This window comes from Anabrus simplex, chromosome 7 (genome assembly GCF_040414725.1).
Source record: "Anabrus simplex isolate iqAnaSimp1 chromosome 7, ASM4041472v1, whole genome shotgun sequence".
NCBI classification, from domain to species: domain Eukaryota; kingdom Metazoa; phylum Arthropoda; class Insecta; order Orthoptera; family Tettigoniidae; genus Anabrus; species Anabrus simplex.
In genome coordinates this window covers 167,234,262-167,374,294 of record NC_090271.1, presented here as the reverse complement: position 1 = coordinate 167,374,294, position 140,033 = coordinate 167,234,262, and the positions used below count along the sequence as shown (strand labels likewise).

General features: G+C 39.9%; 1 protein-coding gene across 3 annotated transcripts; it reads left to right on the top strand.

Moving 5' to 3' along the window:
* The first annotated feature begins 73,120 nt into the window (after positions 1 to 73,120).
* On the top strand, positions 73,121 to 132,293 carry LOC136877414 (uncharacterized). Of its 3 annotated transcripts, none has more exons than XM_067151430.2 (5): positions 73,121 to 73,324; positions 107,673 to 107,843; positions 114,656 to 114,791; positions 124,184 to 124,302; positions 131,860 to 132,293. In XM_067151430.2, exons 1-4 carry the CDS (start codon positions 73,195 to 73,197, stop codon positions 124,299 to 124,301), a joined length of 555 nt encoding a protein of 184 aa, XP_067007531.2. In that variant the 5' UTR covers positions 73,121 to 73,194; the 3' UTR covers position 124,302; positions 131,860 to 132,293. The 3 variants fall into 3 exon arrangements, with proteins under 3 accessions (XP_067007531.2, XP_067007532.1, XP_067007533.2); XM_067151432.2 differs by lacking the exon at positions 73,121 to 73,324 and adding an exon at positions 79,428 to 79,524; XM_067151431.2 differs by lacking the exon at positions 124,184 to 124,302.
* Positions 132,294 to 140,033: the final 7,740 nt, after the last annotated feature.

The following is a 140,033-nucleotide window of genomic DNA, read 5'->3' as shown; positions in this document are numbered from 1 at the left end:
GCAAATTTTGTACATATATGACTTACTATCTGGAAAAAATACTGTGGGGGTAAGACATCCCTATCACCCCTAGGGGAGGAGATGACATGTAAAAATAATCAAAAAGACTGATATTAGTGACGAACCCATGGTATTCAGGGTTACCGAGATGAACTGTGATACTCTGGATGATATTTATGTCCAAATTCAGCCTCCATCGGCATGGAATTCAGAAGGGGTGAAAATGAGAATGTAAAAAATGAGAGAAGAGGGAAGAATGTTGATTCCATAGTTTTTTTGAGTCCCTAGGGTGATATGAGACAGTCCCAATGACAGCTGGAAACATGTACATGACGTGTAAATACATACAGTAACTTTTATTAGTTGCTTGAAAGGATCAAAGCCAGGCACTACAGCTAGTTGATGTATAAATATCCCTTTCCATTCCACAAATGAAATTGCCAGTTCTCTCATCTGTGAGATACTGCAGATGCTGTCACTTCCGGAAATAACCACGAACTTATAAAATGGTCCTAATCGGAGATGAAAATTAAGACTTTTGAACAAATTTAACATGATATTAATTAATTAATTAATTAATAGACCACCAAACATTACCCATTATCAACTGTATGTCTCCAAACTGAGTAATGTGACATGCTGATTATTCTCTTTGGTTTACTAACTTGAAAAGAAGAAAGTTCATTCGTTGATATTTGACATGCTGTTATTCACCAGTGGGTATTTTCAATGCTGTTATTCTCTTTGTTTGACTATCTTCTTGAAAAGAGAAAATTTTATTCCTTGATATTTAACAGGCTGTTATTCACCACCAGAAAATTTCAATAATATGCAAAACACCATTAGATAAATAGTTTCTAACTTATCACACCTATAAGGACATTTATACACTTCACAATTATGCAACTGCACCTCACTCACATTGGTATGTCACCACAACGGTATAATGTATGTACTTCTATCGCCATTTTTTTTCAACATCACCAAATAACCCTTCATCAGGGAAAGAAGAATCGTGTGGAACATGCAAAAAAAGTCTTTGATAAAGATTGTGACGCAGTTGAATGCGAGGGACCATGTAGCTCATGGTACCACAAAAATTGCTCGAAACTTACAAATGGAGAATTCGTCATAATGAAGAGAGCCAAATGTAAACTCACTTGTCTCTGTGACTCATGCAAACCAAAAATCTTAAAGCTGAAAGAAAGAAATGACCTGAAAGAACTAAATGAGAAAGTGGAAAATATTATCAACTTTCTGGCAAACAACATGACAATCATGAACACGAAGACAGTCGAAAAGGTGCTCCAACTCAAAGAAAGGCCGACAGTGATCAAGGAAACCAATAAGAGCCAGTCTCACCCAGTGTCGCAACAGATGCAAAGCTCTGAAACATCACAACAGGAAGAATCACAAGAAATAAAGCAGGAACCCGAGCCGGAAAGCAAAAATGGGACATACGCAGGTGACCCAGAAGGTCACAAAAATCGAGATACCCCAGGAAACAGTAGGAATACAGGAACCAACAGAAGGAGAACTTCAAGCAGGCCCTCAATATGCATGGCTGTACTTTGGGAAACTACACTGTGAAGCCACAAAAGGCATTACTGAAATGAAAGAGGGCATGGAGTTCTCAACAATTGGCCATCTAAAAGCCTTTTGCATAGGAAAGCCAATAGAATATCTAGAACAAGCGACCGATGCAACTGGCCAAGAGGAGTCACGGTCAGACGTTTTCATTTTCGTCAGTCCACAGGAGCGAGACTTGACTAGAAAGACCTCCAGCCCATAGAACATGGAACATAGAAGACCTAAAGAATCTAAAAGCAACAACCCCTACCAACTTTTGGAACAATTTCAATGCAGTAATAGCCACTGAAACTTTCCTCTCAGAGCCCATCGACGAACCCCTCTTCTACAGTACACATGCCCTGGCAAAAACAAAAGAACACGGCAGACCAGAAGGAGGCGTAACCATCATGTACAACAACACCATAAGAAAACTCAAAGAAGACACTGAAAAAGCTGACAGACTATCATAGGACTCTATACAAGCCCAGCTCAAATAGTTGATAATACAGTAGAACAAATAATGAATGCAATCTCAATGACAAGGGAAGAAGAAAATGTGATCTTGGGAGGAGACCTAAACTGCAGACTGTACAAGCCTGACCAAAAACAGCTCTGGTATTGGAAATGTTACAGGAAGAAGGGTTCACACTGGTCAATAAAAAGGAAGAAAAGACATACCTTGCACCTAGCGTATCCAGTACAATAGACCTGGTCTTCTACAGAAGAAAACACATTAAAATAAAATCACAAGAAGTGCTGGAACGATCAACATTCGCACCACTGAAGAAACACCTACCAGTCCACACCATATTCGCCATATCAGGAGCGTCCGCATTGCAGTAAACCTCCTACGCACAGAAGATCTCACGGAAACTGAACAATGGCACATTAAAAAAGAGAAAGGAACGCCTAGGAAATGTTCCAAGCCTAGTAGAAGAAGGACTGCTCCAACCTGCACTGGACTCCATTCTGTTGTATACTCACAGTGCACAATTACTGAAGGAAACAAGAATAGCACAGCCCTGGTTTGATGCAGAATGCTACCGCACCAGAAAAGAAGCCCTACACCTCCTCCACAGAGCGAAATATACAAATACACCGGACAACCTGAAGGCATATGCACAAAAGAGAAAAGAACTCAAGAATCTAAACCTGCTCAAAATAGCAAATCACACGAAAGCAGGTGCACAAAGGCAAGCGGAAGAAGCCCTAAGGGACCCCTTTATAGGGATCAAGAAGAGAACCAGAGCAAGAGTGGCAGGAATCCCGATGAATGTTTGGGAACAGCACTTCACCCAGCTTTACAACAAGAACAAATTAGAACGAGCACAGACTCTGAACCAATAACCGAGGACGAAGTAAGACACACCATCCTAGAAACTAAAAAAAGGAAAAGCAGCAGGACCACATGAGGTGTTCAACGAAAACCTCACAGAAACTCTTGAACAACTAGCCCAATTGTGGATGATGTTGATTAACAAATGCATCACATCAGAAAAAATACCAGAGGATTGGAGAAAGTTGAACATCATCATGTTATACAAGGGCAAAGGCGACACAGAGGACCTCAACGCATACAGAGGAATTGTACTTGAGAACAACATCTTCAAGATATTCTCCAAAATCCTGACAAACAGGCTCTACTCACTAACAGATGCCTTCCTGCCGGAAACACAGTTCATATTCAGGAAGGGAAGAAGAACCCTTCACGCAGTTGGTAACCTTCTGGAAGATATACACAATGCACTAAGACACCCGTCGAGGAAATTCTACAGTTTTCATAGAGCTCATAGGGCTCACCTACAACAAAATCATAATCAAAGATGGCGTGAACGACCTCAGAAAACACAGTACAGACCAACGGTGTTTTACAAGGAGACCCGATTCAACCTTGTCAGATCGGTTCCAGGAGTGGGTTGAAAACAACCAACTCCAGCTGAATACCAAGAAGACGGTGCAAATGATTTTCAGGAGGGGAGGAAGAACCTCTGCACAAAACAAAATATACTATGGAGCGGAGGAGTTAAAGATTGTAAACTCCTTCAGGTACCTGGGCATCACCCTACAACCATCAGGATCATCTTACAAAATTCATATACGAGAGAGGGTAGCCACTGCCATCAAAGCCATCTACGACATTAAGAATCTGACAAGACTAGCACTAGACACCGCAATGAGCTCATTTGGAACAACCTGACAACTAGAGACCTTACATGTTACAAATCTCATGTTATGGTCTGTATTGAAATGTACTTAAAGTCAAATAATAATACTAGATTATAAATTCCACCTGCTCAATACATGTATTGTATACAATACAGGAATTGTACTTGAGTACATCATGTTCACAATATTCTCCAAAATCTTGACGAACAGACTCTACGCACTAACAGATGCACTAGTGTTTATATGAGGTTTTCGTTGAACACCTCATCTGGTCCTGCTGCTTTTCCTTTTTTAGTTTCAATACATGTATTGAACAGGTGGAATTTATAATCTAATATTATTATTTTTCTTTAACTAGAGACCTCTCAGCCCTTGAGTGTGTGGAAGCAAGATACCTGAAGAGAACTTTGGGAATATCAAAATACGCCCCTTCAAGACTGGCTTACGAGCTTGCGAAAGCTGCTTCCTCATAGAAGACTTGAGGTTCATACAACAGCTGCCAGTGACCAAACAAGAGTCGACCTACTTCGGGACAGACAAAACAAGAAAGCGGACATCTGGCCCAAGGGCGCCCATACACGGGGGCAAGGTGGGTCCGCGCCCCTCCCCCCTCCCCCTAGCTCTCAGGGAAAGGCAAAAATCTAATGTAGTCAGGTGTTTTCTTTTCAAGAAAATGATTTAAAAGTCAGTATTACGTAGAAATGGTAGTACCGTCTCCCACCAACAGGCAGGGTATATCGTGAGTTATTCTACCACAGAATACAAGTTGCTATTTATCTTCCCGGCAGGGTCTAGGCCCCCCCTTACAAACTGTCATATGGGCGCCTATGATCTGGCCTGAATTCTACGCAGCAGATGTGATGCTGGATCGGAGCTGGACGGGACCAAACAAGGACTTACAAAGCGCCATAACTAGGCTCTCGGTGCATGGTTTTCACCACAAGCTATGCACGAGAAACAGTTTCCATGAACCCTCACCAGAGTATGTATGCAACCTCTGCGGGAAGTCCTGCAAGCGCTATCACTTCAGCGAGTGCCACAAGCGCACTAAATCACTAATGGAATATAGCAAAGAACAAGAACCTTAACTCACTGCACGTTTGTGCGCTTTTCTTATTAATAATATCACCTGCGTCCAGCTCCATGGCTAAATTGTTAGCATACTGGCCTTTGGTCACAGGGGTCCCGGGTTTGATTCCCGGCAGGGTCAGGAATTTTAACTTTAATTGGTTAATTTCACTGGCAAGGGGGCTGGGTGTATGTGTTGTCTTCATAATCATTTCATCCTCATCACAACGTGCAGGTCGCCTACGGGAGTCAAATCAAGAGACCTGCATCTGGCCAGCTGAACTTGTCCTCAGACACTCCCGGTACTAAAAGCCATACGCCATTTCATTTCAATTATTACCGGCAGTTCATCAGCTGAACTAGCAAATGTGTGCCTGCACCACTCCAATCTTGTGAAACTCTTCCTCAGGGAGGCCCACATCCATTGGATGGACTGGCCTAAGGTGTCTCCGGAAATGAATCCCATTGAATGAACCTGGGATATGCTGTAACAGGCACTGTAATGATAAATGAATCCACCTCTCACCTGGCCAGAGGGCTGTCAAAGAGCGGGACAGGATCGACCAGAACAGCTTCAACCATCCAATGGATGGACTAGCCTGCAGTGTCTCTGGACATGAATCCCATTGAATATGTCAGGGATATGCTGAAAAAGGGAGTGCAATGATGAACGAATCCATCTCTCACCTGGCCGGCGGGCTGCTGTTAAAGAGTGGGATAGGATCAACCAGGACATCCTCAACCACCTCATGGACAGCATGCTTCACTGCACAGGTTGGGGTAACACCATACTGAGAGGCAAAATCAGATTCCCATGTTCGATAGATGGCTACATGTTGCCTAAGAATAATGTTTGTTGTGCTTGTTGTTGCCTTTTCCTTACACCAAACATGTTATGCTTGACAGAAAATGTGTATTTGCATCCCATACGTTCCCTGAGGTCATCAGCAACCTAAAAACTTAGAACTTAGGTAATGCGAAAGTTTTTTTGAGGTATGTATTATTATAACTTAAGTTTTGGTTTAATAAGTACAAAGCAATTGCAAATTAATGGGAGAAAGTTACTATCTACAAACATTTAATTTTACTACCAAAGTAAAGTCCTGGAATTATGTTATCATTAACAGTAAATTGTAAGCTATATCACACTCTAAATAACCCAATACTACATATGCCTCGTGTACTGCCACCTTTGAGCAGTTAGCGCAAGTATGTCTTTTTCATTCACTTTCCTTCACTACCAAATGTGCTCACTCTGTATTTTTCTCTCTAAGTACTACTTGCTGTGTATGACTCGCGTAGCGTCTACTTATCAGTCTCATTCATTCATTCATTCATTCCATTTTGGGTCCAGTCTTAGTTCGAAAGCTTAATTTAGATGTGACAAGTGATTTCCCTGTGTTTTCTCTGGTGGTGGTGTTTTTTGTTCTTTTTTTTTTTTTAGATAGAAGTGCCATCCGATTTTCAGCAGAATGTTGTTATACCTATTCCCAAGAAAGCCAGTGCTAACAAGTGTGGAAGCTACCACATCATTAGTTTAGTATCCTACGTCTGCAAAATTTTAACACGTATTATTTACAGAATGGAAGGACAAGTTGAAACTGATTTGGCTTGAGAAGAAATGAGGGAACACATGAAGAAATCCTGACTTTACTTCTGATCTTACAGGATCAGATTAAAAGGGACAAGCCCACTTAAATGGCATTCATAGATCTAGAAAAGGCATTTGATAATGTTGATTGGAGCAAGCTATTTAATATTCTGAAGGTGATCGGCATCAGATAGTGAGAACAAAGAATTATCTACAATCCCTATAAAAATCAGTCTGCAGTGATAAAGAATCAGCAATCCAGAAAGGAGTGAGAAAGACTGCAGTTTGTCCCCCCTCCTCTTTTTCAATGTTTATACAGAATAGGCAGTAAAATAAAATCAAAGAGAAATTTGGGAAGGTAATCACAATCCAAGGAGAGGAAATCAAAACCCTGAGATTTGCTGATGATATTGTTATTTTATCTGAGACTGCAGAAGATCTAGAGAAATTGCTGAATGGTATGGGCAGAGCCTTGAGTAAGGAGTACAAGATGAAGATAAATAAATCCAAAACAAAGGTAATGGAGTGCTGTCGTACAAAGTCGGGTGATGCAGTTAATATTAGATTAGGAAATGAAGTCTTAAAAGGAAGCAGATGATGGAAGAAGTAAGGAGGACATAAAATGCAGGCTAGCACAAGCAAGGAAGGCCTTTTCTAAGAAAAAAATTTGCTCACTTCGAACATTGTTATAGGAATTAAAAAGATTTTTTTTGAAGACTTTTGTTTTTTTGAGTGAAGTGTTGGGGGCAAGAATGGTAGGGGTAGACCAAGGTATGAATATGACAAGCAGATTAGAACAGATGTAGGATGCAGCAGTTATGTAGGAATGGAAAAGTTAGCACAGGATAGAGTGGCATGGAGAGCTGCATCAAACCAGTCTATGAACTGATGTCTCAAACAACAAGATCCTTACCCAAATATAGCAGGGGATGCCTTGAAAGCAGCCTAGGCCTACCAAGGCATATGCCTGCAAGATCTTCATGAATGAGCAGTTGTAATGCAGCTCAACTACTTCTAGGGTAGGTACCGGTACTGTTATCACTGTCCGTGTAGGTCTAATACTACGTATTAGTAGAAAAATATTCGACTGCCTGCTGTTCTTAGCCAGTTGCTTAAAGAGCAAAATCTGCTATCTGATAAGAAAGTCAATATTATGAAACAAAAAGATGTACATCAAACAAAAGGGGGGCAAAAAACATTCAATAGTAAGATATGAAACCTGAGACAGGCCACAGAACTCTTAAAATACAGATGGGGGAATCAGATGCATTATCTTGTCAGATGCATGAGTAAGGAGTCCAGCAAAACTGTCTGGTTTGTTTTTAATGTTTGATTATCATCATAAACTCCTCTTATCAACTTGGCTAGTTCAAGGAAATATGGGTCTTTCAGAGTGACCTTATGTTAATTGGTACACAAACATCTATCACATGCTGTGAGAAGTCCAAGAACAAGCTATCTGCCTAGCAACTAACCCATTCAACTGTCCACAGATTAACCTAGAATAGCGGCAGTAGGGTATAAGTCCGGGTTTGAAACATAACTCAAGCCTTGTGCTTTTCCACATACAGTATCACAATATACAAGAGCATTAAACAGGAATTGTATGTACGTTAACAATAATAAGGCATAGAGAAAGCGATCGTCTCTCAAACTGTAGGTACGGTATTAGAAATCTAACTACCTGTAGGCTATAGAATCGTCAAACAATATGCTTTCCAAATACGATATATAAATATAAGAGTATTGTTAAATACCCGCAGGGACAAGTACAACAACTCTTTCGTAAAGACAGTAAACATTCAACAATCGGCCGAGAAGACTTCCACAACAAACTCAATTAACAACATCGGAAGACGGCAATCTAACCTGTTCCCTCATCGTTCATTTTTGAGATATATAAACAATTAACAACAATGTAGTGGCAGGTACTCATCTTACCAATGTAGACTAGACTACTTCAGTAAATATCTCAAATGGGCAAAGCTCAACATAAACTGGGTTAGTTAGGCACTGTCCACAATGTTAAGTTGCAGTAAGACATTTGCGAGTCATTATGTACTGTACCAATAAATAACTCACGATAAATAGTACAACAGCTATACCTGTTCTTTCGTGGGGTTTACGCAAACATCCGTTCTCTAGGTTTGCTCTAAGATCTTGCAATCTTCCCTGCTGCGTCCCTATGTAAACTGGATCACTCTCTAGAATGCTACTATTGCTCAAATAGTTACCGGTACCGGCTTGCTGTAGGTTTGGCGCCGTCAAATACACTGGAGAAGTACCGATAACATCAAAGAGCATGAGGTAAATGGTTCCTGTTCATATTTCCCCGTTAAGTAAAAAAGAACGAAATATTCACAACAAAAGGAAACCTTTTAAAAATCTTGGACCAATGTTTTGAAGACACGGCGCTGTAAAGAGGCAGCCCGACACAAACAATGAATGACTGAGGAAGGCGTTCCGTTATAGAGGATATAAGTATGAAAGGATATTTCAAAACATAAAACAATATCAATCCATAACACTGTTCTCTATGATTGGCCTAATTGTTCTTCCTACATCCTTTCAACAATATAAATATTATAATACCGTACGCCAGTCAACTCTAGATAGTTGTACGCGAGTGCAATGATGTGCTATCGAGTATCGATACACGGCAAAGCTGGGGACGAAATTACCATTTCACTTCAGGCTACAGGTGCTGTGTATCCTCGAGATATGGCGTGAAGTGAACAAATTGAGAACCCTAAAGAATTTCATGTCCCCGAAGGAATACACACGAATGAACGACTAATTAATTTTCTAACGAACTTTTTTATTATTCTGTTCTAAATTTAACTTACCGTACCAGTCATTTGCTTATTAGTTCATGGAAGTAAGGTAGAATTAACCATCATTACTTTTGTTCTCTGCGAACTCCGACAACACGGTAAGATTCCCTGGAGGTGACTAAAAGGGGTAACTCCTCAGGAAATTTAGAACGTGGGTGACGACCACGGGGCACCACGTTAAGTCTAGCATTAGGTCTGCTTCCATTTACTATTCCTAACTTTAATCTTTCCTCCCCTACCGCCCATTGTCAACTCGAATTCTCTTCGAATCCTACGTTATTAGGTGCATTTCCACGCCCTAAGTAACCCTCTTTTTCCAATACCGGTACGGTACCTTCATTTTCGAAGCAATAGACCTCTTTCTCTTCTGATGATAGGCCAAAACATCACTAAAGGCATCCCACCGAGCTCGATATCTGCAGTCGCTTAAGTGCGGCCAGTATCCAGTATTCGGGAGATAGTGGGTTCGAACCCCACTGTCGGCAGCTCTGAAGATGGTTTTCCGTGGTTTCCCATTTTCACACCAGGCTAATGTTGGGGCTGTACCTTAATTAAGGCCACGGCCGCTTCCTTCCCACTCCTTGCCCTTTCCAATCCCATCGTCGCTACAAGACTTATCTGTGTCGGTGCGACGTAAAACAACTTGTAAAAAAAAGGCATCCCATACGCATAGATTGTCATATAGTATCTAGCAAGGACGAATCTTATGTATTCCTATCTCTTATATTTTCTCATTTTTTGAATTCCAAACAATCCATTAATTCGTTCATTCTAGTAAGATCTGTAAAGTTAGTGTGTTTTATTTACCGGTATTTTTTTTGGGGGGGGGGGGCAGATGGGAGGGGGCACATCAATGTTTAAAAAAAGTAGATGCACCCATCTTGCCTCTCGTTCAGTAAAGGATGTGTGAATTAGAACCTTTTTTTTTTTTACAATTTGCTTTACGTCGCACTGACACAGATAGGTCTTATGGTGTCGATGGGATAGGAAAGGCTTAGGGATGGGGAGGATGCGGCCGTGGCCTTAATTAAGGTACAGCCCCAGCACTTGCCTGGTGTGAAATTTGGAAACCATGGGAAAACATCTTCGGCGCTACCAACAGTGGCGTTCGAACCCACTATCTTCCGGATCCAAGCTCACAACTGCGCGCCCCTAACCATACGGCCAACTCGTCCAGTGAGTTAGAACACTCGTTTATAGCACCACCAGTCGGAGAGTATAAGTTTTGGGCCACTAGGCTTGGCTCAATTTCAGGCCCTATCGTTATTGTTCTTATTCTGTATTGATTTTCATGTCCGATTTTCCGTCAAATTGAATATCACTATGAATCTCTCCTACTCTTATTTTTTTCTTTTCTTTGGCTCTGTTTATCTAGTTTGTAACACTAAGAGAGTTTGAGGCCCCTTTTTTCATGAAATTCAAATCGTTCCCTTAAATCTTCGACACATTTCTTGACCGAATTATACAAATGTACAACGTTGTTCAAGACCTGGATATTAAGTTTTAATGATACTTCACTCTCACTAATTGCGCAGATAAATCGCTCTGTACTAATAAAACTTGTAAACTCATAAAATCACCAGACATGGAGCTAAAACTCTTTTCTTCTGGATTTCCTGGTAACGAAATGCAAATGAGACTCGAAGTCAGTGCCTTGCAGGACATCATCATTCGCTGCGAAGGACGCTAAACAGAAAGTCTACTATCTGTTGCTGAATTTCTTAGGGCAGTTTTAATTCTTTTTTAAACAATGAATGACCGCTCTCCACTGACATTTTATGATAGAATACTCATAAAAATTCTCAGAGCAATGCCAAGATTTCGGAAAAGAACTCTTAAAGGTTTATCATAAATAAGTTGTAAATATAACTTATTAAAATTTTTCATTCTGTCGACACACTAATTATAACACTTACGTCATAATTGTAAAATACTTATCTAGAACACTATAACACGTGTATTTAGTGTTAGTGTTCTAAGTGTTATAATTAGTGTAACGACAGACTGAAAACTTAAAAGTTATATTAACTGAATCGACACTTAAAAATTATAGCTTTCATCTTAATAAAACCAAACAAAAATAGTCGTCAGCATAATTCACTTCACTCATGTGCTTCAGTCAAATGTACGTCCAGGGGCGCAACGTTAGGGCCTGCAATGCAGGCGGACCCGAGCCTTCAAGGGGCCCCGCAGACTCCTCGTTTAAAGTAATAAAATATAAATAAAACCTCATGTCAATCTGCACGGAAATGGCTCAAGCAGTTTTATAGAATCAGTCTAAATAGTTCGTCTCACAATTTGTACGTAAAGAAATTGCCGTTTGGTTGCATTTAGCAGCAGTTATTATACAGTGGCACAGCTGTAAACCGTCTCTCGCAACACCGCGGTACGATCCTCACAAGACCTGCACTAAATTATGTAAAATCAATCACAGCAATTAAATCCGATGCCAAAATATCATATTTTAGTTAGAAAATGATAATATCTTGATGTGGGGTGCATCTGAGATCGTATTACGAAGAAATTTTGCTGAACATTTCACTTTTATTATACATTTATTCAGCAACAATGTATAATGCCAAGAGGAAGTACGACTAGGTGTAGTAACACTCAGTCAATTCAGTTTCCAACGACCTCTCTTCACGCGAAGGCTATCTGTTATGCTGTTTGATATTTTTCAAGCTTTATTTGAGTAGTTCTTTTAATTTAATTTTGTTCGTATATTTTTCTGTGTTGTAATCGAACTGAGACTGTGGTATCGATACCAATTTTAAGTACGAACAACTAAGTTTTGTATGGTTCAGCAGCTTACCGTTAAACCACGAAGGCAGCCAAATGAAACATATTAAAATTATATTTTAATAATCTTACAATAGTGAATAGTCCCTTTGTTTATATAATTTGACGATATATTGCATATTATCTACCTGCTGTAATTAAATGTATTCGTAGGATTTACATTTTATTTGAGGGGGCCAGAATTTTGTTTTGGCAGGCGGGCCCGTATCACATTCGTTATGCCCCTGTCTACGTCTTTCAAACATTCTTGAAAGTTGACTCATTCTTCTGAGAAGCTACATAGTCTACATATTTTCCCACAAAAAGCTCATCATCTTTTCTAACGTCCTACGAAGGTAGAGTTTCTAAGCAATCGAGAAAACCTAACAGGGTTTTCAAGTTCATGGTATACAACTTACAACAGCTCTTCTCTTCAATGCTGTTTCTAATTTGTCAGTTGTTGCTAGGAACGTATTGACTTCCGTGTCCGATTTTCCGTCAAATTGTGCATCGCTCTGAATTCCCTTCACTCTTAATCTTCATTGTCTTTGCCTTTACTTATCTATACAGGTCAAAAAATTTAGGGGAACATGTTTTTGAACGTATGCCATGCTCTACAAAACAATATCTCACACCCAGGTATATTACCAACTAAACCTTTATTCTTTGCCGTTGAAGTATACAAAAGAACATCGATGGATCCGCGTTCATTTTCAGAACACAAACGGAAATATTATCCAAATAGGGGCGAAAACAAAGTTATAACAGTCCTCCAGGGTGGACTTTTATCACAGTTTGAGAGCTTCAGTATGGTGTATGTCCTCCACGAGCATTTGCCACAGCTTGGCACATGGCATGACGGAGGTCACGTTGCGGTATCAGGTACCATTCTTCGATGAGAGCCTGTTCGAGGTCTTGGGAGAGACTGGTGGTGAAACAGGACGCCCACAAACACTTCTGTCAAGCCTATCGCACACATGCTCGATGGAATTAAGGTCGGAACTCACTGCTGGCCATTCCATCTCTTGAATGTCCAGTTCTCGCAAGACAGCTCTGATGATGCGAGCTATATGAGCCCTGGCATTGTCGTGCATGAGTACGAATTCAGAGCCAACACCGTATGCAACAACCAACACATGTTGTAGCAGTATCCGCTCGATGTACCCTGGAGCGGTAGGATTACCACGGACGACGACAAGATCCGTACGGCCATCAATACCGATGCCACCCCACACTATCACACAACCTTGTCCGAATCGGTCGCCTTCCTGGACAACATTTGGAATGTGCTGCTCACCACGGGGTCTCCAAACACTTTGACGTCTATCACGCTGAGTCAGGGGATATTTGGACTCGTCCGTGAACAACACAGGTCTCCATTAGCGAAGTTGGCAGTTGACGTGGGTACGAGCAAACAGAAGGCGAGCTGTGCGATGTTCGTGCGTTAAACAGTGCACTCGAACAGGGCGTCTGGGTCGTAAGGACACTTCTCTTAACCTGTTCCTTACTGTCTGGTCAGATACCGTGACTCCAGTCACCTCCTGAGGTCTTGTTGCAGTTCTCTGGCAGTTGCTGAACGACGCCGCAGCGCACAGATGGTCAGATATCGGTCATCCTGTGAGGTTGTCATGCGTCCACGACCTTACCCAACCCTCCTTTTGAACTGACCTGTTTCACACTGTAGCGATTCCACAAGCGTTGAATAACTGACGGAGACACATTGAGATGCACAACATCACGATGAAAAGTCCATCCTTCCTGGATCAAAGTGACGGCCCTTGCAACTTGAACTTCGTTAGGATGTCTCATGGGATGTGCTGGTTTACGTACAACGTGCTCAAATGACCGCAGTAGTCTGTGTACTGTCCCCTTCTCCGGGGTCGCTCAGTCGTCGGAGCGAGAGTCCCAAAGGGTGGACTGTTCGCAGGGCCAACTTGCTTTTACGGGACCGACCGACAGAACATTTATTTTTACAGGGCCATTGGTGACTGGATAGGAGACATAATGTTGAATGAAAAACAGGACAAAATAACAACAATGTTTATTCAAATATAAATGAAAAGCAGCCTGGACAAATGCACAATAAAAAACATAATACAATATTTCACTAAAGTGATTCAATTCATTATTGCTTGTGACAAATAAAATGATTGAGTTCTTGCATACTTCTCGGTTTCATTTGATTCCATTACTTCTTCAATGAAACTCCCTCCAACATTTTACTCTGCAACATTGAATTAATCATGTGATTAGCAATGCTATCATTTTCAATTGCAACACAGGTTTAGAAAATTCTCAGGTAAATTACTTTAATACCACTTTGAGAAACTTCACTATCGAAATTTGCATTTACTTATTAAAAAAATTTTGTTAAAGATTTACTTTATCACACTTGTGAAAAATCCTTTCTAAATCATTTATCACTATTATGAAATTCTTTAGCTTATTCTTAATAAGTTCTGTATAAATCACTTTTGGAAAACTCCTTACAATGTTTGAGATCGTCGTTATAAATTTTGGAAAACTCTTTACCACTTCGAGAAATTTCTTACAATGTTTGAAAATTTTGAAAAATCCTTTGGCGAACTTCCCCTCTCTCGTAGACTTCGCTCGACTGTATTCCTTTAGAATTCTTAATAACATTTCCTAACTAACTAGCATTCTATGGATGGATAGAGTATCACGCAACACTATGTGGAATCAACAACAACAATATCAATGCATCATCAATCACATCAAATACACAAAAGATAAGCATTCCTGGAATGATGTGGGTAAATGTCACGAAATAACATAATTCTAACAACTGTTTAAAAGTAGATTTATCACACAATAGAACTATAATATTTTTATTATTATTATTATTATTATTATTATTATTATTATTATTATTATTATTATTATTTATTGTAACTTCCTCTTGAATTCGGTTGAAGACCCTTACAACATTACCTGGCCATAATGAGAACTCCTCATGACTGTAGTTATAAGATGAAATAGGATGACAAAATTTTTCTCGATGAATAATCATCACCATCATTAGAAATATGCGTTTAAGAGCCTCGAGAAAATCAAATAATGATTAAGTCGTGCATTATTCATATTAGTTGTTGAGCGAAGAACAAGAACTATTATTAGTCCCTAAATCTCTTCATACCATCATAAATCACTATCACCATCATCACTCAATATAATCACTGTAATCCACTATAATTGTTATGACTGATATGCACCCTAGCAGTCCCATATCGTCAATTCATCAAAATTTACTATCACAATGATCGCTCAATTTTCTCAACAACTCGTTAAAATTTTCCGACTTTCATTATTATTATTAAAATTATTTTTATTTCCTACAATGACTCCTAGAACGTTCTCTCGATGAGTTGTTCATATTACTCGTCGATTACCTTCCCTTCTAGTATCAATCATCATACATGTCTAACAGCTTTTTAAGATTACGATTTAATCATAATTTACTCTTATTTAATCACATCCTCTTTGTCATGATTATTATTACCTTATTTTATTTTTTTAATTATTATTATTCTCGTTATTATTAGGTATTAATCCCTTATAATGTCCTTTTGAAGATCGTGATTACTTCTGACCTTGTAAACTCACTGGCAACAGGGATTACTCATCACCGAATTCGAAAAAAAGGAAACCATTATTCCAAGAAAATGCAAAGATAGGACAATATTGAAATCACAAATCAACGAAGGAATAAATATTCTACCATCACCATTAAGTATAACATTACTAAAAAAACTACATTCCTCTAAGCAAGAATACAATCTACTAGGCATCTACTAAAAGAGAAGAAATTTTACAGCGGTACTTATAGTTCCGATGAGAGTTCGTGGCGTCGGGATGCTGCTATGGGCGTCGGTGTCCTCTTCCTCAGCTATGATGGTTTACAGGTGTACAAGGTCATCGTGTTGGCGTGCACACTGGAGTCTAATCCATCATGACCATGGCTACGTCCAGCATCGTTGTATTACTCCAGCAAAGTTCCGGAAAATTCCAAGCTTTTCCTCGTGTTCGTTGCATTTTGGCTGCTAGGTTTCACGGAGATAGCTGAAACTGAAATTCTGCATTAACAATAGGATTCACACTAGTTGTAACTCACTAAATTATTCACAACACTTGACTGGTGCAACGATGTATTTTCAGGTCCAGGTTTACTACCAGCTTCGACTTCCAAACACATTCACCTATTTACGATACGTCTTAAAGCTGACAAATAATATTACTGGTTACTACGATGTTTAAAAGCCAGATTACTTCTCGAATATTCCCTTAAGGTCGTGCCTTTCCTTTATAATGTCCAACGGAACATTCCATGAGTTTCTATTATAAAACTCGGCTTCAATGAACACACGAACTGCCTGCGGTTCAGCAAGTTCCACACGGGAAAATGTGCGGCTGTAATAAACTCACTAGATACTGCATTGAGCTAACGACAAGTTGCACGGGCACTCAAATAAAGCAATGGCTGTGCCTTACGAGAATTATACAGGTATTAACGTCGTCTGCAAATACTCTTTTTTCCGTAGAGAATGCACTGTTCGTCTTCTCCGTAAGAATACGACTGTACGACGTTCTTCAAAATTATTCTGTTTGTCGTTTCGTAAGGTACTCTTCTGTACTGTTCGGTGTTTCACAAGGGACTCTTCCTCGACTTTGTTCTAGAAAAATCCTAAGATTTTCTAGCACCTTCCTTTATTTCCATTGGCTGTTGGCCATCATGCGCCGTGATTCGTCTTTCACAGCTTTGAGTGGATTTTCGAGAATAATCTCCCCTCTCGTCTGTCAGTGTGTCAGGTGACGTAACTGCGTGCGCTGGCAGCCTTCAACAGCTGTTGACCTACTTTCGGCTGGCTCCCATCGACACGGCACGGTAACAGCTGATACACGCGGTCTCGTAAACCAATATTCCGTAATAAAATTTTGTCCATCTTTCCTAAATTAACTGAGGCACCATTTAGATGGGTACAGTACCTCACAATGACACATATTTTGTTGTGAGGGATCACCTGACAGTGTTATGCATGGCTACGCCTACAGATGGAGTATAACTTCAATTTGACATACCCTGACTAGCTATGGTCTCAAGGCATGCTGTACGACCATTGGAACCCCATCTACCAAATTAACTTTCACATACCAGATGTTAAAAGACATGTTTCCCCATTTTTTTAAAACTGTATACTTCCCTTTAAGACTTCAATTCCAAATCTAATATTTCCTGCATGGCCTGACTTCGGTCGACTGCACTCCATTACTTTTGTTTTGGACTTATTTATTTTCATCTTTTACTCCTTCCCCAATACTCTGTCCACGCCATTCAGAAATTTTTCCAGATCTTCTGCATTCTCAGATAAAATAACAATATCATTGTCAAATCTGAGGGTTTTGACTTTATCTCCTTGAATTTTTTTTCAGATTCATCTTTTATTTCTTTTGCAGCTTTTTCTATGTAAACGTAGAAAAGGAGAGAGGATAAAGCTGCAGCCTGCCTCACTCCTTTCTGGATTGCTGCTTCTTTTCCAAAGCCCTCCATTCTTATCACTGCAGACTAATTGTTGTACAGATGATAGGTAATAATTCTTCTTTCCCTGTATCTGATCCCGACCACCTTCAGAATCCCAAATAGCTTGTTCCAATCAACATTAGTGAACGCCTTTTCTGGATCTACGAACGCCATGTAAGTGGTCTTGCCCTTCTTAATTCGATTCTCTAATATCAGACGTAAAGTCAGGATTGCTTCACGTGTTTCCACATTTCTTCCAAAGCCAAACTGACCTTCTCCCAGCTCGGTTTCAACTTGTCTTTCCACAATCTTTTGTAAATAAAACGTATTAACATTTTTCAGGCGTAAGATATTAAACTAATGGTGCGGTATTTTTCACGTTTGTCAACACCTGCTTTCTTGGGAATAGGTATAACATTCTGCCGAAAATGGGATGGCATTTTTCCTGTATCATAGGCCTATATCTTACACACTAAATGAAATAAACTCGCCATGCTGGTTTCTCCTAAGGTACTTAGTCATTCTGAGTGCATGTCATCTATTTCAAGTACCTTGTTCTTATTTAGGTCTCTCAAAGCTCTGTCGAACTCTGACCTCAAAATTGTGTCTCCCATTTCATCAGCAGCAACAGCCTCTTCTTCTTGTTCCAGAACCTTATAATCGACTTCTTTCCCTCGATACAGCTGTTGAATATGTTCCTGCCATCTTTCTGCCTTGTCTTCTTTCCCTAAAAGAGGTTTTCCATCTGATCTCTTAATATTCATGCATCTAGTTTTCCTTTCTCGAAAGGTGTCCTTGATTGTCCTGTATGCATTATCTGCCTTTCCTACGACCATATACTGTAACCTTCAACATCCTTGCACTTCTCTTTCTTCCATTCTTCCTTAGCTGCCCTGCACTTCCTATGTACGGTACTTCATTCTTTAATCACCTGTATTCTTTTCTGCCCTCCTCACTTTTTGCATTCTTGTACTTTCGCCGTTCGTCAATCAGGTCTAGTATCTCCCGAATTATCAACAGATTCTTACTTAATCTTGTCCTTCTTTCTAAACTTTCTTCAGCAGCCCTCCTTATCTCATTTTTCACTACTGTCCATTCTTCCTGTATTGTTTCGCTTCTGCCTTTTCATTTAGTCCTGAATCAATCCCTCACACTCTTTTCTCTCAACTTGTCTAGATCCCATCTCCTTGCATTCCTTCCTTTCTTCAATTTCTTCAGGTGGCATTTCATGGCCAACAAATTGTGGCCAGAGTCCACGTCTGCTCCTGGGAAAGTCTTGCAATCCAACACTTGGTTTCTGAATCTCTGCCTAATCATAATGAAGTCTATGTGATACCTGCCAGTGTCTCCAGGGCTCTTCCATGTATACAGCCGTCGTTTGTGATCGGTACAGAATTTAACCAGCCAACTTCCTCTTTCATTCCTTTGTCCCAATCCGAATTCTCTTACTACATTACCTTTCCTTCTATCTTCTCTTCAATTTACTGTACATTATTATTATTATTATTATTATTATTATTATTATTATTATTATTATTATTATTATTATTATTATTATTATACAACACCATTATAGACCGTCATGCCTTTCAGCGTTCAGTCTGCAAGCCTCTGTGAATTTACTAAACGTCGCAACAATCCTCTATGTGCAACTAGTGCTGTGACCTCATTTAGTTCTATACCTCTGATCTTTAAATCCTTAGAAACTGAATCTAACCATCGTCGTCTTGGTCTCCCTCTACTTCTCTCATCCTCCATAACAGAGTCCATCATTCTCCTACGTAACCTATCCTCCTCCATTCGCCTCACATGGCCCCACCACCGAAGCTGGTTTATGCATAGAGCTTCATCCATCGAGTTCATTCCTAACAGCCTTTATCTCCTCACTCCGAGTACCCTCCCGCCATTGTTCTCACCTGTTTGTACCAGCAATCATTCTCGCTACTTTCATGTCTGTTAGGCCTACTTCTACCTTATAGATAAGATATCCTGAGTCCACCCACCTTTCCCTCCCGTAAAACAAAGTTGGTTTGAAAACAGACCGATGTAAAGATAGTTTAGTCCGGACCGGGCGAGTTGGCCGTGCTGTTAGGGGCGCGCGGCTGTGAGCTTGCATCCGGAAGAGATTGGGTTCGAATCCCACTGTCGGCAGCCCTGAAGATGGTTTTCCATGGTTTCCGATTTTCACACCAGGCAAATGCTTGGGCTGTACCTTAATTAAGGACATGGCCGCTTCCTTCCCATTCCTAGGCTTTTCCTATCCCATCTCGCCATAAGACCTATATGTGTCGGTACGACGTAAATCCACTAGCTAGTTTAGTCCGGGAGCTGACTTCCTTCTTACAGAATACTATTGATCGCAACTGCGAGCTCACTGCATTAACTTTACTGCACTTTGATTCAATCTCACTTACTATATTACTATCCTGGGAGAACACACATCCTAAATACTTGAAAATTATCTACCTGTTCTAGCTGTGTATCACCAATATCACATTCAATTCTGTTGAATTTCTTACCTATTCACACCAATTTAGTCTTCTAAAGGCTAATTTTCATACCATACTCGTTCCACTTATTTTCAAGTTCCAATACAGTATATTAGACTGCAGGCATTCGGCACAATCTGCCATTAAGACCAAGTCGTCAACATAAGCCAGACTGCTGACTACATTTCCATCTAACTGAATCCCTCCCTGTCACTTTATATCTCTCAGCAGATGATCCTTGTAAACTACGAACAACAAAGGCGAAAGATTACAGCCTTGTCTGACCCCTGTAACTACCCTGAACCAAGAACTCATTCTACTGTACCATCAATTCTCACTGCAGCCCAATTGTCAACATAAATGCCTTTGATTGATTTTAATAATCTACCTTTAATTCCATAGACCCCTAGTATAGTGAACATCTTTTCCCTCGGTACCCTGTCATATGCTTTCTCTAGATCTACGAAACATAAACACAACTGCCTATTCCTCTCGTAGCATTTCTCAATTACCTGGCGCATACTGAAAATCTGATCCTGACAGCCTCTCTGTGGTCTGAAACCACACTGGTTTTCATCCAACTTCCTCTCAGCCACTGATCGCACCCACCCTTCCAAGATGCCAGTGAATAGGACCTACTTTGCCTGGTATACTAATCAATGAGATACCTCGATAGTTGTTACAATCCTTCCTGTCCCCTTGCTTATAGATAGGTGCAGTTACTGCTTTTGTCCAATCTGAAGGTACCTTACCAACTCTCCACGCTAATTTTACTACTCTATGAAGCCATTTCATTCCTGCCTTCCCACTATACTTCACCATTTCAGGTCGAATTTCATCTATTCCTGCTGCCTTATGACAATGGAGTTTATTTACCATCCTTTCCACTTCCTCCAGCATAATTTCACCAACATAATTTTCCTCCTCCTCATGAGCTTGGCTGTTTGCAACACCACCAGGATGATTTCCTTTTACATTGAGAAGATGTTCAAAATATTCCCTCCACCTCTCCAGTGATTCCCTGGGATCTATTATGAATTCACCTGAATTACTCAAAACACTGTTCATTTCCTTTTTCCTTCCCTTCCTAAGATCATTTTTTACTGTCCATAAAGGGTTCCCTGCTGCTTGACCTAGCCTTTCCAGGTTATTACCGAAATCTTCCCACGGCTTCTTTTTCGATTCAACAACTATTTGTTTCGCTCTGTTCCTTTCATCTACGTACAATTCTCTGTCTGCTTCAGCCCTTATTTGGAGCCATTTCTGATAAGCTTCCTTTTTACGTTTACAGGCTGCTCTCACTTCATCATTCCACCAAGATGTTCGCTTTTTCCCATCTTTACACACAGTTGTTCCTATGCATTCCCTTGCTGTTGCTACTACAGCAGCCGTGCGGTTAGGGGCGCCTAGCTGTGAGCTTGCATCCGAGAGATAGTGGGTTCGAACCCCACTGTCGGCAGCCCTTAAGATGGTTTTCCGTGGTTCCCCATTTCCCCATTTTCACACCAGGCAAATGCTGGGAATGTACCTTAATTAAGGCCACGGCCGCTTCCTTCCCATTCCTAGGCCTTTCCTATCCCATCATCGCCATAAGACCTATCTGTGTCGGTGTGACGTAAAACAAATAGCAAAAAAAAAAAAGCTACTACAGCATCCTTGTATGCCACCCATTCTCTTTCTATATCCTGAACTTGATTACTGATTACTGTTCGGAACTTCTCACTAATTAAATCCATGTACTTCTGTCTAATTTTCTCGTTCTGGAGATTTTTTTACCCTTATTAGTTGAAGACAGATTTCACTTTCTCTATCCTAGGTCTAGAGATACTTAGTTCACTACAGATCAGTTAGTGGTCTATTTCATCGAAAAATCCCCTAAAAACCCGTACATTCCTAATAGATTTGCTGAATTCGAAGTCGGTTAAGCTGTAGTTTACTATGGATCTACTAGGGATTATTATTATTATTATTATTATTATTATTATTATTATTATTATTATTATTACTGGGGATACCCGTGGAGCAGAAAGAGGTTAAAGAAGGTGCCGGCGTGAATGGGCCTATCTACAATAGCGAAGTTGAGTTTAAATTTTAAAAGGTTATATTTCTTTTCCAAAAATACAAACTTAACAATATTTTTCACTGAGTGAACATAACAATACATCAGATACAAGGTAGTCTTACAACAAGACTATGAAAATCCGAGATTCAGAACATTAACAATTTTGGACTTCAAGCCCCTATTTCACAATGTCAGCGATACCTGATCCAATTTACCAAAACATTAATTCACACTAAGGAATCATTTATCTAAGGGCAGAAATCCCCTTAATTCAAGAGCACACGCTCCCTCAATTACAATCTCTAGCCTCCCAGAGGCATTCGTTAATCTTACCAAAACTTTGAAAAACCAAAACAAATCAAACAGACTCTCAGTATCTTCTAGCCTATTCAAGGCAATACCAAAAAATTACAATCACTCGCCCATCAAGGCAAAACTTACAAATTGAAAGATAATGTTATACAGGGGTATCTAGTACCCAACCTACAGGGCCTTGATGAAAAAGAACAGGTTAAATAAACCGCCCGAACACAAACTGAATGGAGGCGTACAGTGCGCTCCAAGATAATGAACACTTAAAAACATAAAGGGCTCTAGGCCGATGAAACAGGGGCTATTCCCAAACTACTGAGGTGACTCGCATAGAAATTACTTTAGCACCTTACAGAAGAAAAGTTACAAGACGTAGTCACATCAATCCAAGATGAAGGGGAGCTCGAGAGGGTAATTCACTCTCTATCCTCGATTTACAGTTAAAGATTTTATGACATTTTTACATTAGCCGGAAGAAAGTTACATTTTAGAAAAGCTGTTACATACTAAAGAGTCGGACCTTTCCCTCGGGTTAAACTGCGGAGTTAGCAAGAAAGAATAAAGTTATGTAGCCATTACCTTGTAGCTGTTCTAGCTGCCGACGAAAGAGGCCGCCCGCCTCCTGCTGAACACACACACTCAGATAGACGTCGTTCAATTGGCCAAGGAACGTGAAAATCCGCAGTTTATAAACCCTCAGGGAAGATTCGAGATCATTCAAGACTAAACCGGCCACACCCTCTCAATTTAATTGGTCAATTTCAAAGTTACACTCAGAATCGAACAAGAAGCCTGTGATAGGTTGAAAATTAAATACAGAAATTAGGGATTGGCTAGATTCAAAAACTGGCGGAAAGAAAAAGGAAGTATTGCCAACCCAAAAATAAATGAACATCAATCAGTTACAAAACCCTAGAAATACAAAACTTCTTTAAATTATAACTTCTTACACTTTGCACCAGGGTGCATGATCATAGTTTGGTAATGTCATCTGTGGAGAAATGTCCAAACTTCTTGACGTAGAGCAAACAAAACAAGGAGAAATTCAGTCAGTTTAGGAAACTTCACAATAACAAAATCACTCAATATTTTAGTGGTGACATCTTCTGATTAAAGTTCCAAGTTGGTGTAGTTTCAGTTTCACTGTTTTACCAATAGAGGAGTTCATGTAGGCGCTGATTCTGAATGCGCGGCGTTGAGGTGTACCTCCCGGTACAATTATTATTATTATTATTATTATTATTATTATTATTATTATTATTATTATTATTATTATTATTATTATTATTATTGTTATTATTATTATTATTATTATTATTATTATTATTATTATTATTATTAGGCTATGTGGGATTACGTTCAGGTTATATTTTGGGGGGTTAAAACATTTCGGAGGGTTCCGTCCCGAACTCCCCATATCTACGCTACTGCTAAGTAGGCCTACGCAGGGTTTTTGAGACGTGCCAAACTTTTAACTACATGCTGGCAATGTCGGGTCGAATGAGAGCAGGGAAGTGGCACACATGATGTCTCTTGCGCAAGAGCTCATTGAGATGCTGCCTAATCTCAATCAATATTTCAACTGGCTCATTCTAATTATAACTGACTTTTTTCACTCACCAATAAAGACAATTTACTTACTGTATTTCGAAGTCATGTTGTGTTCCGAATAGACGTGCCTAATACAGTCTAACAGGAGTGGATCTGGTTTTACCGTACCACCTATAATAATAGAACTGATGAATTAAATTCTTTTGTTGCTTAGTACATATCAACGCCGACCATTGCTAACATGGGAATATTGTTAAATCGTGCTAATTGGCGATGGTTGTTTGTTATGATTGTCTTAAAGTGTAAAATTGCGTGGTCATCTATACATATCGACAAGGAAAATTGTGAAGATGATTATAAAAAATGAGAAAACCCATAGAGAACGATCGTTTGAAGAATAAGACTAGAGAGAGTCATGAAAGAAGGAAGGACTGCATTTACACGTTGCCTACGTGATTAGTAATAAGACCTCCGCATGGCAGCTTACACAGCGCGAAATACGTTCTAGTTCCAGACTCGCCGCTAGACTTCGTGTTAGCCCTCTACTGTTCAACACTGAAGTATGTGGACATTGTGAAGCAAAAAAGTTTAGTGAGTTTTTAGGTGAGGTGAACGTTAAGAATAATTATATAACTTGCTGGTTTGTGTATTCAGCCTATAGTGAATATATAGTTTCTATTTAAACATGAGTTGGTGCATAGTTATAAATACTGTATACGAGGTTCTATATTGAGCGCCGAGAGAGAATTTTTTGTAAACATTCTATTCACAGGATGTTTATTGCGCGTACTAAACAATTGTTTATTGATGTTTACCATTCTGCATGAGTAAACTCCAGACAGGTAGCGAAATTTCTTTCCACGAGTTCCCAACAGAATTACGAGAAAAATGGGTCAAAATTATATCACGTAGGTTTGACGAGAAAAATAGCATGTGGCAATCTTCTTTGAATTCTGTAGTATGTAGTGAACATTTTGAAAGCACGTGCTTTAGCATTTCTGCTAAATGCATACGCCTTCTTCCATATTCAATTCCAACGCTTCTTTCAGGGTATCCATCGTATTTGCAAGACAAGAGTAGGCTTAATAAAGTGCGTAAGCTACCCAATAAACGAAGCTATGAAAATGCATTCTCACAGGGAAATACAAATGTTTCAGACGACGTACAGTTAGAGCGAAGAGGGTGGTGGTGATGGTGGTGGGAGTGGAATTGTATGGAATGGAATTGTTTTATCACTAATCAGTGAGAAAATGGAACGGATCCGACACTTCGAAAAATGAAGGTATCAGTCAAAGAAATACAAGGACCAAGAAGGGCGTGGAAATGAAACACGCCCCAGGCCTCGAATACTCTAATACCGTCGGTTGGAAAAGAACAAATGTTGACCAAGGGAGGTCGGATACGATAGATGAAAGTGAGAGCCTGGCACAAGTAAGTGGAAGCAATGCCAGGTATCAGCTAAGGTGCTCGTGGTCGCCGACCCACGCTCTCAATTTCAGGGTCCCTGGAGCCTCTTTTAGTCGCCTCTTAGGACAGGCAGGCGCTACCGTGGCTGTTAATCTACCGCCACCCCCCCCCCCTCCTAAAGGGGATACTACAGGAGGCAGAGAGGCTGACAAGACAATAGGAGAGATGAAATTTAAGAAGGTGAGAACAGAAAGGTATATACAGACATGAAGAAAAAAGAGCACAGACACCTCTCAGCGTCACCATGTTAGTCTGGCCCTACTTTCCGGCCGCCATTACACGATCTGAGCTTTTCTTGAATTGCTGTGTGATACATTTATTTTTTCTTTATTAAACGTCATAGAAATACCATTTTTCTGATCAAAATGTAATGATTTATCTTTGTAATGTGCTTTTATATGCAAGTTATTCTCGTAATGTCTATTGGAATCCTGCTAAGGAATGGAGGAATAGCGTGACATCCGGCGGCGGTATTTGAACTGCTGCTATACTGCCAATTTAGTACTTGAAAAAATCGCGCATGCAATGGCCTTTACTTATCTCGTAGGCTACGCTTTACATTACATACCCTAATATCACAGAGTCGGAAGAAATCTAAATGTGAAGGCCTACAATATCGAAAGCTCGTAAAACTAAACAACAGTAATATTATATTGACCATTAATGTGATGTGCTTTGTCTCTTCTGCTACCACTCATCTCCAATAGATGGGATTGCTGCAGAGTCCCGAGTAAAGCAGCATACCTGAATATTGGCGAAGACTACCTGGGGAGTGAGATAACTCTGCACATGCTATCTGATTATCCCGCCAACGACGGGCATTACAGTTAATCCAGAATAATCTGGTATGGGCCATGCATAAGGCTGAAAAGTACTTGGGAGTGAAAAGGTTAGAAAACAATACAAATGCTTACTCTTGAAGGTCCTCTAAAGCAAGGTCCACACTTGTATCAGTTCAGCGCATCTGTACCGTGATCGGCCTTGTGACAACGCGAGTTCTGTATCAAGATCGTGTATCAGATATGATACAATGATAGGATCGACGATGTTCCCACTGACAGTCGGTCTGTTGCCGTCGCATCAAAGGGAAGATACGTGATCGCCTCGCATGCTGCGCATGCTCAGAGTGGCTTTGGTGATTGTTTTAAGAGGAAGTACAACTAGGCAACCATGCTCTATATAACACTAATCAGAGAGAAAAAAATCGAAGATATCAGACTCTTCAAAAAATGAAGGTATCGGCAATAAAAAGGCAAGGGCCATGGAGGGCGTGAAAATGAAAGACTCCCTAGGCCTCGAGTGCTCTAATACCGTCGCGGTCGGAAAAAAACAAGAGTCGATCAAGGGAGATCGGATAGGATAGATGAAAGTGAGAAGTCTGGCATAAGTGGAAGCAATGCCAGGGCTCGGCTAAGGGCCCCGGCGCCACCAGCTTACGCTCCCAACTTCAGAGCCACTCGTGCCCCGTTTAGTCGACGACAGGCAGGGGATATCGTGCTTGTTAGTGGCGGTGGTGGTGGTGGTGGTGGTGGTGTTTATTGTTTTAAGAGGAAATTCAACTAGGTAACCATCCTCTAAACACTAATCAGAGAGGAAAAAGCTGAAGGGGTCCGATACTTCGAAAAACGAAGGTATCGGTCAGGAAAAAATAAGGGCCACGAAGGGCGTGAAAATGAAAGACTCCCTAGGCCTCGAGTGCTTTAATACCATCAGGGTTAGAAAAGAACAAGAGATGACCAAGGGAAGTCGGATAGGATAGATGAACGTGAGGAGCCTGGCAGAAGTAAGTGGGAGCAATGCCAGGACTCAGGTAAGGGCCCCTTGGTCGCCAATCCGCGCTCCCAAGTTGAGAGCCTCTGTGGCCCTTTTTAGTCGCATCTTCCGAGAGACAAGGGATACCGTGCGTGTTATTCTACCGCTCCCAACCACAGGGGACGCATGCTCAGAGCCTTCGTCACTCTTCCCTTCGTCCCTTCCCTATCACCGTCCTTCCGACTTCGTTTAGGTTTGCATCACCCTTTGTTTGGGGTTCTTCCAATCTAAAGAAAAATGGATTCGGAGCGGTCCATGGAAAAATCGAACAGTTGATAAATTATCATCAAAACAAGACCGTTCTGTGGGACCCAAAGGATTCGCACCCGGGTAATCGGTTGAAAGAGAATGACGCATGGGAGGAAATCGTGAATGCCGTTGGGAGCCCGATCGTATCGTGCAAAAAGAAAATGGAGTATCTTCTCGCGGCTCTTGGAAGAGCTGGCAGCAGCCAAATGTAACTGGAGAGCCATTGTCACTACATCGAGTGGAATACTAATAGATACGCACAGATAATAGAGATCCATAATAGAGATCGGGCATCATTGTCACAAGGCGGCTTTTCATGATCGCGTATCAATTCTTGATGCAGATACGCTGATCTGATACAAGTGTGGATCCGGCTTAAGAGTCCGCATTAACAAGTGTCACATAGAAATATCTGATCCTTCCTAGATCGAATAGGTTTCATGCCACCACTGTTCACAGGTATTACGCTGGGCCCAGTCCTCATCAGACGTTTTTCCACATCCTGTACAGATTGTTTCTTCCGATTCGTTGCAGGTAGAAGGAAGAGCTAGATCATAAAACCGTAACGTTCTAAGAACCCGTTGAGGTGGTGGCTAGTCACATCTCTTCTTAACCTAGAAGCCTGGAGATGATGTTATAACTTCAGATCTATTGTCTTTCTGGATTGGTTCCTTCATGAGTTGCTTTAGGAAGAAGGTGCAGTCTTTCTGGCGGAACTGGTGGTTATTTCTTTTGCTTATCATCTACCTAATTACCTTTCACTCTTATCAGAAGGAGCAAGTTCATTTTTCTGCAAAAGAACTGGCGCATCTGTTAAGGATGAAGAATGGTCTGTTCACTTATCACCTTCGACCCCATAAGCTGTCCTGGGTGGGCCAAAGAAGCCTTTGACAAGAGGCTGCATCATATGACTAGCGTGAGGAGGAAGGGAGAGCACAGAAGTTATGGAATCTTATCTGCAGAACATTACAGTATCTAATAAGCTAGTAGGGGAGATTTGGTTGTTGGGTATGAGTAACACACCATAATTTTTCATTTGTTTTCCAAAATGCTTTAGTCGTTCAATGCACAGTTCACTGCTGGTGAAGCCAGAATCTGATATTAATGACAGTGTACCTTCAGCAACTCATGAAGGAAACAATCCAGAAAGACAAGAGATCTGAAGTTATATCATCTCCAGGTAGCCTTTTTCGGGAAAAATTCATGGCAGAGGAACATACATTCCCAGTGGAGAAAAACAGCACACCGCTGTCACAGTCTGACCTCTCTCTCTCCACAAACGACCTTCGACACATGACTCGTAAAAATCATTTTTGGAATATTGTTTGGCACTTAAGATGTTCCGCTCTCGTCCATATTAAACAGTCTATACCCAAGAATGTTTAATTAACTCACCTAAAATCTCCTTTAGGATGTGGTAAAACCTACTGTACTGCACATTATTGAAACCTATTGCCCTTCCAAGACTGCCCTTTTCTGGTGCACATGACGGGTACAAGATCTTCCCGGCCATCTTCTTCTCAGTATTGAAGCAGTGTTTAATTTTGTTCGCCTCCGAAAAATCGTATGCAAGTTTCATGATTTGCTCGCGTGCCATAGAAGCGGCTGTTCACATCCCTGATATGTCGAACCAATTCTCTTTCCTGCGGCAATGTGAATGTTGGTTTGATTTGACCAAATGATAAAGAAATATTTCCCAGAAATAATAATGTATAAAATAATTAGTTGCCCATTTTTCAAATGAACATCATTAGGTAAGCCACTCTATCGAAACATATTACAGAACATCTAAATCTTTGCCTACGCTATAATACAAGGCCTTGAAATACACTCGTGGAAACGGGTTGCTTCCTAGTTCACCATTCAGCCGCTAGGATCGCGTTCTTGCCCCCTTGTATTCGCATGGGCGTATATGTCAACAAGTAAAGTATATCTTAAATAAAAAGAACTGACTGTTTTTTCGAGTATTGACAGTACTTTATTTATAGAGCGGTGCTGCATTGGCTTGGATATTTCATTGAAGTTTCAAAACTTTCCTTCTGAGGGGCTTCTTATCAAGTTTCAAAACTTTCTCACTTCTACTTGAGTGGCTCGAAGCAATGTTGTCTAACAGAGGTATCAGAAATTTTCATTGTAGAAAAACAGTTGGTTTGTCGTGTTTACACTTTCCACACTTATTTCACTGTTGAACATATCTTTCGAAAAAATAAACGTACACCTTTTAGTAACTCTCTTCGGGACAAGTGCTGCGTAGCGGAAGTGACAAATTCCGTCGTTCACTGCAGAAGTGCCACAGACGATTTTCGGTATCTGACGGCTCCTCAATCTTGAAAACGAATAAGACACAATGTTGAACTTCGAGTAGCTGGAGAACAGATATGTTCTAAACAGCCTTTACAGCCTGTTTTTTTTCTTGTGCCAAATGAACCATAATGTCATTGTATTCCGCTTGGCGTCTTATGTAGCTGAAGAAGAGCTCGATGCCATAGCTCGTTAGGTTCCCGGCAGCCCTGAAGATGGTTTTCCGTGGTTTCCCATTTTCACACCAGGCAAATGCTGGGGCTGTACATTAATTAAGGCCACGGCCGCTTCCTTCCCATTCCTAGGCCTATCCTATCCCATCGTCGCCATAAGACCTATCTGTGTCGGTGCGACGTAAAACAAATAGCAAAAAAAAAAAAAAAAAAAATGCATAGTGCAAATGTATACTTATGAGGTATTTTACGCAGGCCACAGTGGACTGGGTAGTCAAGATCTATGCCTGATACATTTCTCTCATGATTCTTTTTTACTTTCTCTGAATGCATTTTAAGTTTCTTAATATATGACAGGAAATCATTAATTAACCAAGTGAGGAGTTCATCTTCAGTACTAAAAGGTGCTTTTCTTTTTTGCTAGTGACTTTACATCGCACCAACACAGATAGGTAGTATGGCGACGATGGGTTAGGAAAGGCCTAGGAGTTGGAACGAAGCGGCCGTGGCCTTAATTAAGGTACAGCCCCAGCATCTGCCTGGTGTCAAAATGGGAAACCAAGGAAAACCATCTTCAGGGCTGCCGACAGTGGGATTCGAACCCACTATCTCCCGGATGCGAGCTCACAGCCGCGCGTACCTAACCGTACGACCAACTCGCCCGGTTAAAAGATGCTCGTTTGTTCTCGTTCCTGAATATGTCCCATGTGAGGTGTTGCAGACGTTATGCGCATTGAACATTTAATAAAATGCTCCATAAAACAAATGGCTTATTTTAAACTATATTTTATGCTCTCGGAACAAAACCACCTCCATACTTTACAAACCAGAGATTATTTCAGGGGAAAATACAATATTTTTAGCTCTTCCTACATTCATTTTCGTGAAATTTGTTGGGCAAATTATTTTCATCGTTGGTTTCCTAATTTAAGATTTCTGAGTTTGACGATGCCTCTCAAATGATTGCCGGTCACGGTAGCATAGTTTAAAAAAAGTCCAGTGACAAATTTTGGGATCGCCCGATTCTTATGACGCAATTCGGATCAAAACTTAGGAACAGAGGCCTACTTCGATCAGCTTGAAGTCGTATCTCATGCGTAATACTTCCTCTGTATAATGTTTCGAACATTGAACATTCACTGGAAACTTGTGAAACGAAATTCCACTACCTTTAATTTCTCGTGAATAAACCAAGACTGGAACTGCGAATGCTTAACATCGGACAAATACATAATACATTCACAACCAACTCAGTTAATGAACACGTTTAAAGGCGCGAGCCTGGTAGACAGGGGGCAAGATAGCGATCCTAGCGGCCCGGCATTGAACTTCAGTGTAACCACTTCCATAGCGTTTTACGGGCTCTATTTCCAGGCCTTGCATTATAACGTAGGCAACGATCTAAATACATACTGCTTTCAGTCTCTTCCTCAGAGTAGATTCATTAATGCCAAGAGAAGCATCCACGCTTCTCCTACTTTCCCCTTGTAAAACTCGTGATTGATCTTTCAAAAGTTGCTTTCTAAGGACGAGTTTTATATATTACTTCCTCTTTTAGTAGGCCATTTTACAAGGAAGGAATGGAATCAAAGATTAGAATTCAAAACACGATAATTTTATGGAGTGGCCTGTAAAAGAACGCGCGCGCTCGTTAGTGACTGCAGCGTCGAAAAGTTGTCACTAGATGCCACTACTGTCCATTCAACAACCCACCACAAATACAGTAGATACAATACGCGACACTTACGGATTTAGCCTTGTTGAAATGGTAGACAATTCGACGGTGGCACTCCTAGTAACTTGACCTGAAAAGTAGCGCTAAATTCAAATATCAGTGGAAATGCATATACGAAAATGGATAAATAAATTACGTCTAGAAAGAAAGTGTTATTGAGATATTAACTTCGAAGTTGCTAAAGCAATTCTGGATACATGGATGAAGAATTATTTAAAAGGTTATTATTCAAAGAATGAAATTAGACATATAAACAAGATGTGAAATGGACTGCTGTGAAATGGCTTGATCTTTCATTTATGCATTACTGTTTTTGCTTTGTCATTCCTGCCTGAACGTTTACGATTAGATTTGTCTTTTTTCTCATTTAAAAACATTTTATCATTATATTAAGACACTTGACAATAAAAATATCAGCACATTCCTTACACACATGATGCAATGAATTAACATTTAAAAGTTGGACAATTTTCCTCTTAACATGAAGCCTACTAACGGAAAGAAAATCTATAAAATTAGCCCCAAAAACATTCAAAACTTCCCTATAAACAATACTTGCTATTACATTAGGGTAAAGCAAATTTGTATCATCATATTGCTTCAACAAAATGTGTATATTTCTTTAGTCACCCATATTTTGTTCAGGATTTTTAAAGTCGCTGGTCTGGAAATGATCTGAACAGATCTTATAATTCTTATATGAGCGTAACGTCCTTTCTTTCTTGTACACCTTATCCAAATTACTTCTGTGAAATTTCAAAACCCACAGATCACACCTACAACAACACATCGGTATTGACGGTTAACTGCTGCACTATACAATAAAATATGCGTATTATATTTTAAGCCAGTTAAAATATGGGTCGAGCAGGTCAGAAGATTCTGAAGTACTATAAAAATCGCTTTGTCACTGGAAGAATATATATGCAAACACAATATTACTTACATTTTCTTGTCACGGCGGAAACGAAAGAAAGACCGCGCATCTTCTTTACTTCATAGTTACTGCAGCCAAACACAGCGCATACCTTTCCCCTCCTGTTGAGAGGATATATCAAGGAATGACACATGCTACTATTTAATTATGTCAACTAGCTGAAAACGCATAAATAACACCAAAAACTCCACACAAAAATACACGTGCTCTTATGATAGATTCAGTAGTTCTCAGGTCCATCCGCTAGAGAGAGCTCTAATAGCTGTCCCTCGATATCTCGCTGAGTGTCGCGTATTGTCTCTACTGTATTTGCCCACAGTACACACAAGCACAAAGTAAGGTTACACAATGTGGCAGTACAAAGACAGCAGTGGGAATGGATTGAAATTTCTCATTTTATTGTATTAAATTTTTTTGCTGTATAAGAATTTATTATGTTTGGACCTTTGGATTTGGAAGAATTTTTCAGATCTCATAAACCTTGACCTATCCAGGTAATTTTAAATTCTGTTTTAAAAACTCTAATTTATGGGTTGTATCAAAATTAATATTTATCTGTGAATTTTAATATTTTCGTTTTTTTTTTTTTTTTTGTTTACAGTTATGAAACATACTATACCGGAAACGCATTTCGTGTTACATAAACAAAGACTTTCCTCGAACATTTATTATCATTGTGTCAGCAAGAAAGAAGAGACTTTTGATTGGAGAAAATAAAAGTAAATGTGATTGGGGAATGTGAAAGTCGAAGTTGAATTCTGTATTTTGATTGGTTCTCTTGGGTGGATAACACCATTCCCTGTGTCTTGATCGTACCCCGCTCCATCGGTGGGAGCGAGGTAGGATCTGTGTCTTTGATCATCTGACCATCTTAGCGAGCGGACGTGCCTCTCCTTGGTCCTCTCGTGGGAAACCCGGTCTCAGAGTAAGCACTGTTTCTACGTTTATTTCGGTTCTTAACTTCATTCAAATGTGAGCATTTCTTTTTCTTACGCAGGAGTTCGTATTCGAGTTTCATGTTCACCACTAAATTTGTCAAAATGACTTAGCTTTTCAGCTAAGATCTTATATTATTTGTTTCGGAGGCAATATCATTTTTCTTAACTTTGTAACTTATAATTATCCCTCGGGTTTGCCTCCCGGTATTTCTGTGTCACATTGCATAAGTACGGAAAACTATGCACATTACCTGAAGAGTGTTAGTGATGCAAGTTTGCTGTATCTCTGTGTTGTTTTTTATTTCTATATATGTGTAGATTGTGACTAGCGCTCATTTTAATCGACATGTATCGTTGAATAGTGTTTCTTTGGATTCAAATTCAGTGATTAAATTTCTTTTAGCGCACTGCGCATATCTGCAGGCATGGTTAATAACTTTTTAATTTCCCTTCGTAAAAATATTTATATTTTGAGCTTTTTATTTGTTTCCCCTTTTAAAATAAATGGCAACGGCAATTAGCCTCTCCGTTTTCTTTCAAAGCAAGAGGCTACGTTCCATCTCTCAGAGTTCCGTGGCGCTTTCCACATACATTCTGTAGTTGTCATGTTTCCTAACCTGCTTGTTCATGTTTTGTGCTGCGATGCTTTCGTTGAACCTTAAGTTTTTCTTTTAATGTGTTAAAAATGCCATTCTTTATTATTATTATTATTATTATTATTATTATTATTATTATTATTATTATTATTATTATTATTGTTGTTGTTGTAATCAAGGCAAAGCGGTAACGCATCAACTATACAAGGCTGACACAACAGCGAGTTACATTCTCATTTAGGGAGGAAAAAACATTCTGAGGTCATATTTCAGTGAAACTTGTAAAATCGTTAACTTGCCTGTAAACATCGAAAACACAGCAGGGGGAAACATGTTACCATTCCAGTGATCCAACACGGCGAGATTTCACTTGCATCGAAGAAGTCGATATTCAGCAGTCCAGCCAACATGAAAAAACTACGAAGCCCACTTTTACATCCCCGCGCGTTCTTAGGTGCTTTGCCCCTGTTGGTGGAGACGGTAGAGTACATCCAGGGAATCCCCTGCCTGTCATAAGAAGCTAATGGCAGGGGAATCCCCTCGGGTCTCATCTCGGGTGAGTATATTTGCGATCACGGACATCCTAGCTGGCCTGGGATTGCTTGCACTTGTGCTCGGTTCCTCACTTTCACCTTACCCTTCTGATCTCCCTTGGTCAACTCTTTCTTCACCTGAACCCGACGCTGCCCAGGAAGTATTTGGTTTTCATGCCCTTCACGGCCCTTCCATTTGTTTATCTGACACCCTCATTCTTCGAAGCGTCGAACTTCGTCCTATTTTCCACTGATTAATGTTAATAGACGATGGTTGCCCAGTTTACTTCCTCTTTGAACAATAATCACCACCACTACCACCCCCACTACCAGCAGCAGCAGCAGCGGTTGTTTATATACTTATTCTGCTATAGGTTGGGTACCGAGCGAGTGGCTACGCGGTTTAGGTCACGTAGCTGTCAGCTTGCATTCGGGAGATAGTAGGTTCGAATCTCACTATCGGCAGCCCTGAAAATGGTTTTCATGTTTTCCCGTTTTCACCAGGCGATTTTGTTTATTTTATTCCGTACTGTGAAGCGGTACGGCGGGCCTACTAGAGGGTGACGTCCTCTCTCAGACCAGGGAGATGTGTAACGATGATTTGAGGTGCGAAGAAGATAGCAGTGGCTTTGGCCTATAAAGAAATCAGTTTGGACACTTGCCTTAGTGAGGAGAATTGGAAACCGCGGATAATAATTCTCAGGACAGTCGACGGTGGAACCAGCCCACCACCTGCCGAATGCAGTAAAGCCGTGGCCACCGGTAAGCCGAAATCTATTTTGCCCGGTGACAAAATCAATGGCGTAACGGTAGGACCTGCAAGGCCTACAGTGCTGGCGGGTCCGGGGCTTAAGAAGGCCTGCACAGACTTCCCCCAACCCCAAAAATAGCAGTTTGTCATTTTAAACAGGAAAGGTGGTATCACGATGATATTGTTGATTGGTCCGGCTTCATGGCTAAATGGTTAGCGTGCTGGCTTTGGTCCAGGGTATCCCGGGTTCGATTCACGACCGGGGTGGGGATTTTAAACTGCATTGGTTCCAATGGTCGTACAGAATACCTTGAGACGTTAGCTACTCAGGGTATGTCAAATCGAAGTTATACTCCATCTGTAGGCGTAGCCATGCATTAAACTGTCAGGTGACCCTTCACACAACAAAGTGAATAGCGGTGCGTCCGTGTGTCGTTGTGATGTACACAGACTACTGCGGTCATTTGAGAAAGTTGTACGTCAACCAGCTCATCCCATGAGACATCTTAACGAGGTTCAAGTCGCAAGGACCGTCCCTTTGATCCAGGAAGGATGGTCTTTTCGTCGTGTTCGCTACAATGAGACAGGCCAGTTGACAAGGAGGGTTGGACAAGATCGTGGACGCATGACAACCCCACAGGATGAGCGATATCTGACCATCTGTGCGTTGCGCCGTCGTTTAGCAATAGCCAGAGAACTGCAACAAGACCACAGGAGGGTCACTGGAGTCACGGTGTCTGACCAGAGAGTAAGGAACAGGTTAAGAGAAGTGTCCTTACGACCCAGACGTCCTGTTCGAGTGCCCCGTTTAACATATGAACATCGCGCAGATCGGCTTCTGTTTGCTCGTACCCACGTCAACTGGCAACTTCACCAATTGAGACCTGTGTTGTTCACAGACGAGTCGAGATTTCCCGTGACAGCGTGATGGACGTCAACGTGTATGGAGACGCCATGGTGAGCAGTATATGCCAAATGTCGTCCAGGAAGGCGACCGATTCGGACAAGGTTGTGTGATAGTGTGGGATGGCATCGGAATTGATGGCCGTACGGATCTTGTCGTCGTCCGTGGTAATCTTACCGCTGCGAGGTACATCCAGCAGATACTGCTACAACATGTGTGGGATAGGCTTGACAGTTAGTGAGTTAGTGAGAGTCCTGTTCCACCACAGGCTCTCCAAGACCTCGACCAGGCTCTCATTGAAGAATGGGACCTGATACCGCAACGTGACCTCCGTCGACTTATACAGAGCATGCCACGTAGGTGCCAAGCTGTAATAAATGCTCGTGGAGGACATACACCATACTGAAGCTCTCCAACTGTGTTAAAAAACCACCCTGGAGTACTGTTACCACTTTGTTTTCGCCCCTTTTGGACATTTCCGTTTGTGTTCTGAAAATGAACACGAATCCACCGATGTTCTTTTGTATATTCAACGGTAAAGAATAAAGGTTTGGTTGGTAATATACCTGAGTGTGAGGTATTGTTTTGTGGAGTATGGCATAGATCGAAAACATGTTCCCCTATTTGTTTGATCTGTGTATAATCATAGCCGGCCCCGTGGTGTAGAGGTAGCGTGCCTACCTCTCGCCCGAAGGCCCCGGGTTCGATTCCCGACCAGGTCACGGATTTTTCTCTCGACCTGAGGGCTGGTTCGAGGTCCACTCAGCCTACGTGATTAGAATTGAGGAGCTATCTGACGGTGAGATGGCGGTCCCGGTCTCGAAAGCCCAGAATAACGGCCGAGAAGATGCGTCGTGCTGACCACACGGCCCCTCGTAGTCTGCAGGCCTTCGGGCCGAGCAAGCCAAAGTCCTTTCAAGGGCGTTAAGTGCCGTTGGGGAGGTGTATAATAAAAAAAAATGCTTTCCTAAAGCTTACATGCAATTTATGTCAAACTGACTGGCGTATAATTTTCTGCTGTATGCCTATCACCCTTTCCTTTATACACAAGGGCTACTACAGACAGCAACTCTCCATTCACTTGATATAGCTCCTTCATGCAAACGATAATCATATAAGTACTTCAGATAAGGGCACTTAAAATATCATTGTTATTCTTCACAATATTGTGTTTTGCCTTAGTTTAATTTTTGAGGGAGCTTTTCCCACTGAAAGTCGTTTCGCACTACATTTTTTCTTGTCTCGAGGTCTAAACACGCTCGTCCTTCCTCGTGTTTAATACATCAACAATCAGCACATGAATGTCTTTTCCTTGTCAAGTTTAACTGAACTACCTGACCCCGATCTTATTAGCGACAATATGAGTTATGAATGGAATGATGGAAAATATGCTGGATAATCTCTTAGTAATTCGTGGGTAAACAGTCATTGGTAGCATTTCCGGGCAACTACGAATCTACGGAGTTCCTATTTATTGAATTACAAATTCGCAGTGTTAAGTGTTTACTGGGTGTTGTGTATCGTGCACCGAAGACGAGATATATCGAAGACCTGGAGGAAGCACTACAGGACCTATTACCTAGGTATGAGCATGCTATTTTAATGGGCGACTTTAATTCTGACATGATAAAATGTGACTCTGCTGAATCTAGACAACTCAAAAGCATGCTTACCTCACTCAATATGACGATCCTTCCCCTAAATCCTACACACCACACAGCTACTTCCCATACACTACTGGATTTAATTATTACAAACAATACTGATAGAATGCAGACTTACGGACAACAGCCAGCTCCTGGACTTTCCCAACATGACTTTATTTACGCAACTTACTCACTGAAATGTCCCAAATATGAGCCTAAATTAATTTCCTATCGAGACTTCAAAAGCCTAAACGAAGAGGCGTTCATTGAGGACGCACTCAAAACACCGTGGCACAACATACAGCTCGTACAAGACATTAATGATAAAATAACCTTGTTTAACAAACTACTTTTAGGACTGTATGACAAACACGCCCCCATACGGACTGCACGAGTGAAACGAAAACCATCACCTTGGCTGACGCAAGACATAAGGTTAAAAATGGAGGAAAGAAATGCAGCTTACAAATATTATAGAAAAAATCCAACCGCAGACAATTTCGAAAAGTACAAAAAATTGCGTAACACAACAACTCAGACCATCAGGAATGCTAAGATACGCCACACACATGAAATCTTAAAAAATAACAGTTCTGGCAATGTTTGGAAAATTCTTCGGAACATTGGTTTGACAAAAAATAAAACCGACGAAAACAACACTGACTTGCCATTAGACGAATTAAATCAATTTTTCTGCTCACAAAATTCACATACAGACGAACGAACTAAAAGGGAAACAATCGACAGACTACATACGAAAACAAAACACGATGGAGAAGAATTTTATTTTTCACATGTAACTCTTAATGACGCCAGAGACGCAATTCATGAAATAAAGTCAGAGGCTACAGGATGTGACGGAATAAATTTGACATTAATTAAAAGACTCACTGAAATTGTTCTCCCAACAATTACACACATAATAAATACCTCACTCATGATAGGAATCTTTCCCAATATATGGAAAAGTGCCATAATACGACCGATAAGAAAAATCGATAATCCAACAAAACCCGAAGACTTTCGACCAATTTGCATACTTCCTTGCCTTAGTAAAATATTAGAAAAGGTCGTTCACAAGCAGATAACAAATTACATTAACAAACACAATTTACTCGACAAATACCAGTCAGGATTTAGACCTAACCACAGCACAACTAAAAGTTACAAATGACATTCAAGCAGGCATGGACAACGGACAAATGACTATCCTTGTACTTTTAGACCTAAGTAAAGCATTTGACTGTGTGGACAGAGAAATATTATTAGCTAAGCTACAAGCACAAAAATTTTCTTCAAGCGCACTGACGTGGCTGCACTCTTATTTAATTGGGTGGCAGCAGTGCGTTTCAGCAGGTACGAAAGTGTCACACTGGCAACAAACTGAAGTTGGCGTAGTTCAGGGCAGTGTTCTAGCGCCACTGCTATTTTCACTGTACTTAAATGACCTACCAGAACATATAAAAACGTGTAAATACCATTTCTTCGCAGACGATATTCAACTTTATATACAAACAAACCCGAAAGACATCCAACTAGACATTGACAAACTAAACGATGACCTGGAAAATATAAAAGACTGGACTAAAAATAATTCTCTTAAAGTCAATCCATTCAAATCGCAAGCAATCATAATTGGATCCAAAAGTAATCATACCAAACTGAAAAGTGTTAAAATTCCCCCAATCCTATTCCACGCAACACCAATACAAATAAACGAAACAGTAAAAAACCTTGGCCTCATTTTTGATAAGTACTTAAACTGGACGGAGCACACGACGAAAATATGCCAACGAGTATTCTTTTCTTTGCACTCTCTTAAACGTTTACGGGATCTCCTTCCTCTAAATACGAGAAAGTTACTTGTTCAAAGCTTAATTCTACCCATCTTCGATTATGGTGACGTAATATACAACAACCTAAACACCACACTTAACGCTAAACTTCAGCGGGCTTATAATACATGCATCCGTTTTGTATTAAATATGCCCAGGTATTGCCATATATCACCTTGTCTTGAACAGCTGTCGTGGTTATATTTGGCGGAGAGAAGAAACCTTCACTCTGTTACGCTTGTTCACAACATTCTCCGTACAGACACACCAAGTTATCTGAGAATGGATCTCAAATACTTGTCATCTCCAAACAGTATACCTACAAGGTCAGAAACCTCTTCCCTGCTGAGCTTCCCAATTTACCGCACGACCGGGTACGGCAACTCATTCATACCTGCAACCATACGCTCTTGGAATTCCCTTCCGGCTGTAATTAGAGACATACGTAGTAGAAATGTATTTAAAAAAACATGTTATAAATGGTACATAGACTTAAGAAATTAGTATTTAATGTTTTTTTTAAAGTGACCCTCAGAAATTTTCCTTTTGTTTATAACTATTATTTAAGTTTAATTTTATAATTAATTATATGTAACTAGAAATCATAATATTCTGTAGTTTGTACAATGTAGTACATATGAGATGGTTTGGCATAACAGCAGGCTTCATAGCCTGAGCCACGCCACAAGTCAATAAATAAATAAATAAATAAATAAATAAAATAAATAAATCTCGGAATGTACACTAATTAGAACAAAAGACCACTCTAACGATAGGTTTGGAAAGAGCCTGTGCAGAACGAATAACTCCACGGCTACTTCAGCATTCCTATGTACCTTTGTTTCTGTTTGCCTTGGACATGAAATAGTACAAATATTCAAAAGGAATTCCTGTATGTTTTAAGAATGATTTTAAGATAAAGCCCTGTGGAAAGAAGTGTCTTGGACCGTGTAAAGTGTCTGCTTAAGACAAGTGGACGAGATTAATAGCGATGCCCGCTGTCCGTAATTCGAGGTGTCCGCTTAAATAAGACTTATTTAACACGTGTCTTATGTAAAATATTCCCGAGGTCACATGGCCCTGAGGTTCACCCATCCTGCACCAAAAATAAGTACCAGGTTAATTCCTGGGGGCAGAGACGGCCGGGCGTAAAGCTAACCACTCTACCCCACCAAGTGCCGAGGTTCAGGATAGTGGAAGCCTTTACCTTCCACCCCTCCAAGGCCTTCACGGCCTATACGGAGATGACTTTTTTTTTCTCTCTTTTTTTTTCGGTGATGTAAAATAAGATCGTTCCTGGAAAAATGTCCGTATGGGGAATTGTCCGCTGAATTAAGGAGTCCGTTAGGGCAGGTTCAATCGTATTATTATTATTATTATTATTATTATTATTATTATTATTATTATTATTATTATTATTATTATTATTATTATTATTATTATTGTACCGGGAGGTACACCTCAACGCCGCGCATTCAAAATAAGCGCATTAATGAACTCCTCTATTGAACAAAAGTGGAAACTACTACAACAGGAACTTAGAACTTTAATCAGAAGATGTCACCACTGAAAAATTAAGTAATTGTTTTGTTGTGAAGTTTCCTAAACTGAGTGAATTTCTCCTTATTTTGTTTGCCATTCATCAAGAAGTTTGGACGTTCTTCCACAGATGACAATACCAAAAAACTATGATCATGCACCCTGATGCAAGGTGTAAGAAAAAGAAATTTTGTATTCCTAGGTTTTCCATAACTTATCTATATTCATTTATTTTTGGATTGGCAATACTTCCTTTCCTTTCCGCCAGTTTTGAATCTAGCCAATCAGGAATTTTTGTAATTAATTTTCAACCAATCCCGCATTTCTTGTTCACTTTGTGTTAGCCAATAAAATTTAAGAGGGTGTGTCCTGATTAATCTTGAATGCTCTCGAACCTTCCCTGAGGGTTTATAAACTGCAGTTTTTCACGTTTCTTGGCCAATTGATCGTCGTCTTTCTGAGTGTGTGTGTTTAAGCAGGAGGCGGCGGCCTCTTTCTTCGACAGCTAGAACATCTACAAGGTAATGCCCACATAACTTCATTCTTTCTTGCTACCAACGCACCGAGCTCGATAGCTGCAGTCGCATAAGTGCGGCCAGTATCCAGTATTCGGGAGATAGTAGGTTCGAACCCCACTGTCGGCAGCCCTGAAAATGGTTTTCCGTGGTTTCCCATTTTCACACCAGGCAAATGCTGGGGCTGTAACTTAATTAAGGCCACGGCCGCTTCCTTCCCACTCCCAGCCCTTCCCTGTCCCATCGTCGCCATAAGACCTATCTGTGTCGGCGCGACGTAAAGCAACTAGCAAAAAAAAAAAAAAAAAAAAAAAAAAAAAAAAAAAAAAAAAAAAAAAAAAAAAGCTACCTTCGCAAATTATTCCGAGGGGAAGGTCCGAATCTTTACTATGTAACCTAGTTTTCTAAAAAGTAACTTCTCTTTTGGCTTCATAAAATCTTTAATTATAAATCGGGGATAGAGAGACCTGAATTAATGTAGCACATAGACTCTCCATTCCCACATCACGCACATGCGAACTGGCGAGAGGAACAGTGAACAGAGCCTCGTGTTAGCTGGCGGTCTAAGCAGTGGCGTACATGGGCGCCCATATGAGAGTTTGTAGTGGGGGTATGTAGTATTTTTAACATTTTTCAAGGTGAATGGCGACTTGTATTCCGCGGTAGACTAACACCCACGGTATCCCCTCCCTGTTGGTGGGGAGCGGTACTACAACTTCTAGTAATAAAACCCCAAACCCCATAGCACTACAGTCCTTGAAGGGCCTTGGTCTACCAAGCGACCGCTGCTCAGCCCGAAGACCTGCAGATTACGAGGTGTCGTGTGGTCAGCACGATGGATCCTCTCGGCCGTTATTCTTGGCTTTCTAGACCGGGGCCGCTATCTCACCGTCAGACAGCTCCTCAATTCTAATCACGTAGGCTGAGTAGACCGCGAACCAGCCCTCAGGTCCAGGTAAAAATCCATGACCTGGCCGGGAATCGAACCAGGGGCCTCCGGGTAAGAGGCAGGCACACTACCCCTACACCGCGGGGCCGGCACTTCTAGTAATACCGACTTTAAAATCATTTTCTTGAAAGAAAAACACCTGACTACATTTGATTTTTCATTTATATGAGAGCTAGAGTGGGGCTGTGGCCCCCCTTGCCCCCGGGCATGGGCGCCCTTGGTGGCGTATACTGAGAGCTACCAAGGCTATCGGTGAAGCCCAAACCTCAAAGAACGATGGAAATCTAAAGCAAATTATAATGTAAGCATCTGACACATTGTTCCATTTAGAACACTTGAAAACAATGAGAAAAATCTTCGCAGGCATTTCTGACAGCTAGGCATCGGAGACAGACATTGAAGCCCGGGCTCTGCGTCCCTCTCCCCTCGACTCACCGCGCACGGCTCCCTGCTGAATGTCAAATAGGTGCGGGGACAGGGGGATGGGTGTGCTAGGCTTCTCTCCGTCAGATCGCCGCTGCTACCAACCATGCCTTCCTCGTCGTATATACTTCCTCACCTCATACTTCTGACATAATTATATAAATAACAGAGTGCTAACATTTCACTCCCGCTTACTTCCACATCCTTATAGGAAGACACTGCAGGGCTGCTGTTATAGGTAGATCTGCTAAAATGAAATGCAGTCTTTCAGGTTTAGTGTTTTCTTTTGTTGGTTGGAGTCGAACCCGTGATCATGGGTCGGACAACACCACTGATCTCCCGAGGAAGCTAATAAACCAGTGAACGATGGGTACGACCTCTGGTAATGCTGTAAAATCCAACATTTTCATTTAATAATAATAATAATAATAATAATAATAATAATAATAATAATAATAATAATAATAATAATAATAATAATAATAATAATAATAATAATAATAATAATAATAATAATAATACATTGCATCTGTTTATGCTTGGTGGTGATCTAATGAGGATGAAATGAATGGTGAAGACGTCATAAATACCTAGTCCCAAGCCAGGGTAATTAACAGCACGAGAGGGTTGAACCTGAGAATTCAACTGGGGCCATCGGACCAAAGGCAAGTATTCTACTCATTTAGCCACAAAGGCGGACTTTAATTTGCTAAACCTTAGGCTGCCGTCTCCACAGATCAGGTGTTTAGTACTGACAGTAGCAGAAATCAGGGCAGTAGCTTGTGAAACAGTCTTGACAACACAGCAGGCTATCCCGTTGGCTATTGGCTGCATCTCAAACCGCTTAAAGCTTGACGTTCACTAAACCAACCATAGAAAAGGGGTAACCTAAGTCTAGCGGTAGCCCACTTCTTGATCCCGCATACGCCACTGGGTCTAAAGTAGTGTTGTCACAATGTTTTAAAAACAGGAACAACGGAGTTGGTTAAAGACTGAATGTGCCAGAGGTCGTACAGAACGACAGTATCATTGAGGTCTTGAAAGAGGCTTCGCGGAATCTGCATTGCCTTACAGAACAGTGGCATGGTGGGTAAAAGCCTTCAATTAGGGACGCTAAAATGTGGCAGACGTGCGTTGGCCAGGTCGCCCTAGTGTCAGTGAAGAGAGTGAATGCATGCTCTTGCCACGTTGTTGGACACTGATCGACACCATACGATTCGTGAGCTGGCCCGAGACACCGGGTTAGCGCATAATACTGTGCTTCACATTCTGAAAGAACACCTGGGCATGAGAAACCTGCATCAAAATGGGTTCCGCGCGATTTGACGGAAATACAGAAATAGTTACGATACGACGCTGCTCATAACCACTTGGAGTGCTATGAGCGCAAAGGAGAGGCTTTCTTACGCCGTATCATTACTCTGGATGAGAGATGGGCTAAATCGTATGAGCCACAACTGAAACGTCAATCGAACGAATGGCGTCATTACGGGTCACCACGAAGATACAGTACCGGTCAAAAGTTTAGGACCACATTAAAAAATCATGTTCCATCTACAACCTAAAATGTTGCTACTAGACCTCTGTATTTTCTTTCCTGAGCTCTCGCATCTAATATGATATACGTCGCCTGATTTCAGTGATTTACGCCAAGTAGTGTATAAGTTATACATTTTTAACTGTTGGAAGGTCATGTCAGAAAGTCAACATTTTTGGAAATATTACCTATGTACTATGTACTTTAATCGGCTTCAAGTATCACCAACAAGATTATTTTATAGACTTAGCAATAGTTGGGGGTCATTTGGGTATAAATAGAAAAATTCCGAAAAAATGCGGCACCGACTTTGGTGCTTTTATTTTTTGTTTCAAATCAGCTCTAAAATGGTCAGTTTTTCCTTGTTCTTGTCATAGGTCTCAGTGTGAGCTATCGTCATCAGAAATGTGTTCTTGGTTGCCATCCACAAAGTGCAAATGGAACTATCAGGGCAGATAAGTTTCATGCCGATAGCTCGTCCTGAGCCCTTGGTCCATACATGACAAAGGCAAAGAAAAATCAACCATTTTGGCCCTGGTTCGAAAAAAATAAAACACGCAAAAAAAAGGTACCGCATATTTTCGGAAGTTTTATATTTATACTAAAATGGCCCCCACCTATCTCTAAGTCTACAAAAAAATCTTGGCGGTGATACTTGCAACCAATTAGAGTGTACAGTACATTATATAGCCAACATTTTTGATCTTTTGTTGTGACCGTCCAAGAGTTAAAAATTCATAACTTCCGCATTATTTCGACTAACTCAATGAAATCAGGCGACATATATCCTATTAGATGTGAGAGCTCAGAAAGAAAATTACAGATATCTCGTGGCACAATTTTAGGTTCTAGATGACATTTCGTGATTTCTTTACGTGGTCCTAAACTTCTGACCGGTACTTTACAAAGTTCGTCAGAGCCCCAGAAGTGTGAAGGTATGTGTATTCTCGTGTACGCTTGTGGTGGTGTTATCCTAACTCATTACGTTCCTCCCCAACAGACTGTCAATGCGCAGCATTGCTGTTCATTTTTGGAACACAACCTGTGACCAGCTTTGAGAAAGAAGGGGCAACACTTTCTACAGAACTCACCCATTTCGCATGACAACATTCGGCCGCATACAACGCAAGCTGTGGCCGATTTATTCGGTCGAGTGGTGGTGGTGGTGATTATTGTTTTAAGAGGAAGTACATCTAGGCAACCATCGTCTATATGACACTAATCAGAGAGAAAAAATGGAAGGGATCCGACACTTCGAAAATTGAAGGTAACGGCCAAAGAAAGACAAGGGCCACGAAAGGCGTGAAAATTATATAGTCGCTAGGCCTCGAGTGCTCTAATACCTTCGGGGTCGGAAAAGAACAAAAGTTGACCAAGCGAGGTCGGATAGGATAGATGAAAGTGAGGAACCTAGCACAAGTAAGTGGAAGCAATGCCAGGACTCAGCTAAGACGCCGTGGTTGCAACCCACGCTCCCAAGTTCAGAGCCACTGGACCCCCTTTTAGTCGCCTCTTACGACAGTCAGGGGATACTGTGGGTGTTACTCTACCGCCCCTACCCACAAGGGGTTCCCATCCCCCCCCCCACAAGGCCCCTGTTCAGCATAGCAGGTGAGGTCGCCCGGGCGGGGTACTGGTCCTCCTCGCCAGTTGTATCACCCCGACCCAAAATCTCACGCTCCAGGACACTGCCCTTGAGGTGGTAGAGGTAGGATGCCTCGCTGAGTCCGAGGGAAAATCAACCCCGGAGGGTAAATGAATTAAGAAAGAAAGAAAGAAAGAAAGAAAGAAAGAAAGAAAGAAATAAGGTCGAGTTGTATATGGTAGAAGTTGCTATGTGAAAAGATTAACGGGTGACGTCACGGTGCGCAAGGTGTCAAAGTTATAGTATGAAAACATGCCATGTAGTCAAATGTATGATAATGACGTAGCCACGTTGCGAATGACGAGCTAATTAACATAATGCTTGTGACGTCTGGATGATCAACAAATTGCTTAATGTCATAAACAGCAATATCGCAGCAGGTCTTAAAAAATACACATTACAGAATGCTTTCGCCACATTAAGGAGAACACCGACATGCCAGGCTTCTTGTAACAAATCGTCTGAAACCTGGAGATGTTAAGGGAAATTGGAATAAGTCAATATCATTACAATAAAAGCTCGTACCAAAATTGAACCTGCATCGGGTCAGTCAAATGCGTAGTAATGAAGCAGACGTGACTGACGAACTAATGAACACACTCCTTGTGGCGTCTTGATATCGTAGTGGTAGCTGTCTGATGGTCATGATCGTCAAGTCTCTATGTTCTGAAACCGTCCTTGGTTAGCCGATTCGAGTCACCAAGAGGATGTTGGCTGGCAGAGTAGGGGAAATGCTGGCATATAATTTCTAATTACTAGATTGCGTGCCAAAAGCCTGGATGTTGTCATAATGAGTTCAGGGTGGTGGTGGTGGTGGTAATTATTGTTTTAGGAGGAAGTACCACTAGGCAACCATCCTCAATATAACACCAATCAGAGAGAAAATATGGAAAGGATCCGACACTTCGAGAAATGAAGATATCGGCCAAAGAAAGACAAGAGCCACAAATGGCGTGAAAATGAAAGACTCCCTAGGCCTCTATACGTAATACCGTCGGGGTCAGTAAAGAACAAGAGTTGACCAAGGGAGGTCGGATAGGATAGATGAAAGTGAGGAGCCTGGCACAAGTACGTGGAAGCTCAGTTGAGGGCCCCGTGGTCACCAACTCACGTTCCCGAGTTAAGAACCTCTGAGGCCCCTTTTAATCGCCCTGGATACTGTGGATGTTATACTACCGCCCCCACCCATAGAGGGAGTAATCTGTAGACCTTCGGGCTGAGCAGCGGTCGCTTGGTAGGACAAGGTCCGTCAGGATTTTAGTCCATGGTGTGCGGTTTTTTAAAATATACAGGGTGAAGCGTAATTCGCGCACTCGGGCGTCGCAGCGCGACTCCTCACATGCCAGCAATAAAAAAAATGTCTCTTACAAAATTTCGTCTTGCGAGTATATCCGGTAGAAAACGGACGTTGAAGAGTAGCAATCTGGCAACACTGTAACCATATGTAGGGTTACTACCGCTGTCAGCATGTTCTCGTCGTGCCGTACAATTGGTGCAATGGGTAGAGTTTTTGGTTGGCATGCAGGAGGTCGATGGTTCGATCCTGGGTTGAGGAGCATTTTTTATTTGCTAATTTCCATCTGACATTACCTACTGTAATACAGTAAGACACCGTTTCTGAGGTCACATGTATCCTACATTTACAACATTTTGTAACGCTGAAACAACAAATACCTGGTTAGACTAAAAAGAAACAGACAGCTGAAACAAACAGGTTACACATCTAGTAGATGAAGTGGTGCGAATGAATTCACGCCCACGACGTGGAAAAGGCGCCTTTCAAAGCTGACCAATGAAAACGATTGTTCGTCCATTTCTAGGATCGTAGTATGTAAGTGCAAATGGTTTCTAGAGGACCTGCTGCAATCGCTATTGACGATTAAGATGCCAGATACCATACCACCTGGACTACATTTACGAAATAAAAAACACACGCCTCAACCCAGGATCGACCACTCGACCTCCTGCATGCTAACCCAAAAAACTATCCACTGCACCAACTGTACAGCACGACTAACTTCTGCTGACAGAGGTAGTTACCCTACATGTGGTTACAGTGTTGCCAGATTGTTACTCTTCAACGTCGTTTTTCTGCCGGATATACTCGCAAGACGAAATTTTGTAAGAGACATTTTTTTATTGCTGGCATGTGAGGAGTCGCGCTGCGACGCCCGAGTGCGCGAATTACGCTTCACCCTGTATATTCTGTACACAGTAGCCTACTTGCGGTACATAAAGAAGCACTTTTACATTTCTAGCACCTTGTATCGAGAGCCCAATATGTGTGCGCTTATGGGAAATTGTCGGGCTCCATGGCTAAATGGTTAGCGTGCTGGCCTTTGGCCACAGGAGTCCCGGGTACGATTCCCGGCGGGGTCGGGAATTTTAAACATAATTGGTTAATTGCACTGACTCGGGGGCTGGGTGTATGTGTCGTCTTCATCATCATTTCATCCTCATCACGACGCGCAGGTCGCCTACGGCAGTCAAATCAAAAGACCTGCATCTGGCGAGCCGAACGTGTCCTCGGACACTCCCGGCACTAAAAGCCATACGCCATTTCATTTTTATGGGAAATTGAAGAGATGAAATCCACAAGGAATAGCTGCCCTTGAACAGGGGTTACTGGACAGTTAGAGCCTCATACATATTTGTGAATAAATAAATAAATAAATAAATAAATAAATAAATAAATAAATAAATAAATAAATCTATATATATAAAATAAGAGTTTTGTCTGTACATTGCTCAGAATTTGAAAAGAATGGTATTTCTGTATCGGTCATGTCCATAGTAACAAGGAAATGCACTTTTTACTTTTCAGTAATTTCTGTCTGTCTGTCTGTCTGTCTGTCTGTATGTATGTACACGCATCACTCGAAAACGGCTGAAGAGAATTTAATGAAAATTGGTATGTAAAGTCGGGGGATGAGCCGCTACAATCTAGGCTGTAAATCATTTTACTCACGCTGAGTGAAATGGTAGTTTAGGGGAAGGCCTAAAATGTAATTCTCAAATATTTATATTATTAGTGGTCCTATCGATAAATACTACATAACGAAAGTTATATATAATTACATTTCCGATCATTTATGTCATACATTGTTACCGTACCGGCTTCGATAATACAGATATTCATCAATTTGTATTTTTGTTGCCAAGTCCACATCAACGCCGAGCTACGAGAAAATGGGTTAACAGAAGTTAATGAAAATCGGTATATGGAGTCGGGGAATAAGAAACTACAGTCTAAGTTGTAAACAATTTTATTCGCCCTGGATGAAATTGTAGTTTAGGGGAAGGCGCTTAAAATTTAATTTTTAAAGACCCATGTTATTGGTCCTACCGAAAAGTACTACATAACATAAGTTATAGAGAATACAATTTCCAATCATTTGTGTTTTATTCAGTTTTACCGTACCGACTATGATAAGAGTGGTAATTCAGAGTCGCAAGAAAACTAAATGTGGAGGCCTACAATATTGAAAGTGCATAACAATGATCAACAATAACATTACATTGACCATTGTTTGTTGTGATGTTCTTTGTCTCTTATGCTGCTGCTCAACTCAAATATATGGGATTACTGCTGCGTAACGAGTATAACAGCCCGACTGAATATTGGCGAAAAATAGCTAGGGAGTTAGAAAACTTTCTTCTCTAGCATGCCAATCCTCTGGTTCATATATTTTCTGATACTGCCGGTACGTTACAGACTGGTTCATCAGAGTATTCCAGCTATTCGATCCCTACTTCGACGCACTGTTTTGAATGAGCAGTGTGCACACTTAAGGCAAACGCTCGCTTAGTAGTATTAGTATTAGTATGACCTGGTCTAAGATTACAATTTAGAACTAATCCAAATTATAGCACCACAATTCACGAAATAACTCAAAATTCAACCCTGAAAAGAGCCGTTTTTAAAGGAAAGCTTCTTCCTCATCACTTTTATTAAATTCTACATGCTTTTTATTCCAAATTAGCAGTGAGGTGGGGTTTCTCCTCTGGCTTGGAGGAAAAATTTGTCTCCAAGTCAGATAGATTTTTCCGCCGCCTGCGTAGTGAACTGAGATTTTCCGACTCAACGCCTACTCCTATTAAACAGATTAGTAAGAAGGCATAGTTTTTGCCCTGGGAGTCTCCACTATTCGACACCCCCACCCGGCCGAAGATAAGACGAAGTGTGTTCACGGATCACGGCTCTCTGACACTTGGTCATTCCAGCTCTGGAACTTTGGGCTGTTAGATCGGCAGAGAAAATGTGTGGTTTTTCATTTGATCGAGTATTTCACATAAAAGCACTGCTTTTAATCGTGCCATTCATACTGACGTCATTGTAATGACCTATGTTCATTTCAATTGGGGAAACTACTAAGACAGTCTTTCTGAGGATGTAAAAAGGCAGGTGGAGAGTGAGTGTCTGTCATTAAAATGAAAACTCCCCAACCTGATTGTGACTGATGGTAGGCAAGGTGGCCTACTCTTACAATGAAAATTCCCTAACCCAGTCTTGATATGAGAAAAAACGTTTGGTGACTTCCCCATCGTGTTTCCGGGGTAACGTTAAGAGCTATGCAATTTAATAGAATCTTGCTCACAACGTGTACATTACCTAATCTAGAATTCTGTATACAATGTAGAAATCCGTAGCGAAGCACGGGTACATCAGCTAGTAAATAAATAAATAAATAAATAAATATGTGAACTGCCACTCACACTCTCAACGTGATATCTCAGAACTAACAAATCGATGACAAGTGAAATTTGGCATTAACGTTACTCTAAGGTCATTCATAAGTAACAACTAAGAAATTTTCTTGAAATTTTAGGCCCTAAGGAGTAAACATAACGGCGCAAAGACACGAAAAATGGGCTATGTTTCAGAGTGATAATTTACTTCTTTCCGCAGTCCGCTTCAGAAGCTACTTCCCGTACACTTTTATTTAAAACGCACTCCTGATTAGTTGAACTCCGGTTCGCTTAGTAACAGCTTCTCTGATTGGTTCATATGTCTCCTCGAATATTTATTTTCTGAACTTCCCTTCACGTTTATCGTTTGGCCGCCTCATGTGTACCATTTGTTCACGTACTGTTGTATCTATTGTGTTGTCACAGCCGCCTTGGTCATGCATGATTTGGGTAGTGACGCGTCAAAATTATCGATATATTTAAAGAACTGATTTTTGTTACCGTGAATTTGGGTGGACGGATGAACCGATTGACATCGTAAAGCATTCTAACGAAAACCCTTGGCCTATAGATTTGCAGAGTGCATTTAAAAGCATAAACATTTCTTGCCATCTATATATATATAATTTATGAAAACTAAAGTCAGTCAGTCCGGCCATTCTATCCGGTCGATTTCCTTCATTCCTTTTTTAACTGAAAGGTATTCACGCACAGATTTGTCATCAGGTACTATAAATCTCTTAACTTCCACCTTCCTTAAATTATTTGATCTTTTCCATTTTTTGTCTCTTTGAAGCAATCATATCTTTGGTTTTAATTGAGGTATGGAGTTCGTTTTGGCGTAAGAACACTCAGTGGATCAAGCTCTTTCATTTCAATTCTTAACTATTCAAATTGGTTGATTCTGAGGAAAGTTATGAGTGCACATTCAATTTGACGTCCCATTTCTTCAACATTTTTTTCTTATTGAAGCAATCATATCTTTCGTTCTAATTGAGGTACGGAGTTCGTTTTGGTCTAAAAACACTCAGTGGATCAAGCGCTTTCTTTTGAGGTAATAACTACTTAAATTGGTAGATTCTGAGAAAATTTGAGTACATCTGTCTACATGACGAAGATCTTTGAAGGACTTTTTAACAGTTTGGCGCGTAGTGCTGTTCCAAGGAACGTTTAATTCAATTTCTTTGTGTGATGTATTTTCAAGTGTTTTGTTGACATAATATTACATTCTATTACCACAGCAATCATGTGCTTTATTTCATTAACACGAAACTTTGCAAATACACCCGTGAGGATAGTAACGAACAACACCATACTTTGTACATTGCGGGCGGAGCCAGCGGGAAACTTCTAGTCTATATATTAAAAAAATTGATGAAAACTAAAGTCAGTCAGTACGACCATTCTATCCGGTCAATTTCCTTCATTTTTTTAACTGAAAGGTATTTATGCACAGATTTGTCATCAGGCACTATAAATCACTTAACTTTCGCCTTCTTCAAATTATTTGATTTTTTCAATTTTTTGTCTCTTTGAAGCTATCATATCTTTGGCTCTAATTGGCGTACGGAGTTCGTTTTGACCTAAGAACACTCAGCGGATCAAGATCTTTCATTTCAGCTCTTAACTATTCAAATTGGTTGATTCTGAGGAAAGTTTCATGTGCTTTATTTCATTAACACGAAACTTTGCAAATACATCCGTGAGGATAGTAACGAACAACACCATTCTTTGTACATTGCGGGCGGAGCCAGCGGGAAACTTCTAGTATATTTTTAAATTATTAAAGAAAAATAGCCTTCTGATTGGCCAAAGCGCTCGCCAGTACTTCAAAGCCACCTGCCGGTCCTCTGTCGATCATGTGCATGTCGGGAATTCTGATTAGTGTTATATAGAGGATGGTTGCCCAGTTGTACTTCCCCTTAAAACAATTATCACCTTCACCTCTCCTCGCTGTAGTCTACATAACTGAGCAGTCAGTCGTGGACTCGGTTTGTCGAGAGTATTTCACGTTGACTACAATAAATATCATCATTTTCCAGCTCCAGTTTTCTGGGTGTGGTGTACAAGCGTTCGCCATTCTTTTTTGTCAGGGTAGAATTTCTGTTCTACATCTTCCTATTTCATATTTTGGCCTTACTAAAGTATTTTCCCTATCACTTCTCTGTTGCAAACATTGTCCACCTAATTTACTGTCCTGGAAAACCGAACGATTGTATACTTGGAGACAAAACATGACGGCCTCAGTTCCTGGAAGCGAACAGTCAATCACACACTGCACCCTGCTGAGTTAACGAGTTTTAAGTGATCCTTGTTTTGTGTGGAAAGGTTGCCAAACCACTTTTTTCCACACTCTTCCTCAGTTCGCGTGTAGCATATACTCTAAGTGTAATTTTTTACTTACAATAATACAAAACAATATAAGGAAAAGATAAATAATAGCAGAAAAATCAACTTTTGAGTCCTGATGTAGCATATATGCTACAAGTCATTAAAAAACTAGCAAAAGATAATTTTCTTTGGTGAACATTTTAAAGTTAATTTAGCAAAATATAACATTGTAACGGATCAAACATCCGATATAGATAATTAACAACAGTTGCACGCTGGACGCCAGGCTTCGAAAATAAATGTAATTTGAAACCGAATTTAGATCTAAAATACTAAACTAATTAATTTAATGAGACTATCCCGGTCGTGGGGATAAGGATACTGACCATTAAATACCATGTGGAAAAACATAGGGAACCTATTAAAAAGTTATTTATTTAACGATGTAAAATGAAAAAAAAAGTTTTATTCCATAAAAAGATGAAATTACGTAAAAACGAGTTTTTCCCAAAATTAAAAATTACTGACTGAGATTACAATTCAATACTACACGCGCGGACTTGCATTAACAGGGCTAACTCATGCTCACTGGAGGTAGATCTTTTCGTCGTCTGCTTCCGCGGTTGATCGTTTTCGTCCCTCTTCCAACAGCATCATCCTTGGCATCTGCTTCATGGAATGGATTCCACCCTGAATCTATCACTCCCTATTGTTCTGAGTACCAAAAACATAGTACCAGCCTTACAATGTGAAATTCCACATCGGAATTAATTGAATAGAGAGAACGGAAACATCCAGTCCTTCTATATTATATGAACTTGTCTTTCTAAATAATCTGAGTAAGTCTCACAGAGCCGATAAGAAATGTTGACTATAAGCACATCGTAAGCGATGCACTCAGATAGCAGAGAGACTCTCTAAAAGCCCGTGGACTACCTGAGAATGGAGACTCAAGAAAGCTGGATGCAGAATACAGAATGCAGAATCAGAATCTAGAATCAGAATGAGATCTACCACGCTGTGTAGATCTATATAAATCCTCTTCGTATTCCCACTTCCTCCCTTGCCACATGACATCTCGTTCCAATGAGAGCTGATATACGTCACCCCCCCGTCTACATATAGATGAAGTATCTGTCCTTGACAGAAAAAGCCCTCCTGATAGGAGCACGTGATATGGGGTGATTTAGCGTCCTAACAACGAAACTATGTATCTTCCTCTTGTTGTTGCGTACGTTTCCAAGAACCATCCAAAATTAACCTTCCTGGACTATTGCGAGACACCAAGTAGCCTGTTAGCGCAAGACCTGTCTTGACATTAACACGGAATATTCTAATATATTACAATTAAAAATTATTTCTCGTTTTTACGTACAATTACATAAATGATGATGATGGACGTTAATAATTAATAAAATTACACATGATACATATATATACAATTAATTCGGGTGGGCAATCAAATTATGTAAATGTCGTGGCGGCCACGATCATTACAACATATTGATTTCGAAAACAGGTTCGGGACTGAAGAGGATGTATCAGAATATCAATTAAAGTGTTAGCCGCTTAGCAACCTTCTAAGTACAGAATGCATTGCGGGTTAGGGTAAGCCTTCGCCTGCTATTATTGGAGTGATCATTTAATTATTTTATTTTATTATTACTCAAAGTTGGCTGAACTTACAGACCTAGTAATGTCTCATGATTCACCGGCAGGTAATTCTGGAGAGAATAAAACAAAAAGCAAATCGGTCCAGTAGAACGGACGGACGGATTTGCCAAAGCTCTTTTTAGTAAACTCTTTTAATATAATAATAATAATAATAATAATAATAATAATAATAATAATAATAATAATAATAATAATAATAATAATAATAATAATAATAACAATAACGTTATTAGTTTACGTCGCACTAACTACTTTGACGGTTTTCGGGGACACCGAGGTGCCGATATTTTGTACCACAGGAGTTCTTTTACGTGCCGGTAAATCTACTGATACGGGACTGACGTATTTCACCTTCAAATACCACCGGACTGAGCCAGGATCGAAACTGCCAACTTGGGCTTAGAAAGCCAACCCCTTAACCGTCTGAGCCACCCAGTCCGGTTGTAAAGGAAGAATAACAAGAAAAACTAATATAGTTTTAGGCGGGGCAAGTCATGTTTACAATCCGGATGAAGCGGCGAATGAAGTGAGGAAAAGTTTAGACAAAGAAAAAGAAAGTGCCAGGAAAAGAGAGTATGATTTCAACAATTTACACCAAAGTGGTAGACCAGGTATTCAATCGAGGCTATGAGAAGTAGGCTACTGTACGTGTCTATAATACCGGAGTATATGAAAATCGAGGCTCCGTGGAACTGTCACTACGTGCAAATGTCACCATCCTATTTCTGACTCACCAAGTTCTGTTAGATAGACTGACGGGCTCCGTGTAAGTGTCACTCCGTGCAAATGTCACCATCCTATTTCTGACTCACCAAGTTCTGTTAGATAGACTGACGGGCTCCGTGTAAGTGTCACTCCGTGCAACTATCACTCCATGCAAGTGTTCCAACCCCACAGTATACGCAGCAAATCCTATAGGCCGAGCTGCCGCTGGAGAGTAATTGTGTGAGGCGAGTTCGTCATGTTTTCCGCCAAGTATACCTATACTATGTGACGAAAATTGCTTATTTAGAACAGTTTCGTACTGTTTATGTCAAAACGAAGAACGTCATCGTGAGCTGGGTTTGCACACAGTGGCACACGGTTGCAAAAATTGTTGCTGACTGGGATTATTATAAGGATTTTATTATTGGCGATCAGTCTTAATCGCCTCCCCTCAATAACCAACGTGAGTATGAAAGTCTCATGTCTCTGTACGGTAAATACGCTGATTATTATTATTATTATTATTATTATTATTATTATTATTATTATTATTATTATTATTATTATTATTATTATTATTGTTGTTGTTGTTGTTCTTGTTGTTGTACCGGGGGTACACCTTCTCCGTCCTGTTAAACTGCGCACCTTTTATAAGACCATGTGTGTTATGGAACTTGAACTAATGTAATGCAATATACTTGGGTTTGCAACTGTTAGATGTCTCTACCATTGGCCTAAGTGCCCCCTCTGGCGAGATTAAGGACAATTAATTCTTAAGGGAAAGTTAATTTTTAGAGGTGGCAGACCTAAAGTTTGTGAAGATTGTTTTGTTCTTATGTCAAGGTTGTCAGCACCGCTGACCCCCTCAAACTCCCGAATCTAGCAACCAATCATAAATTTTGTGAACATTTTCTCTAGCCAATTAGAATTGGGGGTGTGTACAGGCATCCAGCCTATCTGTAAAGAGTTCTGGAAACTTCTCTTCGAAATGCTATAAAAACTGGACGCTTTAAGGCCGTATTTTCACGGTAACTAGAAGAAAAACGGTAGGTGTCACGAGACGGTTGCGCAGTAGACTGACGTAGTCGTGACGTCACTGGACTCTCCCTCCCATTACACTACCCACCTTTTTGTGCGTTTATGTCCGTCTTTATACTCTTTGGTGTCATTGTTTTCATTCAAAGCAGTGAAATTTGGTGCATTGCTGTTCGGTCTGTAAATTACTTCTTCAATTACTTCCGAGGTTTGCGAATGTTTCAAAAGTCTTGAACTCGTGCGTATCATTCGTGAGTGAAGTAAACTCCAGTGTTTATGTCGTGTTTGTGCTGTTAAAATGCCGTGCTGTGCGGTTGCAGGCTGTACAAACCATCCCAACAACGCAAAGAAACGTACAGTATAGATTTCCGAAAGACCCAACTCTGCACATACAATGGGTATATTTTTGTAAAAGAAAATAGGTTTTTAACTCTAAAATCACACGTATATACTCCGAACATTTTCAGCCCTCTGATTTTGAAAGCGATTTACAACCTCAACTCTTAGGCCTGACCACCCCCCTCTCCCAATAGGAACTTGTTGAAAATAGGAACAGTTTCTTACAAAAACATTCATTCCCATACTTTCTCCACTTCATCGGTTAATATTATTTCTTGATTGTTTAAATTTGATTCATTTAATCTGTACGTGTATTGGGTTCTTATTTTAATTTTTTTCAAGTAATTGGGAACTGTAAATACTAAAATTTCCTGTATATTGGAATACTTTTAAGAATGATTGTTAAACATATTAACAAAAAGTCTTACTATTCTGGCTTTCCAACTAGGTCTGCAATATTTACAAAAGCACACAAGCAAAATAATAGTTTAATGCAATATCTTAGTGGGTATCATGTGGAAATGTTATATTACAACGTAAACGTATTTGCGATAAGAAAGATAAGCGAGGCGCTCGGCACTCTGATTTGCAGTTACGTCTGGCAGACTAGAGTCCGCTGACGTCACTTGCTCCTGGCCGGCTGCACGAGACACCTGCCGTCTCTTTTCTAACTACCGTGTGTATTGTCATCTTCATCACCGGGCGAGTTGGCCGTGCGGTTAGGGGAGCGCGGCTGTGAGCTTGCATCCGGGAAATAGTGCGTTCGAACCCACTGTCGGCAGCCCTGAAGATGGTTTTCCGTGGTTTTCTATTTTCACACCAGGCATATTCTTGGGCTGTACCTTAATTAAGGCCACGGCCGCTTCACCCTAAGACCTATCTGCGTCGGTGCTATGTAAAGCCACTAGCAAAAAAACGTCATCTTCATCGCTCCAGTTTAATGAGTGCGGCTGTTATTCGGAGGCAGTGGTCGCAGGTTGGCGTTCGGAAGGCCCAGCAAAACAAGGTAATGGCAGAATTTCCTTAGCATGTGATAACTCCGGCAGATACCTTGAGAGGAAGGTTCCAAACATCTTTCAAAGTTCTAATTTAATGGTTTAAATGTAGATTTTCGGCAAGTCGGAAGACTGTTCAAATCCCTGCTGGGAAACATGTGAACTAAGGGAACACAGAGTGATCACCCTCTGCTGATTCCCATTCAACTTGGTATGGGGTGACTAAAATTTTCTAAACCTCTAAATTCTGAACGCACTTTTGGCACTTAATACTTCTCGTTTAGTCACCCCTCTATAGAATAGGCTTACCCTCCGCAACTTCGGGCCATAAGCCCACCTAAGGTTTTAAGAGTAAGTTTTTTCTTGTAAAAGAACACGTGCAACTGCTATTTTCCGAGGAGATAAATCGCTTGCCTTTCCCATAACCTCACTTTTGATTCGTGACACAACTTCACACTAAAATCTGAAGATACAATGTCTGTTTAGTGTTTCCTGTATATAAAACACAGAAGAGAATAATTCTCTTCATAATTAACAGAAGCATTTAACTTCCAAAAACTCACTAACTCATTTAATATTTACGGTAAAATCCTTCACGCTAAAGAGGCTGATTTTCGTAATCCACAAGATGAAGCACCAGCTGACTGTAGTACTACCACAACAGACCAAATAACAAAAAAATTCCTTCTAAATATACCCAAGATTTTGTTAAGTGAATACCGTAATATTAGCATTAAGTAAGTTTAATGAAGAGTATTTTATTGAGGAACTGTACTTATTCACCTTTTCACCTTGAGTCTAATAATTTGGCCACTCTCTGTAGGTTATTTTATTGTACTGTATCTGTAAAGTCATACGCTAAACGGTACATATCTTTTCATTGCTCCCTAAACTTCGTATGGCTGTCAATTATATTTGCCATCATGGTACCCTTAGCTAACAATTTTTAGTAAATTCAGTTTTCTAGTAAGCTCCTCCAATTTCTCCTTACTCCCGCAACCATTCCTAACTCGATTTCTTTCTGATCTGCACCTCCTTCTTAATCTCTTTATTTCCCTGTTTTAACATAATGGGTCCTTACTATTCCTTACCACTTTTAAAGGTACCGGTACATACAGTACCTGTTTTCACAGTCCTCAACAATTGCTTTAAACCAATCCCATAGACTGTTTACATTTTTATTTACCATTTTCTAATGATCATAATTGCTTTTCAAACATTTCCCCATGCCTCTCTTATCAACCACATGGTATTGCCTAATAGTCCTACTTTTACGAATTCCTTTCTACCACATTTATTTTTAACTGTGACAAAGACAGATTCGTGATCATTTATATCATCTACCACTAGACTTTCTCTATAGAGGTCGTTTGGTTTTATCAGCACCACGCCTAGAATAGTTTTCCGTCTAGTTGGTTCCGTTACTTTTTGATTCAGCTATCCTTCCCATGTAAACATACCACTTGTCAGTCATGCTTTCTGTCGTTCTCATTCCCTTCCCAGTTAACATTTGGTAAGTTCAGATCACCCGCTACAATAACGTTCCTTTCTGTGTCGTTCCCCACGTACAGTAGCTGATTATCTTATCAAATAATTCCTCATCAGCGTCAGCTCCAGCTTTGCCAGATCTTTACACACCAAAACATCAAGTTGCCTATTCTCTTTAGAGATAAGTCTTACGCCTAGAATTTCATGTTTTTCATCCTTAACTTTTTTCGTAGCTTACAAATTCTTCTTTCACCAGTATGAATACTCCCCCTCCTATCGTCCCTAAACTGTCCCTCCAATAAACACTCAATTTCCGTGAGAAAATTTCCCCATCCATAATATCAATTCTCAGCCATGATTCAATTCCTGTTATAATATCTGGTAAATATATGTCTGTGGTATGTGTGCATATGTGGTGGATTTTCAACGGAGGTGGTAGTTATATTTTTCCTCGTGTTTCTCTGGACATCTTGCGCCAATCTTTTAAAACATCATCTTTATTGGCATTCGTTCAAACAGCACACTGCATAGTAACAATGGTCGTCGTGATGCTGTATGTTCATGGATCGCAGAACAGGTCAATACCATAATGACGAAGCTCGATCAGTCACTATTGAAATCGTAAAATGTTAACTTAACCTAGCATTTCTTATTTTCTATTGTGTTTATGTCATTTGACTTTGTTATGAATGGTGAAATCAACAAAGCAACAAATTATTCTGGATTCTATAAGTTCATATCAATCAATCAATCAATCAATCAATCAATCAATCAATCAATCAATCAATCAATTAATCAATCAATTAATCAATCAATCAATCAATCAATCACTACTGATCTGCATTTAGGGCAGTCGCCCAGGTGGTAGATTCTCTATATATTGTTTTCCTAGCCTTTTCTTAAATGATTCCAAAGAAATTGGAAATTTATTGCACATCTCCCTTGGTAAGTAATTCCAATCCCTAACTTCCCTTCCCATAAATGAATATTTGCCCCTATTTGTCCTCTTGAATTCCAACTTTATCTTCATATTGTGATCTTTCCTACTTTTAAAGACCTCCTATACCTCCTACTTTTCTATACGGCCATATATATTCCTCTTAACAGCAGCCATCACTGTGAAGCAGTGGCGGCGAATGGGTGAGGGGGGAGGAGTTCAGTAGCCCCCACCCCACTTTGTGGAGAAAACGTTATATTTTTATTCCATTTTAGCAGCCTGTAACTAGAAATCATTAACAGAAAGCAATTTGTACAAGCCCTGTTGTCTTATCGATTAATTTGTCCCTTTATTTTCTTTAAACCTGAGTACTTTTCCTTGTCTGTAAATGTTTTGTGTCCCCCTCCCCATTCAGTACCAACAAATTCCACTTCCCAGTCGCCACTACTGCTGTGAAGGCCCCCATACACGCTCCGTTAAACTGAACAATCTTCATGTGAGGCGTCATGTTTGAACGATGAACTGTGTGAACTACGCAGTTGGCGCAGATAATAGCACAGGTTTGTAATCTGAGCAAATAGATCAACTTTTGCGAAGATTAATTCTGCAGTTCACAGCTCAACTCCCTTAGCATTCCTTTCGCCACCTCGGCTACAACAACAAACGATAAATAAGTTTCACTGGGTTTTATTGAAGTTTACTGATTTCTTCCCTCTGGGTCATTGAGACAATTGCCCACTACGACGTAATTCGTCTCTCTCTATAGCGACCATTTTAACTAAAATTGTATTGGACTGACTATCTTACGTGTCTCTCATTTCACCCCAAGTCAGACTTGCACCGGTTGACGTCATGAAAACCCAGTGGGACAGTCTTCCCCTTTTCCCACCCGTTTTCTTTTTGACAGCACGGGTGTCAAAGCTTGCCCGCTGTAAGTGCAGTGCCCGTGCTAGAATTACTTGTGCACGAGAGCGCAAGTCGCTTCCCATCACCCCACGTTGCCGACTCAGGGCTGTGCACGCCTACCAGTTACCTGTTTTGATCTACAAGTAACCGTTGAAACACTCAGCTGCAAAAGCTGTGACATAAGGACTGAAAGAGTAATTTGTTAGTGTATATTTGTGTTTGTGTACTTCTGCATCAACATGGTTGCTTGACAGGGCCGCATTAAAGGGGAGCGGGGGGCTAAAGGGGCTGCGTGCCAAGGGGCCCCGGCCCTTGGCCGAACCTAAAATTGTATAAAAAGGCCTGCTACTCCACCTCCGTGCATGTATATGAATATTTACGCTCGGAAAATATCAAACACGCACTCTTCCTTCCTTCTTATCAGCAGTCCGCGTAAGTATTTCATCACTGCTAGAATCCGGAGACACGAATCCTCGCTACTTACGCACTGTAATTATTGTAAAAGTTATTGTTGACGAAAATTTAAATCTGGCAGCTTGCGAGTACGGGCAGAGGGGGAAGAGGTCTAGGAAGTGAGCGGGAGGGGACAGGGGAAGCACGGTGGAATGTGCATGCTATACTATATCTTTGCATCAGGCAGAGAACTTCCAGTTCACCTCTGATTATTGAACCATTCGTAAATTACAACTGTAATGTTCTTGTAAAATGGATAGAAAATATCCTAGTGGTGCTAAAAAACATAAATTAAAAGAACAACATTTGAAAGAAATTGAAAAGTTGCCGAAAATATCAACATTTTTGACAGGAAGTCTACAAGTGCATCGATGACTGAAGAGACTGTTACTGGTGAATTGGAATCTTCTACAGGTATGCTTAAGTGTAATATCTAAGTCTGCTGTTTTAAGAGAGCTTAGGTCTTTACGGAATTGCAAAGCATGAGCATTAGGAAGATGGTTTTAGGAACAGTGAAAGGGAATCCTAATATATATTTTATACTTCAGTCACATTGTATGGAATACTCGTAGTCGTAAATAATAAATTGCCGATCTCGCTGGTGTAGTGGTAGCAATAATGACTGCTACCCCCGAAGACCCAGGTACCTTCCCCGGTGCTGCCTGGGGCGGGGGGGGGGGGGGTGAGAGCTTGGTTACGAAGAAGGGGCCCCACATTTTTAAATAGCCCCGGGCCCCCAAACACCTTAATCCGGCACTGTTGCTTGAAGAAATAGGTAGGTACTTTTATCGTAGCCTATTTTTTTTTGTTTTAGTTTATAAAAACATGACCTTCTGCTACAGAAGCAATATGGAAGCGGCATAATATCCAGTATTATTCTACTTCATCAATGTTCATAGGAGAGTTGAGTATGTTAAGACGTTAAACTATACCGTAAATGCTTTTTATTTTGTACTTCATTGCTTATGGCAACCTTTAAAGTAATTACACATTTTCTTGGTACACAGCGATTACAAAGCATGTTGTTTGGCACATTTTCTACAAACACCGTGCTGAACACAGTTGTGTAGGTCCTTTTATGAAAGAACATGTATGTATTGTACGGAGTACCGGAGTCATGAACGTGTACTGTACACCCCTCCAGACCTGCACTATCTGATGACATCCTGGACTAGCGCTCGTAACAGCTGTTTCTCGTGCACGCAGAGTCAGCTCGCGACCTTGACATGCCCGTTTTACAGCAACCGAGTAAAAAAGTAGCCGCGTATAACTTGCTAATTAATATGTTTCAATATATTGAGAGGTGTGGGAGGGGGGGGGGAGGTGGCGTTATTAACTCAGTGGCTAAGCTGTGATTTTCCACCCAGAAGCCTGAGGTTAGAATCCTGGTCGATCCCAAGTTGAGAATTTCATCTCAAAAATCACGCGGCATCAGGAATGGTCCGGGCTTAAAACCCGGCCAGAAACAAAGTGACCGAGCAAGTGACTTCGCGGTTTGGTTATGTAGCTATAAGTTTGCAATAGGGAGACAGCGAGTTCGAACCCCACTGTCGGCAGCCCTGAAGATGGTTTTCCGTGGTTTCTCATTTTCACACCAGGAAAATGCTGGGGCTGTACCTTAATTAAGGCCACGGTCGCTTCCTTCCCACTCCTAGCTTTTTCTTACCCCAGCGTTTCGCAAAGAGCTGTAAAAAGTTAGTGAATCTTTTGCCCTACAGTAAACATTGAAAATGAAAATCCACAGCCTGTTTCCAGTCATTCGACCGGGCCAGGAATGGAATGAATGAAGCCCCCATCTAGCGGCGAGAATAGGATCTGTGCCGGCTGCCGAAGCCTGTCGCACTCCTCTGGGGCAATGATTGATGAATGACAAATCAAATCAAATGATAATGGAGAGTGTTGCCGGAATGAAAGATGACAGGGAAAACCGGAGTGCCCGGAAGAAACCTATCCCAACTTCGCTTTGTCCAGCACAAATCTCACATGGAGTGACCGGAATTTGAACCACGGAACCCAGCGGTGAGAGGCCGGCGCGCTGCCGCCTGAGCCACGGAGGCTCACAGTTATCATTAACAAAGCTATTATTAATCAACAAATTGATTTCTTTCTTTTGTCCCCCATACTTTCTACGGGAGAAAGCGGATAAACTAAGTGCATGGTCTGAGTATAAATGAAGAAGAAATGGTATCCCGTTTACTCTAGATTAGCGATTGTTTCCTATTTTACTTCGTGAATTGACCAACTGTTGCCAGCAGAGCTCAGGCCCCGATTTACAAATGGGCGGACTGGGCATTTGCCCAGGGCGCCAGTTTTTGAGAGGCGGCGGCTGGCGGATCGAGTAATTGTGGCCTGCGTGAATTACGTCTTAAATTCATTACACTCAAATTAATTTTACATTCCACAATTTATTCCAATTATTTTATTAGCCTACATAAAACATTTGAACTATTCTAACTTTAAAACCTGAATTTAATCTATATATTTAAATTTTATAGAGGAAATGTGTCTTCTTTCTAAAATTATTTACTTACATACAAACCAACGGCTTTTTAAAGAAAAATAAAAACAGCCTGATTCTTATTTGGCTGTTACCTTTATTTGGCTTGATAAGTTTAATTATGAGAATTAACAGTATTTGCATAATGTGCTGTTTTAAAACTCATAATCTTGAAAACTGTAAAATTTAATTTGTAAACAATTATCTTTTAGAGGAACAGGAAAACGAGCAGGGGGTGGGGGGCGGCTAAATATTGTTTGCCCAGGGCGCTAACTACTTGAAATCGGGGCCTGGCAGAGCTCATACAAGCATAATACGAACATAATTATTTAAAAGGGTCGGCGGTAATCAATTAACCCATAGGCATGGGCGATGTTATTGTTCAAATGTCGTTTTTAACTGTAAGAGGCTGCGACTATCGCGACACCTTGCTAAATCGATTCTCTACAGTACTACTGAAATGAACCTGTACGAATTCTACAGTACTATTGAAGTGAATCCGTACGAACACCGTAAAAGTGCATTTTCACTAGTGTTGCCAATTTAGCTATTTTCCCACTAGATCCAACTTTAAAAAAAAAAATCTCGCATTTAAAATATCATTATCCCACTCAGCAAAAATCCCAACTCTTTTAAACGTTCGGTGAACAGTTATAGATCCAAGAAACTTTCACCGGTGCTATACAGTCTCATGATGAACGATCTTCCGAAATTGCCGCCAATGCATAGGCCTATAGCTCAATATGCTGATGATGTTGCGCCGTACGCTATAGCTTTAAAATCTGAATATTTAAAGCTCTTTGTGAATTGCTGTAACAACGCGACTAAAAGGGTTGCTATGATATTTACTAGAAAACGACTTGACACCCACAACCCTGACGTTAGATAATACTCCCCTATCATGGCAACCCTGGACTAAATATCTGGGTATGACCCTGGACAGGAAGTTGCTGTGGCGAGGTCACATTACGGAGGTTATCAAACCCCATGGCGCAACAGCCCCGAAGGGCCATAGCCTACCAAGCGACCGCTGCTCAGCCCGAAGGCCTGCAAATTGCGAGGTGACGTGTGGTCAGCACGACGAATCCTCTCGGCTGTCATGCTTGGCTTCCTAGACCGGGGCCCCTCTATCTCTGTCAGATAGCTCCTCAATTATAATCACGTAGGCTGAGTGGACCTCGAACCAGCCCTCAGATCCAGGTAAAAATCCCTGACCTGGCTGGGAATCGAACCCGGGGCCGCAGGGTAAGAGGCACACATGCTACCCCTACACCGCGATGCCGACCTACGGAGTCTATCGCCAGAACAAAAGTCCGTATGTGAGCTCTGTACCCTCTGTTCGACTCAAAAAGAGGTTGTACTTAGCCTGCATTAGACTTGTCCTGATGTATGGCTGAGAAGCCTGGGGATATATCCCCAAAACCTACGTGACCGGGCGAGTTGGCCGTGCGGTCAGAGGAGCGCTGCTGTGAGCTTGCATCCGGGAGATAGTGGATTCGAATCCCACTGTCGGTATCCCTGAAGACTGAAGATGGTTTTCCGTGGTTTCCCATTTTCACACCAGGCAAATGCTGGGGCTGTACCTTAAGGCCAGGCCGCTTCCTTCCAACTCCTAGGCCTTTCCTATCCCATCGTCGCCATAAGACCTATCTGCATCGGTGCGACGTAAAGCCAACAACAACAAAAAACTACGTGAGATCGCTACAAGTGTTTCAGAACAAGGCCATATCCATAATGACAAACTCCCCTCGATTCACGAATTTACGAAAACTACACACATCCCTACGGATAAGGCCTACCGACGATACGCCGCTACATTAATAAGACAGCCATAGGTGCGCTAGATCGCATCCCTGCCGGTCCTCATGATTGCGGCATGAAATTAATTAGGAGACTCTTTCAAATGTCTAAATTGTCCACCAAGCGAAAAACCCGAGGACCGTGGCTATTATAATAAAAGTTAAACTGATGTGTGTTAAAGTAGGTTTTTCTTTTTTCTTGTTCCGATTATGTATTTAATACATAAACCGATACGAATTTATTCCCGATAAATAAAATCTTTAAGGTAAGACCTACCTTAGGTGAGTTTCACTCTCCTTAAAAAGTCCCTAGCTTTGACACATACACGTAAAGAGACCAGGATTAGGTCCTGGGACATGCAGATCCATAGTATGTCAACGCCAATAGCCTTTAACATTTTCACTATGCTTTAGAAAATTCTACCGCTTTTTGGCAAGAGATGGCCAGTTTGAAGCCCGGTGTTTGACAATTATTGTAAGAGTTAAGGCCGGTCTCCTCTGATTTACTGGTGACACCATCAACAGGTTAAATGTTGAATACTGTTTCATTTAACATTGTGTCCACACTTAATAAACATGTTAAACTTGACTTTCTTTGTTTATATATAGGTACCGGTAGTTCATCATATCAATTTGTGGTAATACATTTAGATGGTGTCTGGTATTTTCAAACAAGGACAGTGGACTCAGATGAAAAGGATTTGGCCTTTGTTATTGCCATTGTTGCTTCTTGTTATGATTTAGAAATGCAGTTCTATTAGACACATTTCCTCCCGTCATCCTGCGCATTGCTTCGAAAGCAAACCACTTTGAAGTATAAATTTTGTCCGCTCCCGCCCCCGACTTTTATGATTTTTTAGCAATACTCGACTGTACTGGGGGCGGAGGGACGCTGGGTTTTTTTTTTCGATGCACTCGCGTGAACAATTATTTAGAGTTCCTAGAAAATGTCGGTTTTCTTCGCTTTATCCCTGCATTCCTTTGATGAGACATCCCACAAACAATGGCTTTCTATTATATCATTAATCTTGCTCCACTCCATTTCTGACTATGAATTTTAGTATAGAGCAGAGAGAACGACACACGTGTGCATATCGGTACCAGTACTGTATTTGTAGCTTACAACAAAGAGAATGAGTGTTGCGGAGTGTTGTAACTATAATCCTACTTCACGAGAAGCACGTCGTTTGCATCGTTTGGCTATCTGTTGACATGGAAACGGAAAGGAAGTTGCCGAAGCTGTGCCAACATCTCACGAACAACGAATTGACTTGACATGTTTTCCACTTGGAGCGGAAAACACGCCAACATGTTAAAAGTGTTAACCTCAACATTCTGAGTTAACATGCAAAGTCAATTGGAAGACACAATCACAACATACATGTCAATTGCCATGTTGGTGTTAAATGTTAATCAGTGTAGATTCAGTGTAAGTAGGCTAGTTCGTTCCTTGTGACTGAAGTTGTTGGGCTATCTAGCTATCTATTCAAGGTTTCATTCTTCCCCTGAAGGGGAAGGTGGGCCACCTAGTAGGGAACACTTACACTCTGGCCAAGTTGTTGGGATTCATTTTTTTCTATTTAAACGGCATCCTTTTGTTGAGCGAATATGGGAGGTGGAGCTCAAAGCATCGAATTCCTTAAAATTCATTTCGTGGTTCAGGTAGCTGTATCTACGTGCGTGTTAAGGGCCCCATAGACGGTCCGTCTTAGCGTCCGTCTTACCTGCGCAGTTCTAAGACGACAGGTAAGACGGACCGTGTGTGGTAGAATTTTCATCCCTGTACCGTCTTAGGCTTGGCTCGAAGTGAATCTGGCAGCGCCTGATTTTTCTGTGCGTGTACAGGTAAGTCGGCGAGCAAGTTGGAGCGTGTGTGGGGTCTTCAGACTTAGCGTCAGTTTTAACCAATTGCTCCTACAGTGCAGTTCGCTCGTTGGACATAATGTCGGATTTAACAATCATGCCTCGAGCGTTTCTAATGGAATTCATACAGCTATGCCGTTGTAATCCGTGCTTGTGGAAAATCAAAAGTAAAGAGTACACGGTACAGGGTTATTTTTACATGTTTTCCAACAACCGCACCCAGACAATTTGGAAAATTCCATTTTCTTTCAAATTGCTGTCCAGTACAAATCCATTCATCTTCTTTTGTTGGAAACTGAAACAAAATAAAATTATTCTTCTTCTTCTTGTTTTCGAATAGGTCTACTATGGACCACGTTAAGCATCATTCATTTACGGTTCTTCCTCTTTCGATCGGCCCAGTATTTCTTCATCCTTTCGGAGTGGGCTTCTTTACGTTCTCGTGACCAGTTGTTGCCGGTCCGTTTTTTGCTACTTTGATCTTGGAATACCTTAATTTTGTTGATGATTTTTCTGTATTCCTGTCTGTTGTACACTGCCTGCTGTGATATATTATTTTCCTCCATATCCTCCTTGACCCCTTTAAGCCAGCTAGTTTGTGTCTTCCTGTTCTCCATGTATTCCAGAATTCGCTTGGCTGTTCTCTCTGGTGGCATTCTTTTAATGTGTCCGTAGAAGCAGAGTCTTCTCTTCTTGAAGGATGTTGTGATTTTTTCGGTCCTTTTGTATAGTTCCTCATTTGGTCGCAGTCTAAATTCTTGACCCACTTTCCTGGGCCCTAGTATCTTCCTCAAGATCTTCCTTTCTGTCTTTTCAATGTTTTCTAGTAAGCCCTTCCTGTTCAGTGGAATACATTCGATCGCATATAGACTTTCTGGTTTTATGACAGTGTTGTAATGTCTGATTTTTGCAGTGAATGAAACTGATTTTTTATTGTAGACATTTCGACATAACTGGTATGCTGCTTCCATCTTTCTTGCCCTTTCCTGTAATGCTATTCCTGGTAGTCCTGTTGGGGTTATCCATTCCCCTAGATATTTAAACTTCTGTACTCTTTTAATTGTTCCATATTTGGTGACAATATTTTGTGTCGGATCCTTTTTGTCCTGAATCATTAGTTCCGTCTTTTCGAAGGATATCTGAAGTCCCGTCTTTACAGCAGTCTCTTGAAGTGTTTCAATTTGTACCTTGGCTGTTTCAGTGTCTTCTGCCAGTATTGCCATATCATCTGCGAATGCTAGACAGTCAATTTTGACTCCAGATCTTCCCAGTGATATTCCATTTTTCACCCCTAATTCCGTCAGTCTCTTCCTCCACTCTCTGACCACTTTTTCAAGTATAACATTAAACAGAAGTGGTGACATCCCGTCCCCTTGTCGGACACCTGTTTCGATCTTGAATGGTTTTGACAACATACCCATAAACTTAATCTGTGAAGTAGTGTCAGTGATGGTTTCTTTGATTAAATTTCTAGTTTTTTTATCTATCCCAAACTCTTCTAACGTGCTTATCAAGGTTGCTCTGTCGACTGAATCATAGGCTTTCTTAAAATCCACAAATACAATCACTAGATTTTTGGCTGTGAGTGCACGTAGTTGTATTATGGAGATTAGGTTGAAAATTTGCTCGCTGCATGATCTCCCTTTCCGGAATCCTGCCTGGTATTCACCAAGTTCTTTTTCTATTATCCCTTCAGTTCTGTTTTGTAGTGCCTTGGATATAATTTTAGAGGCAACTGGTGGCAATGATATTCCTCTGTAATTGTTAACGTTTGTTCTGTCTCCTTTTTTGTGCAGCGGGTGTATTAATGATGTCTTCCATTCCTTTGGGATGCTCTCCGTCTGCCAAATCTCCTCAAACAGTGCTTCTAGCTGAGTCACTAAGTGTTCTCCGGCATATTTCAATAACTCGGCAACTATTGAATCTTCACCTGACGTCTTATTGTTCTTCAGTCCTGTTATTATTCCCCTGATTTCTTCTTTATTAGGTGGTTCTGAGTCCGGTGTCTGGTTCTTGGGTTTCTCAAACATTAGAGTTTCCTCAGGTTTTTTACAGTTCAGTAGTTTCTGGAAATAATTTGCAAGGTGTTGGCAATTCTGTTCATTTCCAGTGATTAGATTTATTATTTATTATTATTATTATTATTATTATTATTATTATTATTATTATTAAATCATGCAACTAAAATATAATTTAACCCAATGTAATTAATTATATTTTTTGTTTTTAGGTTGGTTGGACGAAGACTTAATTTTTACACTCCGTTATATAATTGTTTCTTATTGTACTCTAAGCATACATTATACCTTGTTTTGTATTAAATTAACATGAAATACATTTCCCCACGAACCTGCTACGCAGGCGTAGCAGGGGGAGAGGTGATACTCCCACGTGGCGCGTCCCAGGTGGCGGATAGGGGGGTCCTACCCGGCTTGCCGGCGGACTTGAGGGAAATAAAATACCTCTCGCGGACCAAACACACACCCCCTGTGGGTGGGGGAGGCTGACGAATAATACACCCACGGTATCCCCTGCCTGTCGTGCGAGGCGACTAAAAGGGGCTACCAAGGGATGAATGAATTAGAACTATGAAACTACTCTTGATTCGTACCATCATGCGGGGAACACCATCGGTTGCATGTACTTGCGTGTAGTCTCACTAACATGGTACGAAATATGTTTGTGATTCGTTGCAGTAAAAAGCCTGGCCTGGTGGATTCCAGTACCCGTGCGTTGTACCCATGTGTGCAACACCGCGGGTCTGGGCGTAGCCTGTGAGTTGTACCACTATATGAGCGACACCGTGGGTCTGCGTTGCCTGTGATTAGTACTCACTATGTGCGGAACACCCCGGGGCCCTTGGGACCGGCACCCGTGACTAGTACCCTAGGTGTGGAAACTCATCGGTTTGCGTTGGCTGTAAGTGGCGCCATTGTGTGCGAAACACCATAGGTCTGCGTTACCTGTACGAAGTACAGTACTTGTGAGTAGTACCATCTTTTGTGGAACACCGTGAGTCTTCGCTACTTCTGATTAATACCCCAACATGACACATACCATGGTTCTATTTTACTCGCGACATGTACCATTCTGTGGGGCCTTAGACGTGGATCTTGCACCCCCTTTAGACACCAAGCATCATTGTGCTTTATAAGTGGTACCTTGGTCGGTAATACTGTTATTTTCGTTCTCTATTGAATCCGATCCACTGGTTTTTGTTTTTGTTTGTTTTGTGTTTTGTTGGGTTCCTGTCCATCCATTCATTCTTCATGACATTTTTTATTTTTATTTTGGTCAGTGGATGCCTTTGCAATTTTTGTTCTTTCATTTCGTACCATTAGGGGCCGATGACCTTCGCTGTTAGGCCCCTTAAAACAACAAGCATCATCATCATCATCATCATCATTTCGTACCATTAGGGGCCGATGACCTTCGATGTTAGGCCCCTTAAAACAACAAGCATCATCATCATCATCAACCACTGGTTTTTGTTTGTTTGTTTGCTTGTTTTGTGTTTTGTTGAGTTCCTGTCCATCCATTCATTCTTCATGCCATATTTTATTTTTATTTTGGTCAGTGGACGCCTTTGCAATTTTTGTTCTTTCATTTCGTACCATTAGGGGCCAATGACCTTTGATGTTAGGCCCCTTAAAACAACAAGCATCAAATACATTTCCTTTTACCTCGTGCAAGAAACTTATAAATAAATTTTACTTACTTTGAGATACTGATTCTTGCGCACCTTATATATTGCAAGTCTCAGGAATTATTACTCCCAAAGACTGGACTGAAATCGCAACGGAAAATTTCAGATCTTCGTAACTTCTACCAGTTGCTAGGAAACGAAGTGTGACGTTGAGTCGTTCATGAGGTGTTATTGCCCGTTCATGAGGTGTTATTGCCCGTCTCATTGCACTGTCACTCTTTCTGATATGGGGCGCTACCAAGTGAAGAAGGTATAAATACGTTTCACTGCCCATCCTCAAATAATTGTACCAGTCACCTGGTTCAAGAGTTAAATCTTTCATTAAATTTATATGCGACAATGTATCTCGTTTAACTAACCAAGCTTTTGCCCATTTTGATCAAGCCCTTTTCTTTTTAGCTTTTGATCTCAAAGCTAATGCTAGAGCGGTGTAAATTAAAAGTTGCTCTAGCATGTTATCCGTGCACGAGTAGCGAAAACTGATGGCAAGTCTGACAGCAAAACGGAGCGTCTGTGTCCTCTTCCTCTTTATTAGGGAAAAGTAATTTGTCTGGATATCCTTGTAGAGGTGAAGAGTGAAGACGATACTGACCTGTGATCCAGTCAGAGGAGAGTGTGTGGTAGAAATAGACCGCCGAGGCTGTTCAGTATTAAAAGGTTCAGAACTGCGTGTTCTCCAGGGGCGGGCGGAGTGAGAATTGAGAGGTTTTTATAAGACATTTCCTTTTCGCGGAATTAGCTGCTATTAGACCCAGTCTTTGGTTGGCACATCGCTCGCATGTATAGTAATAAAACTTGTGTCCAGAATTAAGCCCGTAATTTGAATTTAGCAATTCTGTGCTGAAGTTTTGCTGAGGGGTTTTCTTACGTTTTTTTTTTTTTTTTTTTTCGTAGAATCACATGATAAACAAAATCGGCCCTTATAACTCTTATTTTTCTTCTAAACTCACATTACATAATGACTCATGTTCGGCGAGGTACGGTAACGAGAATCAGCAAAGGGTCTGACCATAGTATGAATATGGTAATCGTTATGCGATAGTATGGTTCTTGCAACTTAGCAACAGAAGAAGAGTGCGTCATTGAGGAAGGATTTCCCAAATTTACTAATCGCACTCGATTTAGGCAAGTTGTATGATAAAGTTTAGCGTTGACACCCGGTGAACTTCCCTCCGGAGTTTGTGACGTCAAGAAGCGCTAACAAGGCCGTGGAGAGACGATAAGGAGTGAAAGACCACTGCACTGACCCCAGTCTGGTTCGTAAACTCTTGGTTACTGCCTGTGCCGTGCTGTGCTGTGCTCTTCTCTACTGTGCTACTCACCGTCCTTCTGTATGAGGCTGGTCTCGGCTTCCCCAGTCAAAGTGCTATATTCTAGTCATCATCACCATCCTCAATCTGTCCTTCCGGAGTGCATTTCTTCTGAAGCCAACTTGGAGTACCTGATATTTGTCTCTTGCCCTGGTGAGGATTTAAGCAACATTCGAGGCTTGAAAAGTTCACACAGGGATATTTTGACGAGTGATACCTATATCTAATTAAACATACCGTATTTCAAAAATCTATTCTTGAATTTCAACTTCTGATGTTTAGTTATTGGAAAACAGGGAATTGCAACAGCCATTTCCGTATATTACGACGCGATAACGCCTATGCAGTTTGATGCAACGCTTTCTTTTCATCATCTTTGATGGTGTTGTTCAGAGTTAAATGAGATCATGATTTCTTCAGGAAGGAGATGGAAGTGTTGAAGTCAAACAACTTGGTACAAATAGGCATTTTCTTGAGAGTGCATGCAGTCTATTTTTTTTTCACGTCGCACCGACAGCGACACAGATAGCGCCTACTGTACGGTAGGTCTTATATCGATGATGGAATAGGAAAGGGTTAGGAGAGGAAAGAAAGTGGCCGTAAATGCAGAATGTTGGTTGGATTTTTAAGAAAGCAACACTTTGGTACTGAGCAAAATTTTGCTCTTTTCTTCCTTCACTATTCATATATTTTTATGGGTGAAGATCTAATGAAATTTATAGCGACATTTGAATAATATCGTTGTAGACTATCTCTAGTTCTGTATCTTGCTAAATTAACGATGTTCTGTGGTTAATAACGTGCTATGCTTCCTCAATGATGCGACCTGCGGACAGTCTACCGTATGCGTGTGAACCTGTGCTTCGATCTCGTGAAATGAAGATGGAGTTCAACTTGATAATATGCTAGCTTGTGGAATAATCTGTACTGAATAACAGCTTTTTTCTTTTGTTTCAATTATGCTCATTATTAGTATAACAGGGTATCACAGATAACAGGAATGGAATGCCACAATACCAAATAAATATGCATAAACTTATATGCTTCTCTTTCAACTGGATTGCCAGCCCCGTGGTGTAGGGGTAGCGTGTCTGTCTCTTACCCGGAGACCCGAGAGGTTCGATTCCCAGCTTTTTCTTGCTGGAGCAGGGTTCACTCAGCTTCATGAGTCCAAAAATGAGCTGTCTGATAGAAGAAGCAGCGGACCCGCTCAAATATGTCGTTAAGCTGACCTCGTGACACTCCAACATCTGCACTCCGTCTGGATGGGCAGCAATCGTCTTAGCAGGCCTAGGCCTTAATGGACTGTTCACAGCGGGAGGGTTATTTTAATAGATTCCTTCCATATCATTTTCACCCTATGAGTGGAGGCAGAGAATACAACCACGATATCCCGTGCCTGTTGTAAGAGGCGAGTAAAAGGGGCGACTTCCCAGAAGCATTCAACTTCGGAGCGTGGATTAGTGACCACGAGGTCCGTAGCTGAGTCTGACATTCTTTCGCTTATTTGTACCAGACTCCTTGCTTTCACTTCCCATCTAATATCCCCTGGTCAATTCTTGTTCTCTTCTGAACCCAGTGGAAGTAGGTGTGCAGGGCCATTTGTGCCCCCCCCCCTTCTTTTGTTGATACCTTCATTCATTCTTCGATGGGTCCAATCTCCTCTTCTTTCACTTTTGATTAGAGTTAAGCCCACCCCACTGTCGGCAGCCCTGAAAATGGTTTTCCGTGGTTTCCCATTTTTACACCAGGCAAATGCTGGGGCTGTACCTTAATTAAGGCCACGGCTGCTTCCTTCCCACTCCTAGCCCTTTCCTGTCCCATCGTCGCCATAAGACCTATCTGTGTCGGTGCGACGTAAAGCAACTAGCAAAACAAAAACAAAAAAGAGTTAAGCCCCGTCACGAAAGCCTATCAATATGACTGAGGATTTTTCACGCTGACCACTTGTACTCCAGAATCTGCAGACCATCTGGCTGGGCAGCAGTCGTTTTAGCATGCCAAGGCCCTTAATGGGGTATATGTGCCATATGTTTCATTTAGAGTTGAGAGAAGATGGTTAGCTAGCTGTAAGCAAACCATAGTGATGTGCGGATTTGGTCTGGCATTACAATTGAAAGCATTTCTTCTTTTGTAACCAGGAGAGAGGGAGAGAGAGAGAGAGAGGGAGAGAGAGAGATAATGGAACACGAATTTCGAGAATTAGCACAGAGTGCCATCACCGTTCATGTCAGCCGTAGGTGATTTAGGAAAAAGTAGAGTCAAAGGATGGTTCCCAAAAGTACAATAATCACCACATTGGTTTGCAAAGATATGAGAAGAGCGATCATTACGTGCATACAGCATTACCGGTATATAAGAATAAATGTAGGTATAATACTTCTAAGTAGGGGCCGATGACCTTCGATGGTAGGCCCCTTAAAACAACAAGCATCATCAATACTTCTAAGGGCTCAAAGACCGTGGGGTATGTAGGATGATCACAGAGTCCAGCATTATCTGATAGTGACTCCATTTACTTTTATCTGGCGATTTTTGTTGTTGTTGTTGTTGTTGTTGTTGTTAATAATGATAACAATGGTTAGTCCGGCGGTCCGGCTAGTGGTTATACCATTGAGCTGCGGACAAGCAAAAGGGTCGTGAAGCGCCCAACAGGTCTCTAGCATGCCCTGGAGTCCTGGTAAAATGTGACAAAAAAAAAAAGGCAAGGTTATCGGCGTACGCCACGACAATTTCAAACTGTGCTGTTACACATAGTGCGAGGTACATCGGAGTCAATAGACAGCTGACCCAAGCCGGCCAAACGCAACAATGAAAATGGTCGCACATTCGAGATTTACAGAGCCTCCGTTTTAATTCTCCTATATAAATAAGAATACTTCTAGGGGAGAAAGCGCTACTGAAGTATGCCTGCCCTATTGGAGCCTTTCCGCCGATTGGCACCTGATAAGGTACAATCCGTTCAAAAGCGGGGCCTTCACCTTAGTACAGGTGCCGATTGGTTCATATGTGTAATGTCGATATCCATCAAGAGTGTCACATAGACACTTCAAGGAAAAGAAGGCAGAACATGGCTGCCAAACTATATAGAAAGCTACGCCTAGCGGGCAACTCTCTCATAAATACCCTAAGTCAATATGAGAGGTGGTGGTGATTATTGTTTTAAGAGGAAGTACAGTACACCTAGGCAACCATCCCCAAGGCTTAAACACAAAAGGCCAAGGGTCATCCTGAACTCAACAGCGCCTAGCGCTAGGCCACACACTGGCCAGCCATGACTAAAATACGAATTCTAACCCGCAACCAAACCTATTCAGCCACGGGATCAATTCATTAAGACAGGACGTTCAAGACCGGTACCGGTCGACGAGCCAAAATTTCCACAGCCCTGTGGCTACGCCATAGTGCTGATGAAGGAAAAGTGCGGGTGTAGGTCGGGTTGACGCCAGGTCACACCCTGATCAATTATGATATGATAAACACGGACCATCTTACTAAACAACAATCCAGCTACTACTTAAAATCTTAAGAAATAGCACTCAAGGCCTCATTAGACCGATAGGCTTCACGGTTCCAACGAGACGGTGCTGTGTTTGTGGGTTGGTAGGTCCCTGGCAAGCATAAAGGAAGGATCTCCTTTTCACACACATCAGGTATCGTTTCACGCTATTTTCATATGCTTTTTCACAGCTAGGGCTCTATAGAAGTACCACCCATTCGTTCTATTAACACCGGGCGAGTTGGCCGTGCGCGTAGAGGCGCGCGGCTGTGAGCTTGCATCCGGGAGATAGGGGGTTCGAATCCCACTATCGGCAGCCCTGAAGTTGGTTTTCCGTGGTTTCCCATTTTCACATCAGACAAATGCTGGGGCTGTACCTTAATTAAGGCCACGGCCGCTTCCTTCCAACTCCTAGGCCATTCCTATCCCATCGTCGCCATAAGACCTATCTGTGTCGGTGCGACGTAAAGCAAATAGCAAGAAGAAGACGTTCTATTAACTACATTTATGGTTTTCGGCGACGATGGGGTGCCTGAAAATTTGTCCCGCAGGTGTTCCTTTACATGCCTGTAAACTTACTGAGACAGTGCTAGTGTATTTGAGGGCTTTCAAATACCGGTACCACCAGACTAAGACAGGATCGAATACTAATACTATTTGTTTTACGTTCCACGAACTTCTTATACGGTTTTTGGAGACACCGAGATGCCGGAATGTTGTCGCGCATGAGTTCTTTTAAGTACCAGTACATCTGCCGACACGAGACTGATGTATTTGAGCATCTTACAAATACCACCGGACTGAGCCAGGATCGAATCCACCAAGTTGGGATTAGAAAGCGAGCGCCTCAACCGGCTGAGCCATTCAGCCTATCGACAGGATCGAACACGCCAACTTAGTCTCAGAAGGTCTCAGCCTGGCATCGTTTGTTCTCTCTCAACCCTAAATATATTAGGTTTGCAAGGCCAATACATATTTTATTTTCAAACCGCTCATAGAGTGGTTAGCTGTATGCCCGGCCACCACTGATCCCAGAAATGAACTTGGTACCGGTACATATTTCTGATGTAGACTGATCGTGAGAGAACTCGAGCCAGGACTATGCGGCTCTCCAGAAGTTAGGGTTGCCACCTGTCCCTATTTAGCACAATTTAGGTGGACATCCCGAACTTTTAGTTTAGAAACATGTCCGTGTCCCGCATTACATCTAGGCTAGGGTTGCCAAACGTCCTGGGAAAGCGGGATTGTCCTGAATTTGAACACGTGTCCCGACGTCCTGACTGATTTTTTAAAAATCCCTAAATGTCTTGAATTTTAAAAATCAGAACAAATTATTTGAAATTTTGCTCAAATCTTTTGGAAGTGAATGGAACTTTTGGTTGGTCATAATGAAGCAGAGTCTGACGTCATTACCTGACGTTGCCATGGTAGCAGGCTTGACCTATGCTAACGCAATTTACTTCCGCCCGGGAGCAGCGTGTTGAATCGTTGCCTACGAGGCAACGGTTGAATAATGATGAAAATTATTTTGTGTATCCATGTTAGCTAGTAATAAATGGGTTCAGTTTTAAAAGCAATGTAAATCCAGTGAGCAATATTCTGAATTGCTTAAACTGGCTCAGTTCTATTTCTGTATACCTGGCCATAACGCATGTGTGGAAAGAAATTTTTCTTTAATGAATTCACAATGGACAAATGACAGAAATAGACAGAAAGTAGAATCTGTTATATCAATATTATTGGTGCACTACAATTTTAAAGAAATATCTTGGCAGGAATTTCACAGTTACATTTAAAAAATGAGTTGCTAAAAAGTTTGTCAAGTTCGGAAAAGTATGATTGGTATCAGCATCAGGGCACTTCTGTGCCATACGTATCTTGTTGTTAGTTTTCACTTATCTGTGTTATTGAGAATTGAGTACCGGTAATTCCACGTGAGCTGTCCCATCTGATACTTACAAATCTACGCAAATAACATTGAATATTATATAATTTTGGAGTGGTCTGTAAAGTACCGTAGGTGTTTTACATAGGGTATGATTTCTTATTACTTCTCTATTTGATTTTTAACATTAACATCATATAACAGGTGTGTCTTTTGGTAACGGACGGGACAGTTCATATGGAATTACCCAAATACACTCGTTGGAACAATAGGCGCCGACTTTTGGTCTTGAGTACGGGGCAAGGAATGAAAATATCAAATATTCTTACGGGAGCAAAAACACGATTGCGTCCCAGTACCACTATACGGTATGTATGCGGGCAAGTGCTCCCGCGGAGTCGGTACCTATGGTTGGAACTTGTCGATGTTGGTGTCCTGAATTTCATCCTGAACCTTATGGCAACTCTAATCTAGGCAGAATGTCAAATTATTCCTAAGGCCTAACAAAATATGCGAAAGAAATGCTTAATCAGTGTCAGCGATATTTGTAAAATACCTGTATCTGTAAAGTGTAGGCCTACTGTTCAAAAATATCTGTGATTTTGAGGTCTCATGGGTTAAATTATGCTCAGATGACGTATCTCCTTGTGATTTGATTAACTTGCAGACTTTGCGGTCTTGTAATATGGAATGGTTGCGTAATGTGTTTATGGGTTTACCCCACTCTTTGGGGTTATCACCAACAATTATTACTGTAAGTTAAGTTGGCAGCAATGAAACCACTGCCAGCGCTGCCAGTGATGTTATACCACCGCCGTCTCGATCCTCCTATATAAGAGGATCGAGACGGCGGTGTGTTATACATTCTCAAAGCCGTCTTCATGCGCCGCTCTATCAAAAGAGCGCCGCGAGAGATCTAGTAGGCCGTGCTTATACAGTAGGCTACCTACCATTTAACTTTCATTCAAGGTAAAATAATATAAATTAAACTTTAAAATAAAATATTTAAAAATCAACAACACCAGTACAAACGCACTTTTTAAGAGGTTAGAATTACATATTCAACTTTGGCTTTTTCATTTCATGCCTTTAGGAAACGGGAAGACTTTCTTATTATGTGTGTACCTCTTTTGTTTTCCCTAAAGGTCGTATCCTACTAAAAGTGGAAGTCTTCTTCTTCCAAATTTTCCTGCTTCCTTTTGGGGAATCAAACCCATGTCCTTTCATGCGAGCCTCTATTGCTTTGGCTAGGCAGGGCACAAATAATTAATAGAGAAAGGATAAAGACTGTCTCATAACTTTTACCTGGCTTATTAGGAAGAGGGAATCAAGAGTTGATTGTTCATACAATATTATTCAAACAGAAATCAAATTGAATTCTGGGTATGAAATAATGGTAGGCCTACTGGTGCATACAGAAATACCACTATATAAATATATAGACTAAAACATAAACGTTTAGATACTGGTAGCATATTTTGGTGTAGGCTACAACACGGTAGCAGCTCGTGGCTCAAATGGCAGTGGGGGTAATGTGCGTTGCCTATTATTGTTATTATTATTGTTATTGTTGTTGTTGTTGTTTATTCTGCTGTTGTATATACACCCATATTAAACAGTAGAGGCATTTGGCAATTAGAAGTGGGGGGGGGGGGGCAAAAAGATATAGACAACAAAAAGTACGGTACCCGGGTTTGTGGGATATAGCGGACGATTAAGGGGGGGGGGGGTACATATACATCAAACGTGGAAAAAAGGGAAAAAAAGCTACAGAATGGTACGTTTTTTAAGCTCTCTGAGCGATTTTCGACAGAGAGGTAAAGGTTGAAAGTTTAGCAAAAGTGTGGTAATAATAGTTTTTTGAGATGTTGATTCAATACTGTACAATAAAACTTTCACCAAAGGAACAATAATATTACACATTTGTTACAATTAAATAGAAGTACAGCATTATTATACAAATAAAAAGGAACTAATAGACACTAAAGAAATTCTCAGACTGAAGAATGTACCGGTATGTGCCAAGCGAGTGAATCGTACCTGTGTTCATGATCTTGGCCAAAAAGAAAAAAAAAAAAGTATATATATACCTGCTACCCTTCCTCACAGCACATGCAAACTCTCCACTGCTTGCTGTGGCGCTATACAAATCGGTTAGCACAACGAACAACATTTTGTGCGTATTTCAGCGAATAATTTTGTTAATAATTTTAAAAAATAAAGGAAATTTTCTGATAAGACAACAAGGCTTGTACAAACTGCTTTAATAAAATAATTCCTAGTTTCAGCCAGCTAAAATGGAATAAAAGTTTAATGTTTTTTCCACCAAGGGGGGTGGGGCAACTGCCTCTCCTCCCCCACCACCTAATCGCCACTACTGATATTAAACCTTGTCATTACATTTTTATTGGCAGTATCAGTACAGTTAAGCATGCTTGATTCTAATGCATGCTAATAATAAAATACTCTAAAAGTGATGGTCTATCTCATTTATAAAGGAACTGCGTTCGTCAATTCTTCTGCAGTGCAAACTACTCACTATTTTAAACACTACATACTAATCACTGTTGAACAAAAACTATCCAGAACTTATGCTAAAAGCGAACTGTAAACTAAAATTCAAAACGTGTCAAAAGCTTCATTCTGTGAATGGTCACAAGAATATGTTACATGAGATTAGAAGAATACAAGTGAGTTTGCAATAAAATCGCCATAACACCCACTGCTACAGCTTTGTCTATATTGTTTTTTTTTTTATTGCTGGCATGTCATTTTGAAGTGCATTAAAACTTTCATTCCCTCAAAGGTCTACTGACCTTCAAACCAGTTACCAATACTCACTGTGAGTACCAGTGGTGTATACTGAGGGCTACCAAGGCTATTAGTAAAGTCCAAACCTCAATTGATAATGATGTAAGTCTAAAGCACATTATAATGTAAGCATCTGACACATTGTTCCATTTACAAAACTTGAAAGCAGTGAGAAAAAACGTTGCACGTATTTCTGAGAGCAAGGCATCGGAGACTGACATCGCAGCCCAGACTCTCGTCCCTCTCCCCTCTACTCGCCCCGCGCAGCTTGCTGTTGTACATCAGATAGGAGTGGGAACCGGGATAGTTGTGCTAGGCTTCGGTATATCAGATCGCCACTGCTAACTATCAACCATGCGTTACTCATCGTATATATGTACTTCCTCACCTCATACTTCTGACTTAATTATAGAGATAACAGAGTGCTGGCATGTCACTCCCGTCTACTTCTACTTCCTTGTAGGAAGACGCTGCAAGACCGCTGTTATAGGAGCAATATAATGTTCTTTTTTATCATTGGTAGATAGTTAAAATGAAATGCAATCTTTCAGGTTTAGTGTTTTCTTTTCTTGGTTGGAAACGAACCCATGATCATGGGTTGGACAACACCACTGATCTCCTGAGGAAGCTAATTAATCAGTGAACGATGGGTACGAGTGCTGCAAAATTCAACATTTTTATTTAATAATAATAATAATAATAATAATAATAATAATAATAATAATAATAATAATAATAATAATAATAATAATAATAATATAATAGCTGGGGTGGGGGGCCTCAACCCCAACACGGCGCGTCCCATATGGCTGATAGGGGAAGCTCCTGTAGATATGCAGGACAGGTGTGAATAAGGCTTAGCCAAATAAGCACCCGCAGATCAACTGAGGTAAACAGAGAAATGGTCAACGGCCTCGACGGCAGAAGAGGACATATCCCAATGGCAGAGAGGGCGGAAGAACCAAATCAAATCCACTTCGCGTCTGACTTGTAGCAAGCGGCAAGTGGTCAGCGTCTGATCACCAGAGGTGCGGCTGTAAATATGCTCCAGGAACTAACAATCCCTGGTTCTACACCACTAGCGAAAGCTAGAAGATTGCTTACAAGCAGACATGACTCGTACAAATAAAGACAAAATTACCCCAGGTGGACAATCCACCCACTCTAAAGTGGCAACCAAGCATTCGGATTCTGGGGAGCTTGGGCGAATACGAGAGAGCAAGTCGGAGTGCTCTGATAAACTTCCACGAAAGACTCACACTTTCATTGGCACATTCAACATTCAGACACTGATTCAAACAGGAAAACTGCACAATCTCACAACAGAACTTACAAAGCAGAAAATCCAAATTCTGGCCCTACAAGAAACACGCTTCACTGATTCAGAAACGATGGATTACAATAATTATAGGATCTTCAAAAGTGGAACAAACAAGAAAATTGGTAAAGGAGCAGCATTGTTAGGAATGGCCTTCTGTGTAGACAAAAAAGTTTTGGATTCAGTAATAGAGGTGAAACCCATCAACTAGGCTTATGACCTTAAGAATCAGGCATACAAACAAAATATACACCTTTATTAATGTGCATGCACCAACAAATGAAGACAATAAAAAGGAGCCTGAAAAAACAGAAAGATTCTGGGAAGAACTTGAAACAGAAATGGCCAAAATCCCTAAAAATGATGTGAAAATTCTACTCGGTGATTTCAATGCACAGCTTGGCAGAGAATACAAATACAGGAGGACAGTGGGAGACTATCCAGCCCACAGATTCACCAATAAAAATAGCACACGCCTCATTGAGTTATGCCAACAAAATAACCTCAAAATTATGTCAACATCACTCCGGAAGAATCCCAAAAAGCAAAAAACTTGGCGATCACCCATCCATCATTTAGGAGAATTTCAGATTGATCATGTGGCAATATCATATGATTACCAAAAGGAAATTCATGATGTGCAAGTGCGCAGAGGTGCTAACGTCGATTCGGATCATTATTTAAGCAGAATCAAAATTAAATTCACACCCAAAGGGAAATTCAACAGGAAAATATCGGTGATTCCAAAATTTGATCTGCACAAAATCAAGGACTCCAAAATTTCAGAAGAATGGGAAAAACGACCTGCAGAGAGCTGGGAGAATTTCCAGACTAAAATCATCGAAACGGCGAAGGACCTAATCCCTCTTCGCAAGAAACCAAAACATCCTTGGTGGAATCAAGAATGTGAGACCGCACTAGAAGAAAGGAAAAAGGCATTTCAAAACTACAATTGTAACAAATCAGAAGAAACACAGAAGAAATTCTTCGAAGTTCGCAAGCATGTATCCAAGATTTTAAGACAAAATAAACGGAAATACGTCAATGTCCAACTGAAGTCAATTGAAGACAACTTCAAAAATTACAACACACACGATTTCTACAAGACCTTTGCGAACCAAATTAAAGGATATTCCCCACAGAACCTTTGCTTTCGGAAGCACGATGGTAAACTAGCCTTGACAAATAAGGAAAACTGCCAAGAATTAGCTACATATTTTTCACAGCTTTTATATTGTCCAGAACCCAAAAAGAGATTCCCGAAAGTACAGTCAGAAATCATACCGGAAAATTCGGCACCACCAACTCAAGAAGAAATTTATTCACATATCAAGAAACTTAAAGACAACAAAGCATCAGGGGAAGACGGAAATGTAGCTGAACTTCTGAAAAATTTAGGCCCAAATTCACTCAGAGAAATTACACAAATAATCCAAAACATTTGGCAAACCGAAAAGCTCCCGGATGACTGGAAGATTGCTCTAATCCATCCACTACATAAAAAAGGCAGCAAGTTAGACGTAAACAATTACAGAGGAATCTCTCTTGTATCAGTCACATACAAAATACTATCAGCCTGTCTCTTGCATAGAACACAACAACAATTAGAACCCAAATTATCAGAATTTCAAGCAGGATTCAGACCAAACAGGTCATGCCCAGAACAAATTTTCAACCTCAAAACCATACTTAAACTACGAGCCCTCAGACAAAAGCCTACAGTATGCACATTTGTAGATTTCAAAAAGGCATATGATTCGATAGACAGACCCTCACTATTCCAAATTCTAGAAGAGAGAGGACTAGATCCCAAAACCCTAGAACTCATAAGACAAACACTAACGGGCACAAAATCTAAAGTGAAATTTATGGGAGAAATTTCAGAACCCTTCGACATTCAAACAGGTGTGAGACAAGGTGATGGACTCTCTCCTATTCTGTTCAACGTCGTCCTAGACAAGGTTATGGAAGAATGGGAGAAGGAACTCAAGAAACGTGAATCTTGGAAACCGATCCGATTGGGCTTTCCCAAAAACCACCTCTACGTACCATACCTTGCATTTGCGGACGATCTGGCGATTTTAACAGAGAATGAGGAGACTGCCATCAAGCAGCTTGAGATACTTAAGGAATCTGCAGAAAAAGTGGGACTACAGATTTCATTTGAGAAAACTAAATTCTTCTGTTCAAAGACAGATATCACGAGCCTGAGAACAAAATACGGTAAAATCGACCGGGTCCCGTGCTTTAAATACCTCGGAGAATTCATCGAACTGACAGGCTAGAGAAGATCTCACAGCAAAACCGTCTCCAAAAAGTCAAGAAGGCATTAGGGTTAGTTCAAGACATCTACAACAAAAAATGCATGTCAAGACAGACAAAAATTCGGCATTACAACACAGTCATAAAACCAACAGTCTTCTACGCAAGTGAAACATTGTCACTTAACAGTAAACAAGAATTAGAAGAAATAAAAAAGCAAGAGAGGAAGATCATCAGGAAAATCCTAGGAGCAAGATATACCCATGATGGTTACAGGCTACAATCAATCAAAACAACAGAAAAAGTTTCAAACATTGAAATTGACATTAAGAAAAGACGAATGAAATTCTTTGGACACCTCACAAGATTACTAGAAAATCGACTGTCAAAAAGAATATTAAATTATGTTAGCTCACTTAAGAATTCAACACCTTGGCTGGACGAACTTCGAAAGGACCTCAAAAACGCAAACATATGTGCAACAGACACAAAGTCAACAAGTGGGAAGTTACATCAGAGCAACCAAAGCAAAAACAGTGCAGACCGAAATGGTCGGAAGAACGTAAACAAGCCTTCTCAGAGAGAATGAAAGCCTATTGGAAGAACAAGAAGAACCCAAAGAAAGCTTGATTGAGTTGTTTGCTTAACGTCTTCCATTTTTGGGAGAATACGCTAATAATAATAATAATAATAATAATAATAATAATAATAATAATAATAATAATGGTGCATGGCATCTGTATAGGCTTGGTGATAACCTACTGAGGATAAAATGAATGATGAAGATGTCATAAATACCCAGTCCCCAAGCCAGGGCAATTAAAAGTATAAGGGGCTTGATTCTGAAAATTGGAGATATCAGACCAAAGGCAAGCATTCTATCCATTTAGCCACAAAGTCAGACTTCAGTTTGCTAAACCGCCCCTGGTACAATACTACATACCGATATAATAGTTGTGATGTGATCAGTACTGTACGGTACAGTACGGTACTCCTGTTAAGTACCTACCACCACATATGTCAGTCAAATAATATAGACCTACCTTCTCTCCTTGAAGAAATAGTGGCAGAGGCCAGGGTAGTAGCTTGTGAAGCAGCCTTGACAACACAGCAGGCTTCTCCATTGGCTATTCGCTGCAGATCAAAACGCTGAAGGCTTGATGTTCACTAAACCAACCAATGAAAAGGGGTAACTTATGTCTAGTGGTAGCCCATGTCTTGATCCCAGCATACGCCACTGGTGAGTACTGAGAGCAAATTAGCCCCTGTGTCAGGATGAATGTATAAAACATGTAATACCGGGCGAGTTGGCCGTGCGCGTAGAGGCGCGTGGCTGTGAGCTTGCATCCGGGAGATAGTAGGTTCGAATCCCACTATCGGCAGCCCTGAAGATGGTTTTCCGTGGTTTCCCATTTTCACACCAGGAAAATGCTGGGGCTGTACCTTAATTAAGGCCACGGCCGCTTCCTTCCAACTCCTAGGCCTTTCCTATCCCATTGTCGCCATAAGACCTATCTGTGTCGGTGCGACGTAAAGCCCCTAGCAAAAAAAAAAAAAAAAAAAAAAAAAAACCAAACATGTAATACAATCATACTTTCATTTTCTCATATCATTAATTACTTCAGAACAGTGGTACTCAGATATTAATTTGGTCTCATTAAATTAATTATCTAAAATATAAGTAATATAACATTTCTTAACTCTTTATGTCCAAAAATCTGGTGGGGCTAAGCCCCTTTAGCCCTTAATGATGTACCGCCCTTGGTACAACACTACATACCGATATAATAGTTGTGATGTGATCAGTACTGTACGGTACGGTACTCCTATTAAATATTTACCACCACATATTTCAGTCAAATCATATAGACCTACCTTCTCTCCTTGAAGAAATGTTGCCAATGTAGATTGTAAAAATCATATTTTATTTGCAACTGATGTTTATTTCATTTAATCATCCAAATCTTTGAGCAGGGCTGTTGTTGTACTGTGTCCCTTCTTGAAGCCAGATTGCAATGGGTCGAGGAGAGAATGGTTGTTTAAGTATTCCAACACCTGCTCGTGAACTAGATGCTCAAGTGCTTTGGAAATTGCAGCTAAAATAGAAATTAATCTGTAGTTGGATGGTTGGGAGGGGTCAGATTTCTGAGGCACAGGGATAACATTGGCTAGTTACCATAGCCAAGGAAAGGTTCCGTTTTTAAAGCTGTAGTTAAAAATTTGGGTAATGATAGGTGAAACGGCACCAATAGTATTGTGTAAGATAGTATAGTATAGATAGTATATAATACATTTTTAATTTTATTAGTAGTAATGGGATGGAATGTAAAATGTTGTTGGTCAGGTAAAGGGTTCATTATGGAGTTGGGTACTGAGTTTGGGGAATTTAGTACATTAGGTGGTGGTCTTTCTTCAGTAAAAATTTCATTTAACTTATCGAGTTGTACGTCTGGCACATGAGGTTGTTGTGGAGGTTTTTTTATGCCTGAGGAAAAGCATGTTCCAAGCACTGCTAGAATTCATATTTGCAGTCATATTTTGTAAGTAAGTAAATATACGGTTTCTCACAAGCTGTTTAATTCGATTTCTAAGGACCCAATAATTTTCAAAGTCACTTTGGTCATGAGTTCGTTTAAAGCGTCAATAAAGTGTATCATGTTTTTAATTTCATTATTTAGCCAAGGACAAGATGGGTGAGTAAATTTTATCTGTCATTTAGGGGCATGTTTATCGTAGAGAGAGATTACAAGGGAGTTAAACTTGTCTACTTTTGCGTCTGTATCGTCCAATAGGATTATGTCATTCCACGGTAGATTGTAAGTGTCATGTCTTAACTCGTCCATATCAATGCATTTTTTGTTTCTGGAAATAACATACAGCCAGCTTTTGCTAATACCGAGAATATGGATATTATTTTCCCTCATAATGGCTTGAATTTCATTGAAGTGTACTACCAAGGAGAGTGCGTTGACATGGCAGCACTGTAAACAGTTGGTAGAGGGAGATAATGCCTATTTGAGGAGGAATGCCTGTGGTGAGAGGTGACGGGTGAGAGGGGGGAAGTTGCCATGGTCGGTGTCAGGTAAAGAGGTCTGGATCAGCTGAAAAATGGAATGTTTATGAAATAGTATAGCAGAAATAGCATGCATCTTACCTCGACATCCTGATAAATGCTCATACTGACCCCCCCACCTACACACTCACTCACTTTCTCTCTCTCTCTGTCACTCACTCTCTCCCTGACTCTCTCTCTCTCTCTCTCTCTCTCTCTCTCTCTTACAGAAACACTTATGAATAACAAACAAATACAACATCGAGCTGCATTGTTTCATATCAATTTCATATTATCAGTAAATTGCTGTAGGGCTTACTTATTTCTTACTTAATTTCCATTAAGAAGGTACCAGTAACTGAAGGTCAGAAACTGATCGATAAGGTCTAATTCTACAACACTGTTAACAAAGTAACCGATATGAGTAGCCTATTACACCACACAAGATACAAAGCATCAGTGTAGCTATAATACCGATTTCCAAAGTAAGTCCAGAAATGGAATGAAGATACTATACCTGCAACAGTTTCCACGTATAAAAGTGAGTTCATATTATGTCATGTTGTGTAAAATGTGTACATGCCATTCACAGATATCTAGTTCAGAGCTAAAATGGCATGGAACAGCCTGGGAAAGTACAGTGGCTGTAAACGGTTTAAGATTTTTCTTTCTATATGATATTCATGAAAAAAAAAAAAAAAAGAAAGGTCTACATCATTTCATTCCCAATGATAAAGCTTTCGTAGAAAAAAAAAAAAAAAAAAGAGATTGTACTTGCTGATGGTAACAGTCTAAGTAACATACTCTTCATAAAATATTAGAAATCATTATTAAGAAAGCCTTCAAATTTTGTACAAGAAGCACTTCCTTATTATAAATGAATCAGGAAGTTCACTAGGAACTAGGAACAATGTAATCAATAATTTCCTAAACAATAAGAACATTACTTAAATTATTGATGTTTGTTTTCTTCTCTTTTGGAGTTCTTCTAAAACCATATAATCTACAATGATGCATTCCAGTAATCCTATCGGCATTCAGACTGATGATTAACCAGAAAAAAAGCACACAAACAGTGCTTTACAATGCTGAAAGTGATTCCTGTTTCACCTCGAATATACGAATTTGGCTTCGCTTGTACAATGCAAAAGTGTTTGGTAGTGTGCAAAGGTTTGCAGTTCCCAGACCAACAGTGATGACATGTTTAGAGAAAAAAAATTAACATACAATAACTGAGTTCGTAAACATGAATGGAGTGAGTGGTTTTGTTTCCATCAAATCACTGATGAAATGCATCCATGGTAACTGCTGTTCACACAATGTAACAAAAACAATAGAATGTTATGGATTCAAAATTATCACACAACATGTTCAAATTTAATGTGCCTAGTGCTCTTACAAGCCTAGCTGAATGTGAATAAATAAATGTTCTATATTCAATAACCATCAGGTATGAGAATAAAATACAGCATGGTACTTAGAAAATTGTTCTTTCCAACTGACTTTTCACATGAATTGATGAGCTAAACATTACTCATGGCTTTGTACAAACTAAAATCAGTCAGTCACTAATGGCTAGAACAGTGTAAATCCAATTTTCCTTTAGCAGTCCGTAATAGAGAGCTGTGTAATAAGGAGCTGACCTACGTGGCTTCATTCCAATAAGACTGTCATAATCCTTATTTTGAAATGTTTCTAATTCTATATTTCTCCCCTGTTCACTGCAATATGTTTTGTTTACATTCTAGTAATACATGTTTTGTCCCTGTGTTTGGGCCATCTTCAGTAAAATAACTTTAAATTAAAACATCTCGAATAACATCGCAAAACGTTATGGTGACTGTGATACATTAAAACATTAAAAATTTTCTATGAATAAAAATGACTATGGTACATGAAAACATGTATGCAATTAAAATATTGTCCATTTCTTAACTAAATGTGGTATAAAATTATTTTTCAGTCATGTGGATGTTAAAATAAAACGTGATTGGTTAAACCATTAGAAACAGCCATATTATGAATCCATTTCTCTTGAGGTTATACTCCTTGCATTCTTGATGTTATTGATCATATGACATATTCATGATTGTGAGATCCACATAACAGAAAGGTACTATCATTCCTAAATAAATGGACTGAACCTGCCTTTCTCGGATATGTCCACTTCTGGCCACGTTGTGTTAACTGACACTTACAAAATGTATGTTTTCCTATAACTCGCAATTTTGGACCTCTTTTGACTGTAAACGGGTAACATGTTAACTGCACTGATTACTTCTATAGAAACTCCAGTGTATCCAGATATAATATATGTAGCTGCCGTAGCTGTCACCCATCAACTCATTGCTCAACCAACGTTTCAAGGGAGGTATCCCCACTCCTCCTCAAACCCATTAGTGAGAACTCACTGGACTCTTTGGGTATAACCCCATCAGTGCAGCTCAACCCATCCTGCAGCAGACCTGAGAGAACCAAACTGGAACTTCTTTTTAAATATTGTTAGACCATCCATCCATCTAGTTCCTATTCCTGTTCCTGTATCTTTACCTTGTGTTAGCTTCATGTTTGTACAGTATATTCATTCATACCTTTTTTAATGTTGTTTGTTATAAAAGAATCAGACATGGAGAGGAAATATTTCTCCATTTATGAAAAGAGAAAGCATAAGAAGAAGTCATTAGAAATCTTCACGAAAGAAAGGAGCATTAATCATATTCATAAAGAGAATGCAAGATGGTAAATTAGGCGAGAGTGTAAATGAACAATATTATAGTGATCCAGAGAATACTGTGAATGCCTGTAAAAATTCCTGATACTACTGAGTGTGGCACAAATCTATCAGTTTTAAATGGGAACAATGTGCCAGTTAATGATAGTGTTGTGGAACTATAGTGAAAAAATGTTCATCTATTAAACAAAAGAGCAAATATATATAAAACTAATGAAGCAGTAGAATTAACTCATCTTCAGTATGTATTAGATTCAAGTACATAATCCAGGAACCTTGGACAAAAGTTATAGACAATAATTTTGAATTTGGTTAGTCAAGGAAGACCCAACATATTTCTGCTAAGAGTTCGGTAACTTCCATCGATAAAGAAACCAGACATTGTTGTAGAGTATACCACTGCTTTTTCCAGCTTAAGCAAAAAAGTGAAACATAATTTATTATACTAAAAAAAAGAAAAAGATGCTGTATATTGCTTTTGTTGCAAATTGTTCAACTCCGGCTGTGGCTCCAAACAGGAAGTGGATATAGAGACTGGCAGGGACTCCAAAAGGCTCTCTCTAACCATGAACTGTCTCATAATCACATTGAACAAATGTGCAAATAAAGAGAATTCTCTGAAATAATTCAAAATTTAACACTGATGCACCAGGTAGCAAGAACAATTTTAAAGGAAGGAAATATATATATATATAAAATGCTTTTAAGTGACAATTTGGGGAGCCTTAGCAGAAGAAGTTGCTGCCATTTAAAAAATGAAGAAACATGCATGGTGGAATGAAGAGTGTGCCATAGCAATACTAGGCCAGTATAAACCTTGATTGAATGACCAGCAACAAAAAAAATGAAAGTTCTAGGGAAGAATTTTTTGCTAGTTGCTTTTACGTCGCACCGACACAGATAGGTCTTATGGCGACAATGGGACAGGAAAGGGCTAGGAGTGGGAAGGAAGCGGCCATGGCCTTAATTAAGGTACAGCCCCAGCATTTGCCTGGTGTGAAAATGGGAAACCACGGAAAACCATTTTCAGGCCTGCCGATAATGGGGTTCGAACCTACTATCTCCCAAATACTGGATACTGGCCGCACTTAAGCGACTGCAGCTATCGAGCTCGGTAGGGAAGAATTAATCAATGCTAGATGATTAACGGCCAAAGAAATCAGGAGGGTTAAAAGGAACCATCAGAAGGAAACAAAATCTATTGATGAAGCTTTCAATCGCCATAAACCAAGAGACTGTTATAGAACATTTAAACAATACCAAACAAATGATACTCCCCCTACTCTTCTTATGAAGGGTATGAACAGAAAGGTGGCCCATAATGATTATGACTAGAGCCCGGAAGTAAGGCAAAATGCCTTTTTTATCTGACAGGATATATTGAAGAATCAGATAGAGATAAATATGTTTTCATGCATTTAGGAAGTGTAGAGACATTATTTTTCCTTTTTTGCCTATTTTGGCTTCCGTTGCCTATTTTAAGATTTAAAGCCTGTTTTGATTGTTATGCAATTTTTTTTTTTTCTGCGATTTACACATTTTAAAAAGCACATAATGAATTTCCATACATTGAAGACAAAAAAGGTTGCACAAATTAAATTACATATTGCCGTCACAAATATCTATTTAGAATATTGTTCCCTGTAAATCGTTTGTTTTCAAGCATTTGAAAGCTTATTTTCTCAACCCATTCATTTAACCTCTGTAAATAGCAGAACCTTCATTAGTAAAAGGAATGCAGAAGCATAATCGTACGCCCACACAACATGGCGGGAATACGATAAGTCATAACTCCCAAATTAATAATAATACTAATAATATTAATGCAGGAGGTTGCACAGACAGCCAAGGAAACTCTATTCCTGAAATTATTAAAGACCTAATCAAAATTAAAAATGCATATCGTAAAAGATGGCAAAGATTTCGGGATCCAGCGGATAGAGTGGAATACCGCGAACTCGCTCAAGAAGTCCGTAAGCGATTACTAGAATGTAAGGTGGAAAGATGGGAGGAATTCTGCCGTACCCTCACTGAAAACGAATCAAAAGAATACAAGTTATTCAAACAAAAGTTGCTGACAATGAAGACCTAAGGGATCATAGATGCAGCCACTGCAATAGACCCCACAAATTAAAACCAAATGTAATGACTCCGATGAAAAGTCATTTGGAATCAAACTCTCATGATGAAAGCTGAGACCTATGGAGAATCTCTTTCAAAGAATTATTTGCTAAGTTGTATAAAATACCATCTTGCATATGACCTGTGGAATATGCCTCTTTCAAAGAAATGTTTACTGTATGGTGTAAAATATTATTGTAGAATATTTTATTTGTATTCCCTGGAAATGTAACTACTAGATTGTAAATTATTATTATTAATGTACTATTAAGAGCTTAGACTAGCGTCTGATTGAAGCGGAAATCAGCCTGACAGTTATTATGTATCAGTGTTATATATACTGTCATTGGGGTAAGCGTCCATGCTGTAAACAAAAAGTAAATAATTAAATAAATGAACAAATAAATAATCATGGGCCCTTTTACGTCCCACTAACATTTCAGTGGAGTATTTGATTGATTTCTTAATATAAGGGACATAGAATTTAACCTCAACACTGATGCGAGGTCATTATTTTTTTTTTAATACTTGCGGTCCTTACCAGTTCCCATGCTATTACCTTGCTGGGTAATTTGTTCAGCGCATAACACTTTTCTTGGAATATAACTGCAATGTAGGATCATTTAGTGACAAACACTTACACATTATAAAAAACACGCCAGCTAGCTAGAGCGACGCATCAAGTCGGCCGTGATGTTATTGAAGAGTTGGTCACACCAAGCCATGTAGGTAGCAGCACTATCGACTTCCTCGCTGAAAACAGAATGCTGTCCGGTATTGGTGCATTAAAGTATTTTTATACTGTATGTATTTACACAAAGAGAGGCACGAAAAACGCAACACTTCAATTTCTTTCACCCAAATTAATAATAATAATACTAATAATATTAATGCAGGAGGTTGCACAGACAGCCAAGGAAACTCTATCCCTGAAATTATTAAAGACCTAATCAAAATTAAAAATGCATATCGTGAAAGATGGCAAAGATTTCGGGATCCAGCGGATAGAGTGGATTACCGCGAACTCGCTCAAGAAGTCCGTAAGCGATTACTAGAATGTAAGGTGGAAAGATGGGAGGAATTCTGCTGTACCCTCACTGAAAAAGAATCAGATCACGAGTTTTGGAGGGTTACTCGTTCTCTGAATCGACACCCCCCCCCCCACCCAGGCGCGCAATTCATGGCCGCCACGGACTAGCATTCTCCCTTTACGATAAAACTGAGGCCTTCGCAGACACTATAGAAGGTCAAAGTGTACCACACGACCTCTCTGACGATGACAACGACGATAACGAACTACGGACCCGTGAGGTTACACAGAAAGGTCTCATCTTTTACACAACAATGGACGCCTGACAACGACGTATCTGACGTCACGCCTGCAGAGGTCCGCAGGGTTATAAAAAACTTAAATGAGAAGAAGTCTCCCGGGGATGATAGGGTTAGCAATAAAGAAATTAAATCACTGCCCTATAGAGCAGTCATCTTTTTGGCTACCATTATTTCAGCTTGTTTTAAACAGGGATACTTCCCCAAGGTTTGGAAGACAGACCGTGTGGTCCTCATTCCTAAACCGGGGAAGGATAGATTGTTCCCTCAAAATTATAGACCAATAACCCTGTTACCTCATATCTCCAAGATACTCGAGAGACTTTTTCTCAATCGCCTCACTGCTTGCCTGAACTTGCCCCTCTAGTGGCACTGCGCCTCGTGCAGTATGTCTGTAGATCATTCAATTTACTGCGTAGCGTGCCAGCGGTATTTTTCAACATTGAAAAGGCCTTTGACACCATCTGGCATGAAAATTTAGTAGTGGATCTCAATGTAATTCCAAATTATTTAATCAAAATTATTACTTCCTATCTAACCCATAGGAAATTGTACGTTACAGTAGACGGAGAGAATTCCACCCCTCAGAGGCTTCGAGCCGGAGTCCCTCAGGGTAGAAAAATTTCTTCGATACTCTACGCCCTATATGTGAATGATCTACCCCAGTGGCAGGGAGTAGAAATCCAGCAGTACGCTGATGATATAGCTGTTTATGCCTCTAGAAGGAGAAACAGAGATACCATCACCGCTCTGCAAACTTGGATCTCTCTGTTTGAGAAGTGGTGCCTTCGGAACAGAAGTAAAATAAGAGCTGGCAAGACCCAAGCAATTATTTTTTCTAGATGAAGGCCTAGCCTTGGTCATCTTCATTTAAACGATACCCCCCTGTCCTGGACCAATAAAATCAAGTATCTCGGCCTAACAATGGGCAGAAATCTTATCTGGAGAGGGAACATGGAACAGGCCCTGCAACGAGCATGGGCAGTGTGGCCAACCTGAAACCTCTTCTTTATAATAGATACATCTCAAACTCCATCAAGAGAAAGTTCTATTTAGCATGTCTCAGGCCCATACTGCTCTACAGGTGCAAGGCCTGGGGCTATATTCCCAAGACTCCACTTTCCAAATTAGAAATTTTCCAAAATAAAATACTGAGAAAAATGACAAGAGCCCCCATTCTGAGTTCTAATAGGAAGATACGCACAGAAGTCCATATTCCGACTATTAGGACTCAGATAAACAAGCTAACCAAGATGACCAAGGCTAGAATACTCCAAGCCCAGTCCACCGATCAGGGCATCTCGTTACTAAAGCAGGTCATTAGAACCAAGAAGCCTAATACTCGTTATAAGTACAGAGGCCCTTGGCTCTTATACGACCCGCCCTGAAAATATTTTCGGCCTATTCCAAATTTTAACCACCCATCCATTAAATACCTCTAAATTACCCCATGAAAAGCGCTGTTTGTTAAGAAGGCTCCTTCCTCTTTACCACCACTAAATTTTAGAAGCTTATATTTTTTTTTCCAAATTATTTTAGTGAAGAGGGGGTTTTCTCCTCTGACTTGTAGGTACTCCACCTACAAGACAGATCGCTTTTACCCCCGCCAGTGCAATGATTGAGATTTTCCGGCTCATCGGCTATTCCTAGGAAACAGATGAGTAAAAGGGCATAGTTTTCGCCCTGGGACTCTCCATTTCTTCGCCCACAACAACAACAACAACAACAAAAATAAAATAAAAAGTTACTTGGGCTCAACTATGAGTGAGGAATTTTTAAGAGGTTTTCCTGCCATACCTGTAGAAAGGCAGGTAGCTCAGTTCTTAGATTCTGATAAGGAAGTGAAGATGTTTGCTGCTCAGAAAGCAAGAAAAGTTCTTAAGAATATAGTGCCTATAAAATGGGATTTAGGCTCTTCATTTTTTAAAATTCAGCTTCTGCATGATGAAATTGATTTTAAATTGTGGTTTAGTAAGATTGAGCTAGTGTTTTGAGATTCGATTAAACAATATATGTTCTTTAAATATTTGAAAAATGTGTCATTAGACTGTTACATAATTTGTTTATATTCTGTTTGCTTGAGAAAATCAATACCATTATGGTGATTGCTAATATAAAGAAAACATGACATTAGTGCTTAAAACTTAGTTTATGGAATTACATTTCATCTGGAAAATTACATAACAATGCAAATGTCTGGTACTTTGAATAAATTAGGTTAGATAGAACTGAGATGACCCTATGGGACGCCCTAGAAGGTAGCTTGCAGATAGCCCCAACAATTCTGTAAACCTGCCTTGGATGGGAATAAGAAAGAATGTTAGAAATGTACGAATAACTTTCTTTTGTCACTTTAAAATATCACCAATGTGAGAATTTTTGTCAAAAATATTAGACCATACCAAAAGAATAATTTGAAAAAATGCAAAATATGCTGAACAAACACATAATTTAGTTACTACCTAGCCCGCCAGGTGGCCATGATCGTTAAGTCTATACAGTCTGACACCGTACCGTACTTAGCTGATTCGAATACCATCGATGGAAAAGAAATGTCACCAGAATGTTGGCTGGCAAGGTAAGAGAGATGGTGGTGTACAATTTATAATCACTAGAGTGCATGCCAGAAGCCTGGATTCAATTCCAAACCTCTGTACAGTGTTCGTATGGAGTGAGGGCATATGACACTGTCGATGGTGTTTCATCTATTGGATGGAGATGTTAAGCCTTGAGCAGACCCTTTGGTGTTATTCGAAAGGAGTAGGCTATGTAACGACACCAGATTTCACCCTCTCCCTACCCCATCATCATCATCATCATCAGCACCACCACCACCACCACCACCGCCACCCACATCCAGATATGCAGTTTGCCCATGGGTGTCAGCCTGCACCAGGCAAACCGAACATGTTCTTGGATACTCCCGGCATTAAAAGCCATACAATAAATAAAATGTAAATAATAAAAAAATTAAGTTACTTCATATTTCAGATAAAAATAAAGTAAACTCGTATCCTCATCCCGAGGGGGTGCAGCTCTTTTCAGGCACACCCCCATTGGAGACGAGCTGCATATATCATTTTAACCATATACCAGCCCTCCTGCCATTCTTAAATTTTTGGCAGTACCAGAAATTGAACCTGGGGCTCCGAGGATGGCAGCTAATAGTGCTAACCATTATGCTATGGAGGCGGACATGTTTCAGATGATGGAGTGACAAATTACATTTCAGATCACAATTGCTATTCATACAATTAATTGTAAATTAGCAAATCTGTGTTCCTCTTGTCTCGTCTTTTATTCATGATGAAATTGCTTATTGAACCACAGAGGATTTTCCAAGTTGTTGTGTTTATTATGATAATAATACTTTATTAATGGTATGGCTACTGGTTTCAAAACTTTACCATTGGAGTGACGATATGAATAGAGGAAATAGAGATAATCTGACACAAATATGATAAATGTGATATTCCCATGTCAGCTATAGATCTTCTTCTTCTTTCCCTTTGTGCCGTTAGGCGTCGGGACATTTCAGCCATTTACTAAAGTTTCTTCTGTCGTGCGCCATTCTCTGAACCTCACCCAGGGTCTTCCCTCGTTTCCTGCTCAGTCCCAAGATGTACCATTCAATCCGTGGCCTCACTCATGTTCTCCTTCCTGTTGGTCTGGCTCGCCACACCTGCTTCGCTTTCCTTTCATCTTCCATTCTTTCTAGGTGACCAATCCAGCCCACTCCTTTCCTCTCAATGACATCCATTATTGGCTCCTGCTGAAGCTCATCTCTTACTGTGGTGTTTCTAATGTGGTCTCTTCGAGTTTTCCCGGCAACTTTCCGTAAATATCTCATCTCAGCGGCAACCAGACGGCTCTCCAGTTTTTTATGCACTATCCAACTCTCTGCACCATACAGGAGGGTTGGCAGGTACACAGCCATGATATACCCGCATTTTTGAGTTTCTAATAATTTCTTTCTTCCCTATGATTGTGTTGCTTATACCATAGTAAACTTGATTAGCTTTTCTAATTCTGTTGTTTATTTCTGCCTCTAATTTTTGTCCTCTCTGAAAATGGTGCCCAGATACTCAATTTGTTCTACTTGCTCAATATCCTCATTGTTCCACTTGATTTGAAGCTGTACTTTTTCTACTTTGCTGAACTGCATGACCTTGGTTTTGCTCGCATTCACTTCCATCCCATGGTCCTGGAAGGCATAAGCCCATTCAGTAAGAGCCTGTTAGAGATACTCCTCTTTTCCAGCCAAAATCAGAATGTCGTCTGCATAGACCAGGGATTGGACATATATTGGTCTCATGTTCCAGTTGCCAACCTTAATTCTTTTAGTTCTTCTTTTACACTGCTTAATGACTTGGTTCTCAGTCACTACTGATCTGCATTTAGGGCAGTCGCCCAGGTGGCAGGTTCCCTATCTGTTGTTTTACTAGCCTTTTCTTAAATGATTGCAAAGAAATTGGAAATTTATTGAACATCTCCCTTGGTAAGTTATTCCAATTCCTAACTCCCCTTCCTATAAACGAATATTTATAATTATTTTATTAACGCTGAATGTAATGGTAGTTTAGAGGAAGGCCTAAAATTTAATTCTCAAATATTTATATTATTAGTGGTCGTATCGATAAATACTACATAACCAAAGTTATATAGAATTAAATTTCTGATTATTTATGTCATACATTTTTACCGTACCGGCTATGGTAACACCGATATTCATGAATTTGTAGTTTTGTTGCTTGGTCCATTTCAACACCGAGCCACAAGAAAATGGGTTGACAGAATTTAATGAAAATCGGTATATGGAGTTGGGAAATAAGAAACTACAGTCTATGCTATAAATAATTTTATTCACCCTGGATAAAATTGTTGTTTAGGTGAAGGCACCTAAAATTTGTCAATCACTCAACCAATCACTACTAATGAAGATCACAAAGAGAAGAGGACTCAAGCTGTCACCCTGCTTTACTCCCTTCACAATTTCAAATTCCCTAGAGCATTCACCAGCTATTCTTACCACTCCTTGGACTCTATTGTACATGCTCCTAATGTGGCATAACAGAGTCTTGGTTACCTTTTCGTCTTCAAGTGCTGCCCAAAGCTGTCCCCTGGGGACTGAGTCAAATGCGGCCTTTAGGTCGACAAATGCAGCTAGAACATCCTTCCCTCGACTAAGTCGTTTCTCTATAACAGTTTTTAGTGTGTATATATGGTCGTGTGTTTGTCGACTTGGCCTGCAAGCACACTGTTCTTCTTCCAACTTTTCCTCTACTTCTTGTCTCAGCCTCCTCTCCAATATGCGAGAGTATATCTTTCTGGCCACACTGGAAAGACAAATTGCTCGATAGTTTGCACAGTCCAGAGTGCTGCCCTTTTTATGGATAGGAACAATCCAATCCTTTGGAATCTTCTGAATGCTCCATGCTTGTTGACATATCCTTGTCATACATTTCACCACAGCCTCTCCTCCATACTTCATCAATTCCGGTGAAATTCCATCCCAACCAGCTGCCTTGTCCACCTTCATTTCAGTGATAGCCTCTCTTACTTCACTCTGCATAATTGTCTCCCCTTCTTCTAGTTCTTCTTCTGCCCCATTACCGGCGTCATCTTGTAAATTCTGGTCTGTGTGGAACACATCCTCATAGTACGTGCTCCATGTATCAAGGATGTCCCATGGCCTCGTTTGAATCTTCTGGTTCCTGTCTTTAATTTTCCTGATTCTCTTTCCAGTTTTGCCTTGGAGGGATCTTAGTATCTTCCAAAACTTCTTCTGATTATTTCTATATTCTGATTCCATTTCCTCACCAAATTCCTGCCAGTTCCTTTCTTGCCGCTTTGCTTCATTACGTGCTTCAACATAGTTCCTCCAGTCCTCTACTCTACCCTTCTTGTTGTAAATATCAGATAACAACATTGTAAATGTATTGAAAAGGTGGAACCTACTATAAGCTTATTTAATTGTGTACTCCTTCCAAGCTACCTTTTTCCTCCTTACAACTTCCTTGACTTCCTCAGTCCACCACTTTGTTCGTTTCCTTCATGTGTTTACTGTAGTTTTCCCACAGACCTCTTCTGCTACTTTGATAATATTCATCTTAAATTCACTCCATCTCTCTTCTAAGTTCCAACCTCTCTCAGGTTCTTCTCTTTCTGTTTCCTGAAGTATTTCCCCCAACTTCTGAACATAATTCTGCCTTACCTCTTCCTCTCTAAATGCAGAAATTCTTATTTTCTCAAATCGAAGATGAGAGGGTGTGGGTGTAGCCTTGAACCTTGTTTTCATAACCAGAAGCCTATGTTCTATACTTATTTCTGCACTGCGGAAGACCCTTACATCTAGTGCTAAATAAGTCATGTTTTTAGTGTAACAAAAGTAGTCAATGCAACTCTTTGCTCCTCGGCCTAGTGCCTCAAAATTTATTTTATGGATACTTTTATGGAGGAAGAAGGTGTTGCCAATCCTTAGCTCATTATCAATACAGAATTCCAGCATTCTTTCACCATTGGTATTGATGGTTCGTTCTGCTCCATGTTGGCCCATACATCCCCTCGACGTAACCTATTTCCGATCCTAGCATTCTAGTCCCCCATCACAATAACATGTCTACTTCTTTCCCTGGTTTTGTCTATAGCTTTTTGCATTTGAACATAAGATTGCTCCTTATCTACTTCTTGCATATCTTCAGTGGGGGCATAGATCTGCACTAGCATAATACTTTCTTCTAGTTCCACATCCACTGTGATAAGTCTGGAGTTAATAGGTTCCCATCCTGTCACTTTGTTTTCCACTGCTTCGGACATAATGATGGCCACATCTTCTTTTGCCCATTCATTCCTGCTGGCTCCTGGGTATCTCATTACATATTCCTTATCCAAATTTATTTGGCCATTACCTTTTCTCTTGGTTTCACTGACTCCAAGTATGGCAAGCTTGTACTTTTCCCTTGTTATCCGTCCAGCTACTCTCATGTTTCTCTGAATAGTTAATTTCGCTCCACATGGGTTATTAGCCCTACGGAAGCTAGCATTATGAGGGAGCTGCCCTCTTAGCTATCATGCCAGCCGTTTTCTGTCAGGGTAACTTCCCTTAGCCTTTGGGGTCCACTCCCTATCTGCAAGGCAGCAGTTTGGGGTTCGCAGTTCCTCTGCCTACTCTGCCGTTGAGGTGTTTACAAGGTTCCTTCTTCTGCCTTCGTAGCCATTGACTGCCAACTTCTGATGAATGTAGTGCCATTTCCTGCAAAAAGGCTTCATCTGGCCTCCAAAAGGGGAACTCCTCCGCCCGTAGCTGTTGGCCCCCCTTCTGGTTGTCAGGTTTGGTAATGGCCACCTGACCCTCAGCCAGACAGTCGCAGGTTGTACTGTCTACTGTCACATACAGTAGCAGGATATTCCTGACCTGACTGGACAGCTATAGATCAAGATATAGAATAATGAACAAATTCATTAAGTTAGAAGTGTTAATGAGAACATCTAGTAGTAAGTTTCTTTCTTCATTTCTATGACTGCTGAGGTTATCAAACAGAAGGAGAATAAGTGTTTATTCCTCTGGCTGTGTGCATGCAAACAGAGACAGACAGCAATCTGTTTATCAGCTTTTGCTGACAAAGCCATGTTATGTCATGGTTGCAGTGGCGGCTGATGGTTCAAAAGTTCAGTGATGCACAATTTTTACCATTGATATAATATGATTACAGGCTAAGTTTCAAATCCAGATACATCAACAATACTTTTTATTATTAAAAATAAAACAAACATTTTACATTTCTATTTTCAGGAATATTACTACAACCCAGTAACATTTTTTCATTTAAAAACTCTTTTACCATATTGAAATGAAACACTTTGAGGTAGCCTAATTCCGGTATTGAATCTGGTTTCAAAATTAAATGTTGCGTGAGCCTGCCCATTCATTTCACCTCAGATTTTTCTTCAGCAGTCCGTTGCGGAAACTGCACCAAATTCATGATCTGGCAAAATACCACTAACTGAAATGAAATGGCGTATGGCTTTTAGTGCCGGGAGATCCCAGGACGGGTTCGGCTCACCAGGTGCAGGTCTTTTGATTTGACACCCGTAGGTGACCTGCGTGTCGTGATGAGGATGATATGATGATGAAGACAACACATACACCCAGCCCCCGTGCCAGGGAAATTAACCAATGATGGTTAAAATTCCCGACCTTGCCGGGAATCGAACCCGGGACCCCTGTGGCCAAAGGCCAGCACGCTAACCATTTAGCCATGGAGCCAGACACCACTAACTGATAAAAACGCACAATTATAAAAACACACACGCTGACACAAATGTTTACACAGTGAAATCAATAAGCTACTTAGCTTGTACGCACATAACAAAGCTCACAACTATACCGAAAGAAATGGCCGATTTATTTTCAAATTTAAAGCCATTAGTTATATATCCAGAAGATGAACTTCCATCCAATGTCGCTAAGTGACATTCCTGTTCTATAGCAGACTCTCACATTGAGCGCCAACGGTCTTTAGCAACTTTGCTAGTAGTTGGTTACATAGGAGCACGACCGACTGGATCCCTCGCTGTGCTGCAAGGAGCTAGCAAGAGCGACGCATCAAGTCGGCCGTGGTAGAAAGAGCCAGGTTGATAAACCTCCATTTAAGCAATGTATAAGAAGCCACGCCTATCTTTTCCTCTCCCCACGCACCCCTCTAGCAGCCTAAAAGCACCCCTCGATCAGCCCCACGCACCCCTCTGGCAGCCCAGGTTTCATCCTACCTCAGGTTGACTCTCTGCTGCAAACTTTTTGGCTCCTGCTGTGAACATCTAAGAGTACCGCCTTTAGTCTCCTGTAGTCAATATTTGCTCTTTCAAGCTCTTGAAAGGTTTGTCTTGTTGAATGAAAATACAGTAGTTGAGTAATCCAAATTGTAAAACTTTACCTAAAATAAATATAAAAAATTAATGGGGGTAGCGTAAACCTGAAATCTTATGGAGAAACCACCCCTGCATGGTTGTAGATATTTACATGATTTACTAGACTTCATGTTGTAATTTTAACAAGTATAAAGGATTTTTGCAAAAGTGTAAAAATGTAATTTTACAGCACGGAGAAAAAGAAAACTTGTGATTGCATATTCACTCCCACTTAGTTGAAACAGATGCAAGTTAGTGATTTTTCTGACCTGTTTATAATGATACAGTACCAGTATCAATCAATCAATCAATCAATCAATCAATCAATCAATACTGATCTGCATTTAGGGCAGTCGCCCAGGTGGCAGATTCCCTATCTGTTGCTTTCCTAGCCTTTTCCTAAATGATTTCAAAGAAATTGGAAATTTATCGAACATCTCCCTTGGTAAGTTATTCCAATCCCTAACTCCCCTTCCTATAAATGAATATTTGCCCAGTTTGTCCTCTTGAATTCCAACTTTATCTTCATATTGTGATCTTTCCTACTTTTATAAACGCCATTCAAACTTATTCATCTACTAATGTCATTCCACGCCATCACTCCGCTGACAGCTCTGAACATACCTCTTAGTCGAGCAGCTCTTCTTCTTTCTCTCAATTCTTCCCAACCCAAACATTGCAACATTTTTGTAACGCTACTCTTTTGTCGGAAATCACCCAGAACAAATCGAGCTGCTTTTCTTTGGATTTTTTCCAGTTCTTGAATTAGATAATCCTGGTAAGGGTCCCATACACTAGAACCATATTTTAGTCGGGATCTTACCAGAGATTTATATGCCCTCTCCTTTACATCCTTACTACAACCCCTAAACACCCACATAACCATGTGCAGAGATCTGTACCCTTTATTTACATTCCCATTTATGTGATTACCCCAATGAAGATCTTTCCTTATATTAACACCTAGATACTTACAATGATCTCCAAAAGGAACTTTCACCCCATCAACGGAGTAATTAAAACTGAGAGGACTTTTCCTATTTGTGAAACTCACAACCTGACTTTTAACCCTGTTTATCAACATACTATTGCCTGCTGTCTATCTCACAACATTTTCGAGGTCACGTTGCAGTTGCTCACAATCTTGTAACTTATTTATCACTCTATAGAGAATAACATCATCCGCAAAAAGCCTTACCTCCGATTCCACTCCTTTACTCATATCATTTATATATATAAGAAAACATAAAGGTCCGATAATACTGCCTTGAGGAATTCCCCTCTTAATTATTACAGGGTCAGATAAAGCTTCACCTACTCTAATTCTCTGAGATCTATTTTCTAGAAATATAGCAACCCATTCAGTCACTCTTTTGTCTAGTCCAGTTGCACTCATTTTTGCCAGTAGTCTCCCATGATCCACCCTATCAAATGCTTTAGACAGGTCAATCGCGATACAGTCCATTTGACCTCCAGAATCCAAGATATCTGCTATTTCTTGCTGGAATCCTACAAGTTGAGCTTCAGTGGAATAACCTTTCCTAAAACCGAATTGCCTTCTATCGAACCAGTTATTAATTTCACAAACATGTCTAATATAATCAGAAAGAATGCATTCCCAAAGTTTACATACAATGCATGTCAAACTTACTGGCCTGTAATTTTCAGCTTTATGTTTATCACCCTTTCCTTTATACACAGGGGCTACTATAGCAACTCTCCATTCATCTGGTGTAGCTCCTCCGACCAAACAATAATCAAATAAGTACTTCAGATATGGTACTATATCCCAACCCATTGTCTTTAGTATATCCCCAGAAATCTGATCAATTCCAGCTGCTTTTCTAGTTTTCAACTTTTGTATCTTATTGTAAATGTCATTGTTATCATATGTAAATTTTATTACTTCTTTGGCCTTAAGCTCCTCCGCTATCTCGACATTATCCTTGTAACCAACAATCTTTACATACTGCTGACTGAATACTTCTGCCTTTTGAAGATCCTCACATACACACTCCCCTTGTTCATTAATTATTCCTGGAATGTCCTTCTTGGAACCTGTTTCTGCCTTAAAATACCTATACATACTCTTCCATTTTTCACTAAAATTCGTATGACTGCCAATTATGCTTGCCATCATGTTATCCTTAGCTGCCTTCTTTGCTAGATTCAATTTTCTAGTAAGTTCCTTCAATTTCTCCTTACTTCCACAGCCATCTCTAACTGTATTTCTTTCCAGTCTGCACCTCCTTCTTAGTCTCTTTATTTCTCTATTATAATAAGTATCCCTTAGTGGGAGCATATACTCCAAAAAAGGCTTGTAACATCGCTATGGTGACAAATTCCATTTCAGATCACAATTGCTATTCATACAAATAATTGTAAATTAGCAAATCATTTATTATGATAATAATACTTTATTAACGGTACAGCTACTGGTTATGCAACTTTACCATTGGAGTGACGATATGAATAGAGGACACTTGCCAGATATCCTCCTTATCATTTATCTAACACATATTAAATTATGTCACAGTCTTCTTGTTAGTTGTTGGTGTAGTAAATAAAGAGTGAAACAAAAGCCTCTTTGGACTGCTTCTCAGTCTCCCTTTATCAACGGGATTAATTCCTTTTGGTGGACAGAGGTTTTGCTTATCAATAAATACTTTCAAGAACATTGTACATACAGCTTTAGTTTTTCTCATTCATATCTATCTACCTAATATTCAATATACTGAAGTCATACAGCCAATTTTGTGTTGTAGAGGTAGTGTGGCTGCCTCTTACCTTCAGGTCCTGGGTTTTATTCCTAGCCAGTCCAAGGATTTTAATTCTGCACCAAGGGCTGAACTCTTTGGGTTGAACCAGGCCAGTTGCAAAATACTTGATTGGATGACCAAGTCATCATAAACTTAGGCCATCCTGCCATAAAATAATATTTACATACCACTACTGGTACTTCAAATTTTCTGATGCAGTTTTAATTGAATGTGATGTGTTGAAGGCTTCAGTTCCAACAAAAATTGGTTGGAAAATCAATTTAGACATCAGAACATCACACTGCATGCCTATCTTTGTTGTAAAGGCTGTCCACAGCATGACAAAATAAGTGATTTTGAACAGTGATCTGGCAGTTTCTTTGTTTATGTTAATAAATTATTATACTAATAGCATGCACATTTATATATGGACTAGCTCTTGTGTACCCTTCTTTAACAGGTTAGTGTCTGTAATTGCAACAGCAATGCCATCTAATAGAGATGAGTGGAAACAGAAGAGACAAAACACATTTCACCATAACAGCAACAGTCAATCAGTGGAATGTTATTGTTGATTCCATGAAAGAAGTTGCTGAACTCACTGTTAGTCTCTCTGTCTGAGAGACAGTATTCTTGAGGTTAGAAATGTCATTTCTCAGCTCCCACTGCATGGATTAAGATAAAACCAACAGCAGGAAACATCTTGATGTCTCTAATTTAAGAATAGCAAGGTTTGAAACACACAGATTAGTTAGTAGTTTTTAGGTTTATTCAATTCAAATAGAACAACACACAGCAAAACTTCCATAAAGTATGGATATCATCTCCGTATTGTGTGTAGGCCTTCTATCACCTCTCTTAAAATAGTGACCATAAAAAAATGAATGTACAGATAGACACTACATTCTTATTAAATTACTAAGATGACCCAAGATTTCATTCTAGGCTTCATATACTAAATTTTATTCCATTAAAAAAATACAGATTTATTCAAATCCTAATATTTTCATATATTCATATTAGAATGTTGTTTAACCCTAGAACACTAACCATAGTTTGCCACACATTATTACTAACCCTTCGTAAATTTGACTACTCCAATTTATAATTGTTATATTTTCTATGTAACAGCTTATATTTGGCAAGATTTTGGTTATTTAGGGTTCCTATAGTGTTGTAAACTTAACATGAATCAAAATACCTAGATATTAAATAATTTTATGTGATTATTTATTAAACATAGAAAACTTGACACAAAAAATATTAAATGAACACGTTTTATAAGAAATGAATTTTATAACACCACATATTCAAATAACCCCTTAAAATTATGAATGTGGGTTATTTACATTGCAAAGAAACCAAAACTACCAGAAAATAAATAAAATAAGTATAAATATAAAAAAGGCATGAAGACACATTATACTTATAAGTTCACACTATCACTAACCGTTCATCAATATGATGACACCCACCCAATTATTACAAGAATGAGCAAAGATATCAACAATCGTGCATGCCACAGTCAATAACTTCTCGAAAAAATCAGCTACACAAAATGATGGCAGGCATGCATGCACGGAAGGCAATAAACTATACCGTTCTGCTACCTACCGTCGTAAAATTTACAAAGGGTTAGTGTTCTAGGGTTAAGTAAACTGCTTGAAAGAGTAGAACTATAACATTTTGGAAGGAATATAAAATAGTAGCCTAGAAGTATTTTACTGTGAATGCAAATTGTCATAAACCATGTACTGCATGAAGGTTTCATGTCAGGACTTTGCTTGGTTTGAAATGCTATTTGAGGAAAGTTAAATGTTATTGCAGGTTGTCATAGACTGTGGATGGCCTCAATTCCCCAAGGTGCCTATGCAGCTTGGAAAGTGCATAGGAACATGATGAAAGATCTTAGTGAAGATTGTCCAATCATGGGGAAGAAGAATGACTCGGAGAAGTCCATCCCATCCCAGTACCACTTTCCACAAAGGAACAAGATATGTAAGCAGAGTTTATCTTTCTTATTTCAATATAATGAATTGATTATTGAATAATATTGAATATAAAATTTAGTACAGATGGTCAGAGATATACATTAGCTGATCAAGAGTATCCAAACACTTGAAACTGTCCTCTACAAACTTCTCCGATGTAATGCCGAGTAGTGGATATTAATATAGGGTAGGCCCGCCCTGACATTTATTATAGCTCAAACTCTGCAGTGAAGTCTACCTGGAGACAGAATGTCTCCAGGGAAATGGCAGACCATTCTTCCTGCAGCACTGCAGCAAGCATAGTTGATGATGTGGGTCTTTGGGGTCTGGAAGGAAGTCGCTATTCCAGTTCATCCTAGAGGTGTTCGATAGGATTTAGGTAGGGGTTGTGGGCTTTTCTGTTCATTTCTAGAATTTTATTGTCCAGAACCACTCACAAACAGATCCTGTTTATGACAGGGAGCAAAACCGTGTTGAAATGCACAAAGATTATCTCCAACTCGTCTTCTACCATAGACAACATGCAGCTGGTCAAAACGTCCTAATATACTTTCATCTTTTTCATGGTCTGTAGTATTATAAGAGGTTCAATCCCTTCGATGGAAAATATCCCCATGCTGGCACCCCAACCTTGCCAATTTTCACTATGGGCACTGTGCAGTCTGGCATATACATTTCGCGACATCCAAACCCTCTCATTTGACTGCCACATGATATAGCGTGATTCATCTTTCCAAATCATGCTTTTCTAATTGACCCTGGAGCAGTTTTGCCATTCTCAACACCACCAAATGCAGCGCTTGGCATTCACTTACAAAATGTACTTTTTATGGGCAGATGCCTGAACCTTGAACTCGAGTTCTCATATCTCCTCGTGTGCAGTCATGGTGCTAGCTGCATAATTAGCAGCACTACAGAATTGAAACGATGCGCCAAAAAGGGTTCTAACCAACATTTTTTCTGAAAGGGAGGTTTTATCGGAATAAGGATCGGTATGGATATTCCTGCATAGTGGCGTAGTCATGTGGAAGAATTTGGAACTTGTTGTTATGCTAGAGGGTGGAGAACCTCTGTCTTGCACGGAAAAGTGATCTAATTCCAGTCCAAGATGGCGTTTTTCGCAATTAACTCATAATAGAGATTTTGGTAGTTAGACCCCTATTCGGCGCATCGCTTCAATTCTCAGGTGATAGTATCACATGATGTCATACAATTTTTCTGTACCACCAGTTTCAATGCGTGACAGACACTCCTTGCCAGTCAACATATGTAGCCTACCCAGCTGTGGTTTTGTTGTAATTGTGTCTTTGCATTTTCGCTTAACATTCACATCTCTGCCAATCAACTTGGGCAACCTGAGAAGGGCAGAAATAGCCCTAACTGACTGCTGAGACAACTAAGAGCCATTCTGCGTTCAAAGTCACTAAGCTCCCTTATTCCACCTATTCTGCAGGTACCTCATTGCACTGAACAACATGAAGCCTTCAGCCGCCTTTTATAGAAGTGGCAGTTGTCGTAGTGACATCTAGGCTCTAGTTTACACATATAGACGGGTGTCTAGATACTTTTGATCACATAATGTATTGGAAATATCTGACTCTCTAGAGTGAGAGTCACTTTTTATGATGTTGAGTAAGCCAGAACTAGGACCAAAGCTTCAGACTTTTCATTATAGGTAGTGAAATTAAACAAGTTCTATGGTTTAGTTTTTAAAGAAAAGGAAGAAGAATATGAATTGGATCAGTACATTGCTGATAAAAATTATCTCTGACAAACTATTTAATAGATTTAGTTTTCATAATTAAATCCAAAGAACAACTGACAACATTGGATCAATCTTTAACAAGAGACTGATGATGAAGTTAAAACCATACTGAGAAATAAACTGGAAGGTGCCAATTTCTGCAAATATTTCATACTAGCAAATGTGCCCATGCTTTGCCATGGTATTCTACATTGTATACGGATATCGAAGTAAATTACTGTACATGTAATGAATACGATTTTTGCATCTCTTATCCGAGAAACAGCATGGAGAGGTCCCCATACGTTGTTTCCAGTGCAAAGTGTGAGTAGTGGAGTTGTGATGATAATGGCAGGCTCACTTGCCTGCTGCCATTCACAATCGAGTTGGGAAGTTTACATTATAATGGCAGGCCACATTCCCTACTCCATGGTCACAATCGATTTGGGGAGTTTTTGTTACAATGGTAGGCCCCTGTTCCTACTTCCAGACAGATTACAGTTGAGGAGTTTTTATTATAATGGCAGACAACTTTCCTACTGCCAATCAAAATTGAGTTGTGCTGTTATCATTATAATGTCAGGCCCCTTTTCCTACTGCCAGCAAGCTTATTGCAATACATACAAAAGTATATGCATGTTTACAATATTGCAGACCTTCATTTACAGATTAACTGCTGCTAAACAGTATGTAATATCGACAAACGGATTGTACCATAAGACACCGTATTTAGCGGTCTAAATGGCTTGTTCTACAATATTTTCTTGTATCTCATTCATTCAAGGGTCAGATTGAGTTAGAAACGTTGAATAGGGTGAAATTCTGGTAAGATTGCCTCACAGTGCATTACTTTACAGATAATTATGTGACAGCTACAAACATAGCATTTGGCTCCTATATGGCTACTTGGGGGGGGAATCAATGTTCATATAGAATTTGATGATTCTATCTTTCCTATAAGTGATTCAAGGTATGAATTATGCATGTAAAAAGTGCAAAATTTACTTACAGTCGAGAAATAGAGACAAATCTAATGTATAAGGGATACAGGTACGACAAAAAGTCATAGGACCAAAGTTGTAGATCACTCCAAATTGAACAGAGATTGTGGCATCCATTTTGTGATAGGACTTACCATTCAGCCACGAAATACCTTGAAACCAAGGTCGGCACCGTCATTAAAATTACCTCCATATTTCAATATTCTTCGGGGATAAAAAGTGAAAAATTTAAAGATTTTGGAAATTTTCCATCGGTTACAGGCTAAAAACATATAATTTTGCCAAATTTCAATTTTCTAGCTCATCTGGCAGATTGTGCCACAATCTTCATTTTGGTAGAGAGGGTAAAAATTAGGACTTTCAGGAAAATAAAGTGAAAAAATATGCAGATGATCATTATTACCCCTTAAATGGATAGTTGTACAAAAATTTCACCAAAATAGTCAATGTACAGACACACGATTATTACAATTTTATTTATATAGATAGATAAGGAATCTGCTCCACATACAACACCTTTTGGGCTATGTCTGCTGGACTTAGCCTGAAAAACCGACCGTTCATGATATCTCCCTCATTAATCCTCCTGTCAAAAAATGCACATGAGAAAAGTTTTAGAAATGGATATCCATCAAGGTTGGTCTATTTCCAGTCAGGTTGGTCTTGTATATATTGTGCAAGAGTAAAATCATTGTTTCGGTTCCCTATAAACTCCCAGTCCATTCCAGGAATTTTAAATGCTATGGACCTTAAAACCTACCTTTGGACAGGTGGATGCTGAATATAAAGTTAGGTTGAAATATCTTCAGTAGTTTTCAAGTTATAAGAAATACGCTTTACATGCACCCGCTTTTGAGTTAAGTCCATTGGGACTTGTCATAAAAAAAGTCTATTAATGATATCTCCCTTATTAATCCTCCTATCAAAATGATGCACATGAGAAAAAAGTTTTAGAAATTCATTTCCATTAAGGATGGTAGACTTCCATTAATTTTGGATGTGCATATTGTGTGGGAGTGCTAAATCATGGTTTTGGATAAACCCCCAGTAAATTTTGGTATTCAGAAATAATATTGGCCCGAAAACCTACCCATGGACAGATGGATTCTAAATATTAAGTTTGGTAGAAATATATCCAGTAGTTTTCAAGTTATAAGAACTCAGACAAACAGACACCAAAGCTAAAATGTACGCAGATGGTCATTATTACACCTGAAATGGATAACTACTGAATTTTGCCAAAATAGTCAATGTACAGACATACGGTCATTGCGATTTTATTTATATAGATGTGCTATGTTACATTATAATTATTCACAAATCTGTAAATAATATTCTTTATGTTCTTCCTTGGCCAAATGGGGAATCATAGCCTTCACATAAATGTTGTTTTTAAGTGACATAGAACATATAAAGAGCTCTCTTACATGTTCCCTTTTTTCAGACTTTTACCTTACGGCCAATCTCAGTGTCACTGTTTAATTCTTTCACTATTCCTTCTTCTTCTTGGCCTTTTCCCAACTGTATGGGGGTCGGCACTTGATGTGGATTTGACCCGGTTTTACTGATGGATACCCTTCCTGATGTTAACCTGAAGTGGAAGGATGTATCATCATTGTGCCTGCAAAAACAGCTATGTGAAGTATTTCAGCTTAGGCCTGTGGCCAGTAAGATTCTGTCATCTTTGGTTCAAAGTTATGTGAATTGTTTCAGAGGATTCTTGTTCTTACGGTATTTGGACAGTGGGTTAGTATTTCTCCAACAACATCAATATGTAGCCGTTTGTGCAGGTGCAATGACAGTATTCACTATTGCATACTTTTGTGGTGGTTGATAGTGTGACGTGTTGTGTTTATATGGAGAGAAGTGCACTAAGATGAACACAAATATCCAATCCCCGAGGAATTAACAATTTGCATTTAAATCCCTGATCCGGGCACTACACTGACCATTAAGCCAAAAAACCAGATTAATAATAGGCACTTTCACTTTCTTTGGCTTATCCCAGTTCTTTCTGGGGTCACTGGAGCCACCCAGGATCACTTATAGTTTTGACCAGATGTTTTATGTCTACATACCCTTCCTGATACCAAGGGATTTTTAAGATAAAAATCTCAACTCAGGGTTGATCAGGATTCAAGTCTCAGCCTTTCGGGTGGGAAGCCAACGGCTAAACCACTGAGCTGATCACACAGCCCTATGAATTTTAATACTGATGCATTGTACTACTTGTGTGCTAAGTCATTACCACTTGCAAGTGAGTGTGCTGACATCTGTTGTTATGTGTTGCACAGGTCAGTTCAATCAATCACTACTGATCTGCATTTAGGGCAGTCGCCCAGGTGGCAGATTCCCTATCTGTTGTTTTCCTAGCCTTTTCTTAAATGATTGCAAAGAAATTGGAAATTTATTGAACATCTCCCTTGGTAGTTATTCCAATCCCTAACTCCCCTTCCTATAAACAAATATTTGCTTCAATTTGTCCACTTGAATTCCAAATTTATCTTCATATTGTGATCTTTCCTACCTTTAAAGACACCACTCAAACTTATTCATCTACTGATGTCCTCCCATGCCATCTCTCCACTGACAGCTGGGAACATACCACTTAGTCGAGCAGCTCGTCTCCTTTCTCCCAAGTCTTTCCAACCCAAACTCCAAACTTTGCAACAGGTGCAGGACTGGCATGCAAAGCAAGAGAGCCAGCTTGTACACACACTTCTCAGTACTACTAGTAATAGTTAGCAGTCTGGGAATGCAGAATACAGCTCATGTGCTCTTCAGCTACTGATATTAATATCTATTTGAATGTAAAACTTCATGCAGACTCACGGTGGAGTAATTCATTAATGTTTAGCATCTGAAGTAGAATATCTAGCTTCAAAATCTTCATCTGTCATACCGATTAACTCATGAAGCATGTCTGTCGAACTACCATCAGAATCACTAACTGTTGCATCCACAATGTTAGTTTTCTCTTGATCACTGCTTTCTAAACCAATATCTGTCACAATCCCATCAAGTTCCTGCTCCACTAATGTGTCACAGCACCAGCAGCAATTTCTTTCTATACTTAATAATACTTCAAGAAAGTTAAGCATACAACACTTTTATCAAAATTGCAAGTTCTTTTTCTTTTTTTTTTCTTTTTTTTTTTAAAGAATGTGGTCGATGCTTACCAAGAGTTATAATTTTACTCTCATCTGTATATGCTTTTCCACATTGCTAAGAAATGTTACGCACCGTTTTCTCACTTCTGTCTACAGCTTTGGTGACCATTCTTCTGTTCTTTATAGAATTTTAAAACATTGCTTATGGTCTTTCTACTCTGAGAATAAAAGAAAGAATAAAAGAAGAAGAACGATGACGACATCAACAACAACTGTATGGTCTTGGCTACTGTGTTGCATTTGTGCCATCTAGGTGGTCTGCCTACCAATTTTGACATTCCAATTGTGTGCTATCTAGCCTAATAAAACGGTTCATAGCCATTTTTTGAAGGACGGTCCAAAATTTTGTAATTCCATGTCCTTGTTAGCATATTAAAGATCTCTAGTGCTGCACTCGTTGTAACCTGATAAAACCAAATTAACCAATCCATAATATCCGTTCCAGTAGAATTCCACTTTCACTGCTAGATAGCACACAATTGGAATGTCAAAATTGGTAGGCAGACCACCTAGATGGCACAAATGCAACACAGTAGCCAAGACCATACAGTTGTTGTTGTTGTTGTTGTTGTTGTCATCGTTCTTCTTCTCCTTCTTATCATCACCATCACCACTTGCATCATGAACGTCGGTACGTCCTGCTTCAAAGTTCCTGCAAGCAATCTGACTAGGCAACCTTTGTATTAGCAAACCGAAGTTCCTTCAGGGACTATAAGGGCAATGGATTTATTATTTTGAATTTTGAACTCCTTAGTTTTATTTGACAAATCTAAATCTGCTTAAAGTACCTAGTAAATATCTGTAAAATTGTGGATTTTACCCACTATATTAAAGTTGTCTTTCCTGTGCTGTTGCTATATTTTTCACAGGGTTTCTTTTGAAATTAGCATTGTTTGTTCCTCAGTGCTGGACCACCATCCAGCCAAGTACAACAGTAAGATGATGAATAGCATCTGGGGACTCTATAATCGGTACTCAGTACACAACTTGAAAAAGATCACCGATGGAGATGAGGAGCTCGGTTTGGGAGTGCAGCAGCAGTAAGTACAATGACTTGCTCTTAGTTATATTCTAGGCTTTAGTCTTTAACTTTTTACCTTCCATAAATTAAAGCCCCTGATATATGATATCCTAAGATGTCTGTAAAGTTCCAAATGATTGCTTGGTGGCAAATAGCTGTTCACAATTAAAGTAGATTAAATGAGTTATCACCTCATATCAGATAATATTTTTGTCTCATACAAACATAGTTGACTTTTTATTGTGTGCTGAGTTATTTTTGTACCAAATTAGCTGCTTGTATGGTTCTTTTGCAGAAATGTTCATAATACGAGGGTTAAGTTTTTTCAACCTATGATCAGTTGCAAAATTAAAACCACATTGAAAATCCGATGAAGCGTTGCGCAGTGTCTCTAGTATGCCTGTCGACCACATCACGTCACACTTGTCAGTTCTGAGCGCAGTGAGCGCGGAAACATGCCTAGGACAAAAAGTTTCCCGCCAAGAGTGAAGTGCATGCTGTCGTTCGATTTCTTCATGCTGTGGGGTGCAATGCACTTTTCTCAAATAGCCACTTGTTGAACAAGATCATCGGTTGATGCTCGCTTCCTTCCCTGACCATCTACATCAGAATGTCTGTACGTCTTGCTTCAAAGTTCCTGCACCATAACCACACTTTGCTGTCATTCATGAAAGTTTCACCGTACACTTAACTTATTCGTCTATGAATTTTCTCTGCATTGCACCCCTCCGCATGAAGATATTAAATGACAGCATGCATTTCACACTTGCCAGGGGACTCTATTTTCCTAGGCATGTTTACGTGCTCACTGCACGCTCAGAACTGACAAGTGTGATGTGACATGGGTGACAGGCATACTAGAAACACTGTGCAACAGATCTGTGCAACACTTCATTGGATTCTCACTGTGGTTTTAATTTCGCAACTTGTCGAAGGTTGAAAAAAATTGTCCTCGTAGTAAATGTTACTCTTGTATATGTTTAATTGAATTAAAAATAGTTTACATGACCTTGAATGTGCCGCGCTGATCACCGGGAACTGGCGGTTTGCTTCTACAAATCTATTCGTCTGCGACTTCAAGTTTATTTATAATCTTCATATATTATTTGATAGTGTTGTGACTTTGTGCCTGACAGAGTGTGAAACTGACCCATTTCTCCAATATTCATAAACATTGTGTGATTTCGCCTACTTGTTTTTACGGCTGACGATGACCTGGACTAGGGTCAAAACTGGTCCCATTTAAATAAGAATGTAATTACTACATTTCTTTCTTTTATGTATTGAATTGGTTGAACTTCAATTATTTAATTTTTAATGTTAATAATTTCAATACGGAACAATGAAATTTTTATCTTTAAAAGCCTAAACAGCTCACTTAGTGCTACACTTTAGGAAGTTTATAATGCCTGAGTTTGTTTTATCCTAGATACATCAAGGTATTGGCTTATTGGGAACAAGTGTCCTAATTTCTAATTTATCCTGATATGATAATTTGTTTTATTTTGGACAAGGGGAAATGAGAATGATGACGATAGTTTGTCACTTCCCAGGATATATTGAACTGAATTCATTTTCAAAAATACGTAACACAGAAGGACAATAGCCTGGAAAGAGAAAGTTCTCTAGCACATTAAGAATAAGATTGGAGATTTGAAATAATTTTTTACAAATTTGTTGCAATTTTGTGGCTAATTAGTGAACCAGTTAGTAGGCCCAGTTTGGTCTAGTACTCATCAGCTACAAGCACCTTATGGCCAACAAATATACTACTATTCATACATTCTTGAGATAGATGAGATATCTGGCACCTTTTCCAGTGTGCTCCTGCCTCTAGTTTCAGTGAATGAATCAATGACATCATTACAACTTGTGCATGGGTACAACAGTAAGTTTTGGAACACAAATATTGTTGTGTTCCTTATTACGATGCCAGACTGCTGACATGCTGGATAGTCTTTGACTGTGCTCCTCTAGTGATTAAAAGAAAAACATTTTTGAATTATGCACCAAATCTGATATCATTTGTTTAAACTTTCATGTGCTCCTCTCTGCTCCTGAAAAGGGAACCACCACTACTTAGTTGAAAATGAAATAAATGTTATGGTTTAAGATACTGTAAATATGTTTAGTTGGAAATGAAATAAATTTTATGGTTTAAGCAGTGGCGTATCCTGGAATCTCCACTGATGCATGCAACTAGTAACACAACATATTAAGTAAATTTCAATTCTACTCACCCTAATTACATGTAGGTGAACTCAACCCTGCGATTCTTTTTGTGAAATTCCTCGGTGACGTCACTGTATAAGTCCTCACGTGTTTTCATCTTAACAAGAAGATCTTTCTCTATAGACATCATTCCTAACGCAGAGAGACGACTTTGACTTCCAGAATTGTGGACGAAAGATTTTATTCGCTTTAGGGCCGAGAAAGAGCGTTCTACAGATGATGATATAGAGGGAATAGTAGTAATCAATGTGCAGAACTTATAAAGCTCGGGAAGACCGTTGTTGAGACCACTGGTCAATAGGAATTTCTGGATTTGAGCCACAGTCTTATCTTTGAAGTGTTCAGAAGTGAGCATTGCCCTCAATTTGGATTTAAGTCGTACTATATCAAAATATTTTCCATAAACTTCAATCAATTTACTGAATTGCTCTTCAGGAAAATTGCCAGAAAAAATGAAAATTTCTTACAATCAAGCATTTCAATGAAGGACAGACAAACAGTTCTTTGCGTTATCGTAACGCATGCAATGCATGCCTTGCATTCAAGGAGAATACGCCCCTGGGTTTAAGATAAATATGTTTAGGAGTATTTATTAATATATTCTCGTCCTTTTTCGGCTACTTAATTTCATCTTCTTGGTAATTATTGAAGTCTATATACTGCACCCATCCCTACCCATAATGGCTCCGGCATGATATCTACAGGGTGTTAACGGGTTGGAATAAAACGAAATAGGCGCTTAACTAGACTTAGCTTAAAGGCATATAGGGTAGGAGACGGATCATACCTAATTACAATGAGAACACATTCGGGTTAAAGTTTAGATTAATCAAGTGGTTTATTAGGCCTTGATGATGATGATGGCAATGACGCATTTATATACAAATGAATTACATGGATTATTATCAATTTTTGTGGTTTGTTATTGACTTTTAGTCGTGTGTGATGGATCCGAGTATTATCTATCGCAGAGCGATCCGTTATGACGAGATTCGAACGGGAAAACACTTATCATAGACACTGAGGCTATGTGATATCATTGACTAATAGGAGTAACATGCATGCAACGAGTCTGAGCAATCCCTATACTAAATACACAATTATTCCCCAACGAAGTACCAAGAAGGAACTCATAAAAATGTGGAACAAACGCCCGGGTTTGAACCGACTCTCACTTGGATACAATTCACCACCCCGATGGTCAGCACCATCGGCAACTCAATTATAATCACAACACGATACATAAACAACTTAGAGAAACACAGATTATATACAGTAAACACGTGAGACATCCAGCCTTCGTTTGAGCATTGGGGTACCTCGGGAACTGAACTGACACCCCTTTGGATGGAAGTGGGACTCTGGAAACCCTAAGCTACATTATACTCAAATGAGTAATGACAGTAAACTGACAAGTACTGGTACCAATCGCCGTGTCATATATTAGCGACTACATCTTTTAAGTGACTCACAATTTCTACCCCCATCGTTAATTTATGTTTCATCTTATACCGATCTAGAGTTCACTTAATCTTTTTCTTTTTCTTTTTCATATGCATTGTTTTACATGTTTTTACGGCTGACGATGACCTGGACTAGGGTCGAAACCGGTCCCATTTATAGTTACTATTAAATAAGAATGTAATCACTACATTTCTTTCTTTTATGTATTGAATAGGTTGAACCTCTTTTTCAATTATTTAATTTTGAACATTACATCATTCTGGCGTGTTGAATATTTCCATTATTAGGCGATTCCTACGGGCCTCGTTCTCTTTAACTCAAGGCTCCCCTCTTATACGAACGGACGAGCATACAAAAAAAAAAAAAAAACACTTCTCCTCACTAGGTCAACTGCCCCATCCTCTGCACGGCGGGTGGTCAATGGCCTCGGCCTACACAGGCATAACGCCCTTTCTTAACAAAACACCCCATCTCGGGGATCGTTCACTAATAAACTGAGCTCCGTTGCTCATTAAGCAAATTACATCGGCTCTCAATACTTCACTTCAATTCAACACACATATTCGTTTACATTATCATGATCCCGCGACGCGACACCGGCTTCTATGATACCAATACTTGCATGATTACCTTAATTACAATTTATTATTATTATTATTATTATTATTATTATTATTATTATTATTATTATTATTATTATTATTATTATTGGGTTCATCATTACACTATCTCTCTAGACGACTTACCTGGAAATTAGACCATACTGTGTGATCATAATTAACTTCCTCGTAATAACGGTGTAATTAATCCATAACTAAATTGTGATTTCTGATAAAATCGTCACACGGTAATACAATTATGTACTAAATATTCCTCAAATTGCACTTAAATTGTGATAAGCCTGCCAATTAAAATTGTACAATTCCTATCTAAATATATATCAGTGGAGGCCTGTGGTGTCAGTTCCGAAGTCATATCTCGTAGTTCTGGGTGCACACGGAATCAAATTACACTATTTACCAGCCATGCATTATCAACGCTGGACTAACTACAACCTAACATGAATTACTCTGAATTACTAAAAATTGGTTTCCTGACGCATCAATAATTACAAGTTTCCCCAAATAAAATGAATAAGTCAATCTACTACTGCATGCAAACTTATCGTTTTACACCTTTATTTACAATTGATTGCTCAGACGTGTTACTAATTAAATAAAGCAAATAGAAGCTACGTGCATCATGGTAGCACATCTACATTACTGAAGTTACAATCTCTAACATTACAGCGTCAGGTAATGATAACTGTTCCCCGCCCAATCTGATCATGTCATATTAAATATGATTAATACTCATCTCCATCACTAGATGACCCGTTGTCGGCTTGGGAAGTCCATTATTGGTTTAGTGCTGACCCATAGGCACCAAAGCAGTTACTGGAGGCACCATTCTTCTTTCCAACCGGGAGTCCATTATTCTAGGTTGACGAAACCGCTGGCAGTATTCCTGAGGCACACAATACGTCACTATTTATTTCAAAATTTGTTTAGTTACATTCAGTATGAACGTCCAGCCACGATATCGGACCTCACTCCGCAATCCGCGGTTCAGTATCGGATTCCGCGTACCTTTGTTACTACTCGACACAGTAGCGCCGTAGTAATAATAATAATAATAATAATAATAATAATAATATTATTACAAATTATATTAAATGTTCGCAACACGTCCCTGATCTTTAAAGTTTAGACACTAGCGTCGCGTCTATCCAATCTCTGCAATATTTACGCACAGTACACGATTTCACTTGTAAATTAAATTTAAATTCACTCAAACAAAGGATTGCTGGAAGCTCGACTGCACATAGCTTCGCCGTCTGTAAGCCACGAGTCCCGACTGACGCTTTTCGCCCTCGGAAGTGCTTTTACTAGGGGAATGTTTCTCCCACCCCTAATCTGCATACGGCCTATCTCCGGCCAATTAGAGGTCGAATAGTACAACGATCAGATGACTAATATTTGTTTAATGTGACTGAGACATATCCGTATGATTATTCTTCGTAGAATCTTCTGTAATTAATTAAAGTCTCTCCGGCTCCCCCTACCCTGCGGGGTGAACTCCCTTCTTCGAGGAGGTGTCATGAGAATAAACAGATGGCCCCGGTACTTTTCCACACAGAAGCAACACAATATTCTTTCTTCTTCTGAAAGTTATCAAGAAAGGGGACGTTAGACACTTTAAATAAATGTCCCAGTGACATTTATCCCTTTTAAATCGGGAGACAACTCCAGAATCCGAGTTTCATTAATTTCTAGATCGTAGCTAATTAGGTTGGCTAGTCCGAATTCAAGATAGCTCCTATATTTCGTTTCGAAAAAGTTGGTTTCCCCTCATTCTCTGAGTCTTGAGGAAGGGATGTCTTCTCTCGGGTGATGTCATGGGGAATCCTCATTCATAACCCCTCCCGGGTCTAAGTTGGCTTGGCTTCCGCTGCGGGCCCCCGCTACACAAAGGACAATACTGCGCAATAGGTCGCAGACAAAGAAATCTCGTAGAATAACTTTTAAAAGACTCAATTTATCTATCTTAATGGTATGAATATTAATTAGTTTCGGTATTACCTGTATTAATGATATGAATATTAATCAATTTCAGTATTGTTTTCCCTAAATAGCATTGCGTGCGTAATTACGAAGATCAATATCAACCAAAGGTCCTTGGATCATACCCCTGTCGGGTTCAATACATAGAATTGGGCTAGACTGAAGACAAAGTAGACATCCAGCACTGAAATCATCACATGATTTTCCATTTAAAGAATTCTGGAGCAAATACATGTGCCAGGTGGTGCAATGAGGAAAGTGTGGGAAGTCATCTCAACAATTCTTGTGTAACTTTGTATAAGCCTAGGTGATGAAAGACTGTTATGGTCTTCATGGAACTTAACACCCTCGCTGTTTGGTAATTTTGAACTTGGCACTTGAACGTTTTAGTATAATTTCTCTAAGTGGCCGTAATACACATTCAGATTGATTGACAGCCAAGATGGCTTTGAAATCTCAGTAGATATTGTGTATAACTTGCCAGGCTGAATGGCTCAGGTGGTAGAGCCCAAGTTGGCATGTTTGATTCCGACTGAGGACGGTGGTATTTGAAGGTGTTCAAACACATCTACCTCATATCAGTAGATCTACTGGCATGCAAAAGAACTCTTGTGGTAGTGGTGGTGGTGGTGGTGGTGGTGGTGGTGGTGGTGGTGGTGGTGGTGGTGGTGGTGGTGGTGGTGGTGGAGGAAGTACAACTGGGCAACCATTCTCCAAGAACACTAATCAGAGATGAAAACGGGGACTGATACTTTGAAGAATGGAGGTATTGGAAAAAGGAAAGAGGAGGCCCAAAGAGGGTATGAAGCTGATCTATAGGTGTTGCAAACCTAATACCATTTGGGTTAGAAGAGAACAAGGGAAAAATGATGAAATCGAGTAGACTGGCACAAGTAAGTGGGAAAATGCCAGACTCAGCTAGGAAGTTAGTGGTTTCCAACTCATGCTTTCAAGTTGAGAGGAGAGCCCGTGGGGTCCACTTTTAGTTACCCTCTTACAACAGGGGCAAAAGATCTCCAGTGGGACAATACCTGTGTCCCTTCATGGATAGCATAAGCAAGTACAGTGGAAGATTTAATTGAAGAGCATGTGTTCATTGTATATCATTTCTGGGGAACAGTTCCTTTAAACAATTTCAGACATAATTTTTGAAGAAATTCAGCAGTTGCACATCACCCACCAGAGCCACCAGTCTTGCTTGTGGAACAACTTGAAGATAAATCTTCGTGAACTCACATTTGAGCAGATGGTCCTAAATGATGTAGGACCAGAATAGGAATGATACGGTGGTTAATGGTGTGTCTACAGAATTCTCTTTGAAGGTTACTCCAGGAGACTAGCCAAATATATGTGACCCTTCAAACAGCAGTCACATAGGCAAAGATTAAGCTATATTACATCATTTACTTGCACAATTTCTTTCTCTGAGGTTTCTATTAGGCAAACAACAAAACAAAGTGAAGAGACAAGCTGAAAGATAACATTAGACAACAAATTACTGCCATCAACATTGTTATGCTACACTGTCCATTCACCAGTATGGGGACTATGTGTTTGACACTGGCAGTGAGCTCCTCCAAACATCTTCTAAGAAACATACCCATTGGAATAGACTAATATGTTTTATTGATATTATTCAAATGTGACTTTGCAATTTTCTGATCATTTCAAACATTTCTATTATGACTGAATTGCCCTATAACAGAATAACAACAAATCAGACAGGAACCTTCCCTATGGGAGAAAAATAATAACTTGTTTCAATTTGCAATTGAAAACACCCACAGAAAACAAAGGCTATTTGTTGAAATGTTTTTTAATACTTGGTGAAGCATGTCTCATAGTCAATCATCTAAATAGGTAAATCTTTCTATGTTCCATACATATCATTTTGCTTTTTTTGTCCAAAGTATGCATATTATTTCTCACTTCATACAGTGTATAAGTATTAAACATATCCAGTCATAGCATAGTTCAGACTCATTTCATCCTGGGTTAGATTGATGGATAATTAATAAAAGTAAATCTATTAAATAAACAAAAGAGTGATTATTTATACTCCTGTAGAGAAAGCAAATTGTGTCACTTGGGATATTTTATTCATTAAGACAGCACTAACTCAGAGGAACGAATGCACCAACCCTGATGTATAGTCAGTTTGAGTCCAGTACAATGAAACATTATACCATCATTTTTGGCCATTCACAGTGTTCTAGCAATGTATTTGAGTTTGATGAGGGAAGTTTTCAACTGTGAATTTGCAGAATGGTAGCAGTAACTATGTATACTGTATAAATTTTCTTAATGAAAATTTCTTCTTCCTCAAAATTCCTTATGCTGTTAAGACTTCAGAGTCCTTTAGCCATCTTGCATGTATGTTTCTGTCCTGAGCAAGGCATCACATCTCAAGTTTTCCTTTCCTTCCCAGGTCTGTTCCTGTTGATTTGTCCAGTTATGTGTGAGAATACAAAATTTTGCCTATTGAGCTTGCTGATTGAAGGACTGCCTCCTCGACCTTCCATTTTTCTATTGGGGTTTCTTCCTGTGCATTTGAAGATCCTTCTTTATCCCACAAGTCAACAGGTCCTATTTTAATTACCTTATACAGAAAGGTTGCCTCCTCCATCAAGTCTGCCATATCAAAGTCCTTCTTCTTTGCCTTCTCTGTCATTTGAGGTTTTTGCCTGTAACCCAGCCAAGTTGCCAGTAAACAGGATCAGGTAGAACCAAGCTTTTATAATGGAGTGTTATTCCTCTGCCTCCTCTTATTTCATTAGTTGCAAGATGGGACCCTCAGGCTTGGCACAGGTAAAACAGAGTTACAATTTTAAGAGAACTAAAAATGTTAGTGGGTGGGGCCGATGACCTTTGATGTTAGTCCCCTTGAAACAACAAGCATCATCATCAAAAATGTCAGTGTTTTATTTTAAGTGAATCATCCTATAGCAGCATATTAACAACTAAATACTAGCCAGGAATTTACCCGTGGGCATAAAACTTCCAACACTGAGCTGATGTCTAGACAAGTGTATAATGAATGCTCATGTTATGAAGACAATCTCCAGTTTATTTCTTCACTATAAGTCTACTGATGAATTTGTTGTTATTCCAGGACTGCTGTTGCCACTCCCAAAGCCATCCCTTCAAGCTCTAGCTTGAAGGGAGGTTCTACCAAAGGTCCACAAGCCCTTGCAACATGGGAAATACTCTTGAATGGACATACTTATTGAGGTAACCTGGACTTAATTAAAAATGCTTTACTCTGTAATTTTCAAAGTTTCACAAAGAAATTAAGTGTTGCAACTCAGCAATAGGTACATTTATTGACCCAAATCATACATACAATTTGGTTTGTTCAACAAGCATAGAATCTATATATTGTTTTTTTAATCCTTCCCTTGGAGTCCATTGTCATGGCCCTCTGGGTAGTGTTTCCAGTTAAGGCTCCTATGATCATCTCTGACATTTCCTCCCCCTTTCTTCATTGTGGTTATCTCATAGTCTCTTGGCCAACTAGAAGGTTTACTCTGCCGCTTGTATCGTCGGAGACTTCCCTCTCCAGCATAGTCATCCGATGTTCCACTGTGAGGTACTGGGGCAGTGATGGCCACCTCATCATCACTTATTGCCTGCTCTTCTAGTTGTGGTGCTGTAGTTATAACCACCTCGTCCTCATGCTCATTATCCAGATGCTAAGAATTTAGAGCCTAATTTATTTTTCAAATTTTACACTTAGTTCATCCCAGATTCTATTGTTAATTGTGTGTTTGTGCATTAGTTTTCATGACAGTTGTGTGTTTTTACATCTGTTTAGTTATTAGATGTATTACATTAAGGTTGAAGATGGCCAGCCAAGGCCAAACCTAGTCCCTAGTTCTTTTTGTAATGTTTTTTGTTTGGGGCGTCGACTTATGTGGATCTTTTGCCCCTACTGGCACCATGTTGTATGAACCTGCATGTTATTGGAATGGCGGTAGTGTGGAATGTTGTGTGTGAGGAAAGGAACATTAAGGAAATCACAAACACCCAGTCCCCAGGCCATGGATATTAATAATTACTTTGAAAAACCCCTGACCCGGCTGGGAATCGAACGCGGGGCCACTGGGTGACAGGCGGACGCGTTGCCCCCTATACCGTGGGGCCGGACAATCCCTAGTTTAGTAATGTAATTCAATAATATTGCATAATATAGTATTGAAAAAGGTGGACCATACAACATTAATTTAATAATTATTATTGTAATCACAATTCAATAAGGATCAAAACCATGAATTTTATATCCTATGATAAGATTGATCTTGACAAGGCCTATCTACATATACCAGTAGATGACGACTTGTAGAAGATTTTGACCTTGAATACAACGAAAGGGCTTTTTAGGGTAATGAGATTATCTTTCAGTGTATCATCAGCACCAGTGTATTTCCAACGGTTGATGGAAGCTTCACTTAATGGTATTCAAGGATTAGTTGTGTATTTGGATGATATTCTTATCAAGGGAGCTTCAGAAGAAGAACATTGGCATCGCGTATATCTGGTGGTTGAGAAGCTAGCAAGTAAGGGCCTACAGGTAAATCTGAAGAAATGTGAATTTGCAATGAAATTGATTGAATATTTCAGTTTCAGAATAGATCAAAATGGTGCACACCTCACAGAAGAAAAGGTAAAAGGCATCAAAGAAGTGGCTACACCACAAAATTATTCAGAATTAGAGTCTTTTCTAGGACTACTGAACTTCTATGACTAGGAGATAGTGTTCGAATCCCACTGTCGGCAGCCCTGAAAATGGTTTTCCATGGTTTCCCATTTTCACACCAGGCTGTGCCTTAATTAAGGCCACGGCCACTGCCTTCCAACTCCTAGTGCTTTCCTATCCCATCGTCGCCATAAGACCTATCTGTGTCGGTGCGACGTAAAGCCACTAGAAAAAAAACTATGATAGATTCTTGCCAAATAAAGAAACGGTAGTGGAACCTCTCTATTGTTTATTATCTCCAAGAATGCTACGATGGAGTTTGACTTTAGGGAACTATGGCTATCAGATGGAGCATCATCTTGGGATTTAGGAGAAGCTTACCCTGAAACAGCATATGTCTTGCTGTTGGAGGAAGCTCCACCAGACTCCCCACTAACAGCCAAACACATAGCGAAAGCTATAAAGAATGACTTGCTCCTTTCAAGAGTTACTAGGGCAGTACTTCTAGGAATGTTAGAAGATCTGCCTGTCAATCAGTCATTGGAAATTACGGTGCTAAAATCTCAACAGGCAGCCCTATCAATTCATTGAGGATGTCTCCTGTGGGGTAATCGAGCAGTAGTTCCAAAGAAATACAGAACTTAGGTACTTCAACTTCTTCATAAGGTTTACCAAGGGATTTCTAAAACCAAAGTCATTGCATGCAGCTACATTTGGTGGCTTGGTATGCATCAGGATATTGAGTTGTCTGCAGTGTGTGGAAGGATGGAATGAACCTCCAATGGCCGAAGTTATTCCTTGGGAAAGAACGTCAAGGCCTTGGTCCAGATTACTGTACACATAGACTTCTGTGAACCAACAAATAAGCATATATTTTTGATCTTAGTGGATTCTTACTCGAAGTGGTCGGAGGTTTGTAAAATTGGAGGCATGATGACAGCTTCACAGTAATAAATTTCTTATGAAATACATTTTCCACTTGTTTTAGTGTCAGATATTGGAACAACATTTAAATCACAGGAATTACAAACATTCCTTGAAAAGCATGGAATAAAATATTGTTACACTGCCCATATCACCCAGCAAGTAATGGTCTGGTGGAAAGAATGGTACAAACAGTGAAGAGCCAGTTAAAAAAAATTCAAGTCATCTAACTGGAAATGGAAATTGGCAAATATATTACTGGCCCTGAGAACTACACCATCTGCAGCAACTGGTCTCTCATCTGCTGAGATTCTGATGGGTCATTGTTTGAGGATGATGTTGAATAAACTTCACCCAGACTCAACAACAATTGCTGAAGTGGAAAAGCAGATATCAGCAAATGAAAAGATAAATCGAGAACTGAGACGCTTTGAAATAGGAGATTCAGTATATTTCCGCAAATATGGCAAAGGAAATAAATAATTACCAGGTACGGTTGTCATAATACACGGTAAACATCATTATACAATTTGTATGAAGGAAGGAACTGAAGTTTGTCGACATACGGACCAACTCTGGAGCAAGAAAGTAACAACAAATACTGTGGATGAGACTGAGTTGGAAGAGATTATGCCAGAGCAAATTCGAGCTATTTCAAGAAACTATGTTACAAGAAAAGATGAAAATGAGGTGGCCATAGCTACAGCATCACAACTAGAAGAGCAGGCAATAAGTGGTGTTGAGGTGGCTGTCACCGTCCCAGTACCTCACAGTGAAACCGGAGATGACTCTGCTGGAGAGGCAAGTCTCCGATGATAGAAGTGGCAGAGTAAACCTTCTAGTTGGCTGCGAGATGAAGAAAGGGGGAGGAAATGTCAGAGATGATCACAGGAGCCTTAACCGGAAACACTACCCAGAGGGCCATGAATAGTAGTGGTAAATTTACATTTTTTTTCCTTTGATACTAACCAGAACATCACAAACACCTAAATGTCTAAGTTTTCCTTTGACCATGTTTGGAGAATAACATCAGACGGATTCAGAACTTTCTTCCCATTCCATAAACGTCGAAAAATTGTTCCTCTTATTATCGAGTGTCCAGCCCCTGAATCAATTTCCATTTCTATTCAGTGCCCATTCATCTGCACTCTCCTCTTATTTGAGTTTGTAGATGACTGTATATTGAAAAGGTAAGTAGGATTTTCCACAATGTTCAGTTCTTCTGTAATGTGACATGCCTTTGATTTCCAGAAAGAAGAAGTAACCTTCTTATTATCATGATAATTTCTGCTTTCTATATTTTTCTTCATCAGGCACACCCTTTCAAGTTGCCCCATTATGTTTCATTATTTGCAAATTGATTTTTCATGATGGTACATTGCAACAGGATGATTATTTCCACACCAAAAACATGATCTATGTTCATTTAACGGTTCAGAACATTTGTTGTCTTTTGATTCGACTCGAGGAGCAGGGGTATGCTTATCTTTTAACTCCGTTAAAGTTTTTGAGGCAGATTCATCCGGCAAAGCTTCCTCATAAACCTTTTTATACGTTTAATGAGAGTCCGCGAGGAGATGGCGCTGGAGCCGTTCGTCAGACATACTGCAAATTAATCTGTCGAGCAACATTTCTTCAATATAACAGAACTCACAGTGCTCGCTTAATTGTCGCAACTCCATTAAATAATCTGCTAGTGATACATTAGGTAACTGATCACGTCTATTAAATTTAAATCTTTGTATATATTTGCTCGGTCTCAGGTTGTAATGATTTGATAACAACATAAGAGCATCACTGTACGATAAATCACTTACCTTGTTAGGAGCTGCTAATGAGCGGAGTGTTGCATATGTAGTTTTACTGCAAGCTGAGAAAAGAATTGCTTTCTTCTTTACCTTGGAAGTAATACCATTTGCTCCAAAATAGAATTCTAGTTGTTCTGCATATGTCTCCCATGGTTCGGATGATCCTGGTAAGAATTCACTTACAGAACGAACTGTACCAGTAATAACCTGCATCTGAAGCCCATTGCTGCTTTCAGGATTAGATTCGGTCATTTTAACAATAGCCTTCTGGGTAGTGTTTCCGGTTAAGGCTCCTTTGATCATCTCTGACATTAAATTTACAGCACAATATTGCAAACATGCAGATACATAATATGTATGTTTGGTACAGAAAAAAAAAACAAACACAATCATGTAACTGGGGAAATTCCACTCATAGAGTTCTAAAGATAAAATCTGGTCACTGTTAGTGATAATCCCCAGAATGGTTTTCTCGCCAGCTATCCCTGATCAATTGCTGGCAACTACTAACTTAATGTCCAGGGCTACCTTTACAAAGCCCTTAGGAAAGTAAAATAACACCAACTAGTATTTAGACAATAACCAAGTGGGGTGGTCGCATGTGTTAATGTGCTATGGCTATGGAGCCAAGCTCTGCATTCTGGAGTCAAGTGTGTTCGAACCCCACCGTTGGCCATCCTTAGAAAATTTTTCTGTGGTTTTCCATTTTTTAGTTCCAGGCAAATGCCAGAACAGTTCCTATCTATGGGCCACAGCCGTTTCCTTCCACCTCCTTATCCAGTTTCATTCATGATCATTCATTTCATCTTCATTAGCTCCTCAAATGAGGTTGGCATCAGGAAGGGTACCTGGCTGTAAAACAATGCAATATAATTTCATCCCACCTTATCCCCCAACCCGTATCAGGAAAGGGGATTAACGGGGTAGACATACATACATATAGTGTTTTTTTTATTTTTTTTGCTAGTTGCTTTACGTCGCACCGACACAGATCGGTCTTATGGTGACAATGGGATAGGAAAGGACTAGGAGTTGGAAGGAAGCAGCCATGGCCTTCATAAAGGTACAGCCCCAGCATTTGCCTGGTGTGAAAATGGGAAACCATGGAAAACCATCTTCAGGATTGCCGACAGTGGGATTCGAACCCACTATCTCCCGGATGCAAACTCACAACCGCGTGCCCTTGACCGCACGGCCAACTCGCCCGGTCATATAGTATTTAGACAATAATAAAGTTAGTCCATGGGATTGAAGTCAGTATTTTATCTGATGTAAGTAAGTGTCGTATGGCTTTTAGTGCCGGGATATCCCAGGACGGGTTTGGCTCGCCAGGTGCAGGTCTTTCTATTTGACGTCGTAGGTGACCTGCGCGTCATGATGAGGATGAAATGACGATGAAGACAACACATACACCCAGCCCCCGTGCCATTGGAGTTAATCAGTTAAGGTTAAAATCCCCTACCCGGCCGGGAATCGAACCCGGGACCCTCTGAACCGAAGGCCAGTACGCTGACCGTTCAGCCAACGAGTCGGACATTTTATCTGATTATTGAGAGAAATATTAGCAAAATCTGTAAAACCACATTTCAAAAAGCTTCTATTCTCTTTCTTTCTGAGCAGGTTATCGTTCTTGCTTCACTTCCGTTTACTGCCACATTCCATACGAAAGTCTTCAAAAAAAATCTTTCTAATTCCTATATCAATGTTCGAAGTGGACAAATTTCTTTTCTTAAGAAAGGCCTTCCTTGCTTGTGCTAGTCTACATTTTATGTTCTCCTTACTTCTGCCATCGTTAGTTATTTTACTACCCAAGTAACAATATTCATCTATTTCCTTTAAGACTTCATTTCATAATCTGATTTTCCTGCATTACCTGACCATTCAGTTGCATTCCATTACTTTTGTTTTGGACTTATCGGTATTTACTTTCATCGTGTACTCCTTCCCCAAGACTTTGTCCATACCATTCAGCAATTTCTCCAGATCTTCTGCAATCTCAGATAAAATAACAATGTCATTGGCAAATCTCAGGGTTTTGACTTCCTCTTCTTGGATTGTGATTCCCTTTGCAAATTCCTCTTTGATTTCCTTTACCACCTGTTCTATATAAACATTTAAAAAGAGGGGTTGGGAAGGCAGACTGCAGCCTTGCCTCACTCCTTTCTGGATTGCTGCTTCTTTTTCAAAGTCCTCGATTCTTATCACTGCAGATTGATCTTTATACAGATTGTAGATAATTTTTCTGTAAATGATATGTGTTAAAATTTTTGCAGGCGCGAGATACTAAACTAATGGTGCGATAATTTTCACACTTCTCAGCACTGGCTTTCTTGGGAATAGGTATAACAACATTCTGCCGAAAATTGGATGGCACTTCTCCTGTACCATACATCTTACACAGTAAATGGAATACCATAACCTCGCTGTGCTGATTTCTCTTAAGGCAGTCAGAAATTCTGAGGGAATGTCATAAATTCCAGGAGATCTCAATGGAGAGGCATATGGACCTACACTATTGTGGTGGGCACTGGCTTGGTGGCTATCTTGACAACAATAATTCTTTCACTATGCTGGTTGTAGTAACTTACCCGCTGCCTTTCTTATTCATTACTAAACCGACTCCTGCATTTCTCCTGTTTGATTTTGCGTTGATAATTCTGTAGTCACCTGACCAAAAATCCTGCTCTTCCTGACAGTGTACTTTACTTATACCAACTACATCTAACTTTAGTCTATCCATCTCCTTTTTTCAGATTCTCTAACCTACCACAACGATTGAAACTTCTAACATTCCATGTTCCGACTCGCAGAATGTCAGTATCCATCTTTCTGATGATTGCCCCCTCTCGTGTACTCCCCACCAAGAGATCCGAATGGGAGACTATTTTACCTTGGTATATCTTACTCGGGAGGAAGCCATCATCAGTATAACATTCATACAGAGAGCTGTATGTCCTCAGGAATGAGTTACAGCTTTCAGCCGTGTAGCAGTATCAACACAGCTAAGCCATGTTAAGTATTATTACTTGGCCATATCAATCATCTAGACTGACGACCTTGCAAATTCCTAAAGGCTGCTACTCCCCTTTCGATGAACCATTCGTTAGTCAGGTCTCTTGATAGATACTCATTTGATATGGTTGCACCTGCAGCTCAGCTCAGCTATCTGCTTCATTGGAATGTGCAAGCTTCCCCAGTGCGGTCACATGGTTCACAGGAGGGTACCCTTCATATTAAATAAAATTTAAACATTAAATTAAATATTGCTAAAATATTATTATTGTTGTTATTATTATTATTATTATTATTATTATTATTATTATTATTATTATTAATGTGCCCCCCTTTTTTTTTTTTCAGGATGACTTCTCACTGGTAGTTGCTGTTGTCTTTTCTTATACCAGTTAACAGCTTTAGATGAGGTTGTGGGGTATATTAATTAACAGGTTTTGGTTTGTGGACCATTCAGTTGAACAATGAAAGCAACATTGTCAACATTTTTGTATTTATAACAATTATAAAGGTGTTATAAAAAATAAAGAATGATTATTTGCTAGTATTATATTATTGCTCTAAATAGCCTGGTTGTATTGTATTATTAGTGAATAGGAGAGTATTGATCATTAATCAATGACATAAGCTGGTTTTCTTACATCAATTATAATGTAATGTTTTATATTTATACTGCTTGTAACTTTCTTTAAATTAATGAATACTGGTAGGCTATATGTTATCCAAAATAAGTCTTAGTTGTGATATACTTTGTACAAGATGTATTAATTCCCTGTGATGTATTTAGTTCTGTTATTGGTGACTGTTTAAAAATCTTACAGATTGTTACTGAAATCCATTGAGTTTGTTTCCAAACCTTAAGACTGTCTTCTGTTCTAATTCACATCAGCTAAACCAAATATTATATAGTAAATTATACAAGGAAGATATGAAAATAGTAGAAATAAAATATCCCAAACTTCTTGAGAATATGAAGGAGTTTGTTTAATAATATGATATAATATTGTATCTGACAATATAAGAACACTTGTCCAATATTACCAGTTAACTTGAAGTATAAGAACTGCATAGAACTGACCATAACAAGAGTCAATCTGAAGTGCTTCTCAGACAGAAATTCACTGTCAAGGAACATTTAGTTTATAGACCTAGGCCTACACACAGCTTGGTGGAAACAAACGTATACTGAAATTTGGCAACATTTCATACAGTTCAATAACAGTGGAGATGCAGGGCAATAAAGATTTAGGTGAACGCTGCTTCTTGTAGAGAACAGGCATGGTGGAAGGTGAGTCATAATGGTCTTTGAGTATTCGAGAGAAGACCTTTGTTGTTGAGCATTATTTCCATTCATATGAAAGTCACTCTACGGGGGGGGTTCTAGTGTGAAATACATGCTGATCTTATTCGAGAGTTCTAGGTATCTCTTCCAACAAAGCGTGTCCTTTTGTTGCTAGTGGCAACATTTCTTCAGTTGGAATCAGTGTTGTCAAAATCTATCTGGGAGAAAACGATCAGCCACAAGCATTCAGGGTTAATATTTGAGGGGATTCTGCGATCACCAAGGAAAAGTCAGTGATGTATTGCTAAAGAACAGGGAATGAAGAGTACATCTGTGCAGGCACTTATCCATGAACTGAGAGCTTTTTCATATCTTATGCAGGTGTGTCATAAGTTAAATGATGTGGACAAGAATGAAAGGTTGCTATGTGGTGCGCCATCTCTTGTGATGGCATAATTGGTTCCCACTTTATCAAGAATGATCAAGGAAATTAATTTACCATTATTCAAGAGAGGTACAGATAACTAGTTGTCTCCAAGTTTGTGTGTGAAGCATTTTTAACAGGCTCAAAATCTGTATTTTAACACACAATAGTTTCAGCGGGATGATGTGACACTACTAGAGAATCCTTACAGTTTCTGCAGCATCAGTTATCTCAAAGGAAATAATTTCCCATACCCTGCCAACTTGCCTGATCTCCTCACCCTACCAGATGCTTATTTATATGGAATGCATGCCTACCATGATTCAGTGGCTCATGATCTATTGATCAGTTGAAAATGAACATCACACGTGTATTGCAGTTTGTTGCATGGGCCACAACTGCAGTGTTATTTAATTTGCAGAGTCACTAAGAAAAATGTTAGGTGTTGTATGTGCAACATTTGGATCATCTAAATTGTGACCCATTGCGGCAAAGTCAGCAATGGAAAATTTACTGCAGAGTTGAACAAAAGCATCTGGGGTGATAAAATTTCATTTCTTTGTTTTGACTTCTTACCGTACCTGTGGGTCTTCGTAACAAACACAAGTTACACAGCAGTTCGAATCTTTGCTACTCAATATCATGAAAACTTTGTACAAGTGATAAGAAAATTACTGAAAGCTCTAATTGCATTTTTCTCAAAATGCAGTTTTCTCAATAGTAACAGTCAATAATTAATATCTTTTGGAGAATTGCACCTAGAACCATGAACACTTTGTTAAATGCTTAGTATTTTATCCCTTTCAGACCCAAGACTAAGTGGAGAGAATTTGTTTTTGCAATTTTCATTGTTTAATACCTCAATTGATCACAAAAACCTAATAAAGTTCTTGCAGCAAAAGAAAATCTTATTCCATTGTTGTTTTTTATGACCCACACATTTGTGTGGGCTGGGTCTATACTCAGTAGTTTTAGTGGAGAACTAGTGAAGTTTGTAAAGTTCACTTCATATTTATTAATATTAATATAGCAATAAAATATTTTTTTCTAGAAGGAGATTGAAGGTAGATATAATATACATGTTCTACCACATCAAATTTGTTTATTGAAGGAGATTGAAGGTAGATATAATATACATGTTCTACCACATCAAATTTGTTTATTTATTTATCTGATATACACAATAAAAGCAGTGAGAAATTGTCCCAAATTTTGAAGAAAATAATAAATAATCATGAAAAATGCTTACGCATACTACATTGTTTCTAGTGGAATTCCCTGAAACACTTATTCTTACTTGTTAGGCATAGGTAAATATTACACTTACTACATCGCACTCTGGTTCGGCTGGATCAGCTGGTCATGCGGCCCATGCGCGCCGTCGGCAGTTCATCAACAGCTGGCCAGTGCTCAAAACCTTCGAGCCTTTTGTTCACACATGGATGTGGTGCACAGATCTTCTTGTTGGTGGATCTCTCTCTTGTTCTTCCTCCTCTTGAAAGGGCACTAAGTTGGTTGATGCAATAAGTATTTCAGCTAAGGCTAATTAAAATTTCATTAGATCAAGAATGTCTTTCTTCGCAACTCCATTGTATGCACCATCTCTCCTGTACTCCATCCATGCATTAACGGTCGCCAGATCAATAAGGTGAATAGCGGTTTTCAGTGTCCACTTCTTTGTTTTAACCCCTCAGTGCCGACCTCTATACGTGGTATAGACCCATGCATGGTTTCGCATTTACGGCTATAGCACGAAGAGTTTTGGTGTTATGGATATGCAAATTGTTTTGTTTCCAAGAAGACATTTTTGGGTTTATCAGTGTTCTAAATAAGAATTGAAAAATCGTTAAAAGTCTAGTTGCTTTTGCAAGGATAAGTATTTGTCAATTATGTCTGAGCACCAATCCCTGCTTTTTAATAGTCCGTTTGCTTCATTCTTTCCCACAGAATAAAATAAAGAAATGATGATCTGAGAAGTTTGTCTTTTCATGTGATGTTCTTTGCTCTAATTTTGTTTTAAGAGTGCGGTTTATTTATTATATTTGTCTTTATTTCTCAGCTTGTAGTCTTTTCGTAACTCTCCACGAGTGCTCTGTGTAGGCATCAGTTAGTGCTGCTTTCTGTCATACGACACGAGAAGCAGTTGTACATGGTATATATCTTGTTTGAAAGACGATTTATCGACCTTTTAATCTGAAATATGTATCGAGTTGGTTTGATTCGTCATAAATGTTATTCCCCTCATTCAGTTTTGTCCTGCCGCTTTTGGTCCCGCTGCAGCTTCATCAGCTTGTGTGATGCACCGTGCTCAATGGCTAGCTCCTGCTGAGAGTAACGTGCTTGAAATATTGTATAATTCAAATGAAAGTTTAGTCGGAAGTAGTAGTGGCAGTATTAGCAGCAGTGATAATGAAATAGATGATGTGGCTGTGGCCGATGCAGTGGTAAATGATGAGAGTGACGATGAAGAGGAACCAGTACTTGGAAATTTCGTGTAGGAGACTATAGATACGCATACAGGTCAAAGGGAAGTTTTCAACAGTGAATTATGATTCCTAAATTCTCTAATAATATCCAGACAAGTCACAGGGAAAAACACTGAGCAGTTATCTTATCAGTTTCAGCTGATGAAAGGTTTGTTTACAAAATACGCTTCTCGGGCGGGAAACGAAATATTCAAGGCCGGCGCGCATCAGATAATACAGTTCCAAGGTTGCAGGAAATACGTTTTATCAGGAAATTAGCACCCAAGAGTGAGAAATCCAAACCTCAGAGACGTTGTATCGCGTGTTCAAAACACGGTGAAAAGAAGACATCGGTGTACTGCTGCCAGGAGTGTGCCTTGGGTCTCTGTCTCGAAGAGTGCTTCGAACTCTATCACACGGAACTAAATTACTAAGGAAATGTGAAACAATTATGTAATTATCTTCATGTACATAGTTCTACCATAAGGAATTCCAAATTTCATGAATATCGGGCTACTGTTATACTAGTAGTAACCGCTTTAAGTGAATCAATGTATTTCGGTCGCGCGTAGTTGAAATCTCATCCGGCCGCGGGGTAGGAAGCTCTTTAAACGGCTGCGACACTGAGGGGTTAAAGAAGGTTCAGTACTCTTCCAACAGCTGATCGCGGGTATCGTCACCGCCCATCTTTTCATTGTATTTTCTGGGTACGTTTGGAATTGGTACTTTAATGTACTTCTTTTCTTTTTGTCCCATCTCTCTACTTCATGAAGTGGGGTTTCTCCATGAAAATTTGAGGCCATGGCCACCACTTTCGAGTCCTTCCATCGAATTAAACACATTCCAACACCTGTGAAACTAGGAACATGGAGGAGGTGGTACAATCATGAATTGACAACATTTATAAAGACCCACCTATTAGAAGAATAGTGAAATCAGCCAGATTGAAGTGGGCAGGGCATGTAGCATGGATGAATGATACGGAAGTACCTAAAAAGATATTAAATGGAAATCCAGGGGGACAGAGAGGACGAGGTCGACCGAGAACCAGATGGATGGATGGAGTTACTGAAGATCTTTGGGAAATGGGCTATAGGAATTGGAAAGTTTTAGTGTTGGATTGAGATAAAAGGCGGAAGATTGGTGAAGAGGCCAAGGTTCACAATGAACTGTAGAGCCATAGAAGAAGAAGAAGAAGAAGAAGAAGAAGAAGAAGAAGAAGAAGAAGAAGAAGAAGAAGAAGAAGAAGAAGAAGAAGAAGAAGAAGAAGAAGAAGAAGAAGAAGAAGAAGAAGAAGAAGAAGAGACAACTGGGGAACCATCCTTTCTTAATGCTAATCAGAGGGAAAACAAAGGAAGGGATCTGAAACTTCAAGAAATGAAGCTATCGGCCAAAGAGAGACAAGGACATGAAGGGCAAAAAAATTAAAGACTCCCTAGGCCTTGAATGTTCTAATACCATCAGAGTTGGAAAAGAACAAGAGTTGACCTGGTAGGTTTGATAGGATAGTTGAAAGTGGGGAGCCTGGCATAAGTAAGTGGAAGCAATGCTAGGATTCAGCTAAGGTCCCTGTGGTTGCCAACCCATGCTTCCCAAGTTAAGCATCCCTGGGGCCCCTTTTAGTCGCTTCTTATGACATGGATGTATTCAACTGCCCCTACCCACAGGGGGCCAGGCAGGGGATACTGTGGATGTATTCTGTGACCCCCACCTACAAGAGGATAAATGGCAAGAATGCTAGGGACAACACAAACACCCAGTCCCCAAACAAACTAAAGTTACAGTTAAAATCACATGATCCAGCCCGGAACCAAATTTGGTGCACAAACGCCAGGACACTGACCACTCAGCCATGGAGCTGGACACACTCATAATTCATTAATTGCATTAAATGTATTGCTTCTTTGTTGCCTCTGTTACTGTTATGCATTCTGTCTCAGCTGCTGAAATATTTAGAGGTTTTATTTTTCTTTCTAGATTACAAAGTATCAGTACCTCTAGCATTAATCCGTTAATGTGCCAGAACCATTGTCGAGGGGTAGCATGTCTGCCTCTCACCCAGAGGGCCCAGATTCAATTCCTGGTCAGGTTAGGGATTTTCGAGGTCCAGTCAGCCTGTGTTATTACAATTAAGGAGTTATCTGAAGGTGAGATGGCAACCCTGGTCTAGAAAACCAAGAGTAACAGCTGACCCTGTGTCACCTTGTAATCTGCAGGCCTTCGGGCTGAACAGTGATCGCTTAGTAGATCAAGGCCCATCAGGGCTGTAGTGCCATGGGGAGGATCTCTTACAGTATATGATTGGTGGGCCACAGAATAAGAAGCTCGGTTAGCATGTCAGTGTTTACTTGATTACTCACATAGCGAGAAAGGGTTATGACAACATGGGTCCGGAAACGTATACTTACAGATTTATTCAAACTTTGTGACACAAACTAATTTTAGTAATAATTTACATGTCCTCATGCAATCATCCAATCGTCTCATCAACGGATATCAAGAGTCCTCTTGCTGCTTTCCAATGTTTATAGTTAAAATATGCATACCATTGGCTTACATATGTTCTATTAGGATGTATAGGCATGGACAAATACATTAACATCCCTATTAAGTTTTGATAGAGATGTCTTGATAAAACAAATGTTTACATTCATCAACTTTAGAACTTGATCATTTGGCACTTTAACTGGCTGACAAGAACATGTTACATTTCTTCAGCAGTTCTTGATTGTATGTTATGTTTGCAAGCTGCCCTAACTGCAACACTCCCTTATGGCAAGCTGTTTTTTCCATCTTTACACAGTTTTGTTTCAAGATATGTTTATACTAGAGTAACTCTATTATCTCCTAATCTTACTATTCTTTGGGATGTTTGGCTGATTGTGCGTAAGTAATCCTTTCTCTTGTCATTATACTGAAGCTCTTCTACACTTATCCTTCTGCAGACAGACTTCATTTTCAGTGTTTGAGGCTAAGCATTATCTAGTTCACTATAGAGCTGACTGATATCCTCAAAACATGCTTTGAACACCCAGACATTCCTGATAGATTTCCTAAATTCACGCTTACTGTAGTTATGGTGTAGTTTATTACGGATCTAGTATCCGTACCCTCCCAAGTGTTGCAGGGAATAGAATGACGTAGCAACTGCTCATCTTAAACTAGCTCAGATGTCCAAGAATAGTTCTCCATTCCTGTTAGTTTCCAACTCCTCCAAATTTACTCATGACCTTATAATTATCATTCAGCTCTTTCCAATTTTGTAAATATCACCCATTAGTACTATTTTCTCTTTGTTGCTGTCATGACTATTTTGTCACTGAGTGGCTAGCAGAACTTTGTCTACTTCATCCTCATCTGCTCCATCATGTGGTGAGTATATTGCAAGAATTCTGGTCCTAATTCTTGCAAGTTCCCAATTGGGGTATGCTGAAAGAATCCACTTTCCATTTAATAACCCACCTAGGAATGTTTCCAGATTACGAGGGAAGATACAATACTTTCTTGTGTCCTTGTGGCAACCTGTGTTCATCAACATGTTCAATAAATACAGGACCGTTATGAACAATGCGTGAAATATGAGAGTGCATTTTAAACTCATGCTATACTGACACACTTAGGTACATGTTGCCATTGTCACCTTGCATGTCATAATGACATATCTTGATGTCCAGAGAATGTTTGTAATTTCAGTACTGTTTGTTCTGCCAGTACTGATGGTGGTGGTGGAGATTATATAACTGGGCAACCATACTCTCTTAACATTAATCAGAGGAGAAGGGGAAGAGTTCTTAACCTTCAAAGTGAGGTATATGAGGAAGAAAGGAAAGGGCCATGGGGAAAATGTGAACATCTCCCATGGTAAATTATTCCAATCCCTAATATAAATGATTCCAACTTTATCTTCATATTCTTTCATAATTTTAAAAAGTCCATTCATGCTTATTAATCTACTAACATCATTCCACACCATCTCTCCACTGACAGCTCAGAACATACCGCTTCGTCGAGCAGTTAATCTCTTTACTCCCAAGTCTTCCCAGGGTAAAGTTTGCAACATTTCATAATACTACTCTTTTGCCAGAAATCACCCAGAACAAATTTTCCAGTTCTTGAACCAAGTAATCCTGGTGAGGTTCCATATATTGGAACTATTTTCTAATTGGGGTCTAACCAGCAACTTACACACCCCTTCTTCATATCCTTACTACAACCCCTCAGCTGGGCTGTGTGGCTCAGACGGTTGAGGCTCTGGCCTTCTGGCCCCAACTTGGCAGGTTCGATCCTGGCTCATTCCGATGGTATTTGAACGTGCTCAAATATGTCAGCCTTGTGTTGGTAGATTTACTGG

Coding starts and splice junctions, on each gene's coding strand:
- LOC136877414 (XM_067151430.2), top strand. CDS start 73,195: ATGAGGCTGGTCTCGGCTTCCCCAGTCAAAGTGCTATATTCTAGTCAT. Junction 73,325..107,672: donor GATATTTGTCTCTTGCCCTG/GTGAGGATTTAA, acceptor ATGTTATTGCAG/GTTGTCATAGACTGTGGATG. Junction 107,844..114,655: donor TCCACAAAGGAACAAGATAT/GTAAGCAGAGTT, acceptor TTTGTTCCTCAG/TGCTGGACCACCATCCAGCC.